The sequence below is a fragment of the Mustela putorius genome, unplaced genomic scaffold (genome assembly GCF_011764305.1).
Source record: "Mustela putorius furo isolate JIRA1106 unplaced genomic scaffold, ASM1176430v1.1 tig00000174_pilon_pilon_pilon, whole genome shotgun sequence".
Taxonomy (NCBI): domain Eukaryota; kingdom Metazoa; phylum Chordata; class Mammalia; order Carnivora; family Mustelidae; genus Mustela; species Mustela putorius.
The window spans coordinates 25804035-25934378 of NW_025421304.1; the positions used below are offsets into that span (position 1 = coordinate 25804035).

The 130344-nt window shown below is 40.7% G+C and overlaps 4 protein-coding genes across 8 annotated transcripts; 1 reads left to right on the forward strand and 3 right to left on the reverse strand.

Annotated features, from left to right (window-relative positions):
• Positions 1-16855: 16855 nt before the first annotated feature.
• DYNC1LI2 (dynein cytoplasmic 1 light intermediate chain 2) lies at positions 16856-40412 on the reverse strand. Of its 2 annotated transcripts, XM_004744313.3 has the most exons (13): positions 40056-40410; positions 39806-39879; positions 37617-37733; positions 34231-34461; positions 28872-29041; positions 27748-27841; positions 26629-26764; positions 24319-24430; positions 23657-23716; positions 22814-22855; positions 22260-22377; positions 21202-21318; positions 16856-19832 (listed from the first exon to the last, which is right to left on the reverse strand). In XM_004744313.3, exons 1-13 carry the CDS (start codon positions 40160-40162, stop codon positions 19732-19734), a joined length of 1479 nt encoding a protein of 492 aa, XP_004744370.1. In that variant the 5' UTR covers positions 40163-40410; the 3' UTR covers positions 16856-19731. The 2 variants fall into 2 exon arrangements, with proteins under 2 accessions (XP_004744370.1, XP_044932076.1); XM_045076141.1 differs by lacking the exon at positions 22814-22855 and having other exon boundaries at positions 40056-40412.
• A 4976-nt stretch (positions 40413-45388) lies between these two features.
• On the reverse strand, positions 45389-89313 carry TERB1 (telomere repeat binding bouquet formation protein 1). Of its 4 annotated transcripts, XM_013052181.2 has the most exons (18): positions 89283-89313; positions 79610-79720; positions 79295-79423; positions 76527-76658; positions 75534-75594; positions 75323-75438; positions 75100-75222; positions 70283-70435; positions 69502-69633; positions 68569-68694; positions 67352-67509; positions 59136-59485; positions 57673-57737; positions 57016-57111; positions 50574-50723; positions 50206-50271; positions 46110-46147; positions 45637-45770 (listed from the first exon to the last, which is right to left on the reverse strand). In XM_013052181.2, exons 1-17 carry the CDS (start codon positions 89311-89313, stop codon positions 46110-46112), a joined length of 2037 nt encoding a protein of 678 aa, XP_012907635.1. In that variant the 3' UTR covers positions 45637-45770. The 4 variants fall into 4 exon arrangements, with proteins under 4 accessions (XP_012907633.1, XP_012907632.1, XP_012907634.1 ...); XM_013052179.2 differs by lacking the exon at positions 46110-46147 and having other exon boundaries at positions 45389-45657; XM_013052178.2 differs by lacking the exon at positions 46110-46147 and having other exon boundaries at positions 45389-45770.
• Positions 89314-94385: 5072 nt separating this feature from the next.
• NAE1 (NEDD8 activating enzyme E1 subunit 1) lies at positions 94386-123166 on the reverse strand. The gene is made up of 20 exons (XM_004744315.3): positions 123018-123166; positions 120219-120322; positions 120070-120130; positions 118445-118475; positions 117661-117732; positions 116656-116735; positions 116102-116211; positions 110261-110370; positions 108741-108803; positions 108281-108344; positions 107703-107794; positions 105384-105443; positions 105162-105295; positions 102760-102835; positions 102391-102430; positions 100543-100629; positions 99739-99831; positions 96667-96781; positions 96535-96584; positions 94386-94622 (listed from the first exon to the last, which is right to left on the reverse strand). Exons 1-20 carry the CDS (start codon positions 123068-123070, stop codon positions 94513-94515), a joined length of 1605 nt encoding a protein of 534 aa, XP_004744372.1. The 5' UTR covers positions 123071-123166; the 3' UTR covers positions 94386-94512.
• Positions 123167-127818: 4652 nt separating this feature from the next.
• Positions 127819-128666, forward strand: LOC101683218 (DNA damage-regulated autophagy modulator protein 2-like). The gene is given in 3 exon segments (XM_013052085.1): positions 127819-128170; positions 128173-128596; positions 128636-128666. Coding segments are annotated over 3 exon segments (807 nt in total).
• The last annotated feature ends 1678 nt before the right edge of the window (positions 128667-130344 follow it).

The following is a 130344-nucleotide window of genomic DNA, read 5'->3' on the forward strand; positions in this document are numbered from 1 at the left end:
CTGAGCAAGATAATTGAAGAAGGTATTATTGTTCCCATTTTTCAGAAGGGCAGACTAAAGCTCAGGAGTGGTAGGTAGTAGCTTGTCTCCAGCGACACAATTCCGTGGTGAGCGGAACCCAAGTACCAACATTTCACTAATGTTGCCTCAGATATAATGTAGATAGCCTGGTGAGCTCCAAGCTGAGGTGCAGTAAACATCATAACTAAAAAGATCTCCATTTAAAGGGCTTTCACCTTCAGGTTACCAAAGAAGGGAAAACCAATATCTCTAATACTCTATTCAACCAAGAAATCTATATTGGGCACTTACTGCGTGCTAAGAAATATACTAGGATCTGGAAATAGACTGCCAGTAAAGATGATGGGTTGGATGTAGGCTTTGGCCTCTGTTGTCTCCCCAAAACCCAGTAAAATGACAGTGATGAGGGATTTATTTATATATTTATTTATTTTTAGCATGAAACCACTGGGTTGGGGCGCCTGGGTGGCTAGATCTTTAAGCGTCTGCCTTGGACTCAGATCATGATCCTAGCATCCTGGGATTGAGCCCACATCAGGCTCCCTGGTTGGCTGGAAGCCTACTTCTCCCTCTTCCACTCCCCCTGCTTGTGTTCCCTCTCTCACTGTGTCTCTGTCAAATAAATAAATAAAATCTTAAAACAAAACAAAAACACTGGGACAAAGAATGGGCATGGGGGACAAGGGCAACAAAGTGTTGGAAACAGAATAGCAAATGGGCAAGTAATAACTGACTGAGCAGATCTAAGAAAGCTAAACTCTAAACTGGCACAGAAAAAAGCTGAGTTACAACCTGGGTTATATCACAGGACAGAGGGCTCCAGAACGGGCAGCACCAAGCCCATGTAGGAGTTGATCACTAGGCACAGTGAAGGGCAGGAGTACCCTACTGAAAACTATGTATCTATGTGTGTCTATGTGTATCACCTTGGATGCTAAATAATATGAAAGCAAAAAAAAAAAAAAGTTTAATGGAAGAATTGAAAGGAAGTCGTATGGGAAGTAGAGCTGAAAGTCAAAGAAATGGGAAATGAGAGAAAAGAAAATTAGAGAAATAGTCCAAGAGAATAATAGAAGAGTAAGGCTTCCATAAAACTAAAACCAAGGAAATGGAGGGAAGAAACCATAATAATTCAATAACATTTTCCAGAACCAAAGCATATCAGTTTTGGACATTGCCCAGGACAGTGAATGTACATGGACTTGCACCCAGGCCCATGGGACTGTCAAGGAGAAGATTCTCAAGGTTACAGAGAGGAACACAGCAGGTTTCACTATAAAGGACTGCGAATCAGAAAGGCATCAGACTTTTCTACAGCAACTTTGGGAGCTACAAGGTAATGAAGCAAACCTTCCCACATCCTGAGGAAAAATGATCCCCACCTTGAAATCTGGTTCTGTCTGGAGGATCAATCAGGTACAAAAGTTGATGTCTCTTTCAGACAGGCAAGGCACCCTTTTATCAGGAGGCTGCTGGAGGACTCCACCAGAATTAGGATTTAAACCAAGGAAACAAAGGACGTGGAATGCAGGAAAAGGTGGATGCTGTCTAGAGAGAGGCGGTGAAGAGCCCAGGGAGAGGCGGGCAGAGACTCCAGTGCAAAAGGGCAGGAAATCAACCAGCCCAGACTGGAGCAGCCAGAGGCTCTAAGAGACCTCCTCAAGATGAAATTAATGTGTTGAGTGTACAGAAAGAGAGATGCATAGTTTTGAGAAGATTTTGAGATAAGTTACGGATAAATGCATAGAGAATGAGGCAAATATTCATATATATTTATTAACTGCAAGGGAAATAAAATGATGCATAGAAAACAAGTATGGTAAATCTCAAGGTTCAATAATATTTGCATAAATATAATAATTTAAACAATGAATGCTGATCTAACCAGAAATAAGTAACTGGAGCAGAAAGCAAGGAAAGAGGAACAGGATGTGTGCAGGTGTGATAGGGAGAAGCAGAGGGTATGCAAGAGATTGAAATACTCATCATCTATCATGAGAGATCAGTAGATGCTTAAAACTGAAAAATCAAGAGGTAGCAGTATAGGCATGCTAATTAAAAATATAAAGAAAGGTACAAAAACAATCAGTTAAAAGTTTCAAAGTGTTGCCTATGGGGAAAAGGAAATTTAATGAGGGTTCCAGGCCTTGTAGAACTATCTGATACTCTCAACTTGGTGCACATACAACAAAAATAAAAACTAAGCTGGGTGTCCTGGCTGGTTTAGTCAGCAGAGCATGTGGCTCTTGATCCTGGGGTCATGAGTTCGAGCCCCATGTTGGGTGTAGAGATTACTTTAAAAAATAAAATATTTAAATATGTTTTAAATATCTAAGAAGAAAAGCTAAGTTTAAAAGAATTTTTAATAAAGGAACTTGAGAGTCCATGGTGAGCAAGGCCAACACAGTCCCCCCACCCAGCACAGGCATGGAGGGTAAGCACTGGAAGCCGGTAAGTCTAACAGAGCATGTGCTGAGTGTTGTTCATGGCTATGGGAATTTCCAGCAAGGATTTAATTGAGTCTTGGGATCAGAATTTTGGCTGAGATTTGAAATGTGAAGAGCAGTTAGCGAAGCAAAGAGATGATAAGGGTTGAAGGAAGTGTGTTCCAGGCAGAGGGAACAAGATGTGCAAAGGCCCAGAGACAAGCGAAAGCAAGGCACCATGAAGAGGCTCAAACACAGAATTCAAAGGGAGGAGGATGGCGGACAAGACCTGAAGCTGGAAGCAAGCCTCTGGTCGGTCCCTACAGACCCCTTGTGGGCTGTGTGGCAGGGTGGACTCTGAACAGAAGAGTGTTCAAATGAGACAGTGACCTGGGGAGGCCTGACTGTTAGAACTCTGACTTCACTGAGGGAGAAGGATAGAACGGAAGTGAGATTAGAGTCTCCTCCAGCACGTATTAACTGTTCCCTGTTCCTGGACACTAGCCTAGGTTTATTTTTAGTTCTAGGGACAGACTCAAAATTTTTACTTCTGGTTTTTAGCAGAAGTTAAACAGACTTCCAAAGGATGTTGTTAGGAATCCCACATCGTAATGGTAGGTACAACCTGGCATTACAGTGTCTTCCTCAGTTTTAAATTGTAATATGTCTTGAGTCTGTGGCTGTAGCTGTGCCTTCAAGTGTCTGTCAGTGCTGAGATCAAAGTGAGGATGATAATGACAGAGAAGTGAGCAGCCTTCTGCTAGGTTCCTCGGTTTCAGGGTCCAGTCCACATATCCAGGGCTGAGACAAGGCAACAAGACTCAAAAGCCTGATGGATAAACCAGATGTTACTTTATTAATTGCTGTCAGTGCATAGACTCTACCGGCAATCATAATGCCAACTTTGTATCTCACTCCCTGAACCCCTCCTGAAAGACTTTCTTGGAGCGAAGCATTCTTAGATAAGGGCTAATCCCAGGATACCCTGCATCACCTGATCAGGCGTTTCTCAACCTCTCATTTAGCTCTGAGCTTAGTTCCCTCCAAGGACAACTACCTCCAGGGCTGGGGGACCTCCTCACTCTAGTCCCACTCCAAAAACACAATGATTCCATGGACTCATGGAAAGTTCTAACCTCAAGAGCATCGGTCCTCCAAGGACTTTAGATCCCTAATTCCATGAAGGACTGGGAGCAAAACACCTTCCTGAATGGTGTGGTCCCTGGTGGTCTATACCTGGAGGCAGTGCCTGGTGTTGCTGAGGCAAAAGGGGGTTCATATTTCACTTCATTTCTTCCTGAGGCCTCTCCCTCGTGCATCTCTGTCAGTGCTGAAGGTGCGGGTAGCTTTTCCAGTAACTTCAATTAAGCAATAGATCTAATCTACTTTTAATAAGCTCAGTAATTAGCAGGATCCCTAGAGACTTCTCCTTCAAACAAAAATATAGGCTGTGGTGAGGAACAAGAACATTTCAAGCATGAAGTATACAGCGAGAAGATGAATTAGGTTTAGCATTAATAATTATCAGTGTTAATGTCAAAATGAACGAAATGCCCAAGAAAATCTTCTGATTAATATCACAAGACAAACAAGTTGCTTTGAAACGATTTCACTTGTAAATGGCCTTTCAAGGAAAAGTACCCATACAAATTCCTTATGTCTGAAGGATTAGACTCAAAGGCGTAAAAATAAACAACCCATTTTTATGTTTGAAAGAAGCAGATGCCCCTTGTCCTCCATGGGAGGACCGACCGGACCCCTCCAGCCTCGTTCCCACACGCCTGGAGGGAGGGGCTGGGCCTGGGCGAATTCCAGGCGGGAGCAGTTCGGGGATTGGAGTTAACTGCTGCTTCTGAAAAAACGTGTCTCTTCAGCCAGAAAAATGCTCTCCAAGTCTTCTCTAAAAATAGTACGTGCTGGGATTTTCCAGTTTGACATTCTTTCAGTTCCTGTGTCCAAGGACAACTCAAGCCAAGCCATCTGCGCCCCTTCCCAGAGATGCCGGTGAAAGCTCACCCTCCGTGGGAGGCCAGTTGGAAGGTCCTGCTGCCACCAAACTTCGTGGGCACTTGAGCATTCAGGCAAAGATTCGCCTGTTCAGCAGCTGCCTTGCTTCTCCCTGGCAGCCCTTCACCTTCCCTTCTTGTGGCAGAGGGGAGGGAATGGTTTTCTGGGGAAGGTGGAAAGTATGACCGTAAGGAAATGTGGGTGCTGCCTTCACTTACCTCCTGTCCCCATGGCCATGCCAGGCCGGATGCTGACTAAACTAGCCTGGGTAACTCAGGGAGCCTCTGTGGTAGCCAGGCGGGGACATATATAAACCAAACCTTTGCCAATGGCCTGCTTCCATGTGCCAGCCATTGGGCCACATGCTGCAGCCTTGAGGATCTCACGGAAGCACTGGAGCGGGGGCGGGGGTGGTCACTGTGAGGCCATAGTGGGCATGCTTGCTTCTGTCTGCCTAGCATCCATCCCCCTGCTTCTAACAACAGCACCCCCATCTCTTTTCTGCACTGCTCCTTTCTACTCCAATTTCCACTTCTCATCTCCCAGGTGATGCCCACCCAGGAAAGGTCAGCCCCTGACTCAAGAATGAGAAGTCATGGTCCCCTTCTCCCTAGATTGGCTAGGGTGGCCTTGGGGCTTAAGCTGAGCCCATGAATATCCTACCCCGGGGTTTTTCTCTCTAGAATGAGGGGTATACAGATTTAGGTATGCATGGGAATAATTGAAGGGGTAGATTTTCAGGACCTCCTCCAAGAATCTGATACTTGGGCCTAAGGTGGGGACAGGAATCTGCTGATGCAAATGTCTACAGGACTACCTGACCAGTACAATTGCCTGGGGTAGGAGGGGGCAGGGAAAGCTTCAAGGAGCTAACCTTGGTCTTGAAGGCCAAGTAGGAATTCACTCAGCAGCATGTGATCCCGCCAATAGTTGTGTCTTCTTGAAACAGTCTCCTTGCCTGGTATAATATGGCCCCAGGCTCTCCTGTTTTTTTTCCTACCTCTCTGGCTGCTCTTTTCAGTCTTCTTATAGGTTTGGTCCCTGGAGTTCAGTATTTCTCAGGGTACTAGCTTCATCACCTTCCCTAACTCCACACTACTCGTCTGAGCTCAGCCACTTAGATCCACTTACCTAGTAGACGTCACCCTTGGGTTCCTGAATTTCATGAGGCTGAAACATAATTCATAATCCCACCCGCTGGCACCCCAAACCTGCAACCCTGCCCATTCCTTTATGAGGCCAATAGGAGGAGGAGCCATTTTTAATTACATTCCATGGGCCAGATATTGCTCTATCCAGTTTTCATATATTACCTCATTTAATCCTCAAAGTAGACCAATGAAGAGGGCTAACTCCTAGGTCTCCTATCGGGCTCAAGCTAGATGTCAACTCATTCAGGAACATCTTCCTGAGTCCCCAGGCAGGGTCAGGGGCTCCTGCCCTGGCTTCCCCAGCCCCTTGCATTGAAGTATTTACCAACCCATCCGCAGCCCTTCCAGATCATAATCTCTGTTGTGTCTGCTGAGCCCGGCCCAGGGCCTGACATGTGGTAAGCATGCAAGGAACCATCTGAGGAACAAAGGACCATCTTCACTGGCTTTGTCACTTCAGATGAGATGTTAACATCTGTGTGCCTCAGTTTCCTCGTCTGTAAATTGAAAAGGGTTTAGAAGTCTGTCTGAGACAAAGTAGACACTCAGAAAATGTTCACTCATTATTGTTGTCATATTGTGACAGAAAGGCCTGAGGGGTTTGGAGAGAGGTGAGCAGTCTGAGTGTGTGTTCAGACAGAGAGGGTTAAAGGGCCTGAGTAGGGCAGGGGCAGGGACGGACAGGCAGGGAAGGTTGGGAACACATTCTGAAGGCCCCTGCACTCAGGAAAGCCATCAGAGTTGTACTGAGCTCTTTAAGCAGGGGACTGACAAGATCAGATTGGGGTGAAAACAAAAAGTAGAGATGAATAATTCAAAGTCTTATCTTCTCTATCAAATGGGTAGCAGACTCTGTTGCCTTAAATAATGTATAGAGACTTTTAAAAGAAAAAAGGTCTCAGAGCCCCCAAGAGGACATCTGTGGATGCCTAGGGATCTCCAGACCCATTTGGGGAAACCCTGGTATGGCCAGAAACATGCAAAGAGTTCAGGGAGCCTGATTCTTGAAGGGGGGAGCTGGAGGTTGCCTGCATCTGTGGGCATCTATGCTAAGTCTTAGAAGGAGGGACAGGCCTTGGGCAAATGGTCAGAGTGAGCACGAAAGTATGATACTAGGACAAGCCAAGGGCAGAGTCCAGGAGGCAGGGGGGGAATGAAGTAGTGGCTGAGGGATGTATTTATTAAAGAAGTCATGGGGATGGAGTGGTTTTAGGAACTACTGTCAAAGGCACAAATGCTACGTGGTTTTTGCTCTTTAGCCTGTATACATGGGCAGACTTGAAAGTTGTTTGTGTTTTAAGATTTTATTTATTTATTTATTTGAGAAAGCAAGCACAGAAGCAGTGGGGAGAGGCAGAGGGAGAAGCAGACTCCAAGCTGAGCAGGGAGACTGATGTGGGACTTGATCCCAGGACCCCGGGATCATGACCTAAGCTGAAGGCTAACACTTCACCGACTGAGCCACCACCTAGGCACCTGGAAGTTGTTTCAATTAAATGTATTTACTTGGGGCCGCCTGGGTGGCTCAGTTGGTTTGGCAACTGATTCTTGATTTTTGGCTCAGGTCATGATCTTGTGGTCATGGGATCAGCCCCACATTGGGCTCCACGCTCAGCAGAGAGTCTACTAGAAAGTCTCTCCCTCTGCCCCTCCTCTGGCTCACATGTGCTCTCTAATAAATAAATCTTTTTTTAAAAATGTGGTTACTTGGAAACAATCTCAAAATTACAGAAAAAAAAACAACCCTCCAAAAAACCAAAAGCCTGTGAGTAGAAAGAACTTTTTCCCCCTTGACTATTTTTTTTTAATTTTATTTTATTTATTTGACAGAGAGACATCACAAGTAGGCAGAGAGGCAGGCAGAGAGAGAGAGAGAGAGAGAGGAGGAAGCAGGCTCCCTGCTTAGCAGAGAGCCTGATGCGGGACTCGATCCCAGGACCCTGAGATCATGACCTGAGCCGAAGGCAGCAGCTTAACCCACTGAGCCACCCAGGTGCCCATCCCCCTTGACTATTTCAAAGTAAGTTTCCAACCGAATATCCCATTACACCCAACTATCTTAGCAGTGCGTATGTGCTACAAACAGGGACATTGTCCTCCTTTACCAGAATACAACCATCAAAGGCAGGAAATTATTACTGATATGTTACTACCATGTAATCCTCGGATCCCATTCACATTCTGTCAAATGTCCCTATGTGTTCACAGCCAAAGCTATCCCAGTAAGGATCATGCACTGTCATAGCCGTCCTATCTCTTTAGTCTCCTTCTGACTAGAACAGTTCCTCAGACTCGTCTTGACTTTTATGACATTCACACTTTTGAAGATTACAGCCAAAATTTTGCAGGAATGTCCTGCAATTTGGGTTTCTCTGACATTTCCTCAGGATTAGATTCAGATCATACATTTTTGGCAGAAATATCCTAGAAGCAATGTTGTATTCTTCTCAGTACAGCCTATCGGGAGGCACAAGATTGTTGTTTGTCCGATTACTAATGACGTTCACTTTGATCAGTAAGATGAAGCTCGTCTACCAGCCTGATCCACCGTAAGTTACTCTTTGTAATGAACAAACCTGAGTCACATTGAGCACACAAATAAATATTGATTATAATGGACAACCCATTGAATAAATCATACATTGAAATGCTAACGAGGAATGAGACATGGAATGTTGTTTCTGATTAAACTTCCAATTTATACCAGCTACAGACTCATGATTTCTTATTTTTTAATGGGTTAGAATCCTTTTCAATCTGTTTTTTTTTCCCTCATATTGTGTCTGATTTGACTATGGGGTCCTTTGTTTTTTGTTTTGATATGTCTCCCTATTCTTTTAGCTCTTTCTTACTTTCTGGCACAGATCTCCCAAGCTCACTTATACTTTCCCTGCCCCAATCCTAGAATCAGCCATTTCTCCAAGGAGCTCCAATGTAGTTTATTGGAGAATGGTATTTGGAAACCAAAATCTAGGCATGAGCTGTGGTCACTTGGGCTGATGCTGCTCCTAGTCCCTGGTGGTGCAAAGAGCTAGGAAATACACACATGTATAGTGTATATCTGTATCTATAGGCTTACATGCAAATCTGTTATTACTGAATACCATGAGTTCACACTAATATCTCTAATTCCAACATTCTAGTTTTCCCTTTTTTAAAGATTTTATTTATTAGAGAGAAAACAGGAGTGGGGGAGGGGCAGAGGGAGAGGGACAAGCAGACGCCTCACTGAGCAGGGAGCTCAATGGGGGACTCAAGCCCAGGACCCTGAGATAATGACCTGAGCCAAAGTCAGATGCTTAACTGAGCCACCGAGGCCCCCCTCTCATTTTCTCTTTCTCCACTATTTGTTACTCCCTTCTCTGGTGATGAGAAACCTGGCTGTTATCTTTGATACATTAATTTACATGATCAATGCCCCTGTATGTAACCATTTTCCAATGCCCATCACCCCAGTCCCTGCAGATGCTCTCCTACCACATGACCCCACACTGGGCCCCAACTCTCACATGGAGACTCACGTCACCCGACTCAGTTTCTGACACTCCATGTGGATGCCCTTCTTCCCCGCTCTGGGCTGACACCTGGAGTTAGGACAGCCCCCTATGGGTCTGCCGTCTTCACGCCCTCGAGAAGAGTGAGGAGGTTTTTTAAATGCCAGGCCATTCCCCCATCCACCGCCCCCACCTAGGGACAATCTCTTCACTCTGCTCAGTTTCCAGAAACTGGCTTTGGGTCACCACAGCTTCTCACCCCAGCCCCAGCCACCTACTGTGCTCTGCCCATCTCAAAACTTTAGGGCCACATCAGTGGGGAAGAGGAAAAGCATCAAAGATTTGAGGTTTTATTTTGAGCAGAGAAGTGGACTGTGGTGTTAAGACACATTGCTTGCATTGTCTGTTGCTCCCAGACCATCAGTCCTGGAGGGGCAGAGCCTCTTGTTTACCTCCTTAGCATCAATATCTCGAATGTCACCCACTCGTGCCCACTGTTCCTTGGAAGATGGCAATGGTTGCCGAGGAGAGGCAGGGGGAGGCCCCAAGAGACCACATACCTCAAGCACGTATTTGAAAGCCCACGCGTGCAGATGGCGGGGCGCTGCCTTGCCCAAGAAACCAGGCAGTTGCCCAGGTGATGGAATTTATAGTGTGCCGAAAGCTTGTCTGCCCTAAAATAGCTCTCTTGCTCACTGTCTCAACTAGCAATTTGCTTCTCTGTATTTCAGGCCTGGTGTTTAGCACTGCCCCTGGGGGCTGCGGGCAGGCGTACAGATTAGGTAGAGGAAGGCAGCCGGGCAGCAAGGACACCTGGATTCTCTGTTCCCTTTCGTGTAACTTCCCTCCCGGGCCTTCTTTCCCCATCTCGAAAGTGGTGATTTCAAGCACTAGAGGTCTCTCCCTCAAATAGTTCAGGGCTGGTTCTGTTTCAGGACCATCTGCACACTTGGCACTGTGCCCGGCACTCACCTCAACGCATCCAGCCTCCCCATGAGGCAGGAGATGGAGTCTCCTCACCACTTTCCAGATGAGGATGCTAAGACTCAGAGAGATGATGTGACTCACTTGTCTGCAATTACACAACTCTTCAACTCTGGAGCCGGGACTCAAAACCCCAGCCTACCTGACAGCCCATGTGTCAGGGCTGGGGCCGTGGGCTATGTTTTTCCTTTTATGCAGAGCAGTTCTGGTTCAGCTCAATGCCAGAAATACTCATGGTTCCAAGCGTGGGCGAGAACCATCTGGCAGAGTGGCTGGTTTGAGACTGGGTTTGGTGATGCCTCCCTTGAGGACTTGGGAGCCTGGAAAATCGAGGTGTTTGCTGGATTGCCCTTTGTGCCTGCCACCATGCCACCCTTGGGAGTCGGAGAAACCTACTCCCAGGGGCAAAACTTCCCAGGGGTGTCCCTCTAATGGCAAACCCACCAATTTACAAACGCTGATTTCCCCCAGTTCAGGGAAGGTAAGAAGGAAGAAGAGTAGGTGGGGCAGGAGGGAGGAAACTAAGAGGCCACACAGAAATATCACCGGACTCTAAGTTCCAACAGTCATAAAAATAGGGATCTTGGCCCAGCCTTAGTAACCCCTTCATATGAATGTTCTCAAAGAACATTCTGCGGAACCTAGAGGATGTCCATAGTCACAGCTAGCTGGAAAAGCCCACACTGGAGCCCTTCTGAAAAGTGACACCTACCCAGTCACATGAAACAAAACGAAACAAAAATCCGTTTAGTTCAGTTTAACCCTGAGTCTTCCAATCCCACTCAACCACCCATAATGATATGCCCAGAACACACTGTGGGAAACCTAGATTTAGGCTTTTATAAGTGGGAAGGAGAATGTCAAGAGTAAGGCTGCCCAGTGTGGGGCAGAGTCTGCAGCAGAATGGGGGGGAGGGGTCATGCTCATGCAATTACAGCAACGGGAAGCAAATCTTTGCTCTAAGAGGGAACATGTGCTGCTGTAAGATGGAACATGTCTATGTTGCTGTAAGAGGAAACATGTCCCCTAAGATGGGTTTTCAGGGTGCAAACCACCTAACGTTAATTGGAACCTCTGAAATACTTTCTCAACATGCACAATTTGTACACAAAGTCTAAACAACCACAGCCTTTAGCTTCCTGTATACTCTGGGGTTTAATTCCAGGCTAGCATTTGTTAGCCGATTCTGAGTAGGTAAAAAATGGATTCACAGTAAAATGGCGCCAAATATTTTAAATATCAAGGACAGATGTAACATGCCACAGACTGCTGACAGATGTACCAAGCACCCCCACTCTTTCAAATAAATTACTGCCTTAAAAAAGAAGTATAAATAGTTGAATTCTTCCCCAAATAAAAATTAAGATGCTTATAATCTTGCTTGCCTTTTGTAGAACTTTAAATAGTTCTTTAAAGAAGCTGATTGGGTGAGGTGGCTTTGGAGGGGAGGTAGGGTGGGGAAGATGGAGGAACCTGATGATCATTTCCGAATGTTAATTCAGTTCAGTTAAATGTTCAAGAAAAACATCATATATGAAGATATCTCAACGGTCTTGTGATTCAGCTTGGTTGATGAAAACAAGATGGAAAACAAAGTTAAGTGTTAACAGTACTGGAAAAATTTTTAACTTTACCCACATTGGAATTTCTTTCTTTTTTTCTTTTTCTTTTTTTTAAAGATCTTACTTATTTACAGAGTGAGTGCATGAGCAGGAAGAGGGTCAGGACAGGGGGCTCGATCTCATGACCCTGAGACCATGACCATAGTTGAAATCTATAGTTGGCCACTTAACTGACTGAGGCACCCAGACACCCCTACAAGCTGAAATTTCTCAGGATCGGGAAATTTTAGGAAAGCTAGGCAACTCCTTTCTAAAATGCTGTCCAAGGTTGCGGAAGGGACTTCATGACCTCAACCCTCCCACACAGAACCCTTCCCGCTATTGGATGCCCACCCTCACCCCCCCACTGCTGCCCTCTCAAACCTCTCCTTTCCCTTCAAGCTCCAAGATTCCTTCAGACTCAGGGCCCAGGGAGACTTCTGGGCTGCTGCTCAGCTACGGTCTGGCTCTTTGTACCAACAGGGTGCACTGTCCACCCACGGTGGGCATTTTGGCTTCCTCCTGCTTTCAATCCCTGGGCTACAGCCCTGTTGTTGCTGTCTCCTCATCAGAACAAACCCCCTGTACCTCAAGTGGCAGAGTACCAGGACAGGACACGGCATCCCTGTGGCTATCTGCAGGCCTTGGAGGGAAGAACTATGCTACTGAACAGCAAGCACTGTCCTTGCCTCCAGAATCCAGGCTCAGGTGTGGCATCCCGCGGAAACTGTGCCAGGCAAGAGCTTACAGGTAATCCATCCCTTCAACCTCTATTTCCTTTACAGATGAAACACTGAACTGCAAAATGTGAGATGCCACAAATGGAAAGGGTAGGTTCTACACAGGTACAAATGAGGTTGCTGGAACAATGTTTAAATTGCAGTTTCCAAGAGGCATCTTCAAGGCCAGCAATCACACTAAAGACCAACCACATGCCAGACGCAGGTATGCGTCCTCTACTGTTCACAATGACTGGGAAGAAATTTTATCCTTCATTTATAGAGGAAGGAGGCCTAAAATGGTGACATCCCCCAATGTGGGCTGCTTTCTTGTCCTGTTTTTTTTTTTTTTTTTTTTTTTTTTTAAACACTTATTTTGGAGAGCAGGCCCGGCTGAGCGTGAGCCCAACATGAGGCTTGGTCTCACAACCCTGAGATCATGACTTGAGCCAGAACCTAGTCAGACACTCAACCAATTGAGCCACCAGGCACCCCTCTCATTTTGCTTCTTGATCCATCCCCTATCTGTATCAGCTGTACCTGCCTGATTCAAAAGTAGTGAGACTTCGGTCAAGTCAGTGCAAGCACCAGGATTGGAACTCAGCAGAACCCCTGCCTACCCCATTGTGCTAATTGCCTCCCTCTGTGTGCGGCTCCCAATCCAAGGTGACAGGCAGAGGAAATCTAGAGTGGGCTAGATTTGGTGGGTCCCCACAGCGTGAGGGCCAGCAGGCAGGCAAACAGGCTGGCCTTGCATGCACACTCGGGTATCTACACTCATGAGGGTCAGTATGTTACGGCCTGACAAGAGCTCTTACCACAGGTGACCCCCAAAACTCTTCATGCCAGAAGAGGCAGAGGTCCTTCCAAGACAGGAGAGTGGCAGGCCCCTCAACCCACCTTTTTCATCAAAGAAACTATGATTATGGGCCGTTCTCCCTCTGTACAGGTATATTCTGTATTTTCTCTTTGGGTGCATTCTCTGCCAGTTTTCCCACCTAACAAGAATGACTTCTTCATCCAGGACAGAAATAGGAAAAGAAATAGCAATATACATGGGCTTAGTACCACAGATGAAAACTTCCGGTTGATAAATTTCCCTCATCTGCTTTATAGGAGTACAGTACACACCAGCACAGCACCACAGTGAGCTCAAACTCCAAAGCAAGACATCTTGGGCTCAAACTTTCACTCTGACCCTAGTAGCTGTTCAGCCTGTGCCTTTGTTTCCTCTTCTGGAAACTAAGATGGAGATGATGGCAGCACTTGCCTCACAGAGTTGTTATGAAGATTAAATCGATTTATACAAAACATCTAGAGTCGTCACTGGTATACAGTGATCTCTAGTATACTTGGCTATTACCATGTGACTGCTAGTCATGAAATAAAATAATCCCCCAAGTACATCTTTATTCATCAAACTTCCTAAACTCAATTTCAAGGCAAAATATAACAATGAGTTAGCAAGTTCTACAACTGATAGGTGTTCAAAATGATGTAACCTTTAAAAAAAAATGATGTAACCTTCATGGACGGGATTCTGATAACATCTAACAAAAACTACAGATGTACAGTTACCTTTTACTAAGCAGTCCTGCTGTTAAGAATTTACCCTGAAGATATATCCCCAAAGATTTAAAAAAAAAACAGATGCACAGTTACTAACTGTAGCATTATGTACAAATAAGACCAGAAATGTCCTAAATGTCCACCTATGAGCTTGGCTGAATAAGCTATGTTACGTCTGCATAACTGAGTACTACGCAGCCATTAAAAAAAGGATAAAGACTTGAAGACAGAAGACCGAACTCATATAAATCAACTTTTAGGTGATATTAAGTGAAAAAAGCGTATATTGTATGTGCACTGAAAAGGCCTAGATCCAACAGCATCCAGTAACATTCACTGTGCCTACAGTCTAGACCTTGGCTCTAAATACCAATCCCCACTAAAAAGAACCAGGACTCCTTGGAAAAGTAGCTAATTCCAGGTGAGAGGCAAGGAAAATGCAAGGTAAGCCTGAAACATCTTTCTGTGCCAGCAAGTAAGGAAATGCTCCAAGACCAATGGGGGGCATATCAAAAGGACACAGCTGTATCTGACTCTGGTATCCAGTATATATAAAGAACTCTCACAGTGCAACAATAAGACAAATACCTTAATTTAAAAACGGACAAAGGATTTGAAAGACAATTCTAAGATATACAAATGGCCAGTAAGTACGTGAAAAGATGTTCAACACCATTAGTCACTGAGATACCACTCTGCACTCATTAGGGTGGCTATAATGAAAACAAATGAAAACAAACAAGAAACTCCCAGAAAACAAGTGTTAGCCAAGTTGTGAAGAATTCAGAACCCTTATATATTTTAAGTGGGAATGTAAAATGATTCAGCTGCTGTAGAAAATAATTTGGTGGTTTTTCAGTTAAAACAGAATTGCCATATGACCCAGCACATACTTGTAGGTATGTGCCTAGAGAACATGTTTATACACAAACTTACCTATGAATGTTCCTAGCAGTATTACTCATAATAACAACTGAAAAAACCCAAATGTGTATCAACCGATAAGGGGATCAAATGAAATGCAGTTTTTATCCATGCAATGGGGCATTATTTAGCCACACACCCATGATCTAGTACTGGTACATGCTATGACATCAATGAACCCAGAAAACATGTTGCTAAATAACTGGGGTGGGGGGTGGTTTGTGTGGAGATTTGAACTAATAGGTATGAGGTTTCTTTTTAGGATGATGGAAATGTTCTGGAATTTGACAGTGGTAGTGGGTGCTCAACATAGTGAGTATACTAAGAACCCTTCAACATTTTAAAGTGGTTAGTTTTATGCTGCCGATTATAGCTCAATAAAAAGAAAAAAGGACACAGTTGGCTGAAGGGGTTCCCACTCATCAAATCTGGGACAATTTGAGCATCAGAAAGAATGAGTTATTGGATTATAACAGTCTGAATTACAAAATTCACAGTGAAAACAACCACCCAAAAAAGGAGAGGGAAGACAAAAAAACTCTTTATATATGAATGCCAGCTAATAAATGCAGGAGGAATGATGGGATAAGAATACAGCAGTACTTGATTTAAGACTTTAAATTTTAAGACTTTAAGATTTAAACCAGTACTTGATTTAAGACTCCTAATGAGATAACTGATTTAGGCAAGGATCATCAGTGGATGCTACAACCAATGTGTAAAAGGTGGCTGAAGGGTGCCTGGGTGGCTCAGTTGGTTAAGCGACTGCCCTCAGCTCAGGTCATGATCCCAGAGTCCTGGAATCGAGTCCTGCATCGGGCTCCCTGCTCCATGGGGAGTCTGCTCCCTCTGACCTTCTCCCCTCTCATGCTCTCTCTCAAATAAATAAAATCTTAAAAAAAAAAAAAAAAAGGTGGCTGAAGACCAAGATACTCAATGGTACCACCCACAGTTTTCTGGAGAGATCTAGGAGACACCACCTTAACCAAAAAATCAAACCCAACATCACCAACACAGGACAACCTGATGCGATGTCCTAGAACATACAAACCTCACTTATGTAGCATCCTTGCAAAAAACATTTAACCTGAATTGAATCATGAGGAAACAAAAAGACAAATCCATAATGTGGGATTTTCTATAAGACAACTGACCTGGACTTAGCAAATATATTTATGGGTAAAATGCCCTGACATTTAAAATTTACTTTAAATGACTTAGGGAGGGAAAAGTGTAAGAGCGCATGCATCTGTGTATGCACGTGACAGAGAGAGAGAGAGAGAGAGAGAGAGAGAAGTGGAGGGAGAAAAACCAAATGTTTCAAAATGTTAAAAACTGGTGACTCTATGTTAAAAAAAAAAAGAACATAAGCATTCAATATACAATATACCTTCAACTTTTCTGTAGGTTTATAATTTTTCAAAATAAGAGTGCTCGCTTTGGCAGCACATATACTATAATTTTTCAAAATAAGAAATCAAGAGGAAATGTGTATTATAAGTCAGCTTTAGAGAACAAAAATTTAACATGCTTAAATGTAATAAACAGAAACTAGGTATCTCTAATACAACAAATATGATTTTCTTGAACGTATTTTACTGTTCCCCATTTAAATTGATAAAAAAAATTACAGTATAGTTGTTCAAAATTCCTCTATGAAGCCTGAAGCTTCTAAATTAGTTTAAGTAAAAGTAGCCCAATTCAATTGATAAAAAAGTTATCTAAGAGGCAAGAAAATATGTTGGATAACTCACAAACCCTCCTGTACTGTACCCAGCTTAGAACTCCACATACTTCAAAATATGGCTTCAAGATGTTTCTTCTTTAACAGAATTTCTGTTCAGTTTTAGTGAAAGAGGTATACATTTTTTGCTACATGGTAGACAGGCCATATGATTAGCAGACAATTCAACTTTTATCTCCAGTGAGATGATTTACCATAAAGAAAGCCACCAAAAGTTGTAAGCAGTCTGGATTCGTGTTTATTGAAGCCAGTAATTAGAGACATCTTCTCTTCCAGCACTAGAAAGCAAGGTTCCACATGTCGCATAACTGCATCCGGCTAGAGCCACACCCCTGGACTAAGGCTGGTGGGGGAATAATCTGCAGTCCTAATTTTAAGTTAAAAACACCAATAAACTTAGTATAGAGATGACAGTGAACTTTCACTTACAGCATCAACATTGTTAAGGTCATGATGTACAGAGCAGTCACTTTCAACTTTGTTAAACTAATAAAAAACAACAAAGTCTTCAGTTTAAATAGTGATTTTAAAATGCCAATCCAAAAAAAAAAAAAAAAAAAAAAAGTGCAAACAAAATTAAATAATTCTAGCAGCATACCCGTTGCATTTTTAGGAAAGACCAATTCATGGCCCTTATGGCCACATCTTCAAGGTTGGGCTTATTTCTTTGATTTTTCCATTTTAAAGACAAACAGCAGATGTAACCACTATAATATATATAAATAGTCATAAAATTGTCTTTAACAGTCTACCATACAAGTGTATTCTGCAAATAAAATGAGTTTTACTTTAAAAAGTAAAGGCTGTTTACTGTTCGGCCTTTGGTTCCACTGCTTGAAAACCCCGAAATAACAAAAAATATCTCCCCACCTCCCCCCCAAAAGAACCCTGCAGCTCCCCAAAGTTGGTAGACTTTGGCAACCACTGAGCACATGAAATTACACGCACCAGTGTCTTGTTACTAGGAGCATCCACTTGTCATGAGAAACTAAAAGTGATCTCCAAGAAACCTTCCCTCACAAGACAGGTGTCTTAGCATTTCATCATTTTATATTGACACAAAAGTGCTTTTCAGTTTAAATGACAAAAAAAAATTTTTTTAAAGAAAATTTTGCATTACAATTTGAAATCATACTGTATGCCCTGAGGGCATGTGCCTTTCTAATAATTCTTTCTTGTTTCTGAGGTCACTCATTTGCCCCCACCCCCACCCCAGCTGCTGTGGAGAGAGGGGTTCAGGGACCCATCATCAGTGCGGCCACAGCTGTATTTACTGGTCACTACACCACAGCTATCCTTATACAGTCAGTTTACCGTCATTATCTGGACGATCTAGTAATCGGAAGCCACAATACATTTAAAAACAAAAACTGAATTTAAAAAGGGGTGAAAAAGTGTATTTTTAACAATAAAACTGGCACAAGGAACATGTTTCTGTTTGTCGGAAAGGCAACTAAATACTCAGCTTTCTCCTTAACAGTGTTCAGACCTTTACAAAAAAAGCAATTCAAGACAGTCTTAGAGTCTTTTCTTGTTATATAACACAGGATATTAAGTTATGCCCAGTACTACATTAGTGGTCAGTCAAATGTGGTATGTAAAAGTAATGACATTAGGGAAGTTATGCTCAGACACAGTACAACAAACATTCATATAAAAAAAAGTAAACTCCACATAAGTGAACTGTGGTTTTTTTCCCTTGGTTTGACAACAAATGTTTTATACATTATATTAATGGTAGTGTTTGCATTCAAATGTTCTGTCACGTATAAAATTGAAAGTGCCATTTCAAATCCACAGAAATCATTTCCAGAATGGTGGTATGACGTGACGATGTGTATGAAATTTGCCCTAAATGGAAACACTGAAACACTTATTTCCATAAGGGGGAAAAAAAAAAAAAAGCTACACTTTATGAAAAACACAAACAAGAGAAATGTATCATTTCCATTTTCAATATAAAACATTCACACTTATTTGTCCATCTGATAGCACTAATCAGACCAGAGAGCTAGGACAAGACCCTTTTGCATCAATGGAACTCCATGAAGGTTTCCACAGACCGTAAGGCAGGGATTGGTGCAAGCCAATTCAGAGTGCAATTACATTACAAACCTCCCTCAAACTTTTGTGTAGCACATTGCATTATGGTAAAATGAGAGGTTGGTTACCCATTCTCTATTAGTAGGCCAGCCTGTGGTAGTATAAAAAAATTTATTTTAATTTAAAAAACAAAGCAGGAGCTATTTAGAAAACAATTCAAAGTAAACTAATTTTGTAACTGCTGACTTTAAACACACCCCACAGTGACTGTCTGCCCTGATGCAAACCCGTGGAGCCCAGCACGTCCCACAAGACATGGCCTGGGCCACACACGTGACTGTGAGGCAGCCGCCATCTTCCCCACCCGTGTCAACTCCACCTGACTCAGGCACCCCCACACTCTACACATCTGTTGTAAGTTAAAGATGCATTCAGAACAAGTCTAATTCCCATTTTTCTTAGTGTTTAGTCTGGAAATGTTTCTGATTTTAAGCCTTAAAAATGATTACTCGACTTTCTACTGACCACACAGTATTTACTCACACTGCTCATCTCTGCCTTCCTCATCTCCTTCAACATTCGGCTTCCCCACCATCACTTCTCTCATTCCTCCTTTCAGCCTTTCTCTTTCCTGGACTTGCTGCTACTTAATCTGCTTCCCAAGAACAAGTGAATTTGCTAACACGCAACTGGTCAGACTAAGCACCCTCTGATCAATGATTTCCTGGTCTCATTTGCTCCACCCTGAAAGAAAGCAGGCCTTCTTCCTCTCATCTACCTTCCCTTCCACAAGAAGCCCAGCTGCACTTGCTTCCCACGGGAGAGCCGCATGCCTGAGAGTCCAAGGGTTATCCTTAACAAAGGGGTCTGACACGTAACCTTCCTAAATGTGCATTTCATACTCGGACGAGTCAATGAAGTATTTTTTAAGTTCATCTCCCCTGCCCCAAAAAACTGATAGCATGTGCCATATCAGAAAAATCCTTGTCTTAGCAGATCAATATACATAGTTATTTGGTCATTTTACATATGCACTTTTTAAGGAGGATCAGGCTTCATTTTCTGTTGAAGAGTTTGTTACCATGGAGTCTGGTTTTCGAGTCATTCTATCCAGTTCTTCCTGAACATTTGTCAACACAGTCTTTTGTCCTTAAAAAAAAAAAAAAAAAAAAAGTCAGCAGTGACGGGGGAAATTATTTTCCTAAAAGGAACATTTAAAATTACAGACTTCCGTAATCATTTGTGGCGATACCAACCTCAGTAAGAATAAAACCAAGTCGTTTTTCAGTGCAATGATTATAAGGAGATCCGCTAATTCAACCCTTCTCAATTCCAAACATCACAGGTCTGAGTTCCCCTGGATACATAACTGCCCCCTGCCTAGGGATGCCTTTGTGCCAAATATAAGGGCCTTTCTGAAAACACTCTTACTACCCAACTCCAACCCCATGCACTGTCATCACCTCCTTCTTAGAGGCGGTATGTGAGTTTCTGGTATACCAAAAACTACTTTCTGTGCCTCAGAACAGGTGTTTAGGTTTTGTTTTTAATTACAACACTCTAACTCACACGGGTAGTCTGGAAACACCATGTTTCAGTAAGAATATAAGACTAAAGCCAGACATTTCAATACTGCACAAAGTCGGTCCTCATATTCTTTTGTTATCAAATGCTAACTGAGGCCTGGAAATGACCCTTATCTCCTATCAGGGGATACCAGCCTGCAGCCTGGGCTACCAGACCCAACTGAGATTAAGAACCGAGGAGTCCCTGAAGGTCTGGCTGACCTAAGCATGGAGTGATCTCCTGTGGACCTCCTCTCATCTGAAAACACCAATTAGGGAAAATACTGTATTAACATTTCTTATGGTCAACGGAAAAGTAAAAGCAAAAACCTTATGGTCTCAAGCTTCCTGGCAAAGTGGGTAATTTCAAGGAACTTGGCTCTTCTGTTTCAGAGGCCTCCAAGACAAAGACTTGCCCTACGGCCCACAAGGAAGGACAGGAGGGTGGGCTGCCACAGACAGGAGTATGTGTGACAAGTGGGGAGCTTCATGGAGGAGGAAGGGACGACCCTCCAGGGAGACAGGGAGGGGTCACAGGCTCCAGCTCATGGCAAGACTAGGCACAGTGAACAAAAATCTTTATAAAGCATCATAGAATACTAAATATCATAAATAAAATATCCTCCCATGACCTCCCATGAATAGCTTGGACACCAGTCACATGTACAGTTTAGAATGTACCTCAATTCACCCAACAGTCAGTTCCTGAGAACCCAATGTACATAAATTCTACCCTAAGTGTGCCAAGGAAACCTGCAAGCTAGTAAGGTAATCCTACTGTAAAGTGTCCTGCTCCGTTTAAGGTACGGAGGAGTTTACTTGCTTGGCTGCTCAGAACACGGAGGATCTGCATGTCAGGTGAAGGCAGATGCTCCTGTCCACTCGCGCCCCCACCCCCACATCCAGTGCTGGTCAACCACAAGGATCAGAGATCTCCAAGGGCCCTTCGGTACCTGACTTCTTAGCTGTGCTCTGCACACCACTAGCACCAGGACTGCCAGGAGAACCTGTTTTTTTACTCAGCAGGCTGTTGAAGAAGCTGGCCAACACACCTTCACTTGCGGCATTATCTATGGAAACATTAAGAAAAAGAGCATCACGCCATTGGACGACCCAACACCACCACAAAACTAGTTTTCAGCTTGGAATTATCCATTTGTGGCTATCATCTTCCCTATACACTAAGCACATTCATTCACTCTCACTCCTTATATACAGCCACTGTTAGCGTGATTAAGTGCAAACCTGTTTACATTTTCTATCTGTTTAGGGACATAATATAACTCATGCTCCACCTCATCTCCCCATCTACGAGGCAGTGTTTTTCAAAATTTTATAAGCTCCTTTTTTAAAGATTTTATTTATTTATTTGACAGAGAGAGAAATCCCAAGTAGGCAGAGAGGCAGCCAGAGAGAGAGGGAGAAGCAGGCTCTCTGCTGAGTAGAGTCCTGACGCGGGACTCGATCCCACCACCCTGAGATCATGACCTAAACTGAAGACAGAGGCTTAACCCACTGAGCCACCCAGGTGCCCCAAAAAATGACTTTTTTTTTTTTTAAAGATTTTGCTTATTTATTTGACAGACAGAGATCACAAGCAGGCAGAGAGAGAGAAGAGGAAGCAGGCTCCCTGCTGAGCAGAGAGCCCGATGCGAGGCTCGATCCCAGGACTCTGGGATCGTGACCTGAGCCGAAGGTAGAGACTTTAACCCACTGAGTCACCTAGATGCCCCCCAAAATGACTTCTTATGTTGTGTTTCTCTCTGAAGGAACCCGCATGGCCTAACTGGGGTCTTAGATGCAGAGGTCACTGATTCCAACAAAGGGACAGACCTTGGTCCCTGTCAACTGTGAGCCCCCTCCCTTTGAGCAAGAAAAAGGGGAAAGCAGCCCCTTCTTGGGAGAAGTGAACAGCCCAGCTGTCATGAGTGTCCACCTTTGAAACCCAGCCACCGAAGCCCTTCAGGGCTCAGGCCTAAGACTAAGCACTCTCCAGAGACAGGATACATACTTTTGATGTTGGGGTCCGGCTTCTTTACTGATGTGCCTGGGGAGGCGCTAGGTACACTGGCTGGCCCTCCCCGGCCCTGAGTTCTTGGGGAGCCAGAGGGTCCTCTTGCAGGGGATTCCTAAGTCCAAAACCAGCCCAAGTTACACAAAGGCATAAAAATAACAGGAAATAAATATTTCAAAAATGAAGACATTCTCTGCAGGATGTTTTTCAGTCTAGGGAGACAGGTGGCAGGACTGGGAGTTTGTTCCAGCTCAGTCTCTTTCTAGACTTTAGTTTCTCCTTAGAGAAGAGATATCAAGATCAAGGTAATAAAGCCTGCTCCTCTATTTCCCTGAGCTATATTCCTTCATCAGACATTTCCTGAGTCCTTATTATGTTCCTGGCCCTGGGCCTTCAGAGAAACCAAATTCCCTTGAAAATACAAAAACCCACACAAACACAGGCTCTTAGAAATAATGGCATGAAAAAAAAAAAAAGAAAGAAATAATGGCATGAAGTTTGAAGACACCTACAACACTGAGCCTTGACCCTGTTTAGTTTAAGGTACTCACAGAGGCTCTCGTAGGCGTGGCTGGCTGCTTGGCAAGGAGTGACTGCAAAGAGAGGGACATATTGGCCATTAACCAAGGCCTGCAGAGTGCACTGAAGAAACACTTCCAGAGCACTCTGCAGAAACACTTACTTTCCAGTGTTCCACTAGAGGGCGCCATGAACAACCAAGCCATAGATTTTATATTATGCATGCAGAAAGTTTAAATTCAGCAATTTGGTATATATTGAAAAAAATAATCCAAGTAACCAGTTCTGGAGCTAAGGAAGCAAGGAGGGCACAGAAGAAGGGACCGGTTGGCAAAAGAACCATCAACACCCCAGCCCACTGAGCTGCCTGCACCATCAGGTGGACCCGTGAGACGGCTAAGAGACAGGTCTAACAATACTGCTAGTAAAACAGAAAGGTGAGACTGGGTTTCCATTCCAACTTTCAGCTTGGGGAAGTTACTCTCTTCACCTAAAAAATGGATATGTCAGCTCTCCTGCCTTCATGCACAAGGCTGTGTGGAGCAATGTAAAAAAATGGAAGTGAGGTCAAGGCACTTGGTAAACTGTCAATACAGGAGGTATTATGTCAGGAAACCTAGTTTCCAGACAGAAAGGTTACTTAAAATGATACTAAACCTCACACCGCTGAGAATCTGCAAGCAGGCAGTGGATCACCTGAGGCAGACAGTCTAACCCCTACTCTGTACCAATGCTAGAAATGGGAGGGAACAAGGAGACCTGGTTACAAGCCCGTTAATGCTGCAAGCTCTTTGTGATGGCCTCAGCCTCACCCCAGGGGGCTGGTATTTCACTCACGAGAAGGTCTCTGCTCTGGCCTCCGGGATTCTTCTTACCTGTTGTTTCATTAGGAACACCTGCTCATCCTCCGCTGCCAACTCTTTGTCATGGACTAGCTGTGAAGTAAAGTGACATACTCATTTGTGGTCACAGGGCAAGAACACCCAAACTACTATCAAAATTCTCAATGAAAGAAGAATCCTGGGCTCGGGTCTCAACATGGGACAATCCTGGGGAGAGTCTCTGCTGCAAATGCACCATTCTGTTTTTCCTAGTCTGGAAACAACTCTGTTCCAAGACCAGCCTTGGCATGTGGCCAACTGACGTATTTAAGTCTGGCAGGTTCTAAACACATCCCCGATCAGGGCCAGGGCCTAACCCTAACCCTGCAGGTCAGAGAAGCACAAGGATCTCCTAACAGTTATCCAGAGGCAGTGGTGGACTGTCAGGACTTAGTGGGAAACTTCAGCCCAACTCCATGTGGGCACTCCATCACTCATGCCCCACCACCTGGAGCCATTCACTTAACACCAGACTTGAGCTGACTTTTTTTTTTTTTTTTTTAAAAGGCCCTTGGATTACATTTTTCTTCTCCTGAAAGTGGTTCAATATGCAAAACATATTTTCCTTATAGGTTTCTTGTCTCACAAAACAAACAAACAAAGAAACCTCCAATAAAACACAAACCCTACATCCCAAAAGTGACTGACATGGGTACCTTTCTCACAGGTGGTTTCACAATAAAATCTTCATATGCATCTTCTGGCTTCACAGTTGTGAAATTTTCATGTAAAATTGCTATTTTCTTTTCATTGTCCCAACCTGCAGGTCTAAAAGCAAGGAAATGGGAATTGATTTGGTTCTCCTGGGACTGTCTCACAGCACTTTAGACTTTAGAGCACATTCGGGTTAGAGAGGGCTCTCAGATGAGAGCCTTTTTCACAAGATCTGATCTGTAGTTGCTGGGGCTGGCTTGTAGCTTGTGGCAGACAAGTCAACATTTAGTGCCAGCATAACCCATCAGCTTGACATCGCAGGTCCTACCCCAGACTGAGCTCATGGGCCCAATATCCAAGGAGCCAAAATGAGAGCTGATGAACTACACGTGCTGACCCACAGGAAGTGCTCAGAGCTTTCACACGGCTCCACCCAGAAGAGCAAGGACACAATGGGGCCTTACTCCGACAGTGGAGGATACAAAGAACAGCACAGAGGACAGAGCTTAGGATGAGACTGTTTGTCTTGGGCTTCAGTGCAGAGGAGCTCTCTCTGAGAACTCTTCCGTTTTTTCTTATGGACTGCTTCATTAATGTTCCTGGTGTGGGAAGATACAGAGCAAAGGAGGGCACGAAGGCACCTACACTCACCTGGGCCCCAAAGCAAAGGGACACAAGCAGTCCTTGAGGCTCCTACATGGGTGCTGCCCTGAATGATTTTGCTAAGCAGGATGGCACCCAGGTTCCATTAAGTTACGCTGCAGGAGCTTACATTCCCACCAGGCTCTCCTGGTGCAGCGTTGGTGGTATAGTGGTGGGCATAGCTGCCTTCCACCAGGCTCTCCTGAAAGAGCAACTGCAGAAAGCCCTACACAACATACTTTTGAACTCTACAAGCTGCACAAAATGGCACCTGACTGTTCTTGCAGGACTCCCTTTCCCCACATAACCCCAGCTTCACAGCTCTGTGACCAGACTGCGTTCTCAGCTCCACCCTGACTTGCCAGCTTCCAAACAGCTAAACTCCCAACAGGATCAAAGACACAAAGGGACAAGGTGTGATCAAGATGCCACGAGGACCCAGGCGGCCTTTGGAAGCTGTGAGATGCTTCTCCTCTCCACAACAGCCCCAGTCCCCAATCCATCTTCCTGGGCTTCCTGTTCCTCAGGATCCCAAGTGATTTGGGCACCCACATACAACTCACTGAGCTTGTGTCTTTTTTGCCTTCCTGACTGCTCTGGACAACAATTCTCTAAAATCCATCTTGGGCTCTAGCTTCGCCATCCGTAAGCAGACTGAATCGGGCTCTCCCTGAATGTCCAGGAAGCAACCCTATTCAGTCCCCACAGCTCTTGGCTTTCACATCTTCAGCCTTCTCAGAAACTGTCCCTCCTGCCCCTCCACTCCTTCTGGCCTGCTAGGCGCACACACTCAGCCTTCCGCCATCACCCCTCTGCCCTCCCTGCCACACCGCCTCCACTACCCCATACTGCCCCACCCCTGCCCTCTAGTCGTGTGTGCAGGGACAACATCTTGTTAATTTCAGCATCCTTAGCATAGAACCTGGGCATCTAGGAAGTGATCAGTAGTTCCTTAAGAACTGTAATTTCCAAGTCAAGAGAATATTTAAGCTTAAAACACCAATCTACTAGCACAAGTCCTCTCGGAGGCCATATAGTTTCAACATTCACTCATGCATCCAAAATGCTCATCATTCTCCAGGGACAGAAAGATACTAACTGGAGCAAACAGGTATCCAAATCTCTGCCCAAGACCATCAGCCCCAGTAGCTCCTAATATATGAAGTGCTAAAAACCCAGTAAATATTCAGTATAGCTGAAGTCCATGCCAACTGGGTTCACCAGTGAAGGTGCTCGCAATCTTCCCAGCCTATGGCAAAGAAATCAAATACTTCAATAGAAGAGATCAGGCTCCCCAAAGCCCAGTTCCCTACACTTCAACTCCCTCTTCCAGCCAGTATTCTATCAGAGCTGACACCAAGTGGCAAAAATGGCTAGCTTAAGTTTTGGCACCTTGCTCTCAATGAAGAAAGGCAGCACCCCTGGTCTCACTTCACCTACTTCCCTCAGAGTAGAGGCAGAATGGGCAAGTCATCTGGAGAGGAGTTGGGCGTATCTATTCCCTGTGAGGTCCAGCCCAAGCACTTCACCCCAAGGCAGCAGAAAGCTGGGTGTGTACAACAGAAACAGAAGGAACCTCACTTGGAAGGATAAAATGCGAAGGGTAAATGTACTATAAAAAGAAGCATTTAAAACAAAAAAGGATTTGAAATAACCTATATAGAACTCACATAAAAACTGCATCCTTTTCCACAACTAAGGCAGGTGTGATAAAGTGGAAGCCATACGTTTTATGAACAATGTACTTATACAATAAGTCGAGGTTTTTCTCCTCCTTCACTGATGTGTAAATCAATGCTGCTCCATCTAATCAATCTGCTTAAGGAAAACAAATTCATTGCAAAAAGATAATGGCAAATATATGCAAGCATAATCCTCAAAGTACTACTCACAGGTGAATCAGTTTTTGATTAACACAGGATCACTAGAAAGCATTAAAACTTTTTAAAATTAAAGCAGTAATTATAACAGATGAACATGTCAAATGCATAGAGCATGTCAAGGCTGGCAGACCATGCACTTCATTTAACACACAGACTGCTACCTTTTGATCCATCAGGCTGATGCCTAAGCAGTCAAGTTAATGGCTCTGAGGTTAGCCCAGAAAAACAACCTCAGCATATCCAAGGTACACAGACTCGTTCCTAGACAGATGTGCACACGGGATCCGATTTATCATTAAGCATATCAAAGACATGGGTGCCTAACATGTAGCAGCACCCTTCACTGAACTGGACAAGATAAAAGGCCCAGAGGAAATGGTAGGGACCTATCCCTCCTCCCCATATTCCAGAGCACGGGTCCATAGCACCAACTGCTATTGTATTTTTATAGAAGTAAGACTCAAAAAGACTGCTGACACACTATCTCTCTCCAAGACAGCACACAACAAATATGGGAAAACCTGTGTGGCATCGAAACCAATATTGTGTTGGGTAATTTACTTTTTCTGCAAAAAAGCAAAGTTTATAAAGATTTCCAAGATATGACAAAAGTAGTTTGGTAGTAAGACTACCCATATCAGCTTTCTTTTTACTATGAAAGCCTTATTAAATGTACAGCAATAAAAAAAAATTGATGAAGGACACAAATTAGCACATCTCAAATTCCGATGCAGTAAAATACAAAATTAGTAAAAAGATGTACATAATTTCGCCATGGCAGAAGACTTGTTCTAAATTCAGGATGTACTTGAGCTTTCTGAAGATGCCCTGTCTGGACAACAGCCTGGCTTGGCACAGAGCGGGGAGTCTGTGCTCTGATGCCCTGACACAGCGTTCCAAGGATACACTGGAGGCAGAACCTCCGTAGGTGTGACTGGATGAAGTCAAAGTGCTCGTCCCTGTAATCATGCTCCTTCTCCAGGACACTCACCGCATCACACTGCAGGGATGGCAGAAAGAGAAAGGAGTCATCTTTTTGCTTCTCTCCCTGCTGAGATGGGAATAGCATCATCTTTAAAGTTTCATAGTTCCAAAAAATAAAGCCATAGCCAAAGGTCTAAGTATTAATTAGACAAGAGTCAAAAACAACTGGGAATTTTTTTCACCCTGGACCACAGTTTCCAGAGCTGTAAAGTGGGGACCGAACAGTCTGATCACCTCAGAGTTGTTCTAAGAATTAAACACAGTCACATGAGGAAGCAGGCCGTGGGACTTGGCTGTGCACTGCACACTCCATAGGACTCCTGTTTCACAGAATATACTGCAAATGGCACACTTTGTGACTGAGAAAAAGTACTTTTGAAACCCAAAATGCTGTGTGTGTTTTAAGTCTATTTATTTATTTAAATAATCTCTACATGCAATGTGGGGCTCAAACTCACAACCTGAAATCAAGAGCCCCAGAGTCTTCCGACTGAGCAAGTGAGGTGTCCAAAAACCCAAAACAACTTTATTTCTCTCTGACTGAACTTTTCATTCAATGATGACTAAAAAGTCATCATTCTATAGGGTAGAAGAAATTGAAACTTTGCATTCCCTTCCTTCTTTTTCTATTGAGTGTTATGTTCCTTTCTGAAAATCATCTAAAATCCAACAGATTTTATGAGACCAAAACCCTACAGAATTCTGCTCTTATTATTATTTTTTACCATCAACTTGGGCTAGACCAACTGGTTCACAGAGCCTTAAGAAAGCTGCTTTTAGTTTTAAGTTTGAATCACTCAATAAAGTAGACAGTGCTTCATGGAGAGATTAACTCAAACTATGAACAAACTGAATCATGTCATGTTTCCAGCAACAACACTAAATGACAATATTCTCCAGCCTGACCTATTCAATGTATCTTAATGAATCCCGAATTAGTACAATTCTCCCTCAGGAAGACACACAAGCTAAGCTCCTTAGTTTCTTTCAGACGGGGACTGTACACTGGCCAAACCCAGCCAGATTTACAACTCCCTGGCACATACCTTTGTACATACCACCAACACTGGGATTCCCAGGTTATGAGTCAGCATATTGTCACCAAGAGGCAAGGCAACATTTTCTTCATCAGGACCTGACGTCAAAGGTCCTCTTCTCTGTGGGGAACCTTGACAACCTTCTTCAGGCTCAACATAGTCTTGAAAATCTTTCACAACTACAGATGAAAAATGGAAAAGAAAATCACACACAAATAAACACACATACCAGTTTTAGAAAACCAAAAAAGGCAGTAAAAAAAAAAAGCACAAAACATAAAGAGTCATGACACACTTCCCAACTCTGCTCTACTGCGGTATTCGGGATTTGGAGGTAGTGATGCAAAATCCCAATTCTGACACATTCAGTCTGAGCACTGTAACTTCAGAGCAGCAAAGACATACTCCTAGACATCTTGAAATAATAAAAATTAAAAAATTATTCAACTCTTAAATAGGATTTAATTTTTTTACCTACTCTTTTTTAAAATATTTTATTTTTAAGTAATCTCTACACCCAATGTGGGGATCAAAGTCAACCACGACATCAAGAGTTGCATGCTCTACCAACTGAACCAGGCGGGTGCCCCTTAAATAGGTTTTAAAAATTTCTAAGCTCTTAATATCTTCTATTATGAAAAAAAAGCCACATTTCTTAATATCTAATATTTTTTAAAAAATGAGACTAGTAAAACCATCTGAATGCCACAAGAACATGCTGTTTCCACTCAGCTGACACATGTCTGCACTAACGAGTGAGGCCGGACTTGGCCAGCCCATCCACATCTCTTCATCACCCTCACTCTTGTGGACTCAGTCTCATCTTTCGAAGATCCTGAGTCACTGTGCAATGCTGAACAACCAGTTCCCGCCTAACACATGAAGGAGTCAGCAGTATAACGTCCACTTCTTGGCACAGGCAGTCACTACTTCAGGCCAAGAGTGCAATCCCACAGGAGCGCCTTCAGGCTGAGAATGGTCCATGGCCCTGATGAAGCTAAGTGAACACAAAGCTCACAGACCACAGCTTTTCATGGGTACTTCAAGGCTTACATCTCAGGCCAGAAAACAAGGATATGATACTTAGAGCTACTTTGAGCTAGAAGAGCAAATATGAAGCTCTATACCCTCTATACCCAATGGGACAAAAGGACCAAAATGCCTTTTAGTCTCATCCACAACATGCTCATTAAAAAAATGCAAATAAATGGATTAAAGAGAACCTAAAGAGAGGTATACATACTACTTTCATCCACAGAACAGGTTTCAAACATTTTTTTAAATATATTTTTTAAAGATTTTATTTATTTATTTGACAGACAAAGATCACAAGTAGGCAGAGAGCCAGGCAGAGAGAGGGGAGGAAGCAGGCTCCTTGCCAAGCAGAGAGGGCTCAATCCCAGGACCCTTGGATCATGACCTGAGCTGAAGGCAGAGGCTTTCACCCACTGAGCCACCCAGATGCCTGTTTCAAACATTTTTTAAGGGAGGCAGAGGCAAAGGGAGATGGAGAGGGAAAGAAGCTTTTAAGATTTTATTTGTCAGAGAGAGAGAGAGCACACATGCATACAAGCAGAAGGAGCAGTGCAGGCAAAGGGAGAAGCAGGCTCCCTGCTGAGCAAGGAGCCTGACTCAAACCCAGGAACCTCGGGGATCATCCCTTCCCTGATCCGAAGGCAAACGCTTAGCCAACTGAGTCACTCAGGTGTCCCACAATTTCTCCTCATTAAGCTCATTCATATAATTTCATTGTCAATATAAACAGTCAAGAGATCTTTACTATATTTCGAAAAAAAGACCATTGAAGGGTTTTCTGATGCACTTAGCATGACTGTTGAAGGATTTTGAAGAAATCAAAGGTTCTCAAATTTTCTCCCTGAAAGCATTTTTTTTTAGAAGACTGAATTTGGGCACCTGGGTGGCTCAGTGGGTTAAGCCTCTGCCTTCAGCTGAGGTCATGATCTCAGGGTCCTGGGGTCAAGTCCCGAATCGGTCTCTCTGCTCCGCAGGGAGCTTGCTTCCTTTCTCTCTTTGCCTGCCTCTCTGCCTACTTGTGATCTCTCTCCATCAAATAAATAAGTAAAATCTTTAAAAAATTAAACAAACAAATAAATAAAAAGATCGTATTTATTTATTTGACAGAGATCACAAGCAGGCAGAACAGCAGGCAGGGGTGGTGGGGTGGGAAGCAGGCTCCCCGCCGAGCAGAGCCCAATGCGGGGCTTGATTCCAGGATCCTGGGATCATGACCTGAGCTGAAGGTAGAGCCTTTAACCCACTGAGCCACCCAGATGCCCCCCCTGCATTTTAACAAATCTTCAGATCAATAGAAAATAAAATGCCTTAAGTCTGGGTAATACCTATGATTGCCCAACATCACATAAGGCACTCAACCAGGAATTCCAAGAGAGTGAGCATGGCAGAGCCTAGAGCAAGTTACAGGTCAGCTAAGTGGCTATGGGAAGTGAGGCAGGGCTAGGGCAGCTCCAATGGTGAGCTCCAGGAAAATCCGACACCCAGTGCCCTGCATGAACTGCTGTATTTTACATATGCCAGGATGTAAAAATAGTTGGGAAGCCCGGGGTTAGACTGACTTAACTATGGCTATCCAGCAACTGTAGGAAACACACATGTTTTTAATAAACCAGCATTCTAGAAAGTTAAGTTCTAGAAGGCAATGTAAGTGTCCATAACATAGAGGTTGGTGAAAAAGGAGGATAAAAACATACTGACCATGTAATTCAGGTAATAAAATGTGCATTTCCCTTAGGGTACACACATGCTACAGTATTAACAATTTCTCGCCAATGGTGGGATGGCCAGTATTTACAGTCTACCTGGGGGTCCCCCTTTAGCATTTCATGGGAGTGGGAAGGGGAAGGAGATCAGAGTGCTCTACCCTAGCTGTTGCCTCTCTCTCTCTCATCTTTTCCCTCCTACCTCATTGATCACCCACTGGTTCCACAATTCTGAAAACATCCCACAGAGAGCACCTAATCTTTTTTCTCTATTTGATAAGCAAGGGAAGTCCCAGACATAAAGCAGGAAAGACTAACCTACACAAGCACCACCTTCTAGCAGCTCTGGGGTTGTTCTGCCCTCCCCCATCACCACCAGTCAAACAGATGCCATAGACTCAGGGCTGCTGGGGAACCAAACCTGAAGGAATGGCATGGAGCAGCATTCCACACTCAGCAGACTGGAGACTGGTGTTGGATTGGAACTAGGCTGGGTGCATCCCTTTACTCGTTCAATACAAAACCTAGAGTCCAACTGATCTGCAAAGCAGGAATCTGATGAGCAAGATGGCTGACTGCTTTATGAAAATGTAACCTAAAGCCAGCACTAACAAAGGCACTCCTTCAACATGCAGCACAAAGGCATGATTACCATCCAAACATCTCAGAGGAAGGGCGGTGAAAACAACAGAGGCCTTCAGAAGGATAAGCAGAGTCAGGAGGCATGGACGTGGTTCCAGTAATCGCTAGTTGCCAGCCTGTGTCCTCTCTTCCCTTCTTCCTTATAACCAAACCCAACCTTGAAACACCAGAACATATGGCCATTCAGAACTACATTTCCCAGCCTCCTTAGGAAGACGATAAACACGCACCCTTCAGCCCCTTTTTTCCTCTTCCTCCATGTGCTGTCTGGAACACGGATGTGAAGGCTACAGCTCTAGTTGTCCAGAGGAAGAGAACCACACCCTAGAGATGACAAAGCAATAAGGAGAAGGAGCCAGCATCTCTGACCTGCGTCCCCAGAGCTGCTTTCCAGGCCGCAACTGCTTACCTCTGGATTTCATTTATAGGACAGAGAAATCAACTTGTCTTGTTTAAACCCCTGTTATTTTGGGTTTTATGTCACAAGCAGCTGAAACTAATCCTAAGTGACAGACATCAATGACTAAGCACAAAATAAATTTAATAGTTCATGGGGCTACAAGCTCCCAGGAGCAGGCATCTTGTCTGCTGTGTGCATCTCTGCTGCCTAGAATAGACCCAGCACAAGACAAGACACTTTTCCTATCTGGAAAAGAACAATATGCTTGGCTTGAGTTTACTTTTTTGTTTCAAAAGTATTCACAAGGTTGTAACACTAAGAAAACAGACTCAGAGACTGAAATCTTCAGGGTAATTAACCCATTAATCTGGTAAGATGCTAAAAGGGCAGTGAAAGACAAAGAGCTCTTCAGCCTCAGAACTATTCTAAGAAGTTGTCTTTAAGGTCTCTATTCCAGGGGAAAAAGAGGTATTATCTAGAAAGGTCAGTGGTTGAAGACAGATGAGCTAAGCTGCGTGCGTAACAACTGCTGTAGAACACATGCGGGTGACCTAGGAAACACACATGCATACAGCAAACCAAAGATTTAGATGTTAAACTCCCATTTTAGCTAGTGTGGGACAAGAACAAGGGGAATTCATGATAGGAAGACACACAGCCAGAGAGCTGATTTAGAAAGCACATCAAAATTTCTGAACCCTTCCGCCAGTAAGTGTGAAGATCCTGTGTGCCATGCTCTAGAAGCCCTTATTAATTCACTAAAGGGAATGATGTCATCCTGTGGCAAAGAGCCAGGCTGAGCCCAGACTGCCCTGGCCAAGACTGCTGCTGCTGCACACGGCCACAGCCCCAGCCCCTGCCCCTCCCATTTCCCTGGCAAGTGGACAGAAGCTGATGTAAGTGCACAGAATCAAGGGAAAGGAAAAATAAGCTTCTGAATCACAGTAAGGAAAAACAAAACAAAACAAAACAAACTTCATTTAATTTGAAAGTTCCCTATTGTCAAAAGGACTTGGGTGTCTTAGTCTCAAAATAGCCTTTCATTTTAATGACAAAAAAATGACCTTCCTATTTCTAACTAAGATCATACTTGCTGAATCTCACGATGAACTAAGGTAAAAGCTGAAAGATTTGTCTTTTGTAGGGCTTCCTTTAAGCCTGACAGTAAGAGAGTCCATGGGGCCTCAATGGAATCCCAGGGCAATGGACTCAAGCTGCAGATCCCACGTTAAGTCTCCACAGCCACTGATGCTAACTCAGCAGCCAGAGTAACAGATAAATGAAAAGACCCACAGAACTGACTCAAATTTGAGAGGCAAGGAAAGAACCCTTATTTTAAAAGAGAACCAATGAAGAACAAGGAATATGGATTTGTTCTTTCTTCAACTGTGATGCTTGAGAATAAGACTACTTTAAATACTTTTTGACTACTGAATGTACAAAAGCAATTCTGAAATAAATGGCGCTAACAAAACCACATACTCCATAACCGAAGCTTTGTAACCTCTTGACACTGAAAAGGAAGGTGGCTTGAACCACCCATAGACACTAGTTAATTTTCCAATTACGAAAATCCTATTGTACTTACACTTCCGTTCCAGTTCCCTCATTTCTTCTGGTGGAATTTTCATTTTATCAATGTGCTCACGTAAAACACTAGCCCATTTCTGTAGAGATTCCATCACGGTCCAAGGCCTAGACATGTCTGCGACAAAAATGACCAAGGTCTCCGGCAAGGATTCAGCGGAAACTGCAAACTTCAGCAAGCCTTTGTGGTATAGGTCTCCATCCAGAATCCACACATTGCAGCGTGTGTGATCTGAAAAAAGTAGGTAAAGTTAAGTTATTACCTGACAAAAACCATCAGCACAGCTGGAAAAAACCCACATTAAGAACATGAGGAGCACCTGGGTGGTTCAGTCAGTTAAGCAATTGCCCCCGGCTGAGGTCATGATCTTGGGGTCCTGGGATTGAGCCCTGCATCAGTGCATCATGCTCCCAGCTTAGTGGGGTCTGCTTTTTTCTCTCCCTCTACTCTCCCCCTGCTCTGCTGCTTGTGTGTGCTGTCAAATAAATAAATAAAATCTTGAAAAAGAAAAAAAAAACTTGAAGGTGACAGCCACAGAATTCCAGACAAAACCAAAAAGAAATCTTTTTTTTTTTTTTAAGATTTTATTTATTCATTTGAGAGAGAAAGATCCCAAGTAGGCAGAGAGGCAGGCAAAGAGAGAAGCAGGCCCCCCACAGAGAAGAGAGCCCGATGCTGGGACCCTGGGATTATGACCTGAGCCGAAGGCAGAGGCTTTAACCCACAGAGCCACCCAGGCGCCCTCCAAAAAGAAATCCTAATTGGAAAACAGCCCAAGTGCTCAGTGAGCAGTAACCCTTGGTCAAGAGGCCTGTTGAACTATCTACACTTTAAAAATTTTTTAACTACAATAATATGTTATATCCACATCTAAAGAGATTCCAGCAATGTCTGAGGAATAAAGAGTGAATGGCATTTTAGCTCTCAATAAGAATCAAAAGATACATATAAAAGCAAAAATGTTCATTGGTCAACTGCACCACAGCCTACGTAATCCATTCTCAGCTATCAGCAAATCTATGGAGCAGTAAGCTGTGCCGAACAGCCTGCGGTTAAACAAGCTCTTCTTGTCATGCACACTAAACAGGGAGTTCACATACTACAAACGGTGCCAAAGAGACAGGATCTTTGTGTTTAAATGCCAAGATAAAATTATTACATATAAAAACTGAGGTATGAATTATTGGATGCCTGGTGATATTAAGGAATTAGTTATTTTTGGTATAAGAAGAATATAGCTATGTTTTTAAAAATCCTCATCTTTTAGGGGCATCTGGGTGGCTCAGTCCATTAAGCTTCTGCCTTTGGCTCAGGTCATGATCCCAGGGTCCCTGCTTGTGCTCTCACATTCTCTCTCTCTCTCTCAAATGAATAAAAAAATCTAAAAAAAAAAAAAAGTCCCTATTTTTACCATACATATGGAAGTATTTATAAACAAAATGATACAATGTCTAAAATTTGCTTCAACATAATCCAGTGTGGAGTGAAAGGAGAAGCAAGTTAGAGTATAGTTGAAATAAAATTGCTACAGAACTGTTTAAGGTAACTGTTCAAGGCAAATAACACATACACTGGGTTTCATGATCCTAAGTCTATGTTGTACCTATTTTTAAAGGTTTTTCCATAATAAAAAGTTAAACATACACACAAATGTGCAACTACTGATATTTAATGAAGAACATGATTCCAAAATTATACCTGGATGATCAAACCACAGAAGATAAGTCTCCATAATGATAACCTATTTTAAAAAGTTTTTAGGTATCATTTTTGAGAAATATTTTTTCAGAAACGTGCCTTGAGTGAGAACTCCTACAACCAGTATCATTTCACTATTTTCTTTCCCAACAAACTCCAAAATACACTCTAAAAACCCATGTTCTGTTAGCTATCCTTTTTTGTGTTAACTGATTCATTAAAACAAATGCTGTTCAAAATGTTATATTCATGACTATTTCAACAGTATAAGCTATCTACATCTAACTAAACTTTCAAAATTCTAATAAATTTTAGACAGTGGCTTTGGTTTGGGTTCTGTGGATGTCTTCAAAGATACTGCTCTGTACCTGAAGCCCACTGATTTTAATGCCTACCCCTCACCAGGCATGGTTCCTTTCTTTAGCTTCTCTTCCCACTGCCCACTACACATAATCACTCACTTACATGGAGATCATACACACCACATGTGATGTTAAACGAATGCCCAGAACCCTGGAGGCAGTGGTTCTCTGACACATCATGTCCCATCACAAACTAGGGATAAGCCAGAGACCATTTTCTCTACCTGTATGATGGTCTGCAAAAATGTATTATTTATAACCCACTCACATCAAACAATAAAAAAGACTATTGCTGAAAGATGTATAACTAACCACTGGTAAGGGCAACTCCTCCAATCAAAAAAAAGACCTGCAAGTAGGTGGCCTAAAAATGCCAGAGACCAGTAAATTCTTAAGGCAACCTTAAAGAATCTGAAATAAATGTTAATGGGTTCTTCAACTCAAAGGCAAGTGAATATTGGTTAATCTGATGCTTTGGTATGATATATATTTATATCATCTTGATATAATTAGCATTTCTACATAAGAAATTAGCATTTCTACATTGCCACAAAGACTCAGAAAAATGCTACTATGAACATCTATTAAGCTGTTATTCTCTGAATCATACCAATTTCAAATTCTCCAGTAGGACATGGTAAAGTAAGTGTGCCCAAATCAGTCTGCCAAGCATTTCTCTCATAGAAAGGTCCAAAGCATTTATGCTTTTATTTTTCCCAAAGCTTTTAAGAATATCTTTTTTACTACCTTTATGTGCATTTGAAACTTTACCTTCAATATCTCCTTTTAATTGGGGGCTACCCGGAACAATAGTTAATGGTCCCAATTCCTCATTTTTATTAACATACTCTAAAAAGGAAAAGTGGGTAGGGGTGCCTGGCCATCTCAATTGGAAGAGCATGAGACTCTTTTTTTTTTTTTTTTTAAGATTTTATTTATTTATTTGATAGAGATCACAAGTAGGCAGAGAGAGAGAGAGGAGGAAGCAGGCTCCCTTCTGAGCAGAGAACCCGATGCGGGGCTCGATCCCAGGACCCTGGGATCATGACCTGAGCTGAAGGCAGAGGCTTTAACCCACTAAGCCACCCAGGCACCCCGAGCATGAGACTCTTAATCTTGGGGCTGTGAATTTGATGGTGGCAGAGATTATTTAAAGAAATAAACTTTAAAAAAAAAAAAAAAGACATATGTTTCATCTGTTCACCTGTGACTAACTCTCTTAGAACTAAACAGAAAACTGAGACTGACCAGACACATTACAGGAGCCACAACCATGGAGTCTGAGTCATGCATAAGCCCCTTAACACAGATCAACATTTCACTTACCATCTCGGTCCTCATCATGGACGCTGAGGTAGAGATACTCTAGGCCTCTTCCTTTTTTGCCATGCTCAGCTCCTTGAAGTTTAGTCATGAGGGTTGTTTTCCCAGAGCCATCTTCACCTACAAATGATATACATAAGAAGGCAAAGTGTGCCATTTATTCTAGGCAAGGATGGGAAGTCTTGACACTTACACAAGTGACAACTGAGAATTTCACACAAAGCCTGCTGCTGAGGTCTCACCTGCATTCATCATAAACAGAGCAGGCTTTGCTTTAAGAGTGGCTGAGGAGGATGGTGATAAAGGTGGCAAATTCTAAGATCTAAAATGACATTGTACTGCAGTCATCCTTATTTCACAGTCGTTCCTTTATTACATGGAATAAGGCAGCCCCTCTCTACAATTTGTAAGACATGCAGTGCTCGCTTCAGCAGCACATATACAATTTATAAGACACACATTTGAAGAAATGAAAGTAAAGGTGGAGTCAGTTTCTCACAAAATAAACTTTTACTATAAGAAAAGCAAGAAATCTTCAAAATAAAATATAGTGAACCTTAAAGCCCAGGAACTTTGAACTAGAAAAAAAAGTCTGATCCTGCCTCATCATCATGAAGAATAGAAGCTATTATTCACTTCTGATTTTAGTACCTCTCTTTCATAAGCCATCCTGAAGGCTAGGAAACCGGTGAAAATAATTACAGACCTAAGCAGAACTCATGGGCAGAGTCTCAGTAATTATCAAGCACCTCCTCATTCCCCTCCCACCAACTAACAACCACCCCCACCCCCGAAAAAGAAACCTTAAACATTAAAACAAACCACCACCCAGAAACATTACTAAGCACCCCTGGGATTTAATAATATGGAATTACAGGACATGAGAATGGAGAGGCATTCCACAGATCAAAGGCCTCCTTCTCCATCCCCCATGCCACTACCCCATTCAGATACTCCACATTCCATCTGGGCCATGGTGAACACTTGACAGCCTGACATCAGTACCTGCTCATTTTTGCCACCAGCAACTCTGCTCCCAGAATTCCCTTTCTAAAGCACAGATCTGGTGACCTTGATGCTGCATTTAATGAAGATCTCTGAAGGTCCTCTATTACCTTCTGTAGTGACCATCACCTAAAAACCATAAGCTTCTCTCAAACACACTGAGAAAGCCACCCTAACAGTGATCGCCAGGAGGATGAGGATGGAGGAGAAACAAAAGACCCTTGAAAGTCAGAGGCCTCCAGTAAAAAGCATCAACTCTTCAGTCTTCCAAATCTGTCCCAACTTACTTCATCCATCACCTTCCACAAGGAGCTTCTGGCAGCTTTCAACCCCCTACACCCTCCTGTCACCTCTGTGTTCCTGCAAACACTAACCCTCTGTGCCCCTGCATGTTGACATCCTTCAAAACACCTGACCCCAAAACATCAAACAATGTGATGCTCCCGCAATAATCTTGCTATGCCAATATGGTGTAGCACAATTACCAACACGTTAGTCTCTCATTAACCCGAGGTTCTCATGCAAAGTCTGAAGGATGTCTGTGCTGCTCCGTGCCCAGCCTACAGGAACCACTCAATCAATGGGTTCTCTGGATGAATGAACCTGACCAAACCCCCTCACTTGTAGAAGGAACGGAGACCAGACACACTAACAGACGTGACCCAGGTAACCCAGTAGTAAGGGCTGGAATAATGCAGCGAAGTCCCTAGTAAGGACTCCAAGACCTACTGTCGTCCAACTGTCCACACTACTCATGAAGATAAAGGAGTGCCCCGGTATCATCTCTAGCCCTGACCCCAAGTCACCTCGTTCCCCCACCCCCTTCCCCGAACCTTCTCATATTCTCTCCCCCTCCCTACACCAGCAATTTGGTGAACTTCGAGGCTATGAAGGCAGGAAATCAGAGGCATTTAAAGCAAGGTTGATGTTGCTGCAAGTGACTAAGGAATGTGCCGGCAACTCCATGCCAGCATCACTCGACTCTCCAAAAGAGATATCCCAAGCTCAGGCAAGTGGACTTGGCCACGCTCCGGCTGTGCAGCCAGGATCTCCAGCCCTCCCGGGCGAGGCAGGCCGCGCGGGCAGACGGGAGGTGAGAGAGAGGCTGGGACCTGTGAGAGGGGCGCCCACCTCGCCCACCTCGCCCACCCCAGCTTCCCGGGCAACGCCCCGCCTCCGGCGCTCACCAAAGACCAGGATGTTCTTGCCGGACGGCAGCTTGGACCTAGCGCGGGTGGACACCTCGCTCAGGATCGAGGACCTGTGGGGACAACAGCGGAGCGGTCAGCCCCGGGGCTAGACTGGACCCGACTGGACCTGCTCTGCCCGCGACGGCCCGTCAGACTGTCCGACGGTCCAGCCCAGTCCGGCCGGCTCCCCGCCCGGCCGCGCCCTCCCCGGCCCAGCCAGCTCAGCTCGGCCGCCTCGCGGTCTTACCATAGGCTCTGGCCCTCTTCCTCCTCACTGGTTAGGTCGCCGGCGGCCGCCACCGCGGGCCCGTTCGGGCCCAGCAGCAGCTTCTTCTCCACCCCCACCGGCGCCATCTTGCCAACTGCAGCCACAAAGAGGGCCCTCCCCCGGGCCCGCCGAGGACCCGCGAGGACCCTGGCCGGGCCGCCCGCCGCCCGCCCCGCGCCACACCTCACGCCACCTGCCCTGCAGGGTCCACGCCGCCCACCGCGCCCCGTCGGGCCCACGATGTCCGCAAGCTCCCACAAGACTGTGAGACCGCGGCCGTGGGGGAAGGTGGGCGGCGGTCAGGCGGCCGCCGGGACAGCCATGCGCAGAGAGGCGACGGCGGCTGCAGGGGGAGCCGCCCGGACGGCGGGAGCGCGGGCGGCCTCTGCTGGCCAAGGGGCGCAGCGATATCCTGCCTGGTGCAATCGCCCAGCAGGGCTCTCGAGGTGCGCCGTCGGGGATCAGGAAGCCAAGTGGGCTGGCGCGAAAAGCTCAGGCTTTGGAGTAAGACCAATGCACGACAGCGCCATTTATCTGGCGCTTACCTGTGTCACAGTCACACATTATCTCACTGAATCGTATCTAACCCTTGCACAGATGAGGAACCTGAAGCTTGGAAAACTTAAGAAACCTGCCCAAGGACCGCAATGCCCCAAGACAGCATCCCAATACTTCAATCTTACGCACTGAGATTAAACTATTATATCATGAACTTTGCCCAGTTTTCACCAAGCCCCGCATTGAAAGATGGACCTTAAGCTAGACGCTCAACTCCTCATAAATATCCTTTCAACTCCTCTTTCCTTGACCCTATTAAAACTGCGAGATAGTGATCTTTTCCACAGTAAACAATACACTTGTTACTAAGGGTTTTTTTTTTTTAAGATTTTATTTGTTTATTGGACAGACAGAGATTACAAGTAGGCAGAGAGGCAGGCAGAGAGAGGAGGAAGCAGGCTCCCCGCTGGGCAGAGAGCCCGGGGCGTGGGGCTGAATCCCAGGACTCTGGAATCATGACCTGAGCCGAAGGCAGAGGCTTTAACCCACTGAGCCACCCGGGGGCCCCACGGATTTTTTTTTTTTAATTGTATTTCCAGGGAGCTAGCATTTCACACCAGAAACAGGCGGCTTTAATCTCCTTTCTCGGGACGGAGGAGGAACGAAAAAGATGTGAAAGGATAAAGGTCAAGAAGCAACAAGGGGAAGTATGGAAGTAATGGGAAAAAACTAGGACATTTCACCTATGGAGTTTAACGTTACGTGTGGCCTCTGAGGGCTCTTTGCTGTCCTCAAACAGCTCACTTTATAAGGCATTTCTAAATATCACAAGGAAGTGGGATATGGCAGAAAAGCAACCACCTACATCAGTTTCAAATGAGTAGAATTCTGATCCGGCTCTGCCAAATGTTGGCAGCAAGAGTTATAGGATCCGACAAATGGGCATAGCATCTGCCAACCTGAATGTAAGGTTCAAACAAGACAATGAGAGTGAAAACCCATTAAGAGTTTCACCCTTGGAAGTCTGAAAGTCATAATGTCTGAATTTTCACAGGATAGAAGATGGAGTTTAAAACTACAGGCCAGTGAACTTCATCAACCCTAAGTAAGATTCTCTAATGTGCCAGTTGGAAAAGGAAAAGATAGGGCCAGATTAACAGTCTTTTTTCTTTTTTGCAGGAATACCAGGTAGGAGGATGCTGCAGACATAGCAAATGTAGTTTTCAACAGGGCACCTGAAAATTCACATCACAGATAAGAAAGTGAAAAATGCAAGCTGAATGATAACATTGAGGGAGGTTAAAGACAAGGCCCAGAGCAGGTGGATGAGCAGGAACAACCAGAGGCTGCTAGGAGCCTGCCCAACCTCTCATCCTGGCCCAGCCAACTCAAGCTACCATTGGTGACTTGGATGAGAATGCGGCAGCACACTCAAGCTGTGGATGACCTGAAGCAGGAAGGGGTGCCCAATATACTGGATGACAGACTGGGTACGATTAAATCTAGGAAGATCAAATTTAAGAGACTACTAAAGTTCTGTAGTACAGTTAAAAATAAATGCATAAGAACAAAATAGAAATTAATTAAAATTACAATCTGTAAATCTTTTTTTTTTTTTAAGATTTTATGCATTTGACAGAGAGAGGCGACACAGCGAGAGAGGGAATACAAGCAGAGGGAATGGGAGAGGGAGAAGTAGGCTCGCTGCCAAGCAGGGAGCTTGATGAGGGGCTCAATCCCAGGATTGATCCCTGGGATCATGACCTGAGCCAAAGGCAGACACTTAAGGACTGAGACACCCAAGCAGCCCATAATCTGTAAATCTTAAATTATATTAACTAGAGTCTGAGACTTGGTCATGTAGAAAACCAAGAAGTATCTTAGGTGAGGTCCATAAAACCTCATTGGGCCCCTCAAAGTTGATCCCTTTTTCTGGCAGTCAGGCCACATTTCCTTCTGGATACAGTTTATAAAGGCAAAGAAGTGGTCAGTGACTAAGCTCATAGGAGACATGACACTGTTCTGCTGAAGTAACTGGGGCTTATTAGCATGAAGGATAAAGGATGTAGAGGGAAAAGGGGAAAGTGATCTATCTTTGCCTTTCTTAAGGACTGGCATCTGGAAAAGAAATTCAACTTTTGTGGTTCTACAAAAGGTGCTTGAGGAAGGCACATTTCATTTTAATGTAAGGAAGAAATGACTATCAATTATTACCCTAAGTAGTAAATTCCCTGTTTCTGAGAATTTATGTAAAATCAAAGATAGCCAACAATGGACAGGTTGTTGTACATGAACTGTACAGCAGTTCATGCCTCTGGCAGCTAACTATAACTGAGGTCACCTCTAACTCCAAAGGTCTATCATTGTTAAAATCATTTTTTATCCCCCATTGATATGGCTAAGTCTGAATTCCTAAAGCCCTACAGTTCTCTAAAGTGTCATCATTCTTTGGCTTTCCTTTTGATATGTCTTCATTTCTTATATTACCAAATATTTCCAATTGAAGGGGAAAAAAAAAAGCAGCTTGTGTTAACCAAAAGATAGTCAAGGGTTAGGACAAAATTTCAATGTTTCAGAAGGCAATATAGTGGGACTCCTGGGTGGCTCGGTTGGTTAAGCGGCTGTCTTAGGCTCAGGTCATGATCCCAGCATCGGGCCCCTTGCTCGGTGGGGAGCCTGCTTCTCCCTCTGACTTTGCCTGCCACTCTGTCTGCCTGTGCTCACACTCTCTCTCTCTGACAAATAAATAAAATATTTTTTTAAAAAGAAGGCAATATAGTATTGGTTCTTTTCTTTTCTTTTTATTACTATTATTTTTTAGAGGGGAAAGGGGCAGAGGGAGAGAATCTTAAGCTCCTTGCCCAGCAAGGAGCCCAATGCGGGGCTTGATCTCACAAACCCTGAGATCACGACCTGAGCTGAAACCAAGTGTTGGACACTCAACCGACTGAGCCACTCAGGTGTCCCAATATTGGTTATTTTATATACAGCTTCAATAACTGACACAAATCGATGTCTAAGCTATAGTATGTCATTCTTGGGGATGCTTCACTGAAGCAGTGTTTGATTTTTCTATTACATACATAATTTCTAATCAATAAAAGAACTATTACCTGAGACCCACTTGAAGTAGAAAAATACATTTAAGTCATATCTGGAATAGTAAGAAACAACTTCTGATTATCTAAACTGGTAAGGCTGAAGCAAAAGACAAAATGTTTTCCTTTTTGACCTAAAATAACTTGCATAAATCTTGAGAAGTACACATTGGAACAACCCACCGGACTATTTAAGTATTCCCCACAGTACTTAGGAAATACTGATAGATAATGGAGATAAATGGGCTAGATTCATTCACACTTTGGGCACTTTAAGAATTTTCCTAATTGTAAATTATTCTTTCATTTAAAGGATATTTTGGATTTAAATAGAAGATTTTGTGCATATTGACTCTCTGGAATTTTCACAACAGATCAGAAAATAAAAAATTTAATAAAAATTCTGAGTTTAGGGGCGCCTGGGTGGCTCAGTAGGTTAAGGCCTCTGCCTTCGACTCAGGTCATGATTCCAGTGTCCTGAGATAGAGCCCCGCATTGGGCTCTCTGCTCAGCAGGGAGCCTGCTTCCTCCTCTCTCTGCCTGCCTCTCTGCCTACTTGTAATCTCTGTCAAATAAATAAATAAAATCTTTAAAAAAAAAATTCTGAGTTTATCCAAGTAGAAATAGTCGTGATGTGAAAAGACTAAAACTTATAGGAAAGGGGGCGCCTGGGTGGCTCAGTGGGTTAAGCCGCTGCCTTCGGCTCAGGTCATGATCTCAGGGTCCTGGGATCAAGTTCCGCATCGGGCACTCTGCTCAGCAGGGAGCCTGCTTCCCTCTCTCTCTCTGCCTGCCTCTCTGCCTACTTGTGATTTCTCTCTGTCAAATAAATAAATAAAATCTTTAAAAAAAAAAACTTATAGGAAAGGAACCTTTGGGACTGAAGAAATCTACAATGACATGAAGCAGTGAACTAATGGGTATATAAGTACAGATGAGCTTGCAGGCCCTGACACGTAATCACTTTGCCACAGCATAGCATTTTAAGTATAATACAGGCTGCATCAGCATCCTTTGGGGATCATGATAGGAATAAAAAAAGAATAAGAAAAATAGAAAATTGAGATAAAATAGTTTGGTTTCCCACTAAAAGAAAACTAACTTAAAAAAATGTTCTAAGCTTTTAAAAAGCAAAAGTAAATAAACATGCACCAAAAAGAAGTGTACCTGACTATAGAATTTGAGAGTATTCAAAGGAACTGCACAATCAGCCTTTGGAAGGGGAACATTTTAGTTAACAAAATGTCATACATTGATTTAATGTGTGGGAACTTCATTTGAACAGCTTGGGAAACTATTCTAAGTTCCAGGAAAGAACTTTCACTGGGTAAGAATACACTAAAATCCAAATGTCTCACATGGTATCCACCACAATATAATGTTAAATAATGTTTAAAAGGCTGATCATTTTATTTCTCTGACTTGTATTCCTTGAGCTTAAGGAAAAATAAAAGCATATTCCTACCTGAATGTTTGACCTCATAAATGAATTTTTGTCTTACTAAGCTACACATTAAAAATGTTTGTTTTATGGGGCGCCTGTGTGGCTCAGTGGTTAAAGCCTCTGCCTTCGGCTCAGGTCAGAATCTCAGTGTCCTGGGATCGAGCCCCACATCGGGCTGTCTGCTCCGCAGAAAGCCTGCTTCCTCCTCTCTCTCTCTGCCTGCCTCTCTACCTACTTGTGATCTCTGTCTGTCAAATAAATAAATAAAATATTTAAAAAAAATGTTTGTTTTATAAATTACTTTAATAATTTGATGAGATAGAGCATCACAAAAAGTATGTAATTAAAACAGTATTCCTGTTTTCAGATTTCCTGCTTCATGAGAGTTTAGAAGAGTATTTTAAATTGTGTTTTCTCAAGACATTGTATTTTAAGCGTTGAAACTAAAAACTGGCAAGTATTCCGATCAAGGAGCTGCATACTCGGGACGTTTGGTCAGCTTGTGGTATTTGTGAGCAAGGTCCACAGCCTTCCGTCCTTGCTGAAAGGGGAAAGACCACAAAATTAAATTCCAGTGATTTCCCATTTTCTTAACTCCATTGAAAAGGTAATTTATTTCTTCTTCAGTAAAGTTTTTACGAATTCTTCTTTTTTCTGTAATTAAGAAGAATTGTAGAATATATTAGTACTTGCTGAAAAAACGGATCTTCTTGAGACCCAAATAAGTGCTTAACTTTATTGTACAGATATGAACTATATAGTGAGAAAGCTTCCTGCCTGCACTACTCATCACAGAGAAATGCTTGTCAATTTTAAAAATTGAGTGCCTAGTATGAAGCTAGGCCTTATCATTCTGAATTCCTCAATAACTGTAACTTAATCCTATTGTAATAATACTTGCAATATCTTTCAATCAAGAAACAAAAAAATTTATAAACATTTGATTTCTAAGTCTCTCAACATTCCTGTGAGGACAATTAACAAACAGCTTACCTATCTTACAGATACAGTCTTCCCAAAGGGCTCCATTACTTCATAGAATAAAAAAGAATATCAACACTTGTTACTTTAATTAACAGGCTTAATAAATATTTTAAAATAAGGGTCTTTTGAAATTCATTTTAAAAAGCACATTCACTACCTATATGGGTGCTCAGTTTGATTAAAACTCAAAAAATAGGGGCACCTGGGTGGCTCAGTGGGTTAAAGCATCTGCCTTTGGCTCAGGTCATGATCCCAGGGTCCGGGATCAAGCCCCACATAGGGCTCTCTGCTCAGTGGGGAGCCTGCTTCCTCCTCTCTCTCTGCCTACCTCTCTGCCTACTTGTGATCTCCATCTGTCAAATAAATAAATAAATAAATTTTTAAAAAAATTCTTCAAAAATAAATAAATGAATAAATAAATCTCAAAAAATAGGTGGCACAGGGGAAGGAAGTTTTCAACTATCTGGCTTTTAGGGATACTTTCTACAAAAAAAAGAATAAACAGTTGGTGTTTATTAGTATCTTCTGGTGATGATTACCAGGAAATAGTTTTCTTTGAAGTTTTTTCATTCATTGCTAATTCATGTTATTATTGTAGATAGATGCTGATAAGGAAGACTTTTTTTTGTATTTCCACTTAAGGCTGCTGCTACTTGAAACAGTTGTGCTGGGACAACCTTAGAAAATCTTGCCCTTGCGCAGGTCAAGACTGTTAGCTATTTATCTACCTCTCCTAGGACAGGAGCCATAGTTCAGATCTTTTAAAACAGAAACTAAAATCTTACCAACAGAAGGCTGAGAAATCAATAAAAGTAATGTCTGGTTATTACTTAATGGTATTACTTAGAATGCAAGATCCATGTAGGTAAGAATTTTTGTCTGTTTTGGTCACCACTGTATCCCAATGCCTAAAATAGTATCTGACACAATCTGACACATAGAAGAGGATCAATAAATATTTGTTGAAAGAAAGAATTCATTGGTAAAAAAAAGTGCTTCAAAACTTATCAATGGGGGCACCTGCGTGGCTCAGTTGGTTAAGTGCCTTGTCTTTGGCTCAGGTCATGATCCCAGGGATCCAGCCCCACATCTCCTTCTCCCTTTGACATTCCCCCTGCTTGTGTTCTCTTTCTCTCTCTCTCAAATAAATAAATAAAATCTTAAAAAACAAACAAACAAACAAAAAAACTTATCAATGAAGTTACTCCTTACTTTTGGGTCTACTGAAAAACTGTTGTTTTCCAAGAAGTACATGATTTCAACTTCATTGCTAAATGATTTGAACTCATAATCGGGACTGGACAGGTTGTTATAACATTCAGGATACGAGCATCTGGAAGTTGTTCATAGTCAATTTCCACTTTTCTAATCAAGCTGACATTTCACTGACTCCTACATATGTGCCCAATTCCTCAAAGGTTACTGCAGCAGAATACAGAATACAGCAGTCTAGAAGGAGGAAGCAGCTCTACCCCACAGGGCTCCCTTCTGTGGCTTCTTTAGTGTTCCTCTTGTATTTTTTCTTTTAAAGATTTTTATTTATTTATTTGACAGAGATGACAAGCAGGCAGAGAGGTAGGAGGGGGGGCGGGAAGCAGGCTCCCTGCTGAGCAGAGAGCCCAATGTGGGGCTCAATCCCAGCACCCTGGGATCATGACCTGAGCTGAAGGCACAGGCTTTAACCCACTGAGCCACCAGGCGCCCCAAGTATGTTCCTCTTATATTGATCAGGTACTTGGAAAGAGTAGGGGAAAGGAGGAAAGAAGGCTCAGTTCTAGAGACCCTTATTTTTCAAACCCTCTTAAGATACCAGTCCATTCTGGGGGCGCCTGGGTGGCTCAGTGGATTAAGCCTCTGCCTTCAGCTTGGGTTGTGATCCCAGGGTCCTGGGATCGAGCCCCACATTGCATGGGGCTCTCTGCTCAGCGGGGAGCCTGCTTCCTCCTCTCTCTCTGCCTGCCTCTCTGCCTACTTCTGATCTCTGTCTGTCAAATAAATAAATAAAATCTTAAAAAAAAAAAAAGTACCAGTCCATTCTGAACGAGAGCCTAGGCTCTTTAAATGCTTAGATGTTGCAATGGTCTCTTCTTAAAAGGATGGTTTAAAATTTGAATGTAACCTACAATCAAACAAATGGTCATAAATGTCTCTCAAAAAGAAAGGGAAATCAAGTGGGTGGGAAATGGCAACATATCCAAAATTCCTAGCCTACTTGAGAGATATAAGACCAATCTATACCATACCTCCTCAAGATGCCTTTCTAAATTCTAAAAAAAGCAGCAGCCCAAATTATTAACTATTTGCTTTAAGCTAAAGAATTTTAACTTATAAAAAAGATGTAATTATTTATGAGCTGGACATCACTTAACAGTATTAAGGATTCCTCTGTAAAATCAATGTATAACCCTAATTATGTACATTTCATGAGGCTCCACAAATGAGTTTACTATGTAAAATGATTATAGGATATAATTTTGGTTATTATACATTTGTTTTTAGGTCATGTTGTTGAAAAGAAATCCATTATTAATTTGATGCCAACTCCTTGTCACAACCAATTTTTCCAAATGCAACATGTTTCTATGGAAAAGTAACCATTTTCTAACAGTTTCTACAGGAAATATTTCTTCAAAAAGTGGACTGCTCTACATGAGTACTGTACTTAATTTTTTTTTAAAGATTTTATTTATTTATTTTACAGAAAGAAATCACAAGTAGATGGAGAGGCAGGCAGAGAGAGAGAGAGAGAGGGAAGCAGGCTCCCTGCTGAGCAGAGAGCCCGATGTGGGGCTCTATCCCAGGACCCTGAGATCATGACCTGAGCCGAAGGCAGCGGCTTAACCCACTAAGCCACCCAGGCGCCCCTGTACTTAATTTTAAATTGCATGCAGAACTTTAAACTTAGAAAAAGACCCAGCCATAAAAAGTAAATTTGAGGGGCACCTGGCTTGGCTCAGTCTGATAGAGCATGTGACTCTTGATCTTGGGGTTTTGCTTTGGAGCCCCATGTTGGATGTAGAGATAACTTAAAAAAATAAAAATCTTTTTTTTTTTTAAATTTTATTTATTTGTCAGGGAGAGAGAGAAAGAGAATGCACAAGCAGGGGGAGCAGCAGGCAGAAGGAGAAGCAGGCTCCCAGTAGGGAGCCTGATGTGGGGCTTGATCCCAGGGCCCTGAGATCATGACCTGAGGTAAAGGCAGATACTCAACTGACTGAGCCACTCAGCTGCCCCCCACCAACAAAAAAAAAAAATCTAAAAAAGTAAATCTGAAACTTCTTTTAAGGCTTTGGAAGTGAAAATGGTAAGTAAAAGTATATGGTAAAACATTCCCATATGTATCAAGTCTAAATATCTTTGCAATAAATGACAGAATAACACTATAGATGTTACTAAATTCCAGGTTATTTTGACAAGTAAGATTATTCAACTGCTTATTCTTACTCTGCAGATATTAATTCCATATGAAGATAATAAAATGATAACATTTTTTAAGTCTCCATAATAAATTTGGAATGGTGATAAACCCGAAACATTGACCTGTAGTTAAATAAAAATTCCAATAAATTAACTCATCATTTAAGAAGTATTTTGATTTTTAAGGAGGGTTCTATTTGTCTCTTCAGTTCTGATGGTATAAAGTGCTGTAGTTATGAACCAAAACCTTCTGCAAAATCTTTCTGAAGCACTTACTCATAGGAGAATAATTTTGTTCTTAAAATAGAAATGTGATCCAGAGGATAGACTAGGGGCTTATGAAAAAAGACAGGCTTGCATTTGAATGTAAGCTCTGTCATTTGCCAATTTCTTATACCTTAAAGTGGGAATAAAATAAAACCTACCTTATAATATTACAAGAATTAAAGGAAATGTCTATAAAACATGTAACATACAGTAAGTGCTTAATAAATGTTAGTTTCCTCCTGCATCTTCCCCTGCTGGCAAGAAATGAGTGAGGAAAGCAACATGAGGAAGGAAAGTGAAAAGTTCCTTCTTAGGAACTACGGCCCTCACTGACGATGAGACCGAGAACAATTCTTCAACTGTCCTCTTTTTCTCAGAACTATATGCAATTTAGGTTTATTTAAAAATTAAATATATTCACTTATTTCTCCAGAGGCAGTAGATTCATGACTGAGTTGTCGTCTTCTACGTGGGGTCAGCAGAATTTCTGAAAAATACAGAAGACATTTAGAATACTTACAGTATCAATCTGAGTAAGAGCACATCAATTCCATAAGTATGGTATTCCCCCCACCCTTCTAATGGGAATCCTTAGATGGATTAGGAAGAATTTTTAAACCACCAGAGACTAAATCTGTTCCCTGGGTATATCTTAAAACACTGGTTTCTCAGAGATATTTTCTTTACGACATTATTTTGCCCTCTAACTTTTTAACATATTTAATGTTCTAGATCACAGTTCAGAAGGTATAGTCATAATTATAGTTTCAAAGCTGCTGAATTAATTACTTTTGTTACAGATAAGTGATTTCCTTAGTTCACTTTTATATCTGTCTTCAGCTTCCACAATGACTTTATGACGATCACATTGGTATGGGCAAGAGTGCAAGAGCTTGCTAAAATTTCGGCTATTCAGGGATTTTCCTACTGCTATGCAACCTAAAAGAAAACAAATTAAAATGATATATAGATATTACAAAATATCAAATAACAAAAATCAATGAAAACAAATATCTTTATGATGGTAACTGACGTGAAATCAGGAACTTAATTTTAAGTATGTCAAGAAGCTCAGTCACAGGAGAGATTAAAGACAACAGATACAATACAGTGAAGTAAGTGTTATAATAGAGGTGTCAACAGTTAGAGTGATATATAAAAAGACCACCTAGCTTGGTTAGGTTCTGAGCAGGAGTCACTATAGGGAAGATAACCAAAAGAAGTGGCTTTTATGCCCAGTTGTCTTTTTTCCTCCCAATGTTTTATTATGGAAAATTTCAAACACAAAAGAGTAAGGGGAAAGTATAATGAACTTCCACATTTCCATCATTCACCTTTAATAATTATTAAGTCATGCTCAGTCATATTTTGCCTTCAATCCACTTACTCTGCTCTGTCCTCCATGTATACACTGGATTATGGAGCCTGGAACTGGCATTTAAGTATCATTTCATCTTTGTCCCTAACAGAGAAGGGCTCCTTTTTCCAAAACCATCATCAAGCCTAAAAAAATTATGCCTAACATAATCTAATATCTAGTCAGGGTTCAAATTTCCCCATCATTTCAAAACTTTTATTTTATTTTATATTAAAGATTTTATTTATTTATTTGACAGAGATCACAAGTAGGGATCATGACCTGAGCAGAAGGCAGAGGCTTTGACCCACTAAGCCACCCAGGCACCCCAAAACTTTTTTTTTTTAAGATTTTATGTATTTACTTGACAGAGGGAGACACAGAAAGAGAGGGAATACAAGCAGAGGGAGCAGGAGAGAGAGAAGGGAGCCCTATGTGGGCCTCGATCCCAGGACCCCGGGATCATGACCTGAGCCTAAGACAGCTGCTTAATGACTGAGCAACCCAGGCGCCCTTAAAACTTTCTTTTTACAGTTTGTTTAAACTGTGATCCAAGAAGGTTCTTCAGTACATTCAGTTGAAATGTCACTTGAGTTTCTTTAACTCTATCAATTTTCCTCTCTTCCTCCTTCTCATTTACTTGATATAGACACTGGGTCATTTATAATGGAGCTACTCCAAGCCTAGGTTTTAAGGATTTTATGCTAGTTAGACGCTTTAAAACATTCCTGGGTATCTGATAAACTAGCAATTAGATCTGAAGACTGATAATATTCAGATTCAACTGGGTTTTTTAAGATCTATTTTATTTTTAAAGATTTTCTTTATCTGAGAGAGAGCCAGCGAGTGAAGGAATACGAGTGGGGGGTGGGATAGAGGGAGAGGGACAAGCAGACTCCCTGCTGAGCGAGAAGCCCTGCAGGGCTCAATTCCGAGACTCTGAAATCATGACCTGAGCCAGAGGCAGATGCTAAACTAACTAAGCCACTGGGGCGCCCCTATTTCATTTTATTTTAGAGAGAGAAAAAGAGAGGGATAAGGGGAAGGGGTCAGGGGAAAGAATCTCCAAGCAGACTCCAGCCAAGCACAGAGGCTGATATAGAGCTTTATCCCATGACCTTGAGATCATGATCCAAGCAGAAACCAAGAGTCAGATGCTCAACCAACTAAGCTACCCAGGCGCTCAGATTCAACTGTTTTTAGTAGAGCTCCTCACAGGCAGTCTTGAGGACTTCTTACTTAATCATATTAAGAAGTACATACAGTCTCTCTCTCTTCTTTGAATGCTAAGATTGACCAGTAGGTTCAGGTGATGTTAGCCACTTCCATCCATTATAAAGTTTCCCATCTGCCAGTCACCTAATGGCCCACTCCAAAAGGGCTAGAAGTTAGGCAGAAAGCTGGCTAGGATGAGGACATTACAAATACAATGAACATGTGCAAAAGCACAAAAAAGTGAAAAAGCGTAACATGTTCAGATGATTTTAGGTACTTTGGTGTGGCTGGAGAGAAATGTGGGAGTAAAGTTGAAACTAGTGAAGGTTGCAGGGGCCATATAAGAATGGTCTTGAAAGCCACACCAAGTATATCTACTCCAAGTATATCTACTCCAAGTCAGTGGGGAGGAGCTAATGGATATTTATTAAGCAGGGAAATGACTTTCATTTGTCTCATAGAAAGCTTAGGTGAAGATAAGAGGATCAGTTAAGGGGTTACTTCAATAGCCCAGCATATAAATGAAGGGATTCTGAAACAGGACATTTACAGAGAGAATGTAGAGATTCCTGACGTAAAAATTGGTGAATGATGAGCTGTTAGGGTAAGGGAAAAACTAAGGATAATTCTTAAGTACTTTGACAGTTGACTGAATGACAAAGTTTGGAATAAGCACGGCAACTTTCTGGCAGACTTAAGAAGACAAATATGCAATAAAATTTAACAAGTGGAAGCAGAACAAAATTCCACAAAAATTTAAAAGCCAGGCAGAGAGTTTGAATCAATGAGTTACAAAGAAGCACTGAGGGTTCCTTAGCTTGATGACTTGATAAAAAGCACATGTTAGAGAAGTTAACAGCAACATACACATCATATATATATATAGTTTTTTTTTTAAGAAATTGGATTTACTAGGTAAAGGGTTTTTATTTATTTATTTATTTTTAAAAATATTTTATTTATTTGTTTCACAGACAAAGATCACAAGTAGGCAGAGAGGCAGGCAGAGAGAGAAGGGGAAGCAGGCTCCCTGCCGAGCAGAGAGCCTGATGCGGGGCTCGATCCCAGGACCCCCAGGACCCTGGGATCATGACCTCAGGTGAAGGCAGAGGCTTTAACCCACTGAGCCACCCAGATATTGTTTTAAATACATCAAGCTTAAAGTAAAAACAAGATACTGAATAATGTCCTGGATATAGCTGGAAGTGGAGGAATGAGGCTATAACTGGTTCAAGGTAGAAGCAAAGTATAGAGACACAGATTTGAAAATCAGTAAAATGATAGCTGATGCCACCCAAGTAATTGTTGCAATGGCGCTGAGAAAGTGCTACAGAGTATGTCTTGGGGGAAATAATGGTAGAAACTTGGCAGAAAGAGAGAGATAAAGTAATGAAGGTGATAAAATGGAGTGGTTTTTAGACTTTTTGAGGTAAGGATTGAGATCTATTCATCTTTGATACCCATGCTACCATGGAAGAAACACTCCCTAAGTATCCATGAAATGAATGAATCATCATTAAAGAAAGGAACTAAGAGAAAACCATCTCAAACAAAGTAAGGGATGAAAGGGAGTTAATGGTTATAGAGCACCCACACTGCCCTCTGACATACATCAGATCAGAAGTTCCCAAACTTTCCCAGTTCATGGCATCCTTAAGTTCTTGGTGATTTTTATGGCACCCCTGGGTCAAAAGAAATACTGATTTGCCTGTTAAGTCCAAAACAATTTAATAAGCATTTATGTTCTAATAACTTAGTAGCCATTTGAAAAGATAATATACCTAAATTGAAAATAATAGGGGCACCTGGGCAGCCAAGTTGATTGGGTGTCTGACTCTTGATTTTGGCTCAGGTCAGAATCTTAGGGTCATGGGGTCAAACCCTGAGCTGGGCTCCATACACCCTGCAGAGTGTTCTTGTTCCTCTCCCTTTTCTCCTCCCCCTCTCGCAAGCGCTCTCTTTCCTCTCTCAAATAAATAAGGAAGTAAAATTAGGGGTGCCTGGGTGACTCAGTCAGTTAAGCATCTACCTTCTGCTCAGGTCATGATCCCAGGGTCCTGGGACCCAGGCCCATGTCAGGCTCCCTGAGTCTACTTGCTCTTCTCTCTCTGACTCCCCTCACCCCAATCATGCTTAGGCACACTCTCTCTCTCTCAAATAAATAAAATCTTTTTTTTTTTAAAGATTTTATTTATTTATTTTTCAGAGGGAGAGCAAGAGTGAGCACAGGCAGACAGAGTGGAAGGCAGAGTCAGAGGGAGAAGCAGACTCCCCGCGGAGCAAGGAGCCTGATGTGGGACTCAATCCCAGGACGCTGGGATCATGACCTGAGCCGAAGGCAGCTGCTTAACCAACTGAGCCACTTAAAGTTAAAAAAAGAACATAATATTTAGATTTCATTCTTATTAACCACAATTATTCCTAATGGGATATGTGCATCTATTAGGTACAGCACAACTTCTCAAACCTTGGAATCTGACACTGCCACCCTCATTTCCTGTTCCCTATTATTTTCATGCAGTGCTTGCTTTTTATCACAACCACTGAAAGCCCAACTCCACAAAGACATCATCATGGGGAATGTAGTGCAATCTAATGCTGAAACTCTAAATGACTTTGAGCTAGCAGTGCCTGTGGTATCCGAAAAATGTTAGCTATTTTGCATTTCACTTAAAATTTAAAGTATTATGTAGTGCCCTTTTGAGTTCATAGCATAGCTCCAGGGAGCACAGGTGGATGATCTGGGAAGTGTGTCTTCAACTACTGAGAGGAGGGGCGCCTGGGTGGCTCAGTGGGTTAAGCCACTACCTTCTGCCTTCGCTACCTTCTGTCTTCTGCTCAAGTCATGATCTCAGGGTCCTGGGATCAAGTAAGGCTCCGCAGGGAGCCTGCTTCCCTCTCTCTCTCTGCCTGCCTCTGTCTACTTGTGATCTCTCTCTGTCAAATAAATAAATAAAATCTTAAAAAAAATACTTATAAACTACGGAGAGGAGAGGACTTCAAGGAACGGCAGTCAACAGTGCAGAAATACAATAAAGGATAAGAATTTTTTATTTTATTTTTTAATTTTTATTTTTTAAGATTTTATTTACTTATTTGACAGAGATCACAAATAGGCAGAGGGGGCAGGCAGAGAGAGAGGAGGGGAAAAAGGCTCCCTGCTGAGCAGAGAGCCCAATGCGGGGGGGGGGGGGGGGGGGGGGGGGGGGGGGGGGGGGGGAGGAGTGGAGGGATGGGGGGGTTGGGGGGGGGTGTCAATCCCAGGACCCTGAGACCATGACCTGGGCTGAAGGCAGAGGCTTTAACCCACTGAGCCACTCAGGTGCCCCAAGGATAAGAATTTTTTAGAAGTCTTTGGTTTTGGCACAAAAAAAGAGACTTCAGGAAATCTTTAGCATTTAAGTTTAGTAGAATGGCACTAAAAGAAGCCAAAGTGCAGGGAGTTAAGAAGGGAATTAATATAATGAAAGAGAAAGGAGAAAGAGCAGGTATCTGATAATGAATGATGGAAGAAAGAATAGATGAATACTCAAAGAGACAGCAAGTCACATCAAGTATTTAATATTCTCTTTTTTTTAAATTTTTAACTTTTTTAAGATTTTTTTTTTTATTTGACAGAGAGATCACAAGTAGACAGAGCAGCAGGCAGAGAGAGGGGGGACGCAGGCTCCCCGCTGAGCAGACAGCCCGATGGGGGTCTCAATCCCAGGACCATGAGATCATGACCTGAGCTGAAGGCAGAGGCTTAACCCACTGAGCCCACAGGTGCCCATCCCCCCCTCTTTTTAAAGTTTTTATTTATTTAAGTAATCTCTACACACAACGTGAGGCTCAAACCCACAACCCTGAGATCAAGTGTCTCATGCTCCTCCAAATGAGCCAGCCAGGTGCCCTTAGATTTTTCTTTTTTGGATAAAGAGAAATGAACATAGTTTAAGGTGGGCCAAAAGGAGTTAATTAATAGAAAGGTAAGGAAAATAAATATTTCACAAGTATTAAAATGGGGAGGAAAAAAGAAATGGGATTCTGATTATAGCTAGATAGAGCTAATTTTAGAGTCATAGAGACAAACTTTACATCCAAGACTAAAGAACAGTGTTATTTCAAGCCTACTATAGAATAGCCTCAATTTTGCCCATAGAGCAGAGTGTGACACCAAAAAACGAAGTATCAGGGTATGGAGGAGAAGGGGCTGGGTTAAGCACTGTGGCACATTTACAGGGGCCTTGCAGAAAAAATAAAATAATGGGGCATGGAACACTAGAAACGTATATACATTAAATAAAGACATAAAAATAGATGTTGTTTAATACTTAATGTCTTATGTTTAGAGCATTATCCAGAATACATACCTATTGGCTCTCTGAGAATATAAAAAACGTTTACCTAACTCAGAGAAGTTAAACTTGTAGATGTTATTCAGACAAAAATATAATAATAAAGTATTAAAGTATTAGCTACGGTGATTCATATAAACAAATACTGGAAGCACAGGCAAATGCAGATAAGTATTGATCTGAATGTTTAATGATGTTCCAGATCATTATTTTTCCAAAGGAAATAAAGTTTAAATCACATAGGCAGAACTACTACAAATCCTAGTTGACTAATATCATACAAAGTTTAATTGCAAAACAACTGTAATTAAAGAATATTTACCTGAGCATCTGTACTTTAACATTTTGGAATGATTGTTACTTGCTAGAAAACTGATGACTTCTTTATTTATTATATCTGAACATAATGTAAATGGATCTGGAAAAAAATACTGCAACATGTAAGGTTCTTCTGATTAATGAAAATTGATTAATGAAAAGGACCTGACATTTACACAATATATTAATTCTCAAGATTCTCATCAACTTTATCACAGTACTACATATACAGTCACCCTGGTAGATAAATAGAAAGGTTCTGGTTATCAGTAAAAGGTGACTGAGGCACTTACACCAGAAACAGAGTCAAAGGTGTGGCTTATATGCTAGAGGGGAAATATATCAATGTACATTTTTTTTTAAAGTATAGATTGCTCTAGGCAGTATAGACATTTTTTTTAAGATTTTATTTAGTTATTTGACAGAGAAAGATCACAAGTAGGCAGAGAGGCAGGCAGAGAGAGAGGAGGAAGCCGGCTCCCTGCTGAGCAGAGAGGCGATGCAGGACTCCATCCCAGGACCCTGAGATCATGACCTGAGCCGAAGGCAGAGGCTTTAACTCACTGAGCCACCCAGGTGCCCTCAATGTACATTTTTATCTGTATTAGTCACCTAAATATGTTTTCTTAAAAACTCAAAGAAGAAATATTTTTAAACATACCTGTTACTGGTAACTGCTGCTTTCTATTTTTGACAACGGGAACTGGATGTTTAAAAACACGGTCACTAAAAGAAAATAGACACCAAATATTTAAAAGTAAACATACTGTTTGGTGTATGGACAAATGTTTCTGTAGGCAGTGGTGCAATTCTGGGTATTTGGCAGCCAGAAGGAGATGGAACCAGGGTCTACCAAAGTCTATCAAATTCTGCCAAAGTAGCGTTTGTAATGGTTTTAGCCTCCTTTCCAAAAATGGCATTAAATAAGACTCTGGGGAACCTTGGTGGCTTAGCTGGTTGAGCATTTGCCTTGGCTCAGGTCATGATCCCAGAGTCCAGGGCTCAAAGTCCATGTCGGGATCGAGCACCACATACAGCTCCCTGCTTGGTGGGGAGTCTGCTTCTCCCTCTTCCCTTCAACCTGCTTGTGCTCACTCATTCTCAAATAAATAAATAAAATCTTAAAAAAAAAATAAACAAACCACAAGACACCAAAGGGCAATACCACTGATGCCAGCAGAAACATGGGAAAAATAAGTTTTGCAAGAGGAAAACATGGGGCACTTGGCTGGCTCTTGATCTCAAGGTCATGGGTTTGAGCCCCGAGTTGGGTATAGAGATTAATGAAATAAATACATAAACTTAAAAAAGGAAAGGGGAAAACAGGAAAGAACGAGGAAGTGAGGGGAGGAGAGAACAGAATCAGAAAGCAATAAGGTTGGCCCAAGAACATATCGCAATGCTTTCCAGTTCCACATTCCTAAGAAATTAATTTAAAACTGACATCAAGAACAGTTATGCAAAGGAAAAAAAGGAGTTGTGATGATGTAATCCATCTCCCTAATATCCTGCTCACCCTGCAACCTTCCCAGAATATAGCAGCATACTCTTCAGTTTCCTACCTGGCACAGTAACCTTTAGAGGAGAGAATATAAGTAAGGCTTTAAGAAAGGTGACAATCCCAGGTCTGAACCCATAAGCTACCAGAGGGAGAAGGGACATCAGCTAGAGGTGAGATGCAAGGAACAAGTGAAAAGGTAAGCCTAAACCAGATTTTTAGCACATACTACTCCCTTTTATCAAATTAAATTTAGAAACTGGTTTTTGCTACATTGTTAATGGATTACCAATGTGCACACTGTTACTTCAGGTATAGGGTTTCAGGTTAAGTTTTCTGAATATTCTTTCTAAAATTCAAATCTGACGTCACCCAATTTAAAATCCTCAGTGGCTCCCGTGTCCTATGAGGGAAAACTGAAAATTCTGAGTGTGAAATTCAAGGCCCTATTGAACTGGCCTATACCTTCCCATCCAAACTCCATTGTCAACATTTCCATTCAGAGTCCTCCCAAGACCATATTTTATCATTTCTGTATCCGAGGGTTTAACAGAGTGGCACAGAGTACTGCACAAAAAAATACCTGAATAAATACATAAAAGTTAGAAACAATTATTAAACTATACCTTGATTGAGAAACAGAATTCTTTTTTTCAAAAGTTGTTCCTTCCTGTAGATTTTGATTATAGCTTGAATTGGCTTTACATAAATTCTTATTTTGCCCACTCTCCCTATAACAAGCAGTAACTGGATTTGCACTCTTTAACACGGTCTTCATTTGGTGATCATTTGTACATGCTGTAGACAGAACTCCATGGGATTGGTAACTCTGAAGCTTTCTAGACTTGCTTTTATCTTTATCTTCTGCTGTAGGACCTCTGCCAATACTATCGGCATGGAGGTGTTTCAATGTATTTTGAATATTTATGTTCATAGATGAAACATTATGCTTATCTTTTTCTCTTTGTAGTTTTTCCTATAATGTAAAAATGACAAGTGAAGAATCTCAAAATAATCCATTTGCTTTATAATTCAATTTACACTCTCTTTAAATAATGTAAGGAAAGTTCATGACTGCCAATAGAATATACATAGTAAATGGGACTATTTACATTAGAAGAAAAAGGAATATATTTAATAAATGATCTGGCGACAACTGGGTAGTCATCTGGGGAAAAAATAAATTGGATCCCTATCTCAGAATTTACACAAAAATAAAGTCAAAATGAGCTAAATATTGTTTTGTAAAAAAATGCAATGATTGTTTCAAAAAAGAAAACAGTATTTTTTTTTAAAGATTTTATTTATTTATTTGACAGAGAGAAATTACAAGTACACTGAGAGGCAGGCAGAGAGAGAGAGAAGGAAGCAGGCTCCCTGCTGAGCAGAGAGCCCGATGCGGGACTCGATCCCAAGACCCTGAGATCATGACCTGAGCCGAAGGCAGCGGCTCAACCCACTGAGCCACCCAGGTGCCCCAGAAAACAGTATTTTAACACTATTAAGGGGAAGAAGACTTTTCTAAATATCACAAAGAATAAATAAATCATAAAAGAAAAAACCAAAATATTTTTTCAAAATTCTGCTACAGACCAAGAACAATGTGGGTGGGTGGGGGAGGAACTCAGAAGAAAAAAGGGCCAGAAGCCAAATGATATTCAACACAAAGAATATGTATGTTATGCACAAAGAATATGTATGTTATGTCTTGGGGTATGATTTTTCTATTTACATTTGTAAAAAGCTGCTACAATGAAATATGAAAAAGATTAATGATAGTATAGAAAAATAGGAAAAGGAGATGAACAGTTAACAGGAAAGGAAATATAAGTAGCTCTTAAACATATGAAAAAATGCTCCATCCCACTTGGAATAAGAGAAATAAAACCACACAGAGACAGCATTCATCTAGGAAACTGGCAAAGATCAAAAGGGCACATGGAAACAGTCTTATACATTTATGGGTGGGAGTATAAATTGTACAACCTCTATAGAGAAATAATTTGACATTATCTTTTATAATAAAAGCTGTGCATATCTTCAAAAAAAATCCTATAGGTATACTCGTGTAAAGGTAAGCACATCTTACTTTTATGTGAAAGTACTCAGGTAAATGCAAAATGTTAATGTTATTAACCGCAACACTGTTTGTAATTGCCAAAAGTTGGAAATAACCTACATGCTCAAAAGAGAGATCCACCAAAAAACTGTTCTCCAACTGTAAATAAAGAATAAAGCAGGTACCTGGCAGGCTCAGTTGGTAGAACATGTAACTCTTGATCTCAGGGTCCTGAGTCCAAACCCCACATTGGACATGGAGCCTACTTTAAAAAAAACATTTTTTCCTTAGGGGTGTGCCTGTGTGGCTCAGCCAGTTGGGCATCCAACTCTTGATTTCAGCTCTCTTGGTTATCTCAGGGTTCTCAGACTGAGTCCTGGGTAGGTCCCACACTCAGCAAGGAATCTGTTTGGAATTCTCTCTCCCTCTCCTTCTGCCCCACCCCCGAAACTTTCTCTTTCTCTAAAATAATAAATCTTTAAAGAAAAAAATTTTTTTAAGATTTTTATTTATTTGACAGAGACAGAGCGATCACAAGTAGGCAGAGAGGCAGGCAGAGGGGGAGGGAGAAGCAGGCTCCCTGCTGAGCAGAGAGCCTCATGTAGGGCTCCATCCCAGGACCCTGAGATCACCCGAGCCGAAGGCAGAGGCTTAACCCACTGAGTCACCCAGGCACCCCTTTAAAATTTTTTTAAAGGAGGGCATCTGGGTGGCTCAGTGGGTTAAGCAACTGCCTTCGGCTCAGGTCATGATCCTGGAGTCCCAGGATCAAGTCCCACATCAGGCCCTCTGCTCACCAGGGAGCCAGCTTCTCCCTCTGCCCCTTGCCCCTTTCATGCTCGCTTTCTCTCTCTCTCAAATAAATAAAATCCTTTAAAAAAAATTTTTTTTAAGGAGCCACCCAGGTGCCATTAAAAAAATTTTTTTAAAGGATTTTATTTATTTGAGAGAGAGCAAGAACGAGAGAAAGAGAGTGCAGGCACACACATAACCTAGGAGTGGAGGGGCAGAAGGAGAGGGAAAATCAGGCTCTCCACTGAGCAGGGAGACCAATAAGGGGCTCAATCCCAGGACCCTGGGATCATGACCTGAGTCAAAGGCAGATGCTTAATGGACTGAGCCACCCAGGTGCCATTAAAAAAATTTTTTTTAAATATAGAGAGATAAGTAAATAGGCAAACAAACAAAGAGGGCTTTCGGTAAATATGATGAATTTAACAACACTATTTATTTTTGGTCCTTCCAAGAAAACCAATTAAAGAACAGTTTTCAAAAAGACATAAATGCACAAGGACAAGGAGAAATGAAAGAAGAAATAAAGGCAATACAAGTTTGGAAATTGGAGAGCATGTAGGTGAATGATAACCTACTTAGCAGTCTTGATAAAGCTGAATTCAAAGCTGACCATCAGAAAAGCTAAGAAACTACCTAGGATGGGCTGCCAAACTCTCAAAAGGCTTGGAAATTGGAGGTGTTCGAACCTCTAGAACATGGGATGAAGATGGGGCTAAAAATAGGAAGACTGGATGAAAGTCTGTTTAAGAAACAGTTGCACTGGGGCACCTGGGTGGCTCAGTGGGTTAAGGCCTCTGCTTTCGGCTCGGGTCATGATCCCAGGGTCCTGGGATCGAGCCCCGCATCGGGCTCTCTGCTGGGCAGGGAGCCTGCTTCCTCCTCTCTCTCTGCCTGCCTCTCTGCATACTTGTGATCTCTGTCTGTCAAATGAATAAATAAAATCTTTAAAAAAAAAAAAAAAAGAAACAGTTGGATTACAGGGATGCCTGGGTGGCTCAGTTGGTTGAGTGTCCAACCTGGATCTCAGCTCAGGTCTTGATCTCAGGATTTTTAGTTCAGACCCAGCACTGGGCTCCAGGCTGGGTGTGGAGGCTACTTAATAAAAAAAAAAAAAAGTTGCCTTATTAGATCTCGACCCCCCCATATATACACACTTAACAAGCAGTTGACAGACACCAGAAGGTCCCCTCCTTCCCCAGGTGAAAGGGGAAGTTTGAATCTCTGGAAGAGATAAAAAATAGTTTCTCCAAACAAAGCTGAAAGCAGAATACTAAAGAAACATATCTAAGCAAGTATTCACATACTGAATACTAAGACCCACACGCTCTCTTCTCCCATTTTGATTCCAGAAAAATGGTTGACAATCTCTAGGCAGGGGATTAGACATTGGAGGTTCTGCCCCAAAATGACCTGACTAAACCTATGAGAATCCATCATCAACAAATTTTCAGAAAGACTTTCAGTATCTGACTCTTAAATATGAGTAGCAACCAAAGACTGCCAGAAATATGAAGAAAGCTAGAGACCAAGGAAGGAAGGGAAGAGAGGGAGGGAAAGAGAAGGAGGGACGGAAAGAAAAAGAGGGAAAAAGAGGGTCAGAAAGCAAGCAAGCAAGCAAACAAGCAAGGGAGCTCAAAGGAAAAAGATGGGTTAGGAAGAAAAAAAATTTTTTTGAAAGAGTTATTTGAGAGAGGGAGGAAGAGAGAAAGTGAGACACAGAGTGCTCACATGAGCAGGAGGAGGGGCAGAGGGAGAGGGAGACAGTCTCCCTGTGGAGCGTGGATCCTGACGTGGGGCTTGATCTCAGGACCCAGGACGCTCAACTGAATGAGCCACGCAGGTGCCCTAGAAGAAAAAAAAAAGTACTGAAAATTATCACTGAGGGGCACCTGGGTGGCTCAGTTGGTTAAGTGGCCTACTCTTAGTTTTGATGCAGGTCATGATCTCAGGATTTGGGGATTGAGCTCTGTGTCATCGGGCTCTGGGCTCAATGGGGAGTCTGCTTCTCTACCTCTCTCCCCCTCTTCCTACACCCATGCTCTCTCTCTTTCAAATAAATAAATAAAAATTTTTAAAAAAGAAAATTATCATTGATATATTTAAGAGAAGAATGCCAATGATGTCTTAAGTCCATGAAATAAGAGTAAGATCATTTAAATGGAGTGAAAACAGAGGCTTTGGTAACTATAAATATGATAGCAGAAGTGAAAAACATATTTGTTTAAAAAGTAAATATGAGAACACTTCCTTAAATGTAGAAAAAAGAGGATGACATGGACTCCAAGAAAGAGGAAATCAAAGCAGGAAGGATAAAAAGAGCATCTATGAGATGATGGTAAAGGCATATCCCAGGGTAACAGTAACGGTTGTATACTTGGCCTACCAGATGTACTAGTGATTAATTTATTGCTCCTCAAAATCCATCCCAAGCTTCCTTGCCCTACATTGCAAAACTGAAACTAGACTCGATGGACTGCTATTCTACAGCTAGCACTGATGTTAGTCTCTGTTAATAGCAAGTGCTGGAAGAACAATACAAGACTGCCAGAGGAAGAAGAGACTTTTTCTCCTTTTGGTGTTCTGTTGTTTGAGTGGTGGCAAGTAAAAGTAGATGCACTATGAGAGAGGTCCATAATTTCTTTAAGGTATAATTGTCCAATAATTTCACTCCTAGGTATTTACCCAAGAGAAATGAAAATGCAAATCTCACAAAAAGAAGTGCAACCCAATGTTCAGAGCTACATTATTCACAATGGCCAAGATCTAGAAGCAATCCACATAACCATCAATTGGTGAATCAAAGTTGTAGTACATCCATACTAGGGAATATTCAGTCTGCCATAAAAATGAGCAAATATTGAAAAAACAACATTGGTGGATCTCAAATACATTACACATTAAGTAAAAGAAGTCAAACACAAAAGATTATATAACATATAATGCCGGGACACCTGGGTGGCTCAGTTGTTCGGCATCTGCCTGCGGCTCAGGTCATCATCCCAGGGTCCTGGGATCCAAGCCTGCATTGGGTTCCCTGCTCAACTGGAGGCCTGCTTCTCTCTCTCCCTCTCCCCCTGCTTGTGTTCCCTCTCTAGCTGTGTATCTCTCTGTCAAATAAATAAGATCTTTTTTAAAAAGGACGCCTGGGTGGCTCAGTTGGTTAAGCAACTGCCTTCAGCTCAGGTCATGACCTTGGAGTCCTGGGATCGAGTCCCACATTGGGCTCCTAGCTCTATGGGGAGTCTGCTTCTCGCTCTGATCCCCCCCCACTCTCAAATAAATAAATAAATAAAATCTTTAAAAAAAATAAAAAATTTATAATTCCATTTATGTGAAATTATAGAAAAAGAGAACTAGTGACAGATAACAGATCAATGACTGCCTGTGCCTGAAGACAGGGAATAGGACTGTCTACAAAAGGACACAAGGAAACATTTTATGAAAATATTCTAAAAATGACTATAGTTACACATAACTATAAATATACTAAACACTACTGAACCATACTTTAAATGGGCAAAATGAACTATAAATTCCAAGTGAACTGTATCTCAATAAAGCTTTTTAAAAAAAGAATGAAATACTGATATAAACATGTATAAACCTTGCAAACATTATGCTAAATAAAGGAAACCAGTCACAAAAACCCACATGTTATATGATTCAATTTATATAAGAAGTCCAGAATAAGCAACTAAGAGTAGTTTGGTGGTTGCCTAGGCTGGGGAGGTGCGGAGAATGGAGAATGGATGGGAGAAACAGGAACAGTGACTGCTAAAAGGCATGGGATTTCTTTTTGGGGTGATAAAAATATTCTAAGATTGGTTGTGGTAATGGTTGCACAATTCTAGGAGTATACTAAAAACCAATGAAATGTATACTTTAAACAGGTCAATGGAATTGAATGTGATTTATATCTCAGTAAAGTATATATGTATATATATGTATATATACATATATATATGTAGCAAGATGTTTATTCTAGAGTTGTCAGCACTGGTCTGACAACTATATTCAAATTGAAATATCTGAATATATTCAACTATATTCAAATATTGAATATTGAAATATTTGAATATATTCAACTATATTCAAATTGAATATAATCTTAATGTCCCTTAACAAAAGACTAGTTAAATAAAATTATAATCCTCTAAAATAATGAATATTAGTCATTTAAAAGAATGAAATTACTGGGGCGCCTGGGTGGCTCAGTGTGTTAAGCCACTGCCTTCGGCTCAGGTCATGATCTCAGGGTCCTGGGATCGAGTCCCACATCGGGCTCTCTGCTCGGCAGGGAGCCTGCTTCCCTTCCTCTCTCTCTGCCTGCCTCTCTTCCTACTTGTGATCTCTCTCTGTCAAATAAATAAATAAAATCTTTAAAAAAAAAAAAAAGAATGAAATTACTATACCGTCATACTAAGCTGAGCACTATGCTTTTATTTTTATAAACGTATGCACAGGGGCGGCTGGGTGGCTCAGTCAGTTGAGCATCCAACTCTTGACCTTAGCTCAGATCTTGATCTCAGGGTTATGGGTTCAAGCCTTGTGTTGGGCTCCACACTGGGGCTGGAGCCTACTTAAGAAATAAATAAAATAAATAAAAATAAAAATAGGAGTGTCTGGATGGCTCAGTCAGTTAGGCATCTGCCTTCGGCTTGGGTCATGATCCCAGGATCCTGGGATTGAGCCCCACGTCGGGCTCTGTGTTCAGCAGGGAGCCTGCTTCTCCCTCTCCTTCTGCCTGCCACTCCGCCTGCTTGTGCTCTAGCTCTTTGTCAAGTAAATAAATTTTTAAAACTCTTCAAAAAATAAAAACAAAAATGCATGCACACACAGAGACACTAAGTGTACATACACAGAAAAAAATACTGATACATATACATGTACATATACATATATGTAAAGAGAGAAATTAATACCTCTCCTTCCCTTCTCTCTTATTATACAAACCTTAGATCCCTATCTACGAGGTCTCTTATTTTTTGTCATTTCCACTTTTAATTTTTTTTTAAAGATTTTATTTATTTGACAGAGAGATAGAGAATACTCAAGTAGGCAGAGCAGTAGGCAGAGGGAGGAGAAGCAGGCTCTCCCGTGAGCAGGGAGCTTGATGTGGGACTTAATCCCAGTACCTTGGGATCATAACCTGAGCCAAAAGCAGCTCCTTGACTAACTAAGCCACCCAGGTGCCCCATTTCCACCTTTTAAAAATGTTTTTCCCCCCATGTTCAAAGATGGTTTCTCAAGTATCAACTGAATTTTAAATTTGAAACCATTAAAATCTGGTGGTTCAGTCGGTTAAGCATCATACTCTTGATTTTGGCTCAGGTCATGATCTCTGGGTCGTGGGTTTGAGCCCTATGTCAGGCTCCATGCTCAGCAGGGAGTCTGCTTGAGGTTCTCCCTCCCCTTCTGTCCCTCCCCCCACTCACAACCTCACTCTTTTACTAGAATAAATCTTTTTTTAAGATTTAAAAGAAATTTATTTATTTGACAGAAAGAGAGAGATATCACAAGTAGGGAGAAAGGCAGGCAGAGAAAGAGGGGAAAGTAGGCTCCCTGCTGAGCAGACTGCCCGATGCGGGGCTCGATCCCAGGACCCTGAGATCATGACCTGAGTCAAAGGCAGAGACTTAACCCATTGAGCCACGCAAGTGCCCCCAATCTTTTTTTAAGACTTTTTTAAAAAAGATTTTTATTTATTTGACAGAGAGAGAGGGAACACAAGCAGGGGGAGAGGGAGAGGGAGAAGCAGGCCTTCTGCTGATCAGGGAACCTGATGTGGGGCTGGATCCCAGGACCCTGGATCATGACCTGAGCTGAAGGCAGATTGTTAATGACTGAGCCACCCAGAAGCCCCTAGAATAAATCTTTTTTAAAAAAACATTAAAATATAAAAAATAATTTAGCAAGAAAAATTTTTTACCCTCCAACCTCTATTGTAGAAAAATACTTGAAAAAAGTTTTATATTCAAAAAAGCCAACCTCATTTCTTTCTCTTTCAAGCTGTTCTATTCTGTGTAGAATTTCCTTTGCTTTCTTCCAGTACTCTTCAAGATTCTTCTCTTTCATATTTATGTCTTTTAATTGTTCTTCATTTTCATCAAAAGAATATTCTCCTAGACTTAGAGATAATTTCTCAGCTTTGTAATATGGGAAAAAAATAGTGAATTTATTCATTACTAGAAATGGGTTTTTTCTGACACTTTAAATTTAATTCTAACACTTTAAATAAGGACTACCTCATACCCCACATCCACCTCTCTAAATTTTGCCCATGTAGACTATCTTAACTAACTAGGTGGTACTGAAAATAAATGGAAAGCAAGTGCATGGCAGAATTCCAAGCCCCAGTCATAAATTCGACTTTACTCATCAGAGCTATAAGAGAAAGAACATCATGAAAATATGTTATGTCGGATACATAAACATCCCCAGGTATGTGGATACTGGTTTGAGGTTTGGGTTTTTTTTTAACAGTTTTCATAAAGCAGCTCCTTCCTTTAATCTTTTAAGTTTTCTTTTTATATACCACAGCAGCAATTTTTCTTCCACAAAGGCCAATTCAATGGCCATCATTTCTTCAATGCATGTTCCCTCCTATCATAGGGTCTTTGTGCCTCACTGTTGCTTATGGCTGACCTAGTTAACATATACATTCAGTTCTCAGCTCAACAATCATTTCCTCCGAAACCTCTTCCGCTCCAAGTCTAGGTCACAGTCCTTTGTTATATGCTAAAATCTATGCTCCATCCATTCCTAACCCTTCAGTTAATACAGAACAATTCATTCATTTTTTAGATTATTCAAGGACTATTTATCTAGTTAAATGAAGCTCTATGAGTGCTGAGTGTTGTTTCTAATCACTGTATCCCTAAAACCTAGCACAGTGCCTGGCAAATAATAGTCACTCAAACATTTTTTTAAGTAAATAAACAAATGTATTTTGTATTATAATTTAACCTTAAGTCACCTGTAGGCCTCAAATATAATTCCTACAACTAAATTGTCCATATTGCTATGCTGTTGCTCTCTTCCAGATAGGGTTAAAGGCTGAAATACTCTTGTTGTCATGTCCAAATTATATATTCCACTTTTCAAATTAAGAAGAGCCTGGGAGCCTAAAGGATTGGGCTCACTAAAGCAGATATAAATTTCCCTTCATAAACTTCCATATTTTTTTAAAGTAACAATAAACTTACTAATTTTTTTACAATTGTGAAGCACAAAAGTGGCAGCTTTGTTTAGTTCCTCACTCTGCGATTCAGTTAAGGCTTGTATCATGAGTGGAAGCCCATTGTTTTTAAAAAGATCATACTGATTCTCCTCTGGAAAACATCAAAAATCAAAGTAGAAAACAGTTATGTTATTTTTTCATAAACTATCTGCATAAGGTCATAATTCTCTGTGATAATTATGAACATAGTTTAAATCTTAAGAGAGTAAAAAAAATAGTTTCAAAAGTATTTTCCATTTAGAAAATAATCTTCTGACATAAAAATACCTGTCTCATAAAGTGATGATGTTTGAAATACAGCCACTGAGTAGCCATACTTCAGGAGAGTAAAAAAGTAGCCCATACCTGGTTTAAAAAAAGGTATAGTTGAAAAGAAAAAAATATATAGTTTTCAGATTAAGCCTCAATAAAAAATTTAAAAATTTTAAAATTTAGAATAAATCCAGAGCACCTGGGTGACTCAGTTGGTTAGGCATCTAACTCTTGATTTGGGCTCAGGTCATGACCTCAGGATTCTGAGATGGAGACCCACATCGGGCTCCAAGCTTGGTATGGAACCTGCATAAGATTCTCTCTCTCTCCTCCTCCTCCTCCTCCCTATCCTGCCCCTCTTAAAAAAAAAAAGAGAGACAGGAGAGGAGGAACACAAGGAGAAATCTCTTCCAATTTCACTGGTGAAAGATGTTGAGGGGCTGAGGGCCTAAACTGGACCTGGACACAAAGGGATAAGGAAGGATATGGATGAAGAAGGATGAGGAGCAAAATGACAGGTTTGGGCCTGAATGACTTACAGAAAGGCAGTACTTTCAAGCCTCCCATATGACAATAAGGGGGGGAATAAGTGGATTTCTGCTTATTTAGTGTTTTAATAAGCACACTAAATAAATTCAATACTAACCACAATCTTCTGTGCAATGACCAAGAGTAAGTATGATGCTAAATTTTTCTCCTGAATCCAGACTTTCATGAAGCAGTAATGTCAGAAGTTTTGAAACAATATGATACTTGGATAGTATTACTCCAAAAGTAGCTATCAGTAAAAAATAGGGGGGAAAAAAGTATAAGCTTAAAACTACATATGCTATTTGTCAGCTCTTATGGAAGAAGAAAAATATCATGCCAATATAATATCTAATATTCCCATCTCATCTATATGCATATGTATATGTAAATATAAATAAATGTATTATAATAAGATAATGGCTTATATAGCCCTCTTAAACCTAGTTATGGCTTGGTGAGTCAGACTTCATACTTTTCAGAAAGAGGTATACCTTAATTCTTTATGCAATTTTAAAAAATCTATAAATTGGGTTTTTAAATTGGGTTTTCCATGTTTATGTTTTGTTGCTTATGTTTCCAAGATGTCCCTTCATTTCTCACTTAAAGCTTTTCATTTAATATTGCTCTTTCAGTGAAACAGAAGTTTAGAAACGACAGAATTTTATCTTGTTCTATCATTAGACTTGAAGTCAGAAGACTTTAATTTGAACCCTTAGGGAAGTCATAATCTCCACATGAAAATAAGAAGTTGGACTAGATAATTTTTACGATTCCCTCCCGCTGTGAGAGATGGGAAGTCCAGCCTATATTTGTGTTCAGCCTATCATTTCAACACTCACCATGCTGAATTCAAACAAAACTCAATTGTAGAAAAATTACTAAGTATGTTCACTCACGATTATCAGCAATACACGCATCCACTGTCTTTGTCACCACGACTGCAAGCTTAGCACTGGAAAGAGTCTTGTGTGAATCTGATTCCAGTTGCACAAGAACTTGAGACAACACATCCAGTCCACCCACAGATATAAAGTATTTCTGAACATATGCTTAAGAAATAAAGTAGCAAAACTATTAATACCTCAAACAAGACAAGCGTATGGTTCCATTCAATTAAATTACACTAAATATGACACTGACATGACTTTTTCAAATACTAAAAATCCCCAAATTAAAGAATGAAAAGTCCAATCTTTACCTATGCATATAATCATAAAATGGGTCATTCACTTAGGTAAGGAACAAACTTTTATACCAAGTACATACACAGTACAGTGGTTCCTGTGTGTTAGATATGTTTTTTGTTTCATTTAGCAAGAACTAGTATATTTTGCAAGAATGACATTAGTAAATTCAAAGTTCTTCAATAGAGCTATGAAGAATAACTTCATTCATTTAGTTTGGTATAGCAATTAGCAAGCTGCCTATTTTCTGAATTCCAACATTTACTCATTCCTTAGATTGCTTGAATCTACAAAGGGCAAAGTAATTATTCCAAAGGAACACATATTTTCTCCATCTTTTTAAAGCCTATTTCTTTTACTTCTTAGAATATAAAATTATAACAACTATTCCAAGCAAAGTCTCAGTGAAAAATACATTTTTTTGAGTTTGAAGTGTCTTGTTTTGCTGTTGAAAATGGTTCTGATGGGAGAGTATCTCATGGGTCTGTGCATTCAATGGTCTTCACAGCCTCTATACAGCAGTAGGTTTATAACAAATGGATACATGGATTAGTGATTATAATTCTGCCACAAATCTTCCCAGTTTACCTAGTATCACAAATTGAGCCAAGATTATTTTTTTTAAGATTTTACTTATTTGAGAAAGCACAAAAGAAAGAGTACAAGTGGGATGAGGGACAGAGGGAGAAGAAGGCTCCCTGCTCGGCAGGACTTGATCCAAGAATTCTCAGATCATGACCTAAGCCGAAGGCAGGCACTTAACCAACTGAGCCACCCAGGCACCCTAAGCCAAGATGATTTAGATGAAAATATTACTTTTTACACTGTTTGATAAAACATAAAGATCTTAATCTAAAATAAACCATCAAGTTCAGGGACACCTGGGTGGTGTAGCAGGTTAAGCCTCTGACTACTGAATTCAGCTCAGGTAATGATCTCAGGGTTGTGAAATCAAGCCCTGTGTCGGGCTCCAGGCTCAGTGCAGAGTCTGCTTAGGATTCTCTCTCTTTCCCCTCTGTCCTCCCTTCTTGTACTCTCTCTTTCAATTAAATAAATAAATATTTTAAAAATATGTATTTAAAAAAAACATCAGGTTCAGAATTTTCTACACCTGGGAAAGGAACTGTTAGGAAATGTTACTGAAGGATAAGCAAACATTTTCAATATTATGGAGACTCCACAACAGGTTTCTTTTCTGCAAAGTATTTTCATTAAAAAAAAAAAAAAACAACTCCTGAAAAAAGAAGTATCTTTAAATGCTTAGATAAAAATAGCACTGTGTTACCACAGTTTCTGGTAATAGCCTATGTAATAAAAATTCAGGCTTATAAGCATAAGAATATCTTTGTACACTGTACACTGAATATTTCAGATTCTATCTAACTGATATTTCATACCAGTTTGCTAAGAGTCCTAAAGTTATTACTATATCAAGCTGACTTTTAAAGAAAAAGGAAATGTCAAAGCATCATGGAAAGAGGATCCAATTTTTGGAATTATAGAGATATGTTCCTTTGCATGAGAAGCATGACTATTTGCTTTAAATATGTGAATAAAGGTACACACAAACAATGTGTGAGAAAGTTCTAGTTGCTCCACATCCTCATCAACATTTAATATTACTAGCCTTTCTGATTGTAGGCATGGCATGAGTATGTATTGGTATTCTTGGGGTTTTCGTTTGGTTTTCTCTGATGATTAACGATTTTGAGCATCTTTTCTTTTTTTTTTTTTAAGATTTTATTTATTTATTTGACAGACAGAGATCACAAGTAGGCAGAGAGGCAGGCAGAGAGAGAGAGAGATAGGAGGAAGCAGGCTCCCTGCTGAGCAGAGAGCCCGATGCGGGACTCGATCCCGGGACCCCGAGATCATGACCTGAGCCGAAGGCAGTGGCTTAACCCACTGAGCCACCCAGGCGCCCCTGAGCATCTTTTCAAAAAACTTTTCATTGCTTATTCACAATTTAATATTCACATCACCTTTGGTGATGTATTTGTCCAAATCTTGCTCATTTCTTTAATCATTAGATTGTTATTTGTCCTACCAATTTGTAGGAGTTCTCTATATATTTTATAATACTGTATTTTCTTTTTCCTTTTTAATCTCTATGCCTTTTATTTTCTTGACTTATTTCATCTGCTTAAACACCCAGTAAAATTTTTAAGTAGTGGGAGTGGTCATCCTTGTTTTTTTCCAGTCTTGGGGCTAGTGGGGGGCACATTAAGTCTTTCACCATTGAATATGCTAGCTGTGTTTTGTAGAGACCCTCTACCACACTGAGAAGTTCTATCTATTCCTAGTTTACCAAAAGCTTTTGTCACGAATATATATTGAACTATGTGAAAAGATTTCCTTGCATCCTTATAGATTATTATGTAGTTTATTTCTGTCATAGCCTGTGAATATGGTGAATTTCCCAATGTTCAACCAATCCTGCATTCCTAGGATAAATGCCACTTGGTCATAACATATTATTCTTTTTATATACTACTGGATTTTTAAATTTTAATTATAAATTTTTTTTCAAATTTCTTTAAGTAAGGTCTGCACCCAACGTGGGGCTTAAACTCATGACCCCAAGATCAAGAGCCACATACTCTATAGACTGAATCAGCCAGGCACTCCTGACTGTTAATGTTTTGTTAAGGATTTCTGCATCTATATATTCATAAAGGATATTGACCTATAGTATTCTTTTAAGGTCTTTTTCAAGTTTCAGTATGGGAATAATGCTGAGCTAAAATGTGTGGGGAAAGGGGTGCCTTGATGACAACAGAGCATGCAATTCTTTTTTTTTTTTAATATTTTTTTTTTTAAGATTTTATTTATTTATCAGAGAGAGAGGGGGAGAGAGCGAGCACAGGCAGACAGAATGGCAGGCAGAGGCAGAGGGAGAAGCAGGCTCCCTGCTGAGCAAGGAGCCCAATGTGGGACTCGATCCCAGGACGCTGGGATCATGACCTGAGCCGAAGGCAGCTGCTTAACCAACTGAGCCACCCAGGTGCCCCTCTTTTTTTTTTTTTTTAAAGATTTTATTTATTTATTTGACAGACAAAGATCATAAGTAGGCAGAGAGAGAGGAGGAAGCAGGCTTCCCACTGAGCAGAGAGCCTGACATGGGGCTCAATCCTAGGACCCTGGGACCATGACCTGAGCCAAAGGCAGAGGCTTTAACCCACTGAGCCACCCAGTGGCTCATGCACATGCATGCGCACATGCCCGGCCCGTGCAATTCTTGATCCTAAATCATGAGTTCAAGCCCATATTGGGTTAGAGATTACTATAAAAGAATTTTTTTAAAAAAAAGAACGAAATAAAATAAAATAAAATAAAAATATCAAAATCTGTTGGGAAATGTTTTGCTTCTTCTACTTCCATTTCCTGGCAATTTATGTAGAATTTATTTTCCTTAAATGTTTGGCATAATTCACCAGTGAGTCCATCAGGGCCTGGAAATTCCTGTTCTAGGATTTTAAACTATAAATTCAATTTCTTTAATACATATGACATCATTCAGGCTATCCATTTCTTCTGAGTGAGCTTTGGTGGTTGTGTCTTTCAAATAATTTATCAGATTAATTTAAGTTGTCAAATTTAGTTGTTTGCATAAAGTTGTTTTGATTATTCCTTTATTATCCTTTTAATATCTCTTAAGAGCTAGAGAGATGTCACTTCTTATTCCTGATATTAGAAATTTGGGCCCTCTCTCTTTATATTGTGGCTAAAGGATCCATTTCATTGATCTTTTTAAAGAACTAGTTCTGGTTTCATTGATTTTTCCCCATTCTGTTATTTTTCTATTGTGTTGATTTCTGATCTTCTCTTTATTATTTCCTTCTTTACTCTGAGTTTAAGTTAATTTATTTTCTAGTTTCCTAGGTGGAAACTAATATAATTGATTTGAGAGCTGCTTTCTTTCTTTATACGAAGTACAGTGCTATAAATTTACCTCCAAACACTACTTTTGCAGCAACCCAGCTTTTAATTTTTCATTTATTCATTCATTTATTTATTTTTAGGAATGCAGTTTTTTAATGTTATGCTTTCATAATCATACAGTTAAAAACATTTCTAATTTCTTCATGACTTATTTTTTTATTCATGGGTTTATAGGGTTTTCTTCCTTAGTCTTTTTTTTTTTTTTTTTTAGCACTGAGTTGTTTAATTTTCAGACATTTGGGACTTTTCTAGAAGTTTTCTTTTTATTTATTTCTAATTTAATTATATGTGACCAGAGAACATGCCATGTGGAGTTTTAGTTTTGCTATCTAGTTGCTCTGTTTTGTGAGGGTAACTAGGGGGATTCAAAACTATGCTGCTACCTCCATCTTCCCAATTATTTTCCTAACAATGTCTACTTTCAAGATTTTCCTATCTGTAATAGTCTAAATGCAACTAAAATGACCCAACTTACTATAATAAAATTATTCCATTGATTCAATTAATTCAGTAATTAACTCAATAGGCTTTTGTTATCTTTTGAACTATGGATCTTCAAGTAAAACTAGAGAATAATGAATACTTACTGTTATTTGCAAGAGTGAGTCCAATAAATGAGCAAACAGGGCGAATTATCTCAGGTTTGACGCAATTTATTAGCCAGTCATTAGCATGTGGAAAAAGTGAACAGCAAAGCATTTGATTTTCATCTGAAAGGACACAAAGTCAATCATGTTTTAAATATATTTGTAAAATATCATCTCATATGTTTTTATTTTGTTTTTATATTTAAATATTTGAGATAATTACCATTTTGAGGATTGTTGACACAGACACACAAAGTACTACAAACCGAAGACCATAACTGATAGCTCTGGAATGCATTTTCATCCAACAAATTCAACTCATATTTTGAAAGAACTGTCCTATTTGGTGGGGAAAAAAAAGGAAGAAGCAAATTAAACAAATGTGTTAAAATCTTAAGTAATGAATAACAACAAAATATTTTTTATTTTCTTACCTGAACAACTGTGTCAGAACTGTAATACAACCTGTTTCTCTTACAAGTGTTTGTCCTGTCCCTTAAAAAGACAGACATATAATACACAAATATGACTTGTTTATAAATAAGTTTGCAAAAATGAAAAACATTTAAGTAGTTTTTTAAATAAATAACTTTTAATCACTTTAAGGTATTACAAAGTATCACAGAATTAGAATAGATAAAAATCTGTAATAAGGGAAAAAAAAATCTGTAATAAGGGTTATACATTACCTATGCTCAGAGAATGACAGCATTCAAATTTCCTCCAAAAATAAACAAAATTTAAGAGCTACATGAAATTTAAGACCATTTTTAGCTGATATAATAAACACTGTAACTAAATGTCTAACTCAGTGGAAAATCAACCAAACTAATCATCAAATGCCTCTTTTTCTTTTAAAGCTGCTCCTTTTCAATGTTATTTAAATAACACAAATCAATTTACTATTTCTTGTAATTAATAAATATCAAACAAATATATGTGATTCTATTTTTTTAAAGCTAGTGGTTCTCAGAAGTTAGTAAGATTTTTTTTTTTAAAGATTTTATTTATTTATTTGACAGAGAGAGATCACAAGTAGACAGAGAGGCAGGCAGAGAGAGAGGGAAGCAGGCTCCCCACTGAGCAGAGAGCCCGATGTGGGACTCGATCCCAGGACCCTGAGATCATGACCTGAGCTGAAGGCAGCGGCTTAACCCACTGAGCCACCCAGGCGCCCAAGTTAGTAAGATTTTTTAAAAGACACATATAAGGGCGCCTGGGTGGCTCAGTCATTTAAGTGTACAACTCTTGATCTCAGGGTTGTGAGTTCAAGCTCTGCACTGGGCTCCACACTTGGCATAGAGCCTACTTAAAAAAAAAAAAAAAAAAAAAAAAGACACTGATATCAAGAATAGAACAAAAGGACAAAGACTATTTCAATTTATTATTTTTTTAAATGTTTCTACACCATAAAAGAATGTACTTACTATTATTTGAAACTAGAACCAAAATAACATAGACAGACATTCTTTTCAAATTTGTGTTTGAATCATCATTAGATAAGAACCAAGTTAAGTCTTCAAACAATTCTGAAGTGCATAAAGTCTGCTGACAATAAACTGAAAAATAAAAATATAATTTCAATTCCTATGGATTGGCATAAATTTTAAAATATGTTGAACAAAATATAAAGTTGCCAAACAGATAGTTCTCAAGATCTCATTTCATTGACATTTATCTGTCACGCAATAAAATTTCTGACAAACTGATACATGCTTACTCAATTAGCAGGCCAAAAAAGCCTTAATCAGAAGTATTTGACTGAGGCTCTAAAACATGTACACAATCTCTGAGAATTTCTTTAAAAACCTAACTAGGGACACCTGGCTGGCTCAGCCAGTTAAGCATCTGCCTTTGGCTCAGGTTATGATCCTGGGGTCCTGAAATCAAGTCCCACATCGGGGTCCCTGCTCAGTAGGGAGCCTGCTTCTCCCTCCACCTGCCACTCACCCTGCTTGTGCATGCTCACTCTCTCTCTCACAAATAAATAAATAAAATCTTTAAAACAAAAAACAAAACCCTCCAAACCCAAACCTTACTAAACGAAAAAATAAAATATGAAAAAAAATTTAAGGGGATGAGTAAGTAACAAGATATAGCAAGGGAAAAAATTTTTTTTAATTCAGAAACCTGTTTTAGAAGATAGGCAAATGATACTTGTGCAATTTTTAAAGAACTTTCTAGAAACAAAAATATCTTTCCGAAAAGCAAAAACGATATCTAACAGTAAGGTTTTGTGTGTGCATGTATGTATGTGTGTGATACTAACACAATAAAAAGAATTTTTAAAAAATAATTTGAGAGGGCACCTGGCTCACTCAATTGGAAGAGTATGCAATTCTTGATCTTAGGGGTGACCAGTCTGAGTTCTACATTGGGTGCAGAGATTACAAAAAAAAAAAAAAAAAGAAAAGAAAAGACTTAAAAAATAAATAAAACTCTTGGGTGCCTGGGTGGCTCAGTGGTTAAGCCGCTGCCTTCGGCTCGGGTCATGATCTCAGGGTCCTGGGATCGAGTCCCGCATCGGGCTCTCTGCTCAGCAGGGAGCCTGCTTCCCTCTCTCTCTCTCTGCCTGCCTCTCTGTCTACTGTGATCTCTCTCTGTCAAATAAATAAATAAAATCTTTAAAAAAAATAAAAAATAAAAATAAATAAATAAATAAAACTCTTAAAAAATAATAATTTGAACACAGAGATATAATTTGTATTTTATCCAGTATTTAAAACAGTTATTAGACTTTCTCTCAAAGGCAAGAACAGTGTCTCATTTATCCCAATGACTAGCATACAACTTGGTTCCTACCAAATGATGAAGAAATATGTATGGATGATAATTTAAGGGGCAATTTAGGCTGTTCAATAGGCTAAGCATTTGACTCTTTGATCTCAGCAAAGGTCTTTATCTCAGGGTCATGATTTCAAGCTCCACATTAAAAAAAAAAAAAAGAACGAAAATTTAAGAATAGAAAATTGTTTGACAAAACAATACTTTAGATTCAACTTCATTTTGGGTATATTACAGGAAAATGTTTTACCAACATGAACTTCTATACCCAGAGTACACTTATCCATATGTAAGATGTTTTAGGTTATCTTCCTCTTTTGATTCAAGCACCTAGATATATAGAGAACAAACTTAAGAGAAAAACCAGAGATAAACCCACCACATATACAAATTCATGTAGCACTAATAGCATCTTAAATCAATGTGAAAAAGATCTTTTTAATAAGACGTGTTAGAATAGCTGAATTGCCACATAAAGAAGAAGAAACTGGAAAATAGAAAAGTAAAAAATAAAACCATACTAGTACCAAAAGTCAATGTGGGTGGCTTCCTAGAATCTCAGAGTATGGAAAACTTTCCTATGACTCAAAATCCAGAAGGAAAAAGGGGAAAGAATGATGAATTTTACTTTTGTAAAAATAAAGAACTTTTGCATGACAAAAAAAAAAAAAAGAAGATATGCACGGTAGAAGACAAAGTGAAAAAAATGTTTCTGACTAATGACAAGAAAAATTGTGAAAGATTTTTAAATGATTACTGAATGTCCCACCTAGCAAACCCTTCTAGATTATCTGTGTCTTTCACTGTCATTGGGCTATTCTACATCTGTATAAATTGTAGAAAACGGATAGTAATAGAAGTTTCCCTTTTAAAAATTATTTATTTATTTATTTTGAGAGAGAGAGAGCGAGCATGCACAGGCATGCATGAGCAGGAGGGACGGAGGAAGCCGGAGAGAGAATCTCACAGGGAGCCCCACACAGGGCTCAATCTCACAACCCTGAGATCACAACCCAAGCCAAAACCAAGAGTCAGACGTTTAACCAACTGCACTACCCAGGTGCCCCAGGTTATTCTTGACCATAGATATATAAAACATTTCAGCCAGTAGAATGCAAATCACTGTTGCCTTGCAGATACTGACCAGTTATGTGCCTACTTACAAATCTATTTCAGCATTGCCAAAAGCCTATGTTGTTTTTTTGTCATTGCCTTCAAAACAGTTGTCATATTTTACTGGTTCCTTCATTAGTTAATAATTGGCATGCATGGATTTTAAAAAATAAAATACCTGCATGAAACTATCCAGACATGTAAAAAAGTAACTTAATTCTAAAATTACATTTTATTGATTTGTTAAAATATAGCACAATGCTTGAAGGATAATGAAAAAGAAGTTTTCATATTTTACCATTTTGTTCTGCAACAGCTCCTAATGTGTATAAGGCTGCTTCTTTTACCATGCTATGTTTACTTGACTTTGCAAGGTTTTTTACAAACATCAAACCACCAATTTCCCGAAAATAAACACCTGCATTACCTATAGGGTGTGCAGACAAAACAAAACATAAATGATATTATGAATCTCTTAAGGAGAAAATAATTCACATAAACATAGTAACAAAGCATGTAGAGTAACTGAATTAAAAAGAAATAACTGCATATTTCATTTATCACAATACTAAAGAACTAGAATCACAGATAAAAATTCATTATCATGTCTTACTGTTTTGTTGACAAATTGAAAAAATAGTAACCAAAGCTTCCTTTTGTGAGAAAGGGTTGTCCATTTGATACTTCAGGCACTCCAATAATAAGTTCAGGTCAGTCTTCATTTCTGAAGAACAAAAATTTCATTTTTTTAAAATCAAGTGTTTCCTTTCAAAAACTATTTAATTTTCACTTTCTAAATATATCTTTGTAATGTTCACTTTTAAAATAAGTATATATTCATTTTACAGTCTATCAAACTGTAAAGATATATAAAAATGTTCCTTAAATAAAAGAATTTGAAATGAACTTTTTATAATTATTAGATTTCTCCCCTGCATGAAACATAAGAATAGAAAATTCAAATATTATTTTCTTTAAATAAAGCTACACTAGTTCAAACGTCTGCCATTTAGAAATTAACTGAATGAAAATGAAAACACAACACATTATAACTTGTGGGATGCTACTAAAATAGTATTTGGGAGGAAATTTACAATACTATAGGCTTATATTATTAAAAAAAAAGAAAGGTCTTGGGGTGCCTTGGTTCCTCAGTTGGTTAAGTATCTGCCTTCTGATGAGATCATGATCCCAGGTCCTCAGATCAAGTCCCGCATCAAGCTCCCTGCTCACTGGGGAGCCTGCTTCTTCCTCTCCCTCTGCCGCTCCACTACCCCACCCCCTGCTTGTATTCTCTCTGTCAAATAAATAAATAAAATATTAAAAAACAAACAAAACAAAACACAAGAAAGAAAGAAAGGAAGAAAGAAAGAAAGAAAGAAAAGAAAAAAGTTCTCAAATTAATGACCTCAGCCTCCATCTTAAGAAACTATAAAAACAGGGCACCTGGGTGACTCAGCTGGTTAAGCAACTGCCTTCGGCTCAGGTCATGATCCTGGGGTCCCACATGGGGCTCCCAGCTCCAAGGGAAGTCTGCTTCTCCCTCTGACCTCCTCCCCTCTCAGGCTCTCTCTCACTGTCTCTCTCTCAACGAAAGAAATAAAATCTTTAAAAAAAAAAAAAAGAAAAAAACTATAAAAACAGTAAATTAAACCCAAAGTAAGTAGAAGGAAGGAAATAAAGATCAAAGCAAATAATCAATGAGACTAAAAGAAGAAAAACAATAGAATTGGTTCTTTGAGAAGATCAATAAAACTGATAAATCTCTAGACAAACTGATAAGGAAAAAGGAGCAAAGACACAAAATACCAATACCAGAATGAGAGATGGCATCATAAATTCCATTTATATTCAAAAGATAAGTAATAGTTATGCGCAACCTCTTATCCATAGATTCAATGACAGGTGAAATGGACAAATTGCTTGAAAAACACAAATTAGGGGTACCTGGATGGCTCAGTCAGTGAACCACACAACTTTTGATCTTGGGAATGTAAATTCAAGCCCCACATTGGGTGCAGAGATCACTTTAAAAAATAAAATCATTATTCTTTTACTATTGAGTAGTATGTTGTTGTGTGAATATGCCACAATGTGTTAATCCATTAACTATTTAATGAACACTTGGGTTGTTTAGTTTGGGCTATTCTGAATAAAGTTCTTTAAAAATTCAAATAGAAAAAAAAAATTAAAAAAAAATCATTAAGAAAGACACAAACTGGGCACCTGGGTGACTCAGTTGGTTAAGCCTCTGCCTTTTAAAAAAATTATTAATTATTTTTATTAACATATAATGTATTATTTGCCCCAGGGGTACAGGTCTGTGAATCATCAGGCTTACACACTTCACAGTACTCGCAATATCACATACCCTCCCCAATGTCCATAACCCAACCACTCTCTCCACACATGCCATCCCCTGAACAATCCTCAATTTGTTTTGTGAGATTAAGAGTCTCTTACGGTTTGTCTCCCTCCCAATCCCATCTTGTTTCATTTTTTCCTTCCCTACCCCCCAAGCCCCCCACTCTGCATCTCAAATTCCTCATATCCGGGAGATCATACAATTGCCTTTCTCTGACTTATTGTGCTTAGCATAATACCCTCTAGTTCCATCCATGTCATCGCAAATGGCAAGATTTCATTTCTTTTGATAAGCCTGTGCCTTTTCCTCAGGTCACGATCCCAGGGTCATGAGACTGAGTCCTGTGTCTTATGTGAGGTCTCCCTGCTCAGCAGGAAGTTTGCTTCTCTTCCTGCCCCTGCTCCTCTCCCATCCCTGTTCGTGGGCACACACATGCTCTCTGTCTCAAATAAATAAAATCTTAAAAAAAAAAAATAAAAAAGAGACAAATTATCGAAACTCACCCAAGAAGAAAACCAATAACCTAAATAGTCCTATATCTATGAAAGAAACTGAAATACTTTAAAAACATTTTATAAAGAAAATTCCAGGTTCAGATAGTTTTATTTGTAAACTCTTCCAAATGTTTAAGGAAGAAGTAATACCAATTCCACACCCAATTGGTGGTGGGGGGGATGCATACCGTCTCCCTGGTTACCATGGAATATGGGCCCTGCCCTTTGGGAGCCTTTTTGGGCGCCAATCCCAATCAAGGTGTAATAAGCAGGTTCAAATGTCTACCAGGGTAAATTGTAACTCAATTGGTCACCTAGCATCACTGTGGAGTTTCCTGTGTGTGTTACAATCTCATTGGCCACCTGTGCGTGGCCAGGCCCGACCGCATGGCCTTTGCCCTTAAAAGCTAGTCTGTGAAACAGAGAAGGGTCGCCCTCTCTTGTAAGAGGTGCATCCCTGAACGTTCGGTTAGATTCTTGATGCTTGGTGCGAAATAAAGCTTTGCTTGACCTTCGCTTTGTATCAGTCTCACTCCTTTAATCACGGACCCATTATTGGGGCATAACAATTAGAAAGAAAAAAAAGACAACTAGAGACCAATATCCCTCATGAACATTCATGTAAAAAATCCAAACAATTTTAGCATACTAAACCTAAAAACATATTAAAATAACAATACATCATGACCAAGTGAGTTTATCCTAAGAATTCAGGGTTGGCTTAAGATATGAAAAATCAACTGATGTAATACGACAAACCAACATTGAAAACCATATGGTCATCTCAACAGATGTAGATAAAGTATTTGATAAAATTCAACATTCATTTATGATAAAAAAGAATTGCAGCAAACTTGGAATAGAAGAAAACCTTCTCAACATAAAAAATTATATCTACAAAAAAAAAAAAAAAAGAAAGAAAAACCCTACATTAAACATAATACTTAACAGAGAAAGACTGAATTCTTATCCCTGAGATGAGGAATAAGACAGAGATGTTTAGCATTATACAGGAGAGTCTAGCCAATGCCATTCTATTTGACATTCCATTTAACATTGTACTAGAGAACAAAGCAAGTGCCATCATGTGAGAAAAAGAAACAAAAGACATTCAAATTAGGAAGGAAGTAGTAAAACTATGTTTTCATGTATAACATGATCTTCTATATAGATAATCTGATGGAATCTATAAAAGAGCTGCTGAATAAAATAAGATTTCAGTGTATCGATTTAACATACAGAAATCAATTATATGTCTATATATACAAGCAATAAGTAATTAAAAATTAAAATTGAAAAATAATGCCATTTATGGGGAGCCTGGATGGCTCAGTCAGTTGAGCATCCAACTTTTGATTTTGGCTCAGGTCATGATCTGACAGTCATGTGTTGGAGTCTTTCACTGGGCTCTGCTTTGGGCATGCAGCCTACTTTTAAAACAACAACCACAATGCTGGTTATAAGAGTATCAAAAATACGAAATACTTAGGGATAAATCCGACAAAAGATGTAAACAACATGTCTACTAAAACCTAAAAAATACTTCTGAGACATATTAAAGAAGATTGAAATAAAGGGAATAAAACATTTTTTCATGGGTTGAAGGACTAAATATTGTTAAAATGTCAATTTCCCCAACTTGATCAACACATTCAATATAATCCCAACAGGTTTATTTTTTACAAAGGCACAAAGGCAATGCAAGAGAACAAAGGATAATCTTTCCAATAAATGGTACCGTAGCAACTAGATATCCACATTCAAAAACATAACCAAACTTAAATCAAACCATATACAAAAACTGACTCAAAAGGGATTGCAGACATAATGTAAAATCTGGAACTACAAAACTCTTAAGAGGTAACACAGGAAAAAATCTTTCCACCTTGGTTTAAGCGAAAACTTCTTAGACACAACATAAATAGCACAATCTGTCGAAAAATAATGAATAAACTGTATTTCATCAAAATTTAAAACTTCATTTTCTTTTTTCTTTGAAGATTTTATTTGTTTATTTGAGAGACAGAGAACACAAGCAGGGGGTGGAGCAGAGGGAGAAGGAGAAGCAGCCTCCCAGCTGAGCAGGGAGTCTGACACAGGGCTCATCCCAGAACCCTGAGATCATGACCCAAGCCAAAGACAGACACTTAACCGACTGAACCAACCAAGCACCCCTCAGCAGTTTCATAATTTGTTAAACATATATCTATCATTTGATCCAGCCATTCCACTCCTAAGAATTTATTCAAAAGAAAAGCAGGTATGTGTCCATACAAACACTTATACACAAACGTTCACAGCAGCATTATATGAAATAGCCAAAAACTGAAAACAACTGAAATGTCCATCAACAGATGAATGGATAAATAAATTATGGTGTGACTATATGCTATCACTAAGTATAGCAATAAAAAGGAGTTAACTGGGGCGCCTGGGTGGCTCAGAGGGTTAAGCCTCTGCCTTTGGCTCAGGTCTTGGGATCCAGCCCCCACATCTGCTCTCTGCTCAGCAGGGAGCCTGCTTCCTCTTCTCTCTGCCTGCCTCTCTGCCTACTTGTGATCTCTGTATATCAAATAAATAAATAAAATCTTTAAAAAAAAGGAGTTAACTATTGATATATGCAACCACATGAAGGAATCTCAAAATAATTATACTAAGAGAAACCACATAAAATATATACTGTATTTTTCCATATATTGGGGAAAAACGTGAACTTCTCTATAGTAATAGAAGGCAGATCAGTAGTTGCTTGGGGAAAAGGGGTCCAGGAAGGGTCAAGAAGAGGTATTATAAGGGTGCATGAGGATATATTTCTTATCCTGATTGTGCCACTATTTGTATATACCTCCCCCCCACACGCACATATATACATATATATATGTCAAAATCTATGAAAATATAAACTTGAAATATTTATTTGCAACTAAAAATGAAAGACAATCATTTTCCTATAAAACTCTTCACTATAACCTTTAAACAATTTCTTCTCTTGGTTTTAAGGATTTAAATAAAATTGTATGCAGATTTTGTCATAATGCTTGGATTAACATTTAAGGTTCTCAAAGATACAAGATTAAGAGAGAACACAGAAATATAGAGGAGCACACTAAAAGACTATTGTCAATCAGTATTTAGTCTTCCTCTTAAAAGAAATTGAACAGACAATTTGGTTCAATAAAATTATTCATGACTCAACTTTTTAATGAAAAACCACAGTACAAAGGTTATTACTAAATTAACTTGAAGCAAAAAATAAAAAAATAAATTAACTTGAAGCAACTGCAAACATTTATTGATCATATTCTATATTAATAGAAACTGTAAGAAGGGCAGTTTGACTGTATAGATAGCAATAAGCCACTTATCATCAAAAGCCAAAGAGAATTTTTAATGCAACATGATTTTCAATTCCAGGCACAAACACAGAAAACAACACACTTCTTTATGTATTCCTCTATTCTCTCCTGTACTCCCCTCTCCTACTTTGATATTTTCTATTAGAATCTCTCCCTTTCCAAACAAGCACCTAACGACACCTACAACTCAGTTTTATCGTCTCTAGCCTATCAACCTAGTTCCTTTAATACTTCCGTTAGAAAATAAAACAAAATTTGGGCGTCTAGGTGGCTCAGTGGGTTGAAGCCTCTGCCTTTGGCTCGGGTCATGATCCCAGGGTCCTGGGATGGAGGCCCACACTGGGCTCTCTGCTCAGCAGGGAGCCTGCTTCCTCCTCTCTGCCTACCTGTGATCTCTATCTGTCAAATAAATAAATAAAATCTTAAAAAAAAAAAGAAAACAAAATCTCAAGTATATACAATACAAAAGCACAAGTTATAAAAGAAAACTGGACAAATTAGACCTAAAAATTGAAATTTTCTGAGCTTCAAAAGATATCAAGAAAAGACAACTCAGAGAAGGGAAGAATAGATCTATAAATCAGATATCTGATAAGGGGCTTGTGTTCAGAATATACAAAGAACTCTTAAAACTCAATAATAAAAAGATAATTTAAGTAAAAAGCCTAGAATAGACATTTCTCCAAAAAAGATACACAAATGGTCAATTAGTATATGAAAAGATGCTCAACATCATTAGTCATTAGGGAAATGCAAACCAAAACCACAATTAAATACCCCATTTCACAGCACCTGTTGGTAAAGGGACTGCCTTTGGCTCAGGTCATGATCCTAGAGTCCCAGGATTGAGTCCCACATCAGGCTCCCTGCTTGGCAGGGAGTCTGCTTCTCCCTCTGACCCTTCTCCCCATCTCATTCTTTCTTTCCCTCTCTCTCTCCAATAAACAAATAGTTTAAAAATAGTTTTAAAATACCATTTCACAATTCATTTGGATGGCTATAATCAAAAAGACAGATTATGACACATGTTCATATTTGAAGAAACTGGAACCCTTATACATTACCGTAGGAACGTAAATGGTACAGCCGCTTTGGCAAAAAGTGTAGCAGTTACTCAAAAGGTTAAACATGAATTTACCAGAGACTCATCAATATTACTTCTAAATATATACCAAGAGAAATGAAAACATGTCACACAAAAACGTGCACATGGATATTCACAGCAACATTACTCCTAACTGCTCAACAGCAGAAACTGAAATTTCCATCATATCTCGAAGAGATAAACAAAATATGATATATCCATTCAATGGAATATTATTCGGCAATAAAAAGGAATGAAGATACTGATAAAACTTGAATAATCCTTGAAAATACTATGCTACGTGAAAGAAGCCAGCCACAAAAGCCCACATATTGCATGATTCAATTTATTTATTTATTTATTTATTTATTTATTATTTTTTAAAGAGTTTATTTATTTATTTGACAGACAGAGATCACAAGTAGGCAGAGAGGCAGGCAGAGAGAGAGGGGGAAGCAGGCTCCCTGCTGAGCAGAGAGCCTGAGGTGGGGCTTGAGCCCAGGACCCTGAGATCATGACCTGAGCCAAAGGCAGAGGCTTAACCCACTGAGCCATCCAGGTGCCCCTATATGATTCAATTTATACATCCAGAATAGGCAAGTCTAGAGACAGAAAATAGACTAGCAGTTGCCTACAACTGGGGAGGGGTGTGATTGCTAAAGGGTACAGGGTTTCTTTGGGGGGATTAAAAATGAACTAAAATTGATTGTGATGACAGTTGTATAACACTGTGAATACATTAAAAAAACTAAATTGTATACTTTAAATGGGTGGATTGTGTGGTATGTTAGCTATATTTTAATAAAGCTAATCCTTTTACTCCTATTGTTCACTGAGGCTTCTCATTTTATTTCCTTCCGTATTCATCCTAGATCCCATAATTCGTCACCTCAACCATATCTAAGATTACTTTGATCCTGTCCTTCTACTAAATGTGTCCTATAATCCTAACCATGACTCAAAAACACTTTGCTTTCTCTGCTCTTTCAACCCAAATTTGGGCATTTCTAAAGGAAAAAAAAAAAAAACAAGCAACAATGCCATTACAAATATTTGATATGCATTCCCAGTTATAACCCCCATATCTACTCTGCAATGCCATCCATGGTCAGCTCTCTCTCTCACACACACCCTTCTGCTTCCTCTGCCATTTTCCTTAGTGGCTATTCTATATCTTCAGTTATCTTTAAACCTCCAACCCTTGTCCCACATCTCCTTCTCTTCCACTTTGTTTTAATTGGGTTTCCCCAGAAATAGACCAAGAGACAAGGATTTGAGTGTTAAGTACTTTATGAGAAAGTGAGAGGACAGGAAGGCAGACAGAAGCAAGTTATTATTAAGGATAACTGGAGCTTCACTGCACAAGGGAACTCTGGGAGCCAGGGTGGAACCACGTGTCTCAACCATCAATGAAGAGGATTTATTCATCAACTCCAGTCAGTCATTCATTCAGGGCTGCTCCCAGGGAAAGGGCTATTATCTGGCATCTCTGGCTTGCCTTGCTTTCTGGGCAAAAGCAGGTTACAAATGCCAAGATAAGTCCCGAAAGACACAGATGTTAGGCCTCACAGAATTATCCACTTTCCACAACACAGAATTCCTACAAAATATTTACAGCCACACTCATGCTTATCTCTTCCTCCACAATCTCAGAACAGGCATCTTAGCACCTTCGTGTTCCTGGTTAATCCATTCACCTGTGTTGTGGGACCCTACTGCGACTACAACTAGCACACTTTAGTGGGGGTATTTTCCCTGCCCAAAATGACTTCCCTCCTCTTTTTTGTGCTTTCTTTGAAGAACTTTTCCTCAAAATTCTGAGTCTCCCAGTGGTATGAACTGAAGATTTCCTTTCTTGCTTGTACTAGTTCGAGTTGATTTCTCTCACAACAACTCTCAACTGGCACACACAACTCTCAAATGGCACCATTACAGTCCCATGAATTCCTTACAAATATATTTATTCATTTAACAAATACATATTGCCTGCCTACTATGCATCTACTCTGTACTAGATGGAGATTTTGATTCCAAGGAACTCAAAATCTGGTGATGGAGAGAAAGATGTAATTCTCAGAGTGTAACGAAGGGTGTGAGAGGGGCATCTACAATTATCCCCGTCTCTTTTCAGTTTTCTTCAACTTCTCCCTCTCCAGAATCTTCATTCCCTCTTTATATATTCTCTTGTTTCTACTCCCCTTACAAGGCTCCCTTAACATTACAGTCTCCCTCTAACTATTACCATATATCTTCAGTCAAGCTTTTAAGAAGAATTAGGTATTCATAAGTTTCCAGATCCTTATTTCCCATCCAAAAGTCAATATAGTGCAACCTGGCTGAAATGTATTAAATTTACTGTTAGTAAAACAAATGATCTCCTAAATAAAAATCTAGTGGATAATTCAGGCATAAAGTGAGGACGTTTGACACTGATGAGCTCAAGCAATCTTTCTCATGAAGTATTCTTACAAGGCTGGTTTCCACAATTCCATATTCCTGACTTTCCATTCACCTTTCTGAAATGTTTTTGTCTTTGAGGGCCCTCTTCCTCAGCCAAACCCTTAAACGATGGTGTGCATTAAGGAACACCTTTCCCCAACCTTTTTTTTTTTTCTTTTTAAAGATTTCCTCTCTGGTGAATCTTCTCCATGGCAATGGATATAATTTCTACCTTTCTAAGGACAACTCTGAAACCTGTACTTCCATATATATTTTGGCAGTAGTTCTCTCAGGTTCCCACTGTTCTTGTATATATCTCTATTAAATCAGCTATCATATGGTATTCTTATTATCAGCATGCCTGCCTTTACCCATTAGAATGTCAGTATCCTGAAGTCAGTGTGACAGGCAGGGTAGATGCACAATAAATATGTATGTAAATTGCTGAATAATTCTTTCATTTCCTGGATCCTGTCAGATAATCTGCAGTGTATCCCACAAATAGATTATAAAATTAATTCCAAATAAATAATCCATTAATTTCTCACCTTGTATGTTCTTTGTGTCCTCACTTGCCATGCTCATCTGTATTCTTTTTCCTTATATTTCACCTATAAGAGAAAGGCATTCTCTTAGTTTAAATCAATGTTTGAGAATTACAGAATTATAAATGTAAAGGAGTAGGAAAAAAATAGTTTTCTAGAAGCCAGAGAGCAGGGACTGAATCTACAGCTAATTAAATATGTGATAATGGGGGCACCTGAGTGGCTCAGTGGGTTAAAGCCTCTGCCTTTGGCTCGGGTCATGATCTCAGGGTCCTGGGATTGAGCCCCACACTGGGCTCTCTGCTCAGCTGGGAGCCTGCTTCCTCCTCTCTCTCTGCCTGCCCCTCTGCCTACTTGCAGTCTCTACCTGTCAAATAAATAAATAAAATCTTTAAAAATATATATATATATGTAATAAAGGTTGCACTTAAGTTCTCAGAGGCTCAGTTTCCTCATCTGCAAAATAGGAAATTCTTACTTTAAAAAAGTTGCTGCAATAATTAAATTTGAAAACATACATAAAAGCATGTGGCATTCTTAAGTACTACAGGCATTTGATACATTTTATTAAATAAACATAAAAATGGCTGGTTAACTGAATCTAACTGATCCTCTTCTGGTACTCCTTCCTTATTTTCTTTCTTATAAATTGTCATCCCATCATTTCTGACCAGTCACCCTCCATGAATCAAAAATTTAAAACACACACACTTAAGAGCTCCATTTCTCTACACAAGCTAAGTTTAGTATTAAAAATTTATTTTTTGGATCCCTGAGTGGCTCAGCCCTTAAGTGACTGCCTTCAGCTCAGGTCATGATCCTGGAGTCCTGAGATCAAGACCCACATCAGGATTCCTGCTCAGCGGGGAGCTTGCTTCTCCCTCTGACCCTCCCTCTTTTCAGGCTCTCTCTCTCTGTCAAATAAATAAAAAAATCTTTTAAAAATTTATTTTTCTAAAAACTTGGGTTTTTTCAACACAGCATTCTACTGTTAAGCTAAAAATTTTGTTTATATAATACTTGTTAGAATTTTTAAAATAACCAGCAACCCTGATATCCCATCTCATATGCTAAACTGAAAAAAAATCTATCAGAGTCCAATTAACTTCTTAGAGTCATCAGGACTCACAGAACTCTAGAATTCTTACTTACTCCAATACTATATGGTTAAAGGAAGATAGCTATTTATCCTTTCTATTTTTTTCTCATTCCCAGAATAGAAATAAAATTCCTAACCAAAAAACTAATGTGAGAATCTTTTTATAAGGTAATATATAAATATATACAGTGTTGCCTTCTTTAAAAAAACTTAGATATTCCATTAAAAATAATAGTTGGGGAGTGCCGGGGTGGCTCAGTGGGTTAAGCCTCTGCCTTCGGCTCAGGCCATGATCCCAGGTTCCTGGGATCGAGCCCCACATCGGGCTCTCTGCTCTCCAGGGAGCCTGCTTCCTCCTCTCTCTCTCTGCCTGCCTTTCTGCCTACTTGTGATCTCTGTCAAATAAATAAATAAAAATCTAAAAAAATTTTTTAAAAAATAGTTGGGGAGTATTTGGGGGCTCAGTAAGTTAAGCAACTGCTTTTGGCTCAGGTCATGATCCTAGGTTCCTGAGATAGAGCCCTTCTTCAGGCTCCCTGTTTCACAGAGAGCCTGCTTCTCCCTCTCCCTGCTGCTCTTTCTGCTTGTGCTATCTCTGTCAAATAAATAAATAAAATCCCCCCCTCCAAAATGGTTAGGTACATTATGGTGCATTCACAGGATACTGTTACAAGAATATTGATATTTACTTGAAATGTTTAATAACAAGGCAAAATGCTTCTGCTACAATTAATCTAAAAGAACAAGGCTCAAACTTTTATCTACAGCATGATCCCCATTATGCAGAGGCAAACATAAAATATAACCACATAGAAAATATCATATTAACACTTGTCTTTAGCTGGTAGTTCTATGGTGTCTTATACCACTTTTTTCTATTTTTACAATTTTTTAAGAGACTATTTATTTGACAGAGATCACAAGTAGGCAGAGGGAAGCAGGAGAGCAGGCCCCCCACCCGCAGAGAGCCCGACACTGGGGCTCCATCCCAGGACCCCGGGATCATTACCTGAACCAAAGGCAGAGGCTTTAACCCACTGAGCCACCCAGGCGCCCCTATTTTTACAATTTTTATAATAATAAAAATCTTCTAACATTCAAGTCCTATCATAGGCAAATGCTGCATTCTGTAAACCTCATAAATACTATCTTTTTAGTTTTTAGAACAATCCTAAGAGGGCACTATCAGGATGATCCAGCTTGGATTCATACACTGCAGAAAACTCCCTTACAGTAGGAGAAGCTTGGGAGAAAGGCCCAGAATGCAAATAAATTAGCTGTTACAATAGTTTAAGTAGATTGAGAAATAACAGGCGCAGAAAACGAGCTGAGGGTACCAGGAGTGAGTTCACACTACATGTACATTGCCAGACTCAGTAGACCGGAACGGCTGTTTTGCCGCAACCCTCGTCACCTCTTCCGGGTTTGCACAGGTGGGCGACGCCTGATCTTTCCAAGGAAGAAAGGCTACCTCCACCCCATTTCCCCAGTTTGCACTCATGGACACCAAGGCCCAGCTCACCTAAAGGGCTGGGAGATCGCCTTTTGAAGAACAGAGGTCTTCCCCAGGCCCTCTCTCCTCAGACCAGGGCTCTCCAGCTCCTGCCAAGGACGGGATGCTGGTTAAAGGCGCAAGACACGCCGGGGCCCGGCGATTCACCAGCTGCGAGATGGCGCCCCTCAAGTGCTGCAGCCCACGCTGCCCGGCCCCCCCGTCTGATAAAGGGCCCCACGACTGGCTCCCCATCCCTCCCATACTCCAGAATCCGGCGAGAGACCAGGGGGGATTCTCAAGTATAATCGGGGTTGGAAACTTCTGTGGGCTCCACACGCCGGACTACATGGTACGTGACAATTCTCTTTCTGCCACCAGGTGCTGTGGGGACTGCAGCCGGGTCCGTTGCTCCTCACGAAGACCCGTTCCCGCCAGCTCAATCCACCCCCTCAAGTCAGCGGGAAGGGTAATAGCCGGGAGTCCCGCATCCCAGCCGGTGTGAGGGCGGAACCAGGCCTACCCGCGGCGGCCGACCTTCCACAGGAGGCCACAGCCTGGTTCCGGGGCGGGACCCAGGCAGGATCCGAACGCTCAGGGAGCAGAGGCCGTAACCTTTACCTCAAGTCGCAGCGCGCTGTGTTTCCGCCCTTTCTCCCTCGCCGCCAGCCTACAGCGACGCTCGACTCGGTTTCCCGCCCAACGCGACGGGCCCACTTCCGTGGGGCGGGACTTCCTGCCACCCCGACCTCGCCGGAACCGGTGTTCCTCTGCAGACCGCCGCTCCCTGATGTTTCCAAAGCCGGTCCCGGGTGTGAAAAGGGCGGATGCAGTGTCTTTTAGGGGAGGAAAGTCACAACGTAAACGGGAAATCCCATGATCTGAGGGCTTGCAGTTTTTAGGGCTTTCTTTGCAAAGAGGGGCGTTGGCAACAGGGAGTCAGGAGAGCAGGCTCTGGGTGGATGAGGCTGGTTTGGGGACTGTGGCTGCAGGGCACAGCATGAGTTAAGAGGCCATCTGAGCACCAAGCCTAATCTTATTCCTCTCTCCCAAGCTTCCTATCCTTGTTTTCTTATAAAAAAAAATATTTGGGGCGCCTGGATGGCTCAGTCGTTGGGCGTCTGTCTACCTTGAGCTCGGGTCATGATCCCGGGGTTCTGGGATTGAGCCACACTACTCCACCCACCACCCACCCCCTACCCTCGTTGGGGCCTTGCTCAGCGGGAAGTGGGAGGCTTGCTTCTCCCTCTCCTACTCCCCCTGTTTGTGTTCCCTCTCTCACTCTGTGTCTGTCCAATAAATAAATAAAAATCTTTTTTTAAAAAACTCAAATATTTGTCTTTTCAAATAGTGATGGTCCTAAGAGGACCATAGCTAAAATCTACGCATGGCTAAAGTTCATTATTTAAGACTGTAAGAAAAAAAAGAGCCTATTTTAAGCTGTTTCTAATGCAACATAAAAGAGGTTTTTTTTTTTTTTAAAAAGATTTTATTTATTTATTTGTCAGAGAGAGAGCGAGCGAGAGTGAGCATAGGCAGACAGAGTGGAAGGCAGAGTCAGAGGGAGAAGCAGGCTCCCTGCAGAGCAAGGAGCCCGATGTGGGACTCGATCCCAGGACGCTGGGATCATGACCTGAGCCGAAGGCAGCTGCTTAACCAACTGAGCCACTCAGGCGTCCAAGAGGTTTTTTTTTAATGATTTTATTTATTTATTTGAGAGAAAGAGAGAGAGCATGAGAGGAGAGAGGTCAGCAGGAGAAGCAGACTCCCTGCTGAGCAGGGTGTCCGATGTGGGACTCGATCCCAGGACTCCAGGATCACGACCCGAGCTGAAGGCAGTCGCTCAACAAACTGAGCCACCCAGGCGCCCCTAAAAGAGGTTTTTTTAAAAAAAGATTTTTTATTTATTTGACAGCGATCACAAGTAGGCAGAGAATCAGGCAGAGAGAGGGGGAAATAGGCTCCCTGCTGAGCAGAGAGCTCGATGGGGGGGCTCGATCCCAGGACCCCAAATTACAACCCGAACGCAGAGGCTTAAGCCACCGAGGCACCCAGGCGCCCCAAGAGATTTTTTTTTTTTTTTTAAGATTTTAAGTAATCTCTATATGGTGGGGCTTGAACCTATAATCCAGAGATGAAGAGTTGGATGCTCTACAGACTGAGCCAGCCAGGCACCCCGCAAGAGATTTTTATAAATAAGCTTGAATTAGCATGCCAGAAATAATGAACTCAATTAAAAGGGGATAGCTGGGGGCACCTGGGTGGCTCAGTGGGTTAAAACCTCTGCCTTCCGCTCAGTTCATGATCCCAGGGTGCTGGGATCGAGCCCTGCGTCGGGTTCTCTGCTCTGAGGGGAGCCTGCTTTCCCTTCCTCTCTCTGCCTGCCTTTCTGCCTACTTGTGATCTCTGTCAAATACATAAATAAAAATCTTAAAAAAAAAAATGGATAGCTTTTATTCTCTGAGAAAACGACTGCTTCCTTTCCCCTTAGCCCACAAAGGAAAAGACTACATTATTACAAATGAGAAAAATGTTTATTAAGGAAACATTTAACAATCCTCCCTTAACAGAATTATACAGACTAGAGCACAACTTGAAGGCAATTACAGTTCAAATCATTAACACTACATAGGGTGCTTATTCTACAACTGGAAAGTTGCTGAAGTCTGTGACATGCCACTATAAATGTAAGTATTATTAAAAATTACAAATTGCTTAGTGATTATTTTGATAACCTCCTGAGCAGCAGCTCCTGCAAGGAAAAAGGAGAAAGGCAAAGCTTTGAAAAAGGTAAATTTCAAGTTATATAAAAAATATTCAATTCTGTGAAGAAAACCTTTCCTTTCCAAAGGCAAAAGTGTTTAAAAATAAGCCAAAACAGGGATAGCTTACTGAATCACATCAAAATCAAGGACTGCAATTTTTTTTTTTAACTATTATTACAGGAACTTGAAATGTTGTCCTATATATTCACACTTTGGGATATCATGCCACAATTTAAAAGAATGAAGTATTATGGTGGTTTTGAATGGTTGATATTTTAAGTAAAGTCAAAAGAGCAGTATGGTTGATGGTAGTGCTTTTTAAAAAATACATATAGACAGAAAAGATTCTCAAAGACCACCCTTATATTTTACCCTGTGCCTACTTTACTTTAATAAGACAGGGATAATGGTATATTTGTTCTAAATACACCTGTAATTTGGAAACAACCTATACTAAACACCACCACGCTGCTATACTCAGTAACAGTCTTATACAGTAACAGGTTTTGAGTAACTAATCAAAGCAAACTGCAAATATATCAAAGCAGTTTGCTTTGATTAGTTACTCAAAACCTGTTACTGTATAAGACTGTATAAGACTCAAAACTTGTTACTGTATAAGACTGTAGAAAAAGCAAAAAAACTACACAGAAAAAAATTCTTCACCTATTATAATATGAGGCTTCATCTTCCACAAACATTCATTGATTTAATAAAATGAGACTATTATATTATATTATTATTATATTACGTACCAAATACTCTGGGCACTAGGGATAAAGAACAAAAGATATACATCCTTGACTTCATGGATCTTACTTTTTAGTAATAAGAGAGAGGTAATTTACAAATAAGTAAAACGTATAGTAAGTCAAATGACTCTAAGTGCTAAGGAGAAAAAGCAAGAAAGGGGGATATATATGAGTGCAAGAGGAGTGACTCAGTTTTAAACTGCGGAGTCAGAAATGGCCTCACACAGGGAAGATTAACACTTAAACAAAGACCTGAAAGAAACGGAATATAACAGTGTCCCATAGAATACAGAACTCGCTTCAGCAGCACATATACTAAAAGTGGAAAGAATACAGAACACATTATGGACTGAATGTCCTAAAAATTCATGTTAAATCCTTAATACCTAATGTGATAGTATTTGGAGACGAAGACGGGAGTCTTTGGGAGGTAAAGAGAGTCATGGGATAGGGCCCTCATAATGGGTTTAGTGCCCAGGTAGGTATCCCATCTGTCCTTCCCCTTCCTGAACAAAGAATGTTATATAATGGCACACAACAAGAGAGTAGCTCCCTACAAGCCACAGACAGGCCTCACCAGAAGCCAGGTGCCCTGGCCCTGACCTTGGAGTTCAGGCCTCTAGGGCATTTTTATGAAAGAGATGCTAATTTTCATATGGCCTTGAAGAACAGGTAGATTTTAGACATGTAAGAAATAGGGAGATTTAAGGCAAATGGACCCTGAGGGTTAAGGATTGAAGGAGCAGGAAATAAAAGGGCATGTTTCTGGGAAAAGGAAATAATTAAAAAAAAAACAAGGCCAGAAAGGCTGAATGGAACCAGAACATGGTGTGTTTTTAATGTCAAATCAAGGACTCTGCACTTGTTTTCTGAAGATTACTGTAGTATGCTTGTGTATACTGCCAGCGCATAGGGTCAGTTAAGTAAGAGACATGATCAGACCTGTGCTTTAGAAAAATGACTCTTCACTTTAAGATGGACAGCAGTGGGAGATGGAAAGCAGAGAGATAAGTAAAATAATCTAAACAACACAACATCCTATGTCAGTGACTTCCCTAGTTAAAACTGCTCAGAAAAAAAAACTTCCTAACTGTACTGTGTTACCAGAGATGCCAGTCTTCTTATCTATGGCGTCTACAGAACTTACCCCCTAAGAATGCAGCAATGGTGTGTGGCTCAGCAGCTCCGTATCGGCAACTACAGAAAAAGATGGAGACATGAACTTAGATTAACCTTACAAGACAGGTATTATTTCTCCTATGCCCTAAAAAATACTCACAATTCATGGACATAGTCATCTTTCACCATTACAGATAATCCATATTCCTGAAGGAAGCCAGTGAGACAAGACTTCAGCTTTCCTATATCTTCTTCAACTTGGTAGTTAGATATCCCTAAAAAAAAACAATATGAATTAATTTTCATTAATAAAATTTAAAAACCAATGGCACCTACTATTCTAAATCCAGTTTTAGATGTCCTAGTCAAAATAGTAAGGTATGATATTTACAACTATCACAAAGCTGTAACAATCAAAGAAACCATCTGAAGCCTATTAAAAATTCAAGTTTGATAAGTCTGCTTTGTTTACTGTTCTGTACCCAGTATCTAGAAAACTATCTGACACATCCTTGGTGCTCAATAATTATTTGACAGAGAACTGAATGAATAAGAAAGTGATGTCCCATTTATACTCTGTATAAAAATTACGGTGCTTGAGGGACGCCTGGGTGGCTCAGTTGGTTAAGCGGCTGCCTTCGGCTCAGGTCATGATCCCAGCGTCCTGGGATCGAGTCCCACATCGGGCTCCTTGCTCGGCAGGGAGCCTGCTTCTCCCTCTAGCCAGCCACTCTGTCTGCCTGTGCTTGCGCTCTGTATCTCTCTCTCTCTCTCTAACAAATAAATAAAAAATCTTAAAAAAAAAAAAATTACGGTGCTTGGGATGCCTTGGTAGCTCAGTCATTAAGCATCCAACTCTTGATTTTGGCTCAGGTCATGATCTCAGGATCTTGAGATCAAGCTCCACATCAGGCTCTGCAATGGGCATGGCGCCTGCTTAAGATTCTCTTTCCCTATCCCTCTGCCCCTCCCACCCTACTAAAAAATTATGGTGCTTATAAAAATTATGGTGTTTATTGTTCATTTCCAGAAGATTAAATGACACAGAAGACATAAAGCTATAATAGGTAACATTTATTGAGCATTAGTAAATGCTGGACAGTGTTCTAAGTACCATATAAATTGAGTTAATCTTCATAACAACTCTATGAAGTAGGTACTATTATTATCTCCATTTATAGGTGAGAAAACTGAGGCACAGACACATGAAGTTTTTTGGCTGAGTTACTTAGCTCCTAAGTAGCAAAACTTGGATATGGGCCTGGGCAGTTCTTATGCTTATGATTTTATGATTATAGTATGTCTCCAAAAGCAAGCTATTATTACTACTGGAAGGAAGAACACAATTGCTGTAATATTCAAAAGTTACAAAAACAAATCATATTTTTTAGCCCTTCTGGTTTAAAAACCATCACTACTCTTCCTAATAATAATAATACCAAGCCTTTATTGAATACTTACAAGGTGCCATGTAGTGTGCTAAGTGATTTTCATACATCACATGCATAATCCTTAAATCCAAGAGTAGGTATACACTATTATTGCCATTCCATAAGTGAGAAAAGACTTGGAAACAGTGACTCACCCATGATCAAGAGATAGTAAGTGACAGAACTTAGATCTGAAGCTAGGTTCAACTCCAAAGCCTGTGCTCTATGTGATAGCTAGTCTCCCAAGATGGCTCCCCAATGAACCTTCCTTTGTGCCCTCACATAGTCCCCTCCCAGTCTTAATCTAAACTGGCCCTATGAAGCCAATAGAACATGGCATAAGTGATGCTGTATGACTTCTAAGGCTAACTCATAAAAAGCTTTGTATGTTCCACCTAGGTCTTTTGGAATGTTAACTGTGGGAAAGCCAGCCATCATGTAAGAAGTCTGCCCTAAGAATACAACACTAAAAGGAAGCCCCAGTTAGCCATGGAGAGAGATGTCTGACCAACCGCCAAGCAATTCCCGGTGTTCAAACTAACATGCTAGTCATAGTGAAAATGTCTTCTTGGATGTCTAGCTCAGTCAAGCCTTCAGAATGATCCCAGCCCCAGGTGTCACACAACAACAAGAGTGCCCCCTCTCCCCAGCAAGAACTGCCTGAACCCAGCCAATCCACAAATTACAAGATAATAATTTATTGTTTTAAACTACTAAGTTTTGGGATGGTTTGTTATGCAGTAAACCAAAAATACAAGCTATCAAACAATACACATAAAATAATACATATTTGGTGTTTATTCCTTTGTTTTCTTCTGGTACACTTGCTCATTAAAACTGTAACTCAGTAGGCATACTATATCAGTTGGGGCAGCAAGTTTTGTGATACTCCTAAAATGTGCTGCTATGCAATAATACGGCACAATTAAAATTATCATCTTAATAAAAATATTCCAGGCAACTGAAGATATTTGAGATTATGCCAATTCTCCAATTAACTACATTTACAGACCAAAAAAATAGATTCTGAGCAAAGAAATCCCTACATCTTCAGAGTTCTGAATTCAAGTCACTGGCATACTTCTTATAGCTTTCCCATTGCACTAAATTAAACTCAGTCTGAGTCTTAGAAGTAAACTATGGAACCTGACAGAAAAACAAGTTTTATTCTAGGGGCACCTGGGAGGCTCAGTCGGTTAAGTGTCCGACTCTTGATTTCAGCTCAGGGTTGTGAGACAGAGCCCTGAGTAGGGTTCTGTGATGAGCATGGAGCCTGATTAAGATTCTCTCTCTCCCATTCCCTCTGCTCCTTCTCACCAACTCTGCTAAAAAAAGAAAAAGTTTTATTCTATATGCAGTCAACCAACATTTCCCTTTAATAGTTAAGAACCAACATTATTCATGGGGCACCTGAGTGGCTCAGTCGTTAGGTGTCGGCTTTTGTCTCATGATCCCAGCGTCCTGAGACTGAGCCCTGCATTGGGCTCCCTGCTTGGTGGGAAGCCTGCCTCTCCCTCTTCCACTCCCCTTGTTTATGTTCCCTCTCTTGCTATGTTTCTCTCTGTCAAATAAATTTCTAAAATCTTAAAAAAAACAACAAACCATTATTTGCAAATACTTACACTTAAAAAACAAATGGTATTTTCTCACTGACCTGAAGAAGGTATAAACTGCTTACGGTGTAAAATTCAAGCACCACTACTATAAACACCCCAAGAACACCCAAGAAACTTTAAGATTTAATTCAATTTAATTATTTATTCAAGACTTTATTGTATATGATAATAAGATTCTAGTCTTACCTGGATATCGACCATGTTGTTTATGAAATCTATCAACAGCCCGTAACATTAAATATAATACTATCTCATTATCTGGATTGTCCATGCTGGAAACTGAAAGGGAAAAACAATTCATATAACTTGGGTAATTCATTACATAAAAACAATGTAGAACTGAATTTACTATATACTCAAGCTTCAGGATACAAAGCAATTCTATCACAAAATTTAAATATTTTGTGACAATAAAATACAAAATGATAAATAATAGTAAAATAAAGGGAGAGGGAGATATTTTAAAAACCCTATGTTCTTAAGGACTATCAGCTACTCACATAATCCTTATTAATGTAGTAATGTTCTGACTTTAGCTCTTCTTCAACTCAGTAGTCTAAATATGATTTCATGCAGGGGCACCTGGGTGGCTCAGTGGGTTAAAGCCTCTGCCTTTGGCTCAGGTCATGATCCCAGGGCGCTGGGATCAAGCCCCGCATCAGGCTCTCTGCTCAGCAGGGAGCCTGCTTCCTCCTCTCTCTCTCTCTGCCTGCCTCTCTGCCTACTTGTGATCTCTGTCAAATAAATAATAAATAAAATCTTTAAAATAAATAAATAAGAATTCATGTATATACTAAGTTTTTATTTTGCAGTTATGACTATTTGGAAGTATGACTACTTCTTGGTTTATAGAATAAAATTTACAGTACAATATTTACATTATTCGGTCAATTATCATATACTCACTACTATTAAAATATAAAATATTTATTTATATCTCTAAATTTAATTAAAATTAGTAACCTAGCATCAAAAGGTTATTATACTTACTTATTTCCTCTTTGTTAATTGTATCCAAGCCATATTCTTCAGCTAAGGATCGACATCTTACCACTCGAAGAAATGCAGAATTGGTGCCTGAAAACAAGAAAGACATTATGGAAGAAAACAGTTAAGACGTGAATATTCCAAATCACAAGTCACTCTAAGAACAGGGAATTCTGTGTATACTCTTTACAGACATGGAAATCCGAAGAAATACCTCTTTGGCTTGAATGGTTAGCAGAGAAGGCACTAGAGCACAAATCAACTGAAATTCATATCCCTAGCAGTACAACCAGCTCAGCATTGAGTAAGAAGGTGATGGCAAATCTCTGAGCTTGCTTTCATTTGTAAAATGGGGATATTACACCTTTGAAAGCTGTTCTGTGGATCAAATGTGCAAGTGTAGCAAGTGCATACCTAGCACAATGCCTTTTAAGACTCAGTGAATAGTTGTTTTTCTCATTATTAAGGATAAGTAGTCCTAATGGAGAGCATTATATATATTGTACACTTAAATATGTAAAACTTTATTTTTTAATCAATTTTTTAAAGATTTTATTTGTTTATTTGACAGAGACAGAGATCACAAGTAGGCAGAGAGACAGGCAGAGAAAGAGAGGGGAAGCAGGCTCCCTGCTGTGCGGGGCTCAATGCCAGGACCTTGAGATCATGACCTGAGCTGAAGGCAGAGGCTTTAACCTACTGAGCCACCCAGGCGCCCCTCTAAAACTTGCTTTAAAAAAACCTTTGTATTATGGAAATTTTCAAACATACCCCAAAGTAGAGAGAACAGAATTAACTGTCAAGTACTGAATATCCAGCTTCTAATTTTGTATCATATAAGCTAGTAGAGCAAACACAAATGCAGAAACAAGGTGCAAGATTGGTAGTGAAACAAAACATTAAAACTAAGCCTCAACAAGCACAATGGAAGAGTCATTAAAGGGAAAACATGGATAAATATATTTTAAGGCTGGGGAACATACAAAATAAAGACTTTTGCAGAAGCTAAGAGCAATAGCTACAGGGAAAAATTGTCAGCACATAAAAGAAATTTTATTATTCTTAAACTTACTCTTAGTTTTTTCTTTTCTTTCTTTCTTTTTTTTAAGATTTTATTTATTTATTTGAGAGAGAGAGAGCACAGAGAATTAGAAAGCACAGAGGGAGAAGCAGACTCCCCACTGAGCAGGGAGCCCAACAGACTCGGGGCCTGATCCCAGGACCCCAGAACTCTGGGATCAGGACATGGGCCAAAGGCTGATGCTTAACCAGCTGAGCCAGGTGTCCCTCTTAAACTAATTTTTTTTTTTTTAAAGACTTTATTTATTTATTTGACAGAGATCACAAGTAGGCAGAGAAGCCGGCAGAGAAAGAGGAAGAAGCAGGCTCCCCGTGGAGCAGAGAACCCAATGCAGGCTCGATCCTAGGACCCTGAGATCACGACCTGAGCTGAAGGCAGAGGCCCAATGCAATGAGCCACCCAGGCACCCCAAATCAAAGCTGAAACAGTACTGTCAATGCACACGTGACTCAAGACTTCACGTCCAAAGTCCTCAGATAAAACTTTCCCAATTTATTTAAAAGTAATAAGCTGAAAATAATTCTGTATTAATGACAATTTTCAATTGACCTTTCTGTCTTTTCAGCACTACTATAGACAGATGTGCTCTATCTGTGACCCACTCTTAAAACACACTCTCCTTTTATTATATGATGAGGCAAAAAAACACCAACTCTTAGTAATTCTTATCTATACCACTGAGACCATGGAAAAATTTTAATTTCAGCCATTTAAAATTCCTGAAAACATTTTAATCAAGCAAATAAGGAAATTAATTCAAGGGGACTTACAGAGTAATTTTAATTCTTTCTCTGAAATGGACTCTGGTGCCTGTAAAGAGAGAAACGCAGGTTTTTCTCCAGTATAAAAGAGGAGATGAACACAGACTGCAGCACAAAGCCAATCACTGGGAGAGGAAAGGCTTTCCCCCAGCGCTGCAAGAGTTCTGTAAAAACATCTTGTTTCCTTAGTCAAGGCCTTTCTCATTAGGCAGGTAAGTGAGTGATCCCTCTAAAGAGGCCTCAAACCAGTGCCACACCCTCTATGTCTAAACCTTTTTGGCTCCCAGAGTTACGCAATCAGGCCAAATGGAGCGGTACTGTCCACAAAGGCACAATGACTGTCCACAAAGGCACAATGCGCTCAGCTCAGAAGCTTACCTGGCCGATAGACTGCAACAGTTTGGCAACATGATTACCCACGGCAGCAGCATCTTTCTTTGCTTTTTCACGGTATCTGGAAAAAAACAAACATCTGTTTTAATAATTTTTAAAGTTATCAAAATTTAAATATCACCATGAAGCAAATTTCTTTCCTTTTCATGAAAAAATACTGGTTTGGTAAGACACAAAATGTGAAAATGCCATGGAAATGCTACCAGTAGCAGCTGTTAGTGGCTGGGAATCTCCCCAGTGTTGGTGATGGACTTCTGGAATCTGCTAATGCCCGAGCTCCCTCTATAGTAACAGCAACTTAAAAACTACCCTCCTAGAAGGATCTATGAGCCATACTTCTGGGAGGACCTGACTACATACGTTACTGAAGAACATGATGTATCTCCTTGAAGTTAAATCCAAAGAAAGTTAAATACTTCAAAACTGTCTATCTACAGGGGCATCTGGGTGGCTCAGTTGGTTAAGCCTCTGCCTGTGGCTCAGGTCGTGATCCTGGGGGGTCTCAGGATCAAGCCCCACGTGGGGCTCCTTGCTCAGTGGGGAACCTGCTTCTCCCTTTCTCTCTGCCTACTGCTCCCGATTGTGCTCTGTCAAATAAATAAATAAAATCTTTAAAAAGAAAAAAACTATTTACAAATTCATGTAAAACCTTTAAGTCTATTTATCCTTTCATTCTCTAAAGATGATCTGTGTTAAGCTGACTACCTTCAATGTGAGGTCATACTTCAGTCTATCTTCAACTGACTTTTCCCAAGTTTTAAATAGTTGAAATCTTAGGCTAGGCTAACAAAGATGTGTTAGACAGTGGCTGAGGTGAAAAGTGCAATATCTAGAGAACAGAGATCTTCTGTGTGACATCCTTTGGTCCTTGGGGAACTCAAGCCAGCGGCCCAGAATTCATCAAAAACATGCCTAAACTACATAAGGGTAATTAATATCCACTGAGACCTATACGTGGGACAGTCTATCTGGGTTCAAACTAGTGACACCTAGAGAGCTGGTGTTCATCTACAGTAGCAAACTCTTTAAATTATGAAACATTACGATAAAAAATTCATCAAACTAAGACTTCAAGTTTTAAGTTACAGATAAAAGTTCCTACAGGGCCACAGCTAAGAGTGTAGAGCTGGGCAGCATCTGACTCTTGGTTTCAGCTCAGGTCACGATATCAGGGTCATGAGGTTGAGCCCTGCGTTGAGCCCTACCTCTGCCTCTGCAGTGGGGAGTATGTTCCAGGTTCTCTCTCTCCCTCACCCTCTGCCCCTACCCTCCTCATTCACTCTCTCTCCCTAAAAATAATAATCTTAAAAAAAAAAAAGTATAGAGCTGGGTTTCATGGATTCAAATCCTGGTTCTGCTGCTTCCCAGCTATCTGACTCTGAATAAATTACATTTTCTATGTTTCAGTTTCCTCACCTATAAAACTGGGACAATAATAGTATCTCTGGGGCTGTTGTAAACATTAAATTAGTTAATATACAGAGCAGTTCATAGCACAGAGTTAAATGCTCAAATATCAGGTTTTGTTGTTTTTTTGGGTTTTTTTAAAGATTTTTTTTTTAAAGTTTTATTTATTTAGAGAGAGATCACAAGTAGGCAGAGAGGCAGGCAGAGAGAGAGGGAGAAGAGGGTCCCTGCTGAGCAGAGAGTCCGATGCAGGGCTCAATCCCAGGACCCTGAGATTATGACCTGAGCTGAAGGCAGAGGCCTTAACCCACTGAGCCACCCAGGTGCCCCTTTTTAAAAGATTTTATTTATTTATTTGACACAGAGAGAGAGTTCACAAGTAGGCAGAGAGAGAGGGAGAAGGAGGCTCCCTGCTGAGCAAAGAATCCAATGCGGGGCTCAATCCCAAGACCCTGAGATCATGACTGGAGCTGAAGGCAGAGGCTTAACCCACTGAGTCACCCAGGCACCCCAAATATCAGGTTTTTATAATGAAATATGAAAGAAAAAATCTGCCCCCTATTCAGTAGATGGGAACTCTCTGTACTTTCTGCTCAATTTTGCTATAAAATACCTAAAACTATTTTTTAGCTTATTTTTAAAGAAACTATTACAGAGGTGCACTTGATTTATTTTTAAGAGATTTTATTTATTTATATGACAGAAAGAGACACAGTGAGAGAGGAAACACAAGCAGGGGGAGCGGGAGAGGGAGAAACAGGCTCCCCGCTGAGCAGGGAGCCCTATGTGGGGGGCTCAATCCCAGGAGCCTGGGATCATGACCTGAGCTGAAGGCAGACGCTTAATGACTGAGCTACCCAGGCGCCCACTGCATTTGATTTCTGATAGAGTGATAAAATATATTCAACTGTACTAGAAACAGGTTAATTTTTCAGAAACATAGTTTGAAACAGTGAACATAGTCTGAAAACATGACTTACACATTCTGCAGCTTTATATATTTGCTTGAATCTGCAATCATATCAGGAATTGTGCCTCGAACAGGTAAATTTCCCTGACCCTCTTTGGCCACAAATTCCTTTAAGGCACGAGCTAAAATCCAAAATGATGGAGTCTAAAAGAATGAGAAAAAAAATTAGTATTAAATGGCATCTGAAATTGACCCAAAGATTAAGGTGGCACTATTTACTTTTGGTTGTTACCTGTTTGGTGATATTTATGCAGTGATCATCATTAAATATATCTTCAATACTGCTTGGGATCTAACGAAGAAACACAAAAGATTTACTTATACTAAGAATGTGGCCATATGTATTTCCATTATTTCCCAAACAAGTTCTCTGAATTCCTACATTGTAATGAAATACGAACTTCTGATGAGCTTAGGCAATTTCGTAAGGATTTTATTTATTTGAGAGAGAAAGAGAGAGAGAATGCACGCACACAAGTGGTGGGGAGAGGCAGGAGAGGGAGAAGCAGACCCCCTGTTGAGCAGGGAGCCCGCACTTGGGAGCTCACTCCCAGGACTCTGGGATCATGACCTGAGCTGAAGGTAGATGCTTTATTGACTGACCCACCCAGCCGCCCTGTGCTTAGACTTTAATTGAGAATCAGTACCAGAGAACTGATGAGGAAACAGAGAATGGAATGAAGTCCCCTCCTGCCCACTGGTGTCAGCACTAAAGATTGACCTGTTCTCTTTCATCACACATGGATTACAAAAGGAGCCAAAGTAAATCTTTGATATAGTTACATCTAAAGACATAACAAAGATTTCAGATATTTGTAATTCAGAACGTCTGAGTCAGACATTCAGATTTGTAGTCCTTCATGTGTTTTCAGCTTGTCAAAAACTTGAAACCCTTATACCCTAAATCAGTAACTACTGGAAGAGACAACAACTCTGGTAAAAACTACATAGTTTAAGTACTTTTAATGCTGGCAAAATCATCATACATTAGTAACAACTATTGAAATTGTAGGTTTTTATTCTATAGCTTTGTGGGAAAAAAAATTTATTACCAGTAACCTCTTAACTGGTTTTTCTGTTTCTGTTCCCAGTCCCCTGCAGTCTATTTTCCTCACAAGAACCAGAATGATATTTTAGCAACATAAATCAGGTCACTCCACTCCCTGCTCAAAACGCTTCTGTGGACCCCTTCTGATCCTAGGCCTCCTCACCCTCATCATGCTCTACCCCTCTGCTCTGCTTGAATTTTGTTCATAACATCTACTGCATTTGTCTGTTTGCTTAGTTCACTATACAGAACCTAACTATGGGAACCCTGGGTTTTTTTTTTTAATTGGGGTAAATTTTACATTTAGTGAAATGAATCTTAAATGTACAGTTCGATGCATGTCCTTTTAACCATCACCTCAATTAAGACATAGAAAATTATCATCACGCCAGAAGACTGATAAAGCACACACTTATTTTTTTTTAAGATTTTATTTATTTATTTGACAGAGAGATAGAGAGAGAGCACAAGTAGGCAGAATGGCAGGCAGAGGGAGAGGAAGAAGCAGGCTCTCTGCTAAGCAGGGAGCCAATGCAGGGCTTGATCCCAGGACCCTGTGATCATGACCTGAGCCGAAGGCAGCCGCTTAACTGACTGAGCCACCTATGCGCCCCTAAAGCACACACTTTTAATTACTCAGCCATACTACCTTATTGTCTCCAAAAAGCTTGTAATGACAGCTTAAGTGCTTTCCTAATGTGAAAGACAGCATTTTCTTGACATATTGAAATTATAAGAAAATTCTTAACTTACCAGTTGTGTTATGCCAAATTTCCCAAAAACCTCACTGGCAAGACCTTAACAACAAAACAAAGGCCATCTAAATGGAGTTATCCTCCGAATAATGTCTTACAATATCATTAAGAACGTCTTCCATTATATCCAAGTAACTATTGTCAAAAGCAAATGCAGATTAAGATTTAACTTTTAGGCAACACAATTTTGGACCAGCAAAATATCAACCTCATTATATATTTCCTACACCCAAACTGTTACTATTCACAAATCATGTACTTCAAATAATGTATATAAATCATTGTATCACTATTATATCCTGAAGCACTGATATCCATTTCAATAAGGACAGTATGGTTTTACTAAAACACGATTCAATCCGTATTATAGACACTAATTTCTAACAACTTTACAATTTAGGAAATATTAATTTAAATCTAAAGTCAGGGCACCTGGTAGCTGAGTCAGTTAAGCAACTGACTTGTGATTTCAGCTTAGGGCATAACCTCAGGGTCATAGGATGAAGCCCGGCAGCAGGCTCTGCACTCAGCTGGGAGTCTGCATGGGATTCTCTCCCTCTCTCTCTGCCCCGCCAAATCACGCACACATGCACGTATGTTCTCTCTGGTGCCCCTTCTCTAAAGTAAATAAATACATCTTTGAAAAAAAAAAAAAAAAAGGAAAGAAAGAAATCTAAAATCAACTATTTCACATGAGGACTTCAAAAAACACCTTTCTTGTATGAATTCTTCAGAAACACTTTAATACCTGAGTTGTATTTAGTGCTGTGTTCACATTTTTAATAGCTTCTTCAAAATTCTCTTCATCTTCTGGAGCCCCGTTTTCATTCTTCAGAATTCCTAGTAAAACAGAAACTGGTTAGCAAAAAATAGCCCTTTCCTTCTCACCCCTATGCTCTTCCTAGCATTATGGAAATAACCTCATCAGATCTTAAAAGGGAGGATTGGACTGAAACTTAGGAATAAACAGGTTTATCATTAGTCATTTTTTTATTAATATATTAGTAGCTATCTTTTGGAGCTTTTACTCTGTATCAGACACTATTAAATGTACTTTACATTTTATGGTATGAATGAATCCTCACAACAACCCATGAGGTAGGTATGAGCAGCCCCCAGTTCCTCATTTACTGATGAGGAAACTATCATTAGTCGTTTAAAAAAAACTGTATGATGAGTGGCTCCTAAACCTCCCCTGAGAAAAAATAAAATACAAGCTCATGAAGGCATCGTCTGATAAAGCTCCTGACGGAAATCCAATAAACAGCTTCAAGCAATTTGCTTTTCAAACTTTATACAACATTCAATTATATCCCATCACATTACCTTGTCTAATCAAATCTCTGAAGTCTTCTTTCTCTTTATACGTTTTAGGTATTCGTCCATTTGTCTAAATTGGTTAGAAATTTTTAAATTCTAGTTATAAAAAATCAAAAGATGGAAATCAAGAGTCCAAAGATTCCCCCATTCTCCCCTTCATGCTGAGATTTCATCAGCAAATACCTCAGTGAAATCAGAGGTTGACTTGAAAGAAAACACAAAACTGGGCCATTTCTCTACATTCATTCCCCACGCCAGTTTCAGAATGACATTTATTGGTATTTCATTTTGTTAATAAAAATATCAGTCTCAAAAGAGGAAATGCCAGATTTAAACAGAAAAGCACCCACCTCCCCTGTAACCACATAAAGAAAAGAATTAATGTCCCACTTTCCTCTACTGAAATCCTTTAAACTGAAAGTACAGTCACACATGGAATATATGTTTTTTTAAAAAAAGGACGTACTTCACTATACCACTGTGCTAAATATTTAGCTACGATCACAATCCATGGAGTATGGCTATGGTCCTAAAAACAAAAGAAAAATCAAAGAAAATGTCAGTATTAGCTAATATTAATTGTTTACCTTTATTCTTCATCACATCATCTCATTTTTAACAAATCCAACAGTAATTATGATCATCTCCCAGTATATGTAGTATTGGTGAATGGAGAGAAATGAACTGAGTAAATGAAAATTGCTTTATAAACTTTTTCTAGAAGTAATATCCAATTTAATCCTAATATGGCAGGTTTGTACTATGACTGTCCCTATTTTACCATCAAGAAAAGTGTCTCAGAGACTGCCACCCAAAGAGAAAGCACAAATCTCTTGATTTCAGATATCAATCGTAGACTGAGAAAACTGTCTTCTAGTCAAAAACCTGTACTTTTTTTTTTAAAGATTTTATTTATTTATTTGACAGAGAGAGATGACAAGCAGGCAGAGAAGCAGGCAAACAGAGAGGAGGAAGCAGGCTCCCTGCTCAATCCCAGGACCCTGAGATCATGACCTGAGCCAAAGGCTGCGGCTTAACCCACTGAGCCACCCGGGCGCCCCCAAAACCTGTATTTTAATAAATACATGGGTAGAAAAAAAAAAAAACAACACATACTCCTTAAGTTACATAATCTATTATAAATACCATTATTTCTATAATGAAATATGGAGTTGCCTGGTAACTCTTCAAACACTAAAAATAACTTTCAAGAGGAATTAATTTCGGGGCACCTGGGTGGCTCAGTGGGTTAAAGCCTCTGCCTTCAGCTCAGGTCATGATCCCAGGGTCCTGGGATGAAGCCCTGCATCGGGCTCTCTGCTTGGCAGGGAGTCTGCTTCCTCCTCTTTCTCTCTGAGGAAAGAGATCTCTGTCAAATAAATAAATAAAATCTTTAAAAAAAAAAAAAAAAGAGGAATTAATTTCAATAAACACCAAACCCCAATTCACACTTTTTAAGAAGTATATTTAGTTGTTTACAAAGGGGTCATGAAGAGGGCTGCTGGGATATGTTTATGTCCAATTCACTGACCTGGGTGTTGATTACACTGATATGTTCAGTTAACGAACTTCTCTTCAATAAAAGAACTTTTCAGGGGGACCTGGGTGGCTCAGTGGGTTAAGCCACTGCCTCCGGCTCGGGTCATGATCTCAGGCTCCTGGGATCAAGTCCTGCATCAGGCTCTCAGCTCAGCAGGGAGCCTGCTTCCCTCTCCCTCTCTCTCTGCCTGCCTCTCTGCCTACCTGTGATATCTCTGTCAAATAAATAAATAAAATCCTTAAAAATAAATAAATAAATAAAAGGACTTTTCAAATTTTGCTGGAAAACAAATTCACTTCAAACAAATTAAGTACAATGTTGTTACTATGTAATCTGGATGACGAGAATATGGATGTTTATAGTATTTTCTCATCGTGGTATAATTCAAAAACCTGAGGTTAAAAAAAAATCTTTTAATCTATCTGTAAATGGAAGGTCATACATACCTTTTTTTCCATATGATCCAAATCATAAGACTGAAAATGTTCTCTCAGTTCAGGAAATGGCTTATCCAGTCGTAGATCCTCTAATGCATTATCTGGATGAGATTCTATTACTGTGAAACAAATAATCCCCCCCAAAAAAGACTTCTTTAGTGATACTTCTAGAATACACTACATTATAGGGGCTTAAGAAATCTGTAATTTTTGAGAGTGGGATATCCAACTTGCAAGCAAGCAGCTTCATTTTGTGCATGACAAAAGAGTGATTTAAAATTGGATGATGTTGAGAGGGGGCAAGATGATTTTTTGTTCAAAAAAGTGCCCAGTGCCATACTGTGGAAAAGGGAGGCAAGCACAAGATTGGGCCAAATCTCCATGGTTTATTTGGCTGAAAGACAGGTCAGGCCCCTGGATTTTCTTACACAGATGCCAATAAGAACAAAGCCAACGCCTGGGGAGAGGAGACACTGAAGGGGTATTTGGAGAATCCCAGGAAGTACATCCATGGAACTAAAATGAGCTCCGTGACATCAAGACAGGAGGAAGGGCAGACTTGATAGCTTATCTGAAAAAGCTACTAAGGAGAAATAGTTGGCCATGCTCATTTATTACAAAACAAAAATGTCTCGAGACTTTTTTTTATGTGTGCCATATTTAAATTGATCTCATACACCAGAATTCAGATCATGAATGGCTGACAGAATATTTCTTTTGAACAGTTCTGATTTAAATAAGATTGGCTCACGGTTAAATGAATATGATCAGCTTTTTGAACTTTGAAAGTAATTCTGGTTCAGTAAGTGCTGTCACTATTTTCCTCTTCTAAAAATATGATAGGAATTGATTAGTTATGTTCAGCTTTTCACAGAGATGGTAAATACTATCTCTAAACTTATAGGAGATTTTTTAAAATTTAGATTCACATAACTGATTATATTAATATATTTAAATCCTGAGGAAATCCCTTCACTGTCTCAGAAAAACAAGACTCAGCTGTGTTTCAAGTTGTGTTCCTTAGCCTGTTAAAGGCAAGGCTAAAGAAAAACTTTATCTTTCTGGTCTTAACTATGCCAATTTAATTAAAATTCCCGCATCAGGTGCCTGGGTGGCTCAGTTGGTTAAGCGGCCGCCTTAGGCTCGGGTCATGATCATAGGATCCTGGGATCGAAGCCCACATCAGGCTCCCTACTCAGCGGAGAGCCTGCTTCTCCCTCTCCCTCTGCCTACTTGTGCTCTCTCTCTCTGTATCAAATAAATAAACAAAATCTTAAAAAAATAAAATAAAATTCCCTGCATCTAAAATGTTGCCCAGGGATGCCTGGGTGGCTCAGTTGGCTGGACGACTGCCTTCGTCTCAGGTCATGATCCCGGAGTCCCGGGATCGAATCCCACATCGGGCACCCAGCTCCATGGGGAGTCTGCTTCTCCCTCTGACCTTCTCCTTGCTCATGCTCTCTCTCACTGTCACTCTCTCTCAAATAAATAAATAAAGTCTTTTAAAAAATAAAATAAAATAAAATGTTGCCTTTTACTTAATGAAAAACATTTGTGTGTTTACGTATAATATTAAATAAAGAATATTTAATACTTCTCACATTTTATAGATGGTCTGTAAGGTCAGATGCTTTTAAAATTCAGTGTGACAAGATATAGCAGCAGACTTGGCTTGTGGATTCTTTACTAAGTCAGACTAAGTTATAATTCAGGATTGTCTTCTAAGCAGCTATTCAAAGACACAACTGTGGGAGTGCCTGGGGGCTCAGTGGGTTAAGCTTCTGCCTTCAGCTCAGGTCATGATCTCAGGGTCCTGGGATCAAGCCCCGCATCTCTGCTCAGCAAGGAACCTGCTGCCCCTCTCTCTCTCTGCCTGTCTCTCTGCCTACTTGTGATCTCTGTCTGTCAAATAAATAAATAAATCTTAAAAAAACCAAAAGAACAAAAAACAAAGACACAACTGTGGAACTACCATTTATGTATGATTGGTAATGGTGCTTTTGCCAACTCATCAGAAGGGTTAAAATTGAGGAGATAGGGCGCCTGGGTGGCTCAGTGGGTTAAGCCGCTGCTTTCAGCTCAGGTCATGATCTCAGGGTCCTGGGATCGGGTCCCGCATCGGGCTCTCTGCTCAGCAGAGAGCCTGCTTCCCTCTCTCTCTCTCTGCCTGCCTCTCCATCTACTTGTGATTTCTCTCTGTCAAATAAATAAATAAAATCTAAAAAAAAAAAAAAAAAAAAAAAAAATTGAGGAGATAGATCATCAACACAAGTTTGTAAATTATGTGATAAGGCTTAATATAATTAAAAACAAAATCACAGGGGTGCCTGGGTGGCTCAGTTAGTTAGACATCTGCCTTCAGCTCAAGTCATGATTCCAGGGTGCTAGAATCAAGTCCCACATCAGGCTCTCTGCTCAGTAGTGAGTCTGCTTCCCTGTTTCCCTCTGTGATCTCTCTCACTTTCACTCTCTCTCAAATAAATAAGTAAAACCTTTTTAAAAAAATTAAAATTAAAAAAATTAAAATTAAAAAAATTAAAAATTAAACATCACAGATCATGAAACAAAGAAATTTCTAATTTTTTTAAAAGATTTTATTTATTTATTTGACAGAGTGAGATCACAAGTAGGCAGAGAAGGAGAAGGAGAAGCAGGCTCCCCACTGAGCAGAAAGCCCAATGTGGGGCTCAATCCCAGGACCCTGAGACCATTACCTGAGCTGAAGGCAGAAGCCCAACCCACTGAGCCACCCAGGTGCCCCAGAAATCTATAATTTCTAAATGGGCATAGGGCTTACAGGTTCTTTTCTGTTTCCTTTTTTTTTTAACCCAAGGAACTGATTTTAATTTTTTTATTTTTATAAGTAAGCTTCACACCCTATGTGGGGCTCAAACTCGCAACCCCAAGGTCGAGTCAAGCGCTCCACCAACTGAGCCCTCCACGCACCCCTTTTCTGTTGAGATAAATTTATATATACATATACATTCACATTTTTCCAAATGCACAAATCATAAGTGGACTATAGTTTTAATAAGAAAAACTCAAAATTCCTTTAGAGTTTAATTTTCTTGCTATTATAATTTTAAAAGATCAAAATTGATAAAATAGGGGCGCCTGGGTGGCTCAGTTGGTTAAGCCACTGCCTTCGGCTCAGGTCATGATCTCGGGGTCCTGGGATCGAGTCCCGCATCGGGCTCTCTGCTCAGCAGGGAGCCTGCCTCCCTCTCTCTCTCTCTGCCTGCCTCTCCGTCTACTTGCGATTTCTCTCTGTCAAATAAATAAATAAATAAAATCTTTAAAAAAAAAAATTGATAAAATATGTGCTCAGATAATACTTAACAACAACAGTACCTTTCCCCTCCTGTGGTCTTTAGTAGACATCATCCCCATCTACCTAGACCTCTTCCCTAGGAACTTGATGGTTGTCCCAACCTTCTTTCTTTTTTTTTTAAGATTTTATTTTTAAATAATCTCTGCCACCCAAAGTGGGGCTCAAACTTATAACCTCAAGATCAAGAGCTGCATGCTCTTCCGACTGGGCCAGCTGGATGCCCCTATCCTTGATTTCTTTCTTCTTTGGCCCAACATCAGTTATGCCATATGTCCTAATATCACAGTTTCCATATGGGGGAAGAACAGGAATGTGTAATTTCAGTGACCGTTTAGAACTAGGCCAAGTTTTGTCACTTGTGAGCTGTGTGACTTTAAGCAAATAACTTAATCTCTCTGTGCCTCAGCATCCTGATCTGCAAAAAGGAGATATAATAGTGCCTACATTATAAGGATTTTGTAAAGATTATATGAAATAATCTACATTAAGGCAGGCACACAGCCAGCACATTAACCCTCATTATTTTCTACCCCCTCTTCCCTATCCTTGTAACATCAGCCTTAGGTCAGGGGTTTGGTCTGTCTCCCTCACCTAGCTACACCACTGGAAATTTCCTAACAACAACCCTTTCCTACGATCTTTGCCCCTTCAAATCCATTCATTCTCTACCCCACTTCAGGGTACACATTTGAAATAAAATTTTCACCCGTCACTCTCTCACTTATAAGTCTTAAAAGGCCTACTAGCACCTGCCAACAGTTTATCCCCACAAGCCACCCCCTAACTGCCCAAGCAGATACTACTCCCCAGTGACACTACCAACACCAAGGGCTATCACTACACTAGCAGAGTACCTGGCTCAGAGCCATGCAGGAATACTGAATGAAAACTGGATGATGATTTAAGATTAAAAATTTGTAAGTAGAGGCATGCCTGGGTGGCACATCAAGTTAAGCGTCTGTTTCTTGGTTTTGGCTCTGGTCATGACCTCGGGGTCATGAGATTGAGCCTCTAGTCAGGCTCTCACTTAGGGCTGAATCTGCTTGAGATTCTCTCTCCCACTCACCTCGCTCTCTCTGGCCCTCCTGCTCATACTCTCTCTCTCAAATAAATAAATAATGGGGCATCTGGATGGCTCAGTGGGTAAAGCCTCTGCCTTCAACTCGAGTCCTGATCCCAGGATTTTGGGACTGAGCCCCACGTCAGGGTCTCTGCTCAGCAGGGAGCCTGCTTCCTCCTCTCTCTCTGTGTATCTCTCTGTCAAATAAATAAATACAATCTTTAAAAAGAAATAAATAAAATCTTTTTAAAAAAAATTTGTGGGTGCCTGGGTGGCTCAGTGGGTTAAGCTGCTGCCTTCGGCTCAGGTCATGATCTCAGGGTCCTGGGATCGAGTCCCGCATCGGGCTCTCTGCTCAGCAGGGAGCCCGTTTCCTCCTCTCTCTCTCTCTGCCTGCCTCTATGCCTACTTGTGATCTCTCTCTGTCAAATAAATAAATAAAGTCTTTAAAAAAAAAAAAAAAAAAAAATTTGTAAGTAAAGGTCTAACATCAATCTTGAGCTAATGCAAGCCTGCCTATGTACGACTCCGGTCTCCTGTAACACTGTTTACTTGGAGCAGTAGTCAGGTAAATGCCTTGTTTATTGTGTAGAACTGTACCTGAACTGTACCTAAGGCCTCTTTGAAAATGTAATGAAAGATTGGGAGAGAAAGGTAGTATGACATCTATGTGTCACTGTGACCCATATACCTTGACTCGCACCTGTAGCAGCTCTACATGCCCTATGTGGGTTAGGGGGCAAAAAAAGCTACAGACTTGCTTTGCTGGTGGGCCTCCTAATAAAATAAAGAAGCTGTACCTGTTGTATCTCCTGCTCTGTATCCTTCTATAATGCTAAGTAAAGGAAATATTAGATTAATGACTATTGATTCTGAACCTGTAACCAGAGTTGTACTGTTAAAATTTATTTTGCAATTTTTAAAAAAGATTTTATTTATTTATTTAACAGAGGGAGCACGAGCAGGGGGAGCAGCAGAGGAAAAGGGAGAAGCAGGCTCTCTGCTGAGCAGGGAGCCTAATGTGGGGCTCAATCCCAGAATCCTGGGATCAGCATGGGTGGTTCAGTGGTAGAATTCTCGCCTGCCAGAATCCTGGGATCAGGACCTGAGCCAAAGGCAGACACTTAACCATCTTGGGCCACCCAGGTGCCCCACTCTGTAATTTAAAACTGACTTCCTATGGGGCTGGTGGCTCAGTCAGTTAAGTGTCTGCCTTTGGCTCAGGTCATGATCCCCGGATCCTAGGACCAAGCCCCATATTGCAGAAGCGGAGAGCCTGCTTCTCCCTCTCCCTCTGCTGCTCCCCCTGCTTATGCTCTCTCTCTCTCTTGTCTCTCTCTGTTGAATAAATAAATTTAAAAAAATAATAATAAAATAAAATTGACTTTCTCAAATGCCAGGTTTCTAAAAATGTAGCTAAAGCAATCAATGACAAGCCCCATACGTGCAACAGAATTACCTGGATGTTCTTTTATAATGATCCTCATATAACCAACTAGTCCATAAGTCCTACAGATCAAAAGAGGTATTTGTGAATTCCAGAGGACATCTGCTAAACGTAGTAATGTACTGTAAAGGAAAGCACAATAAATAAAAACATAAGCAAATGGATACAGGCCAAACAGGAAAATACCCTAAAATAAAGCAACTTTCTTACTAAGTAATAAATGCAAATACATATCTGTTACATTTACACAAGCAAGACATGGATACACTGAAAAACAAGCAATTCCACAAGACTGCAGTCTCACAGAAAGTTTGTCTTTTGGACTACAGGGACATGAAAGCCTTCTCTTTTGTATTAGGGAGAATATTATTGAAAGACACTTCTTTAACAAAGAGGAAAGTATTTATAAAACGCTTATCTACACCCCCAAGCACACTATATAATTAATAAATTAATTAAAAATTTTTTTTAAATAAAGAATTTTAAGAACTACAGTCTTTGCAGAGAAAACAAAACTATGCAAATCTAGTAGGAGACCAAAATAAAAATGAAACATAAAAATTTACCTTTCAGGAAGCTGAGTTGCAACCACAATGGTAAACCTACAGAAAAATGAAGGATCATTGTCTAGAAGGTTTTCTGGACTCTAAATAGGACACAGAAAAAAAATTGAAAAATTTTACAATCATATTAAACATGGCAGAAACAGTTAAGCTATTTTAAAGATTTTTATTTATTTATTTGACAGACGGAGATCACAAGTAGGCAGAAAGGCAGGCAGAGAGAGAGAGGAAGGGAAGCAGGCTCCCCGCCAAGCAGAGAGACTCGATCCCAGGACCCCGGGATCATGACCTGAGCTGAAAGCAGAGGCTTTAACCCACTGAGCCACCCAGGCGCCCCAGTTAAGCTATTTTAGAACAAATGAGGCAACATGTTAGACTCCAATGATAAAGTAATTCAACTCTCAACTGAACATGAAGATACAAAGATTCAAAATTCTAAATACTGGGGTGCCTCACTGGCTCAGTCAGTATAACAGGAGACTCTTGATCTCAGGGTCATGAGACTGAGTCCCATACTGGATGTAGAGACTACCAGAATAAATAAACTCAAAATTCTAAATTCTTAGGGCTTTGAATTTTTAAAAAGTTACATTTCCACACAGAAATAATAATGTGTAGGGGTGCCTGGGTGGCTCTGTGGGTTAAAGCCTCTGCCTTTGGCTCAAGTCATGATCTCAGGTCCTGGGATCAGGTTCTCTGCTCAGCGGGGAGCTCACTTCCCCCTCTCTCTCTCTGCCTGCCTCTCTGCCTACTTGTGATCACTGTCAAATAAATAAATAAAATCTTAAAAAAAAAAAGAAAAACAATAATGCATATACATATGATCTATTGCCCTCAAAACAAAGATCAAACATCTTTAAACTGACTTTATAACTGTTCTGTGGGAAAGCAAGGAAAAATTTTTTAAACCCCTGATTTGTATTTATATCCAATAATCCTACATGGGGACTACACTTCTGTCCCTCCTCCATCTAGTCAGACTTAATAAGCTTTTGGACATATACTTACCTCTTCCACAAAACTCCCAGAGACATCGTTATTTAATTCTTGTAAGAATTCCATGGCAGCTTGAGCTCGGTTCTTAAAAAAAAAGCATTTGACTTGAATTAGAAAAAATCTGGGTAAAATGTAACCCCTCAACTTACAGATCAAGCAAACATATTATAAAATCACCCAAATTTCATACATAGATATGACAATTCTGCTCTTCATAGTATTTAAACTAAGGCTCAACCACAATATTATTTTAAATATTACTTAAACGACTGTATTATTTGTACCCAACATTCCTGAGTACGCAAATGACCAGACAACCTTGGGTAGCAGGTAGAGATATTCTGGACCAAGTTTAGACTCACTACAACCTCCCACATTTATAATCCTATATAAGACAGGTCAAAGAAATAATCATTTCTGTTCAGAACATTGTATTAAGTTGACTATTATGGCTTCATAAGAAGATTAATATGGAATGTACAAAAACAAAAGATATGCTGCTAAGTCTTAGAAATTTTGTAAACCAGAATATTCCATCCTCTAAACATTTACACTTTATGTTAATCCCAAGTTGTAGCTTTAATACAGGATATAGCATAAAAACAAAGATAGTACTTTTAAGTTCTTAAACTACTAAGCATATAAAGATTTGCAAGATTTAAAAAAAAAAAAGCTAATTTAACTTTCTTCTCAGAGAATAAGCTCTTTCAAAGTCAAAACTTTTCAAGCAATCAAAACATATGGCACGATTAGATACTCAAACACAACTATATTCTATAAGAAACAGGTGGTTTACCTTGCCGATGCTGCTTCTTTGAAGGAAAAAGCTAGAACAGAATTTTAAAAATTAAGGGCTTCTTTGACTACAGAGGGAAGGTTATTTGTAACACCAAGTATATTTCATTCATAATAGAACACTAACTATATTTTGATTCTAGATTTTAACAGTCTTCCTGGAGGAAGATAACAGGATGAAACTTGTAATCAAAGACCAGGCTAATAAATCAATATTCCCAAAGTGTATGCCACGGAGTATAAATTTTATAAGATGCTCTGAGAGAATAAAAGTTCCCTGGCTTTACTAAGTTTGGCAAACACCACATGTTATAATTCCCCCTTAGAAATTAATAATAAATATAACACATGATATTAAGGTCTTATATTAGAGAAATGTTTAACTTCATTTGACCCATTTCCCAAACTCATTTGACCATGAAACCCATTTGCCCAATTAGCAGCTATTAACATTCCCTAGAGCCAGTATTCCACAGACCATACTCGGGATGTGCTATATTGAACTGCTTGCTTTTGCAGGTTAACTAAAACAGACTTATTCAGGTTTCTTCCCACGCATACCCTTGTCATGTCTCAAGGCCCAGATCTCAGACTGGGTATCATTTTGTAGCATAAAATCAGTGGCTCCATAAGAAAAAGAAACTTTAATTCTCATCACACACTGCCCTAACCAACCAAGTAAGCAAAGATAACAGGACTTTTTCTTTAAAGATACCAATAAAAGGATGCTGTTGCAGAAACACTACCACCCAAAGAAAAGATATCAGAGTTCAATATGAACTAATTCTGACTTTTCTTGTATGTACTCACTGTTGTCATATACTAAAAAATAAGAGAGATTCCAGCCTCCGAGTCCTGAAAAGAGCCTGAAATCCAAATCTTGCAATGCTTTGGAAGTCTGTATTATGATCATCTTTAAAAAATAATATGTAGACCATCTTTAAAACAGCACTTTCAGGGGCGCCTGGGTGGCTCTGGGGGTTAAAGCCTCTGCCTTCAGCTCAGGTCATGATCCCAGGTCCTGGGATCGAGCCCCACATCGGGCTCTCTGCTCAGCAGGGAGCCTGCTTCCCCTCCTCTCTCTGCTGCCTCTCTGCCTACTTGTGATCTCTCTGTGTCAAATAAAAAAAAACTTAAAAAAAAAAAAAAAGCCCCACAGCATTTTTACAGAGACAGTGGAGTATACAGAGATATATATGGACTAAGCTCAGAAGAAACACAAATAAAAGGTAATTTTTTTATTCTTATAATCCAAAAATATAATTTTTTTCAGTAACACAATAATTTCAAATTATGTACTAACTCCTAGGGATCAATGCAAGGACTTAGGAATTATCTAGATTTCACAAATCAAGGAATAAGGATTACTCCTTTGCACTAATAACAACGATGAAGACAGTAACGGCAGGTACCTTTTATTAACAGTCTATCTGCCGGACATTATGCTAGCCCTTTACCTATATTGACTTACTTCATCTTCACCATAATCCTAAACACAGGGATTATTTCCACCTGAGAGTCAAGTCACCTTCACTGAGGAAGTGAAGTTGGGATTTAGGCCTTAGCCTCCTGTGGCAGTGCACTGCCCTTCCTAACACACATGTGTTTGAAAAGAACAGAACATACTTATTTCCTGCATCTTCTCCGCTGACCTGATTTCCATCAATAACTGTAAATGAACCAATACCTAGAAGACAAAACAGAGTCAGTCAAGAACACATAGCTTCTAATTCAAAACCATATAGAGTAAATTGACTACCACAAAACTACATTACCTGGTAGTACCAAGTTTTTAAGAATTTCAGTTCCTGTGGCTGTTGCATTTATTAGGCAAACGTGCGCAGATTCTAAAGCCTCTTGCCCATGATCACCCCACAACCTACAAAGCAAGACAAAAATTCAACATTTCTAAAACTTCCACACAAATACAACTTTCTTATTTGGACGGTGATCTTAGACCTTCAGAGTGTTCTTGGACAGAATGACTGATGTGATCACCATAGTAAAACATGTGAGACAGGAAGAGCAGAGGTGTTATGGGGATTATACAGCTGAGTAACCTAAGACTCAGCATGATGCCTTGCATGATTAGAAGGGGGTCAAATCAGTACTAAAAACTTGGGTCTTCCAGCTCCTTGTCCATTACTCTTTTCAAGATAACTTACAGTACAGATATATTAGATACACTAACATTAAATAACTGCGTTAGACTTAAAACCTATTCCTCTATGTCATTTCTCCTTAAATTACATAGAGCCAGTATATTTAAGATCTTGACATAGAACTTATCACTGTGACATCTCCAAGAGTGAGAAAACCGAATTACCATCATCTGAAAAGCCTCACAGTGACTTCCACAGGAGTGCTTTAAAATACAACACCCAATGTTATTTTAATATCATGATTAATAAATGTATACATTATCAAGCACAAAGATATAATAAAGATCAGAAATATATGTTACATATATTCGCACTGGCATATCATTAACAGGGCAAGGTGCATGATCACACATGTATCATGGCATCTGGCCCAGCCTGGTTACCTTCACCCAGAAAGCCTATTATTCTTCCTTGTCAGTATGGGAAGTCTGAAAGTCACCAGAAAAATGCCACAGTCTGGAGGACTGACAGGCTTTACTGTGCTTTCCCTGTCACCTAATCTAAAACAGATGCCCTGTTATTGTTTAGCCAGTATGTCCTCCAGAGCATTTCACAACGGTAACTACTTCGTTTGGTTTTTTTTATTCGAGGAACATCCATCTCTCCATTCCACTCTAAACTCCATGAGGGCCCACATAACTCCCTGCATGGGCCACTGGAGCCCCAAATGCCTGGCACACTGCCTTGTCCAGAGTAAGTGATCAGTGAACAGCTGCAAAGTGAATGGAGGAATAACCTAGAAGAACCAAACAGATGGGAAACATCTGTTTTTTTTTCTATGAAAGTAGGGCACACAGAAGACACTGACAGATATGGTTGATGGATGCTTGGGTACTCAGATATTGAGCCTAGAGAGAGTATTGGTGCATGTCTAGGTTACATGTTTCAAGAAAGAGGCCAGACAAGAAATCAATCCTCGTTGCTCCCTTGCTGGCTTAAGTCTGGAGAGCACGGCCTGGCTGACTGCTGCCTGGCTGTACCACTTTACTTGTAGCTGCCTCCCTATGACACTCCAAAACCGATAAGCAATTCTCACCATAAAAAGTAAGATTTGGTCCTTAACTGGATGGGACTCAGCAAAAATTCTCTTTTGTCCAGTTACTAAGTAAGCTAAAATATCTTCTCAGCTCTGTCTTGTATAGTTATATCTGAATTCAAAACACAAGCAATGCTAAGAATTTACAAAAGAACAGAAGCTGGTTACAAGGGCTCTGTCACCTTGCTTCCTTTCCCAGAAGCTTAGGAGGAGAGTGCTGTGACTGAGAACAGGCTCTGAAAGAGCCACAAGGGCCTATGTTTACATCGGGGCTCAAACACATGGGACACTTTGGACAAGTTATCTAAGTTTCTCCAAGAAACTCCAAAAACCAAGAGAATGTCTGCCTTCAATGCTGCTCTCAAAATTAAGTGCCTAAAGCCCCTAACACAGAACAAGGCTGTAGGTGTATATGAGAGTTCCAGGGGACATATAGGGACATACTGTAATTTCTCCCAGCTTGGGGGGGGGGTGCTTGAAAAAGGATGGGGCCAAGCCTTTGTGTTACTTCCACTACCTTAACACATAGTAGATGCTCAATAAATAAGGGATGGGGAGTGTAAGGAGAAATGGCAAGGGAGAGGAATTAGCCAAGGACCTGTCTGATGGCTTAGACCTGCAGTGTCCACTAAGGTAGCCATCAACCACATTTGGCTACTGAGCTCCAAAAATGTGGCCCGCTAGTGGGAACTGGGACGTGCCTCCAAGTATGTAAAATGCGAGATTTCGAAGACGGTATGAAAAAAAGAGATAAAAAAATCCCTAATAAATTTATTTTATTCTAATTTTTAAATTTTATATTAAGTGTTAAAATGTTTATATTAAGTGTTAATATTTTGGATATACTGGGTTAAAGAAACTGTATTAAAATTAATTTCACCTGTTTCTTTTTTCTTTTTAAGGTAGCTACTAGAGAATGTGTAATTACATATGCGGCTCACACTCAAGACTGGCATTATATTCCTATTGGACAGCGCTGGCTCAGGACAATCCCTAACACTCGGCGCTGCTCTGGGCGACCGGGATCGGGTACACCCGATCCCCCGATTCTGCTAAATGAGGAGTGAGCGCACAGCGAGGCGGGGCCGGCTGCCGCCCCGGTCACCCGGCCGACGCTGGGACCGCGAACCTCGAACTGCACACCGCGTGGCGGGCGGACGCACCCCTCGGAGAAGGGGAGTTCCAACCCTCAAGGGACACCCCAGGGCCCCAGGCCGGGGAGCCCCGAGAGTCGGCTCCCCAAGCCCAAGACTGCCCGGCCCGGCCCAGCGGGAGGCCTGGAAGAGGCCCGACCGCGCCGCCCGCTCGCTTAGGCCCGGCTGGGACGCAGAGGAGCCCGCTGGCCGGCCCGCCCGACTCGGTGAGCCCCGGCTCACCTCAGCTGCCGGTCGTACTTCTGCTCCTTGAGCAGCTTCCCCGGTTGCGCCATGGCCGCACCCGCAGCGCGAACAGCCGAGCCCCTGCCGAGTACCGCCACCACCTCCACCAGCACGCAGGCGCACTGAGCACCCCCTTCGCCGTCTCTGCCTCCAGCGCGCCGCCCGCAGGGGGCGCCACCACCTCACTGCGCACGCGTCCCCAGCCCGCCCGCGAGTACACGACCACAGCCCACAGCCGGAACCCGGACTGAGGCGGGTCTTTCCCTCTGGCTGCGTCCCGGCTAGTCGGCCAGTCCGTGACTTTGTAGGTGCGGTAATCGTAGGTAGGGCACTCGGGCTCTGGAATCGGGCAGATTGGTTTTTAACCACTTACTCTTTATGAAATCTGCTCTTTACCTCTTAAATCCTCTGTTTGTTCATCTGTGCAGTGGGGATAAATGGGTCTCCATCATCGGCTTCTGTTAGCCTTAAATGAGGTTTTGAATACACACAGAGCCAGGTTCACAAAAAAATCCTGTGTGGATAATAACTTTCATTATTATGGTCATTACTGTTCACTCATTTCTTCCATCCTCTCGTGCAATAAGCCCACGCAAGGTCTTGTTTCAAACCACAAAGTTAGCTGCTCCCAGCTGCAGATACAAAGACAAATAAATCCGCGGCCCTGTTCTTGAGAAGTTCATAGCCTCCAGAAAGGAGAGGGACAGTAAGTAAGTACAATATGGCCCTAACCCTAACCCTAACCCTTAAGCTGGGGTCCTGAAGGCTGTGCAGAGGAACTCTACCCACTCCCCTTCTTCCCTCTCCAAGAATGTTTCACATGGTGTGGGCAAGGAAGCATGTCTCAGGCAGAAAGAACAGCAGGTGTCGTTCCTGGGAGGCAGAGAAGGCAGGGTAGGATGGAGGCTCTAAAGGAAGTCTGATGTGGTGGGGTGTTAGGTGAAGGGTAGGACATGGTCAGGGGAGGCTTGAGAGACAGCAGGGGCGAGGTTGTGAGGCCCTTTAATATAAAAGCCAGAAAAACGTAAAGCGCTCTATTTTCTGTAAAGAGCCACTTTTCAAGAAGAAGAGGGCTGCCTTGTGGGGATGGGTGCCAAGGAAGAGATTTACCCCAAAAGAAAGGGGGAGAGGAGACTAGAAGTCAGAAGAGCAGCAGGAAGGGAGATGAGGGTTCTTTCCCTTCTATTTCCCAGACCCTAAAGGCACCTTCGGGTTAATAATTGCCTGAAATATGATGAAAATGAGCACAGATCCCTGTCCCAATGAACCCTGGGATGAGAATGGGAGGAGGGACAGTTTGATGGTAATGATGCGGTAAAGTGATGGATATGATTCTCCTGGGTGATGTCCCCAGGATCAGGGTGGGGCACACCCTCTTAGGACTTCCCTGGTCCCTACCCAATACCCATAGAATACAACTGATGGGAAACAAAGGCATGAGGTTCTCCCAGCATGTCATGTGCTTATGCTGTCAGATTTCCTTCTCCAGTTGGACAGGTGAAATATAAGGGATAATAAAATACACCCAGGGAATGTGAGAAGGTCAAAAGACAACAGGTGAGAGTCCACAGCTTGGCTTCTCATGCTCTGTGCAGTCATGGACTGCATGAAAGGAAACATCCCCAAATTTGCTGGGGGACGTCATAATGCCCATGCAGAATTGTATGAATTTGACAAGGGTTTGTGTTGGTGGTATCTGTAAAAAGATACCACGCAGCATTAGTTTCCTAGAGGTGTTATAACAAAGTACCACAAACTGGGTGGCTGAAAGCTGTAGATTCATAGGGGCATCTGGCTGGCTCAGTCGGTAGAGCATGTGACTCTTGATCTCAGGCTTGTGAGTTCGAGCCCCACATTGGGTGCATAGATTACTTAAAAATAAAATCTGTGAGAAAAAAAAAATTCTTATATAAAAAAAAAAAAAAAAAAAAAAAAAAAACCTGACAGAAATGTATTGTCTCACAGTAAAGCTCAAAGTCTGAATCAAAGTGTGGGCAGTATGTTTGTTCCTTCTGCAGCCTGAAGGGAAGAATCCTTCTTGGCCTTTCTAGTTCCTGGTGTTTGGCTGGTAATGCTTGGCTTACAGCTCCCCACACTTCAGTCTCTCCTTCCACTGGCCCCTGGTACTTGTCTCTCATGTCTCTGTCTGGATCTCTCCTCAAAAAGACATTGGGTCACCAATAAAGACACCCAGTCACATTGGGTCAGGGCTTACCTCCAGGTGACTCTGATGCACACTCAAGTTTAATAACCACTGATCTAAGGGCTCCTGGGTGGCTCAGTCAGTTAAGCATCTGTCTTTGGCTCAGGTCATGACCCCGGAGTCCTGAGATTGAACCACGCAACGGGGGTCCCTGATCAGCAGAGATCCTGCTTCTGCTTCTCCCTCTTTTTTCCCCCCTCCCTCTGCCATCTCCCCTGCTTGTGCATGCAGCCAACAAGTACTCTAACTCTCCGTCCAATTAAAAAAAAAAAATCTGAAAACAACAGAAAACACCCACTGACCTAGCCTAGCCCCCCACTGAACAACACAAGTGGGAAAAATGAGCCCCACAACCACAGTAGGACCCCCACTTACTGAGCACTTATTACCTTCCAGCCTTGCCATGCACCATCTCATTTTGGGCTCACCAATGCAATAGATATTTATTTTGCTCACCCCATTTCATAGACAAGAGAGCAGAGGCTTGGAGAGGTGAGTACAATTCCAAGGCCTCACAGCTATTAAAAAGTGGTACAAGGATTAGAAATAAATACCCCAGCAGATCTGGCCAGACCCCAGTCAGATCTATTATTTTACCCATCCTGGCTGGTCTTGGCTGGGGCAGACTAAATCCTTGGGCTCCCTGGCAGTTTGGGGCTAGCTCTGCCCTGAAAGAGCATACAATATGTGGGAAATCAGCCATAAAGAATGAGTCACACCCAGGACACCCTCCCTGGCCTCCACCACAATCTCTCCCTTCTTGTCCTTGCCTATCTTTGCCCTTCTCATTCTGGTGCTCTTTGGCCAATTTCTTGTCTTTCTCGCTCACCCCTCCCCTGAGGCAGGTGTGGCTCTGTAATGTTCACAGTTTTATCACCCAAGCCTGGCTCAGAATGTGGCACTAGTAAGGCTTCAATAAACATGTATTGAATGAAAGAATAAATTTTGGAAACTGCTTCCACCGTACTTGCTCATTTTCAAATGCCTTACTGGCAATATGTGTATCATCGGTTTTGGCATTCAGCAGTTTGTCCCAAGGAAATCATCAGACAACCCGCACAGATGTATAAATAAGAATGTTCACTGTAGTGCTATTTACAATAGTGAAAACTGGTTATTATCTATACATTAGAGCATTGTGCAGTTATTAAGTGTCAAGTTCTCCAAGGCTGGCTGAGCAGGGAAATGCTTACCATAGGGCATTGGTTGAAAAAAACCATCACAAAGCTATACGTGTGACTCTGATTGTTTTTTCAGTAATACTAATACATATCTAAAAAGCCTGGCAGATGGCCACTAAAATGTTAACACTTTTGGCTCTTGGGTAATCATATGGCCAGTGGCTTTAATTTTCTTCTCTGTGTTTTTCTGATTCTTCCAAGTTTTCTACAATGAATAGGTGTCACTATTGTAATTGCAAAAGGAATGTTTGGGGTCCTAAATGTGTCCAACAAGTTAAGGAAAAGGGGTAGAGAATAGATGTTCTAGGGTCTGAGGAGTACATCCTTGACACCAGGAGTCTCACAGACATCATGTTACCTGACCATCCTATTAGCCTTCTAGACTCTCTGTTCCCATTTTATAGATGAGAAGACAGGTTCAGAGAGGTGAAATAACCCGCCCCAGGTCCCACAGACAGGTATGCTGGAGGCCATATCAGGGCTCATCCTATCCCACTGTTTGCACACACATACCTACATACTTGGAGTGGAAATGTTTTTTTGGTTTTGTTTTAAGATTTTATTTATGAGGGGCGCCTGGGTGGCTCAGTGGGTTAAGCCGCTGCCTTCGGCTCAGGTCATGATCTCAGAGTCCTGGGATCGAGTCCCGCATCGGGCTCTCTGCTCAGCAGGGAGCCTGCTTCCTCCTCCTGTCTCTCTCTGCCTGCCTCTCTGCCTACTTGTGATCTGTCAAATAAATAAATAATATCTTAAAAAAAAAAAAAAAAGATTTTATTTATGAGGCGCCTGGGTGGCTCAGTGGGTTAAAGCCTCTGCCTTTGGCTCAGGTCATGATCCCAGGGTCCTAGGATTGAGCCCCGAATCCAGCTCTCTGCTCAGTGGGAAGCCTGCTTTCCTCCTCTCTTTCTGCCTGCCTCTCTGCCTACTTGTGATGTCTGTCTGTCAAATAAATAAATAGACTCTTAAAAAATATTTTATCTTATTTATTTATTTTATTCTGGGGTGCGCCCCAGGTGCCCCAGAAATTTTTTTTTTTTTTTAATACAAAAAGCTGACCCTGTCTTAGTCCCACTGGCCAGCTTTGGATGTGGCGGCCCACCCTGGCAGGGTCATCCAAGCAAGGAGGAGACAGTATAAGGAATTAATCTTATTACCCGTGGCTTTCAAATATTTGTGAAATTTAAGAATTGTGACTGCAGTTCTGATTCATGGATCTTCAAAGAAAGCAGAGAAGATTTCAGGATTTAGAAAGGTGCAGGTTTGTACAGATTTGAAGACCAGTACCTTATAAGCTTGTAAAACAGGGGCTGGAAATATGATGGTAAACAAAACGGTTGGTTCCTGCTCTTGTCAGAAGCTAAGGTTTAGTGAGGAAGATAAAACCAAACAAACAAGCAACAAAGACCTATTTGAGATGTGGTGGTTTCAACAGGGTCTCAGTTTCCTCCCTTCTGCCCCAGTAATTTGGACAGCTAATGCTTTCATATTTTCATACATTACGGCCATAACACTTCACCATGCTGACCCTGCTCTGCCTTATATCAGTGACACTGGTTCAGTAGCTCCAGAAAAATGCTTGTTTGGGGCAATGTTAAATACTGCCGCAGTTTTGTGCATTGCAACCATTTATGTTCATTACAAGCAAGTTCATGCCCTGAATCCTGAAGAGAGTCATATCATCAAATTAATTGAGGCTGGTCTTGTACTTGGCTTACTGAGCTGTTTTGGACTTTCTGTTGTGGCACACTTCCAGACAACAGCCTTATTCCTGTACATGTATGTGGAGCTGTGCTCACCTTTCGTATTAGCTCGTTACACATGTTCGTTCAGACTATCCTTTCCTACCAAATGCAGCTCAAAATTGGCGGCAAACAAGTCTTCTGGATCAGACGACTGGTGGTTATCTGGAGGAAGTTATGTGGAGGAAGTGCATTTAGCATGCTGAATTGTTCATCACTTCTATCCAGTGGGAATTTTGGCACAGATATTGTACAGAAACTCCATTGGAACCCTGAGGACAAAGGTTACATGCTTCACATGATCACCACTGCAGCAGAATGGTCTATGTTTTTCTCCTTCTGTGTTTTTTTCCCTGACTTACATTGTGATTTTCAGAAACTTTCTTTACAAGTGGAAGCCAATTTACATGGATTAACCCTCTATGACACTGCTCCTTGCCTTGTTAACAATGAGTTCGCTCATTGTTAACAAGGCAAGGAGCAGTGTCATAGAGGGTTAAAAATACTTTCCAGAGATTTATGATGAAGGGATAAAATGTATCTGTGATGGGGCACCTAGGTAGCTCAGTTAGTTAAGCATCCCAGGGTCCTGGGATCGAGCCCCGCATCAGGCTCCCTGCTCAGCAGAAAACCTGCTTCTCCTCCCTCTGCCTGCTGCTCTGCTACTTGTGCTCTCTATCTCTCTGTCAAAGAAATAAAACCTTAAAATGTAGATTTGTATCTGTGATGATTGTGATTCTCAGGGATTTGGGAGAAATGTTCATGAAAGTTCTTTATTCTGCTCTGAAATTTTAACCAGTTAATCATGGCTGACAGTAATATTGATGAATACTGATAATCAAGAGACATGAATAAAGCCATTTGATAAGTTATTTTAAAGGGTATCTTCAAGAAGACCATGTAAAAACATTTATGCCTTACTTTTTTTTTTTTAATCCCAGAAAATAAAACCAAAGGACTACAGAAAAAAAAAGAAAAGAAAAGAAAAGCTATAATTTTGCTTTTAGAGTCTTCAGGCCACAAGGCTTCTGGCCTGGTCTGTAGGCCCTGTGCATAACATACAGCAACAAAGTCACATACAGTACCTAGGACTCTACTTGTTGGAACAGCATTGGACATCTGTTGTCTCAACCAATACTCACAGGATCCCCATGAGGTAGGCCGGGCAGGGACAATCCCTTCATCACCTTGTAGAGCAAAGACATTGTACCTTTGAGAGAGGAAGTGAGATCTGGTCAAGGCCACTTGAATGAGTTATGGCTGTTTAAGCTGCTCCTCCCCTCCTCCCCCAGCTATTCATCATGGCCCTCCTACCACCCACACCCTCTCCCTGCTCCCCCTCCCTTATAAACAGTGACATCTAGGAGCCACTAATGCCAGTGAGACCAAAGAGTAAACCTCTGGGCGGTGAAACCAATTCATTTTTTTTTTCTTAAAGATTTTATTTATTTATTTGATAGAGAGAAATCACAAGTAGATGGAGAGGCAGACAGAGAGAGAGAGAGGGGAAGCAGGCTCCCTGCTGAGCAGAGAGCCCGATGCGGGACTCGACCCCAGGACCCTGAGATCATGACCTGAGCCGAAGGCAGCGGCTTAACTCACTGAGCCACCCAGGTGCCCTGAAACCAATTCATTTTTAAAGACAGCCCATAACTGAGACAGGAGGCACCTGAATGGGGTTATCAGCTTTCCCAGATTGACCTGAATGGGCTGCTGGGGTAACGAGGGCTTTACCTGAAATGGGCAACACTGGGCAGAGCGCACTGGCTCCTCTCACCTGCCCAGCACTCCAGAACCCGGAGAAAATTGCTGAAGACAGAGTGCAGGAAGCAAAGAATTAGATAAACTTGGATTTGGTTGTTAAAGAGGTGGTTGTTAAAGAGGTAATCGCTTCCTCCGGAAGGTACAAAGGAATAAGCAATGGTGTCCCTCCCACCCCCATTCCGCACCTTCCCCTACCCTTCCAGTCTCCCAGTCTCCTTCCAGGAGGCAAACGCTCTCCCAAGCTTAAGTCCTTCCAGGGAAAGTCTTGCATATATGCAAATGACAATCAAATTTAAAATCCACTTCCTCCCCCTCTCCATGCTTTTAAACATGTTGAATGAGGGACTGGGCAGCACTGGACTTTTTATCTTTGCTCTGTCACTTGCTATGTTCCCTAACTCAATTTCCTGAAGGCTTACTTTACTCATTTGAAAAAA

Bases quoted from the DNA above. Each gene is read 5' to 3' on its own strand.
- DYNC1LI2 (XM_004744313.3), bottom strand. From the start codon at position 40,162: ATGGCGCCGGTGGGGGTGGAGAAGAAGCTGCTGCTGGGCCCGAACGGG. The intron at 34,462-37,616 runs GTAAGTGAAATG...TACTTTTTTCAG, and splicing joins CCATGATGAGGACCGAGATG to ATCACACACGCTGCAATGTG. The intron at 22,856-23,656 runs GTAAGAAGAATC...CTCTCTTTGCAG, and splicing joins TGTTCCTAATGAAACAACAG to TCACTCCTTGCCAAGCAGCC.
- TERB1 (XM_013052178.2), bottom strand. From the start codon at position 89,313: ATGGCAAGTGAGGACACAAAGAACATACAAG. The intron at 79,424-79,609 runs GTAAGACATGAT...CACACCCTATAG, and splicing joins TTCAATTTGTCAACAAAACA to GTAATGCAGGTGTTTATTTT. The intron at 67,510-68,568 runs GTAAGTTTATTG...CATATTACAAAG, and splicing joins TCACAATTGTAAAAAAATTA to CTGAGAAATTATCTCTAAGT.
- NAE1 (XM_004744315.3), bottom strand. From the start codon at position 123,070: ATGGCGCAACCGGGGAAGCTGCTCAAGGAGCAGAAGTACGACCGGCAG. The intron at 107,795-108,280 runs GTAATGTGATGG...CTGTTTTACTAG, and splicing joins CAGAGATTTGATTAGACAAG to GAATTCTGAAGAATGAAAAC. The intron at 96,585-96,666 runs GTGAGTATTTTT...CTTTTTCTGTAG, and splicing joins GATGACTATGTCCATGAATT to TTGCCGATACGGAGCTGCTG.